We start from the raw sequence: 132,003 nt of genomic DNA, 5'->3' as shown, positions 1-132,003 counted from the left end.
CAGCACACAGAGCAGATCAGTCCATGGTAACCAGCATTGGCCAACAGCTCTGTGATCACCAGGCAAATCTGTAATAACAAGGCAGGTCTGAGGTCAAGCTGGGAGGCCAAGTCAGGGGGGCATGGTCAGGATTAGCAAAGCACAAGGCTGGTCTTGGCTGCACCATGTGAGCCCTGATATCTGCACAGGCAGTTAAACCCTGAAGAGGCAGGAGAAGAGACCGCAGACTCTCTGGTAAACATAGGACCCTGACCCTGTGAAAAGAGCTTAATTTCCACAAAATTTATACTTTTTAATATTCCACAAATCCTTGTGAAAGCCATAGCTTGGATCAGCTTACTTCAGTCTGGATATTTTTCATAGCATCGTTTCCTTTAGTACCTCCCTGCATTGCTGAAAATTCACATCAAGGTAAAGGAAGACGATGACAATGAAGGCCTATAGGCTGGGCTTCCTGAAAAAGCTCAGGTAAGTTCAGGGTCCTATCACTTTATGATAATAAAATGTAGGTACCTAGTCGCTTAGATTGTTCTGAGATGTTCTGAAGTGTTCAAATCATGGAGAAAAGAGGAAACTTAGATGTAGAGACTACAATGCCCTATATTTCAATCATTTGTGTGTTTACCTTGTTATTCTTACATACCTAATAATGTACACTTTTTCTTTTTTCAGTCCCTTTCCAAATTTGTTTGTTCCAGCTGGACCAAAACATTCTGCCATGTTAAAAAGAACATCTGTGTTCTTTTTAACTTTTCAGGTTACCAGACAGGCACTTTTCACTATGCAGAAATGGCTTCATCCGGGCTCCAGTCCACAATGTGTATTATTGGTTTTGAATATTCCACTTAGAATTCCTGATGGCTCTGCAGGGAAAAAAGGTGCAAATCCATGGGAACACTTCCCAAAGGAAGGACATTACTTACAGAAACAAGTTTATAAAATCCAAATATTTGTTTATTGGCAAGAAGAAATGCATGCATTTGAATTCCACTTTTCTCACAGACAATGCCTAAAAGCATTAATGTATGTATGCCCTCAGTGAGTAACTATATTTCCTATCTCAGTTCCTGATCTATACAATAAGAATATGGATAATTAAAAGGGCTGTGATGGTGATTTAGTTAATATCCACAGCATATGAAATGTCAGTGCCAAATGGTATTGTTGTCAGCATAATAAAGGAGAGGGGAATTTATATGTCAATAATTCCCTTAAAGCAGAATCCATCTGCCAAAAATGCAGCAGAGCTATAGCTTAACTTGTAAATTGGGAGTTTTTCAGTGAACAGTGATGACCTAGCAGGTGGAATTTCAGACTTCATTTAATATGATTTTCCCTGAATCTTAGCCACAACCTGCATCAGTGCCATCATGATGCATATCATTATTCTATTCCGATGTAGCTACATAACAGCTTTGCTTTTTTAATGTCAGTGTGGTCATGGCTCACATGGTTGTAGGCTGACAGAGACTCTTGCCTAGCCTTTTCCTTTTTTTTCAGTCTCTAACACTTCTAACTTCAGAGCCTCTAAGATGAAGGGAAGTGTGAATTTGAGTTATAAGATAAACATATTCCACTTCCTGTTTCCGTTCACGGAGAATGACGCTACTAAAATAATTCTGGTAAGTCTAGCGACAATCTTGAGCGCTGTCACTCATAATTTAATACCAGTAAAGAAGGGAGCATAAGGCCATATTTTAGACACTTTCATATTACTTAAGAGTTTCATCACTGTCATCATCAGTCTAGATCTCTATTCTAAGGTGGTAAAGGAACAAACTGTTCATTTTTCCCATGCCTCCACAAAGCACAGAGTGAGAACATGGGTAGGTTAGGGCACTTGGGACCAACATGATCACAATTGCAGAAGATCTGCTTGCACAGACCGAGCTCAGCAGGAGCCAGGGGAAGCTGCTGCAGCTACAGGCCAGTGCTGCCAATTGCCAGGGCATGAAACAGCAGCTCCTTATAGTCCCAGAGCCTTGCAAGATGACGGCTGGCAGAGCATGAGACTCACAAAGTCCTTAGCCAGAATAAACATTACTTAGCAACAACTAAAAACATTGGTGTTATCAGCTCTGTTCCCGGGCTGAAAGTCAAAACACAGCGCTGCACCAGCTACTAAGAAGGAGAAAAACTGACTGCTACTGCTGAACCCAGGACACATAATCACATCACTAATGGGGAATGGGAATGCTAAAACAGTGGAGGTGTGAATCACCTGTGGGGAAAAAAAAAAAAAAAAAAAGTGGAAAAATAGGTCAATTCCTTTTTTGTTCTGTTTCTAAAATTAACTTTGACTATTTTTGTGACTGTGTGGCACATTGCTTTTCAGAGGAGATACTGGAGTTAATTTACCATAGATGATAACTTTCATAAGCTTTTTCCAAGAGCTGGTCCTAATATTACCAAATCTGTGCTGTATCCCATCCCAGCTGAAGCTTTGTTTTTGATTTCTTGTGGAAACTCAACCTTATTTGTCATTTCTCACTGTTTAAAAGCTTCTTCCCTTTTAGCATCAGATGTGCAAAGTAATGTCTGCTTTTCCAACCCCAAATGCAGAACTGCACCCAGGAGCAATCTTGCTTCAAATTTCTAGCATTTTAGCACAGAGCTTGTGTCTTGATCCCAGCCCTATCTTAGAATTATACTGTGCTACTGGAAAAAATTGTTGCCTCAGTTGCCTTCATCTGATAGCTGGTACTGTAGCAGATGTCATGGCAAGTACTAAATCCAGAAAGCTACAGTTAAAGGGGAGGTTCATACATTGTCTTCTGTTTCATATTCTTACGTGAGAAAACACTGTAAGGAAAATGCAGTTAGTTCATCCTGTAAATGCAGCATGGGCAGAATCCCTCAGGCTCACATCCTTAAATGGCATGAACTGATGAGACTGAGGAGGCATGACTGATGAGATTGTCTCTTCTGGGTTGCAGAAATTAGCGGCTTCACTCCAGTGGACGCAAGGTAGGTTGGAAAAGAGCTCCAGTGAAAATGCATCCTCCCCTTGTATTTCCCTGAACAGACTACTTCTGGATGTCTTGGAGACAAAGCAGTCCACCTCAGGTCACCCTCTAGGCTCCACAGCTGTTACAGTCTCTTCCATTTCAGCTATCCACAGTCCATCCAGACACACAACAGATGATTACTAGATGTGAGAGTGTGCAGCCAGTGGCCTCAGGACACAGCTCTTCCCCATTGTTTTCCCTTCCCTTCCCTTGACACCTCATTGTTCCAATTAGTATCCTAGCTTGAGCCACCAGATCTCAACCATGACATCTCAAAGTGGGCTGGTTTATGGCAACTCACCTTCTGAGGTATCTTTTCACATTAGGAAACCCAGGGACTCCTGAATAAGAAAGAAGGTAAGAAGCTATGACTCTTAGAGGGCAAGAGGAACTATATTGCAAATATCGATGAAGCAATTCCTGAGATTCTCAGAATGAGGGAATGAGCTCATGGCTTCACCCATCATCTTTGCTTATCCTAATGGACTGCAACACAATGAGTAATCCTCAGCAAAGTTTTCTGCTCCTTCTGACAATAAAGTGCAGAAAAAAGAAAAAAAAATACCAAAAAAAACCAAACCAAAACCCAACAAAACAGAAAAAGTCAAACTGTCAGTGACTGCTGATACATTCATGGTAACCCCATGCAGGCAGAAGTGAGCTCTCCTTGGCATGCAGAGAATGAGCCTTGTCACTGGCAGCTTAGTGCATGTGAACTGAGATGTTGTACAGGAAAACAATACTGCATTTGCATTCGTTACAGTTAGTGACAGAAATGTGTGAAATATAGGGCGTAATTTTTTGGACACCTGTTTTGACATGACCAGTGCCAGTCTTCCTTCCCTAACCATATGGCTGTTGCTGCACAGCACAGTGTCTGAAGCCAGCCCACATATCACTATGGAATCTCATAATATAGCAGAAGTAGTAAGATACTACAGAGTATTCTGAAGGCATTGCCAGTGACTCAACATTTAACCTCGCATTAAAATTTCAAGCCAGTTGTAACTCCCCATGTTCTGTTTGAGTAGCACATTTCATCACTAAGTCTAGTGTTCACACTTAGAGGATAATTTATCTTTATGGAAAGCAGGAAATAAAGTTAGGCAGTAGCATTTAGCAGTTTAAAATTAACTACTTTTGGAAAGGAAAAAATTCAGTCACAAAGTGGTTTTAGATCCCTGTTATGTCACTTTAGATAAGCCCAGCAAATGCAGTTTCAAAAAGATCTAGAGATACTTATCATCATTGAACACCGCAACTCCATCTCTTCCAAGAGAAGTCAAGGGAAATAACTTCATTTGAAGGGAAAAAAAATCCAAAGCAAAAAAAAAAAAAGAAAACAAAACAAAACAGCTGTGTTCTTCCCATAGCACTTTTATACTCATGATTTCTACAGAATTTTTTCATGTGGTTATTTGAAAATCACAGCTTTTGTACCCAGAAGTTCTTATATATTTTCCTCACCTTTTCTTGTGTTTTATGTTTAGCACTGCACGTAAGAGTCTTGACAACGTGCATTTTAAGTGCCTAAATGTAGGAGAGGGGAGAAAAAGTTTCCAAAATCTAGTATGTTTTAGATGTCATCATTTTTTTAATAAAATCTTCGTAGTCATTTGCTATCTGTTTTTTTAAAGCTTAATGTTCAGTTAACTGTAACAGGAAGCAACCCCCAAAGGGTGACAGGGTAGAAACACTGGAAAAGTGTAAAGTTCAAGAATGTTTTGGTAGGTATGAAAAGTTTTACAGGCTACAGATGCCTGTTCAATCACTCAGGTCAAGCCAAAGGAACCTGCAAAATGATTTAGCTAGAAGCCTTTGCAAAAATTGCAAACTTGGTACAGGTAGGTTTATCTTTTATTTGTTGTGCGTTCGTTTTAATTCATTACAGACATATTACAAGTGAAACCACTTCTGTGGCTTTTAGCCAACTATACAATCTACTTACTATTGACAATTTATTCAGAGAAACCAGGACCAAGAAGTCTGAGACCTTTTGAAGCCCTACTTATGAAGGAGGCATAAGACACCCAGTACAGACTTTAAATCTGGCTCTTTACTCAAGACCCCCGTAAATACACTCCAAAGGCATTAAAATAAGCACTGTCATGATTACAGTGAGAAATGGTAGGAATCCCTACGCTTGGATACAAATTATATTCTGGAAAATGCCTGCTTTCCTGTCACCTCAGCAAATTCTTTTTACCTTCAATGCATGATTTGCTCTTGCAAAGTATTATTTACCATTTTAACTCAAAGAAATGCAGCAAAATATTGCATAGAGACAATTGTCTCAATTGTGTTTACAGCAGACTTGTGTGAAATGTGTGAGCTGAGAGATTGTCTTCGCTAGGTGGCGATTTTGGTCTGTCCAGACACGCTTTATAGACAAGCAGAAAAGAAAATCCTAGTTTAGAGATGCATTTCTTATACAGAAGAAAAGGGAGTCTGGGAACAGTGCTGACCGCAGCACCCCGAGTTCCCGTGAAGCTAGGGTGAGCTGTCGTGATCCTTTCAGCCTCTGCAAGCTGTCAGGCTGTGAATCATCAAACCCAGGAGCTTGAAACAAAAGGCCTAACCCCAACACCTGTATAGTTTTTTTCCAGCCTGGGTTTATTAGCAGCTGATTTGTTCTTGCTTTTCTTTGTAACAACTTTTTTGCTCAGTTGTGCCTCCTTTCTTCCCAGTATTTATTCCAGTATAAATATGTACATACATTCACAAGCAACAGCCATCTACACTGCTAGACAAAGCAGGCTTTCACAGCCTCTAGCCTGATAAGCCCCCAATTCCCAAACTCATCCCACTAGCCTTTTATTCTAGTGTCCTAGCCGAGCTCTCTTCTTGGGACTGGCATCAGTTCCAGCGTACCACCAATGCTCACTCAGAGCTGCTATAAAGCTCCCCTCTGTCTGCTAAAACACCCTATTTGATATGTCACACCAGCACATGTATGACACATTTCACCAGCAGTTCAAACTCATCCTGCGATCAGTCAGCTCCTCTCCTTGGGCATTTATAGCAGATGAGTTCTCAAGGCTACAGCTCTCTTATTGTCAGCCTCCAAATACATCAGAATATACTTTATACTGCTGAATAACGCCGCTGCTGCCACCCCACCCTGCAAAGACGTTCATGCTTTACCTTTTTATTTCTTTGCAGACATTCCTTTCCCAGAAGCACAATAAAACATTTTCATCTTCACGCTTTCTCAATGATCAGACCTTTCAGCTCCTGAATTAGAGTCATATTCCTCCACATCACTTCTTAAACTCTGCAGTATCCAACTTCATGACCTGAGCACTCTCAACATTCCCCCTGCCTTCTTCCCTCAGCTTTTATTGTTGTGTATGATGTCACAGAGTTTGGGATATCTCCTGGGTCAGCTGCGGTTGGCCGTCCTCGCTCTGTCCACTCCTAACCCCTTGTTCATCCTCAGCCTGCTCTCTGGTGGGGTGGTTTGAGAGGCAGAAAAGGCCTTGACTCTGTAAGCCCTACTCAGCAGTTACATCCCTGTGTTGTCATCACTGTTTCAGCACAAAGCCAAAACACAGCCCCTACAAGCTTCTAAGAAGAAAATGAACTCTATCCCAGCCAAAACCAGAACACCAGGCCAGTTACAGTTTTAGCTGATACCGCTTTCTTTTCTTCCCTATAACTGCAATTAGTATTCCTTCATCCTTTGCTATATTCATGGTTTTCTCTCTGTGTATTAAGACCAGAAAGAACAACTGCACAAGCTTCTTTCATTACTTCAGTGACACCTATGAATCTTCTCAAACCTAGAACTCAAAATATCCATTAATTAGTTTTTCTGAACAATTTTCATCTTCATTTCAAAGTGATTTACGTGTTCCAGGAAACAGTATGGAATGAATTCAATTCTTAGCATTTATTAACGTTGCTCCTGTGTGGTCAGTTTTTATTCTAAGCTATATTATTCTTGTGAAAAAAAAGATATTTCAATAATGTGATTCTCAAACACAATTCCAAATGTCTGTAATTAGAACAAGGAATTAAAGCTAATAAGGAATTAAACCCTGCGCTGAGCTATAGGTACCTCTTTTTTTTTACTATCAGGACATACCTGGACACTAAAATGTAAATAATGACCTGTAGTACCCCATCAACTCTCATTTTGCTGGTTCAAGCATATGTATTTAAATATTAAATTTAACAAAGAAATATATAAATATTATGTTGCGCAAGTCTATCCAATGCGAAGCATTAGGTTGCTCTTCTTTTCACTTGCGCCTTCATTTCACTAGTCCTTGCCATCCATTCTCTTTTTTCTTTTGTCTTCTTCCCCAATTCCATTCTTCTGTATTGCTCCATCTTGCTGTCTTGTATGTCCAGAAGAATATTTGTACCATAATCTCTGCTCACATCCTTACATCCTTATTACTAAGTGTATGAAACCTTGATCCACTGCACAGTACAGGGAAGTGTCATGTTGTTGGCAAAGAAAAAGTGTATGTCACTAGGTATTAGTATTTTGGCTGGGTCAGAAAGGGCGCATTTACCATAATAACAGCCACAAGCTCTCAATCTGCTTTCATATCTAAATGAAAATGAAGACTCGGGCATAATGAGAAGATACTTTCAGTGGAGCAAGGCAGCTTTACATCTATTACAAAGTTAGCCTTTGGATAGTAAAGTTTCCTGTTGCTGCCATGTGGAACTCTGGTTCTTTCCATCAGCTCATGTCAGGCTTTTATTTCAGGAAAGCTTCCAACTTGTAAATGCTGGGTGTCACTCAGCACTCTGCTGGGTGCACACTCGCTGGAAAATTGCCATATGCATCCTCAGAGGGCCAGCAGGACAGATCCTTAACCTTTTAGCACCATACTGATCTCCCACACACTGCTTTAGCTCTTGAAAGATCACGGCTAGTTCATTTTGCTCTCATATGGGAAGTATAACGAGAAGAATCTTGCTGAGCCCTTACATTGTCTTAATAATTATATGGGAATAAACACAGTTATAATAACTGTAGGGTGCTATGTTGGGCAGGACTAACAGCTACCTGTTTAAAACAGGATGCTTTTTCCTCTGTGCAATGAAAGGCAGAAAAAAAAAAACTGCCAGGAAATGAGATGGGTTTGTGTTAGTTAAATTAAAAAATAATATCTTCTTTGTCCTGCACCATCTACTGAGTGCAGTTTTCCTGGGCTGGGAGTCTTCCACCAGCCTTGTTGACTCAGAAGATACTGATATATAGTTCACAAGCTATTTTTAGGAAATCCATCAATGTAGTGTTAGTTAAGATAAAAAACATTTATGAAAAGCTGGGGTACCAAACGAAGCCATGTTTTAGAAATTCAGCCATGATTCAGGCTGTGGGGATACCAGAATAAATTAATTATGCATGAGCTAAATTCACTAGCAAAACCCCTGCTAATCCTTTGAAAGCCTAATTAAGGAGTCAGTAATGGTTTTCTAATACATAAGTATGAAATCTAACATCGAAACTCTTAAAAATAAAATTAATATCCACATTTCAGAACTTGAATTACAGTAGCAGTAATTAATAATGTCATGACTCCATCATCCCCTTCCTCCTATGGAAATGTCTTTTCATTAGTCTAATTTCAGAAGTCGCATGTGAAGAAATTTCTATCATTGTCAGCTAATCAGCTTTCATTGTTGAAAAAATCTCTTCATATTCTCAGATATGAGTAGCAATGAGGAAAGTATTAAATGTATTTATTTGCTTTGAAATGCTTTCATAGATATGCAAGCATTGCAACGGGTTGCTCAAAGGATTAGATAAGCTATACCTAATTGAAAGCTCTCTGAGATGTTGGCCGTGGAGCTTGACGCAAGATCAACAAAAAGCTTTTCCAGTTACCCCAGGAGTCAGCACGTTGCTGCTTGCGTATCCTCTAAATACAGCTTGCCAAGGAAGCAGTTAAAAGGACAGTCCAGCTGTTGTGGGATGGGCATGTGAGCAGCGCTGCACACGCAGCAGAAAAGCTTCCTAGGGTGAGTAGTGAAGGCACTCACAGGAAGCTTTGGGAGTGCCTAATAGTTGCCATTGCTGAGGGTGCTTTGTCTGCTGACACATCAGTGACATCTGCCCCTGACCTGTTCTGCTTCTGTGCTGCAGTTTCAAATAGTGAGCTGTGACAGCACTTGTCTGAGCCATGACAGAATTTGCCCTTTGATGACAGGAGAGTACATAGGTAGCAAAGATGAAAGATGCACTGGCTGTAGCTCTTTATCACATTGTCAGTATTAAATACTTGGCTTACAGTCTTTGTCAGAGGGTCTCAGAGCACCACCAGAAACACACAGGAATTTCCAGAATTGGTTTGTATGCCTATAGCCTGTTACCACTGTTATCTAAAGCTTTATTTAGTTAAAGTAGCCAGAGTCTCTGAGAATGAAAAACTTGAAACTCAGTATTTCCCCTAGCCAGTACAATACATGAGAGAAGCATGCTTCCCACCTATTGCTAATAGCCCCCAGTTCAGTACCCCACATGTTTGTGTGTCCTCAGATTGCTTCAATGCACCTCCTCCTTGTGGGTATTTGTGTTTTCCGTAAAGCATATAATTGCTTTAAAAATGCATACACAATTTTGTTCTATTGTTTTGTCATTCCTACCCACAGAGTAAATATATTTTCACATTATCAGACAGAATAAGGAAATCAAGAATTAAAACAAGGAAATTGAGGCTCTTTCAGTTTTTCTATTTATACTCCCCCGCCAAGAACCTTGAAAAATGTCCTTCATTCTTCCCTTTTGCAATCTAGGAATAGTATTTTGTGCCAGAGCTGAGCGCAGGGAGGATACATGCTCTTATCTCAATTAGCATTGACTCTATCATGGTCTGTAGTTATAAACAAAGCTAACAACACTTACAGCAACAAAAATAGACCTAATCAATAATAAGCCAGGAGGACCTGTGGTACATTTAGCTTCTGGGAATATAAATTCTTGGCAAGAAATCATGATTTCAGCTTCAGACTCTGTAAGTCTTAGATGTGTTGGAACCAAGTTCAGTTTTTAATCTCAGAATATATTTTGATAATTTTCTCAATAGCTCCCACTAACATAATAATGATAATAATAATAATAATAACTACTACTATTATCATCATTATTGTTATTGCCTACTAGCATAATCAAGAACAAGTAGTTGTGTAATTCGCAAAAGAAAATCATAGAATCATCATAGAATCATAGAATAGTTAATGGTTGGAAAGGACCTTAACATCATCGAGTTCCAACCCCCCTGCCATGGACAGGGACACCTCATTTTTACTCTATGCCATTCAAGACAAAATGAGAAAATACATGACAGAGTTTTCTCAGTAAGGACGATACCTAAAATTTCTGGCCTTCTGGGAACATTATCAAATGAAACAGATACTGAAGGAACATACAGGCCTGATCCTGTGCAGAGCTGTCTGTTTATGTAATTATTATTAGTAATAGCCATACTTGCCATTCATACTAAGCCACATACAAGGCTTTTGACTGAGGTAGAGGCTTATCTGCTGGGCCAGAGTCACTATGCCCACACTACCCTCTCCTATCATGCTGTCATTCTGCGATGTTGCTTTGCTCTTTTCTTGTCTCAGGCTTTACTTCTCCTTGAGGATGCACTGCATGTGTTAGCAGGGGAGCAGCATGCTTGCAGGTGTACATGCACAGTCACAGACCCCTACGACTGCTGTAACATGGCTTTGCAGAGAATCAATGTAGTCAAGAAAATTCCCTTTCCTGAATTATGGGAAACCATGACAAGACAACCATTCTGTATCACATGGCCACTCCTACCTAGCCAGTATTATATCATCTTAAACACAGGTCACCAGCACAGTCTGTATTTTCTAATGAATATAAAAACATGGATTTTAATGAGCACTCTCTCCCAAATAACCATTTTTCTTTTACATTTATTATTAGCAAGCTCCTGTTGCCAGTAGCATTTGCATTACCAGTGACTGCACCAAAAAGTCTGTGGCTGTGCTGGTCAGTCACCACAGATAAGCCTCCTAAAGCAAAGATATAAATTGTTATAGAAAACTGGTGCCAAACAGAAGATACAGAGCTCTGAAAATAACCTCTTTGTCCTGAGATCATTGTATTCCTTCCTTGCTGTCAGCCATTTGTGTTTCAAAAGTATCAGGTTTAGTCTGAGGTGCTGAACCATGAAGATTCTTATAAAGAAATCTTCATCTCAGAAGCACAGAATAGGAGAGCCCCGTTGTCTTCAACCTGGCTTTCATTTTTCCATCTATGGCACTTGAGAATTCACATAAAAAGTTGCAGCCATTAGAAATTATGTGTACGTAGTGACCTTTAACTCTAAACTTGCACCACTTTGATAAATTAATTCAGCAAAGTGTAAAAATAAACCTGTGTTTCCCTTGGATATGGCAACGGTGCTTGCCTTGCAGGGATTCATCTGTCTGTAATAACACCCTCTTCAAAGCTGCATATGAATAGACTGTCTTTTTTAAATAAAGCAACTGCACATTTTTGTTCTAAAAAGACCTTAACCCCCTTGCTGATTGCTGTGTCTTGTGAAAAAATAGCACGGTGGCTGATCAAGCCAATTGAAGACATAAATTATTGGATGAGAGAAAATCAATATTGTATTAGAAGCACAAGGCTTACTATGATGAATGTTGCAGACATCTGCCTTTCTGTTTATAGGTAAATCATTAGATTTCCTAAAATAGACAAGGCTGCTAGACAGCTGATGCCTTCAGCTCCAGGCCATGAGAATTATAATACAGGCATAAAGGAAGAAGGTACAGAATGGGAAATGTAGCTATAAAAATACTCTTGAAGGGAAAGGAGAGGGATCAAGGTACCAAATGTGACTATACAACCAACATGTGTCTGCCTCCTGCTTTCAGAGCTTCTCCTGAACCTTACACTACTGTTAGCAGTGTGCAAAGTTATTAAATAGAGCATATTTTACAGTGCTGTTTTTTTTCGTTATAAGCCAATGCTGAGTGGTTCTGAGCATCTGAGACTCCAGCAGAAGTCCATTTACCGAGATCCTGAGAGGTCCTCAAAATCCTGTTATGTCATTAATTATAGCTTATCCAGAAGCTTCAAAGAGCAGGATCCAAGACACCCTGGTGCTACCAGGAGCAGAGGCTGCTGAGCATCCAACAGTCGCTTGAGACCTTGCAGGAGCTGGCTCTTGCTTACCTGCACTGAGAAAACACACGTGAGCTCTTCTTGTGCATGTTAAGGAGAGAGCTGTCAAACATGCACAAGGCCCTTGCAAAGTTATGTCTCCTAAATCACAGCGTACCCCTGAGCCCCAACACAGGCTCCTGCGGACATCCTTTGGGGAGGTATCTTTCCGGTGTATTTCAAATATATTTTTCTCTTCCCTCAAGCGGTCTCTTTGCAGGTAGGTATGGTGGTGAAGAAATAACCTCACAGGGCTCTAGAAGGCTGTTGAAATGACCATTCACTTATTTGTACTTCCAAACCCCACTATTAATTAAAATATACCTGATGAACTCTGACAGTTCCTACCTGAAGATCAAAGGAAAGCAGGAAAATGTAGTTCTAAGTGGAAAGACTCAATTAAGTGGGCTTACTGGAAATTTATGCCTGTTTTTTGTCTGAAACCCCCTGCAGAGGGTACATGAGGAATATTTCCTCCTCAAGTCCAGACTTTGTACAGTTTGTGAGTTGAACAGGAATCAGGTTACAGAAGTGATTAATGATGACTGTAGTAAGGTATATTACTCATTTCTCTCTCTTATCGTCTTATCTCAGATTGTAATATTTTTTTCATGAGCAACTTCCTTCACAAAACCTATTTCAGTGTAAAAAATACATAAGCTACCTCCCATCAGACCATTAGGACCACAGAGATTAGGGAACCTGAAGCATCTCTCTCATGGGGAGAGACTGTGGGAGCTGGGCCTGTTTAGTCTAGAAAAGACTGAGGGGGAACTCATTAATGCATACAAATATCTCAAAGGCAGGTGCCACAAGGATGATGCCTGACTCTTTTCAGTGGTGCCCAGTGACAGGACGAGGAGCAATGCCCATAAAGTAAAACACAAGAAGTTTAACCTCAACATGAGCAAGAACTTTTTTATGTTGAGGGTGCAGAGCACCTGGAACAGGCTCCTCAGGGAGGTTGTGGGGTCCCACCCTCTGGAACATTCAAAACTCACCTAGACAAGTTCCTGTATAACCCACTGTAGGTGGTCCTGCCTTGGCAAGGGGGTTGGACTAGATGATCTCCAGAGGTCCCTTCCAACCCTAATAATTCTGTGATGAGAGATTCTTAGTGACTTTGGTGAGACCTGGGCTATATTCTGTTTCATAGAATGAGTAGCGCTTGTGATATTAGTAACAACAAGTTCAAATTTTAAACAGAAAATAATATTTAATCAGTGTGATTCACTTTTCCAGAACAGTGTCACCACTAAAGGTTTCGTTTGGTTAGGCTGCGTTTTTGAGTATCATCTCATGTATTACTACATTGTTTTGAAAACACTGTATTGCAAGTCTAACCTTAATCTTGAGTGTTAACAAAAGCTGCTTTCTTCATGCAATTCTGGCATTCCTGTACTAATCACAATTTCAGTAGATGATACAGTACATTGTGCCATCAGTGTGCTTGTCACCTCACTGTCACTACAGAGTTACTTTTTTTAACTAGTAACTGTGGGTGTCTGAAAAGCCCTATCCTTCAATCCAGAACAAAACTAGACACCATCAACACTCATACCTGAGCAAATTATGTAGTTCGTCGCTCTGGCATACTATTTGTGGAAGTAAAATACTGCCCTTGGCTCTACCAGTGCAGCTCCCTGCCAGTGCTTGTTGGACGAGGACACGCAGCCCTGTGAGCATATCTGACTTCTCAGCTGAATTAATGTGGTAATCACTGGTGATCACTCTGAGTGCCACACTGCAGGCTGTTCCTGCTGGTGGGAAATGAGCCCGGTGCTCTGCCCCAGTCTAAACCAGTATGTGTGGTATGAACCACACCCAGATCCATCTGCTCAAATCCATCTTTTTCCATCTGCCATCATGCTGTATGTTATCCATTGGACATTGCCTCAGAATTATGAATCATCCTCACTAGGCTCTCCTTATCCTGCTGTAACAGATGGGCATAACATATATTCCATAATCACCATTCTGGTTATAGCTGCCCTTTGTTATATTAATGAATTTATAAGAAAAGAGCCAACTGGCTGACATTACTAAATTATTGACCTTTCAGGTAAAAAAGGCTAAAGTCTAAGCCTGCATTAGTAACGTAAGTGAAGGCATGCCTGTGAAATAATGCATTTCCTCTTGGTTTGACTGAAAATCCACACATGAGGTATAGTTCAAATTTTTGTTAGTACCACTAACTATGGCAGAGTAATTCCTTGAGAGAGCAAGTTTTATGAACACTAAAGCTAAAGAAATGAGATGTGCAACAGCTATGACATGTTGGCAATACACCAGTGAACAGAGAGATTTTGATTTATTAGTAGCTAAGCATAGATGAGCCCCCAATAAGAGAGAAGCATCTCTCTGCTGCTTGTTTTGCATGATAAAATCTGAACTGCTTGTCAAGTTTTAAAAGATGTGAATTGCTTTCTGTTGCACAGTCTAAATTTCACCAAAAAATTTCCAGGAGCTAGAAAACCATATTGCGTGTCACAAGGATTCAATATATTTGACTACACAAAAAGAAAGCTGAGAAGTCATTTGATCACTTCCTTATGCTTTTAGACATTGAAAACGTGTGTGTGACAGGAGGCAGCTCCTCTGCCTGGCTAGCCAGAAAGGCACCACATGACCAAGTGGCTCAGAAGGTGCAGTCTAACAGTTAAACAGGCCAAGTTTCCTTGTAACAGAGGTGTTTAAACATTGGTAATTTTCCTAGGCAGTAGCAGCATCGCTTTGAGTCTCTAAAATCATAGAATCATAGAATAGTTAGTGCTGGAAAGGACCTTAAGATCATCTAGTTCCAACCCCCCTGCCGTGGGCAGTTACACCTCACACTAAACCATGCCACCCAAGGCTCTGTCCAACCTGGCCTTGAACACTACCAGGGATGGAGCATTCATCACTTCTTTGGGCAACGCATTCCAGTGCCTCACCACACTAATAGTAAAGAAATTCCTCCTTATACCCAATCTAAACTTCCCCTGTTTAAAGGTTAAAACTGTTTAAGTTTTAACCCATTACGCCTTGTCCTACCACTACAGTCCCTAATGAAGAGTCCTTAGCCAGCATCCTTATAAGCCTCCTTCAGGTATTGGAAGGCTGCTATGAGGTCTCCATGCAGCCTTCTCTTCTCCAGGCTGAACAGCACCAACTTCCTCAGCCTGTCTTCATACGGGAGGTGCTCCAGTCCCCTGATCATCCTCGTGGCCCTCCTCTGGACTTGTTCCAGCAGTTCCATGTCCTTTTTATGTTGAGGACACCAGAACTGCACACAATACTCCAGGTGAGGTCTCACAAGAGCAGAGTAGAGGAGCAGGATCACCTCCTTCGACCTCCTGGTCATGCTCCTTGATGCAAGATGGTTTAAAAAAAAAAAATAATCTGTAAACCACTTTTTCTAATGAATATTCTGTGTACAAGGCTCCAAACTAGAAAAGCAGGATAGGCTGTGCTGGCCATTGAGTCGGTGAATCCTCACCACTTATCCTGAATGAAAGCAGAGATTTCCTAGGGTGGCTGTAGGAGCTAAAGCTGTCCGTTCTCCTGCACAGCTACTATGGGAGTGTGTTTTTTCAGCTCTGCGCAACATGAACGGGAGAACAGGCTGTGCCTTGGAGAAGTTTCATTCCTGCTGCTCCCTCAGTATCGCATCTACAGCCACTACTGCTGAAATTCAGTAATCAGAATCAAAGAGCACAGGGCACCTCCAGGCCTCTCACTCATTCTCTGAGTTTCCAGTTGTCCCACAGTACTGGCAGCTGCTGGTTCCGCTTTAGCTATCAGGTTTTGTCTTAGACTAGTTGTTTCCACTGGATCTGAGAAGTGGAGTGTGTGCTGGTATCCAGATAGGTGCCCTGAACATAGCAATCGGTTTCCAGTTCTGTTGAGGATGAACATTTCTTCAGTTACTTTGCTGATCTCTGTTGGTGATGGGATTTTTCTCAACACCCCAAAACTTTCAAAGGATCCAGTTACTAGATATTTAATTTACTTGGTGGTATATATAACACTTTAGTGCTGAAAGTGGCAAAACTAGTCTGCATTTTACATAAGCAAATTATTTTTGAAGATACTTGCCCGTTAACTTCAGAGGATGTAGGACATTGCCAAACCCACAGCTTCCTTGTCTTATATATATATATTGATGGCACTTCCATAAGAATCTACATTCATAGGTCCTTGCTTCCGTGCAAATAAAAGCCAACTTGCTTTGAATATTGAAAACCAGGACTAAAATGTGCTTTTGTACTACAGCTGTAGTACAACCTAAAGTCATCTAATTTATTATTCTTGGTAAGAGAGATAATTCATTCTCATAATTTAACAGATTTTATCTAAAAGTTTTATTTTGTTTTCTGTAATCTCTTATTTGGTTTCAATTCCACAGTGGCTAGTAAAGATTTGTAAGCAAACCCGTAAATGAGACAAATTCAGCAGAACTGATATCATTATGCATATTTTTATAATGCAGCTTTCAAGTATGAATATTCCTTAGACTGTGTAATTCCAGGCTATTAAAAAAAGCACTTGCCCTGCATTTGAGATTTGTATTAATGGCTCTAAGCATGGTATCATCATTAATAACAATAATTAGATCCATGAATCATTAAAGGAATCACTTCTGCAGCAGTTCATGCTGTTCCTTCACCTGTAAGAATCTTTTCTTCTCCTACAGTGCTGCAGGGAGGGCTCTGACTGAATCTCCCTGTGCTTTGCCATTACTGGTAATTAGCAGTGCTTGCTGATAAAGCAAACCCAAGGTACGGCTTTCAGCTAATCTGTCAGAGAAATTCTGCTCTGTTGCAGAAACCTAGCTAGTAAGGGGCCTTCCTTGTGTTTGAGATTGCTTTAGATGGCACACTGGCCCAGACAATCACGGTATCATAGAATCGACTAGGTTGGAAACGATCTTTAAGATCATCAACCATTACCCCAGGACTGCCAAGATCACCACTGAACTATATCACTGAGAGCCTCATCTACTCAGGTTTTGAACACTTCCAGGGATGGTGATTCTGCCATTTCCCTAGGCAGCCTGTTCCAATGCCTGAGCACCCTCTCTGAAGAATTTTTTCCGAATATCCATCCAAACCTGCCCTGGCACAGCTTGAGGTTGTTACCTCTTGTCTTATCTCTTGTCACTTGGGAGGAGAGACCAACACCCTCATCTCACTACAACCTCCTTTCACGTAGTTGTAGAGAGTGATAAGGTCCTCCCTGAGCCTTCTCTCCTCCAGACTAAACAACCGCAGTTCCCTCATTTGTTCTTCACAGGACTTGTGCTCCAGACCCTTCACCAGCTCCTTTGCCCTTCTCTGGACCTGCTCCAGCACCTCAATGTCTTTCCTGTAGTGAGGGGCCCAGAACTGAACACAGGGTTCAAGGTGCGGCCTCCAATGCCCAGTACAGGGGGAAGATCACTGCCCTGTTCCTGCTGGCCACACCAGTTCTGGTACAGGCCATGATGCTATCGTCCTCCTTGGGTGCCTGGGCACACGCTGGCTCATGTTCAGTTGGCCATCAGTCAGCACCCCAGGCCCTTTTTCCCCAAGCAGCTTTCCAGCCACCCTTCCCCAAGCCTGGAGTGTTGCACGGGGTTGTTGTGGCCCAAATGCAGAAGCCAGCACTTGGCTTTGTTGAGCCTCATACCACTGGCCACAGCCCATTGATCCAGCCTGTCCAGATCCCTCTGCAGAGCCTTTCTATCCTCCAGCAGATCAACCCTCCCAGCCAAGTTGGGGTTGTCTGCAAATTTAGTGAGGGTGCATTCGATCCAGATCATCAATGAAGATATTAAACAACACTGGCCCTAACACCAAGCCCTGAGGGACACCACTAGCAACTGGTCACCAACTTGATGTGGTACCATTTACCACCATTCTTTGAGCTCAGCTATCCAGCTAGTTTCCAACCCAGTCCTCCTATCAGGCCATGAGCCTTCTCCTTCTGAATTTCTCCAGGAGAATGCTGTGGGAGACAGTGTCAAATGATTTACTGAAGCCCAAATAGACAATCTCCACAGCCTTTCCCTCATCAGCCAGGTGGGTCACCTTATCATAGGAGGAGATCAGACTGGTCAAGCAGGACCTGCGCTTCATACATAACCCATGCTGACTGGGTCTAATTCCTCCATTTTCTCCCACATGCTTTACGATCTCACTTAGGACCATCTGCTCCGTGACTTTCCCCAGCACTGAGGTCAGGCTGACGGGCCTGTAGTTTCCACGGCCTTCCTTCCTGCCCTGTTTATAGAGAGGCATCATGTTGGCCAACCTCCAATATTCTGGGACCTGTCCACTAGACCAGGACTGCTGATAGATGGTGCAGAGTGGCTTAGCAAGCTCCTCTGCCAGCTCCTTCAGCATCCTATAGTGAGGGCAAGACAATATCCCTCCTTGTATGCAAAGCACTTTCTCCTCATAATTTATCTTTTATGACACAGAAAGAAGCAGCTGATTACTGTGACTGATACACTGAAGGAGAAAAAAAGCTTTTGTTGCCATTATTTCCACTACATGCAGTTGCCATCTTTTAAACTCATGGAGGTGGCAGGAGATAATTGGTCTTCATTTAGTTTCTAGGTAATAGCTTTCAAATTTTCTCTGGAGACAGCACTATCAACTATTCATTCACTGAACAACCATGAGATGCTTAGCATGTTTCAATTAAAAAAAAATCCCCCTCAACTTGAAGTTCTTCATTTATCTTGAAAAATTCAATGAAAACTTTTTTGGTAGAAAAAACGTAGTTTTATACACATATACCTGTACACACACATCCATCCAACATTTACTGCAGATGACCACTAGTTAAACTGTGCTGGATACTAAAGAAGTGTAAGAGACAGTTTCACACTTGCTGTAATAAGACATAAATCCAGATACTGTTTATTCATGATCTGAATTTGTCTTGAATACTTCAAGGTTTACTGCCAGTTATTTCAAGGATTAATTTGGAGATATTCCAATTTGGGAAAGAATGTTAATGACTGTTACATTTTACTATGTTTAGGTTTAGAGAAGGAAAAATAATAGTTTATATTAACTGTAAAATGTCCAAAGGGACAGAGTTATTTTAAAGTTGTAGAGGCCAAAAAAGTATTAGCACAGAAGTATGTAATTCTAAGGGAGCTGAGGATAAAGGCACCCTGGCAACATATATGAAATTCAGCTGCAGTTTGAAGACAACTCTCATAGCAAGAAACATTGCAGGACAGTATAGCAATTTTAAAAAGGGACTTCATTCTAACAATAAATATTTTCATACATATTTTCTGTATTTTCACACTGATAGATGTGAGTCACATTCAGCTTTTTTTGTCCTAGAGACTCCAATATGAATGGATAAAAATACTTTATGAAAAAAACAATTATACTATCACTTCCACAAAGTAGATCTTATGCACTATAGACAGATAGACAGATTAAGATTTCAGAACTGAAAAGGCTGAGAACCAGTGTAATTTGGTGTAACTCCTTCATTATCCACATTCAGGAATTTGATCCATAACTCACATAGATAGACTTGCCCTGATGCTCTCAGGTGATGGCATAGAATGGAGAGCCCTCCCTCCGGTCTTGGTGCTGCTGAAATCTCCACAGCTGCACAGCTGTCTCCCTATACTCTCAAAGAGGTGGTGACTTGGTGATATGGTTATGGGTCTATTGCAGAATCTGTGCAAAATCTGTAAACAAAATGAAAGCTGATGATTCTGAAAAGGGAATAATTGCCAGATTGAATGGGAAAACAGATTGTTATAATTGATGCACTTGGATGACACTTCAGTCTCTATCAGCATGACACAGTGACTCCTCATTCAGGAACACAGATGTGGCTGTGTCTTTCAATTCTTTATCTATTCCACCATAATTGAGCATGAATTATGTGCACTGAAAGCCAAACATCACCCAAACTAATGCCATTAAGAATGAACAAACATCTATCTATGTAGCTGAACTATTGCTGAACCTGCGAACTTACGCAATTCTTGTTACTAAGAAGCCCATCAGCATTGTATAATGATATGCAAATGAGTAAGGATTGCCCTGAATGAGAAATAGTAGACAAAAAAAAAAAGAAAAAGCATAACAAATCAAAATAGACATCTAGAAAACTCTTCTATTCCTGGTGGGGGTTCTCAGCCATATTTTTCTGCAAATCACTTTATGCACCTGTGCCTTTCTCCCTTTTCTGTTTACGCAAATTATTCTCACCTGTAGGTTAACAATATACATATACTTAGCTAATGATTTTATAATAATTAGATAATAATGCCTACTAAGTTGAACAAGACTAACTTAAAGATAATAGACTTGGTCAAAAATAATCTTTGCATTTTTGTATCAATGGAAGAAAATAATAGCAGCCAGCAAGAATCCCTGTTCTGCCTGTCCCTCCTTGTCTGGAACAAATATTTAATGACCTCAAAATGCTCCACAGAATTAATTAGTTGTACCCCTTCTGAAGAAAGAGAAACTTAAACCACACTAGACAATTCAAGTAAAGTCATACAGTCAATCATGTATTTCAGTAATTTTCTTTCAAGCATCATATCCTTCTTAGGTTCTTTCAGCCCTGTACCCAGCCCTGTGGCTCACATTGGGTTTTAGTCCACAATGATGCTTGTACATTCTTCCTTTTGTGTTCAGTCATATCCACACACAAATGTATATTTATACACACTTTCTTTTTCCATCATTATGCATACGGATAATACTTAGGATTGGCCAGAAAACAAAAATTTCATAATGTGAAACATTTTGAATTTTCAAATAAATAGTCAGAAAATTATTCATAAAAGCTCCTGACTCTTTTTAATTAAATATTGAAATGTAGAGTTACATTAATGTTACTGTATAACCTATACAACTAAAACAACTATGGAAAATCCTCAAAAACTCTTTTAAAACTTTACTACTTACCCTTCTTATCGATAGGTGTTGATTATTAATTTTAATTAAACCAGTGAAAGGGAAAATACAGAGCCAAGACATCCTGCTATCAGCCTCTTTACACTAATGGCTTGGAAGATGCTGTTAGTATGCTTATACCCCTTTGCTGAAGAATCAAATCATTTCAGCTTTTATACAGACAGCATTCAAGTAAATTACTGGAGGTGCCCTTTACCACTTGGTGCATCGCCAATTACCAAATGACATTACTTTCAAAGACAATGAAATGTTTTAGTACCACAAGGTTAAAGAGAAAACCTATTTGGAATGAATGAAAGGGCAGAAAATGTCACATAGAGAAACAGAAAGACAGATTGAATAGTTACAGCACAAGTCAGAGGTCCAAAGCGTAGGTGAGCTGGTTTCCCCAGCAGGATTGCTGGTGTGAATCAAATGGGATATTCACCTGAGATTTAGGAGAATTTGCACGGTAAAAGATTTTGAAATACATGCTAAATGCTTTATGGAAGCTCCTGTGAAGGAAACAAAAGGCTGAGTATTTAATTTTATGTGACACTGTGTTTAAAACATGTCAAAGAATAAAACACTCAGTGGAAAGTAGTATGCTGTGTCAGATCAGCTTTTCTATATCTAAATAATGCCATTAAATTGTGTCATTGGTTGGGGGATTTGGGATTTTTTTGGGGGGTGAAAAAACTAGCATGTCAGATGTACATATTTATATTTGAATACTGCAGCCTTGAATTACATTTGAGGAAAAGTTTACCTTCTGTTACTTTGTGTTCCCTTATCATAAAAGGCATTTTGCAATCTAAACTGAAATAATTTCAGGTAAAAGCAGTCCAGAAAGTCTGGAGTCCAGTTTCCTTGACAAAGAGAACCATCTTAAAGTATAGATGTAAGTCTGGAGTAGAAAACAGTTGAATCTACTGCAAAATAGACAGTGTCTTCTATAGAATGAAATCATTACATGTACCTACAATACCGGTGGTTATTCAGGTATACACATTGCCTATGAAATCCAAGAAACTACACTGTTCTTAGAAGAGCCTTTCCAAATATGTTCCACACTGCCCGCAGTCATGAGTAACCACTAGCAAAATAAAAGTGACAAGCGTGTAGTAAGAATTCAGCAGTCCAAATTAATAAAAATAAGTAAATCAGGATACTTTATTTCTCTCCACCCACAAAACTTGGTTCTGTAGAACAGCCATGGATTTTATCTTTTGTTGTTATTGTTGTCATTTTAGCTGTACTAGTGCCTAGTACCCAGCACTTCCATCCATTTGTCGTTTCATTTTCCCAGCTAGTGATTTATGCCTTCCCTTCTGGCTAATAGTGTCTGATTTCAATTACTTCACTTCCTTGGAAGTCCAGTTCCTACAATGAATTGAGAAACTGTCGATTTCTTTAGTACCCCGGGCACTTTATTGTAACACAAGCATCCCCTGTATCTTGGCATCTCATAAAGGCTTGTGCCCGCTGTCTAAAATTGCCTTAGCTATACATTTCACTATTCAGATTCATTTTCTATTTGTTTTCTTCCTTTTAGACTCCTGAAACCCCTTTAAAAAATCTGCTTTTGAAACCAGATTTCTTTGACACATAAACACATGACAATCTTTCCATGTCAGTTACAAAGATACCGGGACAGAGGAATATAAGACCAGAAGAGAACATGTAAGCTCCAAAAACTCCATTTCACAGTGGGAGGTGCATAAAGATTCACTCTTACTCTCACACACCGTAAAACATCTCTCTAAGCCCCTCTAAAAGCCTTAAACCTCTAATAAAATACCTACAGGCACAACTCTAAAAGAAAAAGAAGATGGAGGAAGCAGGTGAACTGAAGGACATTGTTCATGCTCCACACCCTATCCCTAGCAGGGAAACTGTAAGACAAAAGGGGTCCAAGGCTGTGCTCCCACGCTATGCAGCTGTGGAGGAAACCATGAAGACATGAAGCATACACTGGCTAGGTACTGCCACTCTTAGCTGGAGAAAACTTCCCACCGACCTCCAGCCACAAGAAAGATTTTTCAATCCATTTATTTCCCAGGATCACTTTCTATTTCTAATTGTGTGTATGAAATGTACTAATTAGAAAACTTCATCAGCTTATGCACAGTATCATATAAAGTCTAATTACCCTGCAGGCAGCATTGGGCATCATTTATCTCTGTCAGTGCTGAAAGTCTGCTTTATTAATATACAGTTAAATAGGAGTCTCCTGTGGAATAAACTTTAATCCCTTGGCATAGGAAAACCTGTGACCCATGCTGGGAAGTGCTCTGTATTCAGGCTAATTTACTTGACTAAGGGAGTATGTTCAAGCAGTGCCAAAGGGCTACTTACCTACAATGCAAACAATTCATAAAGCTGCTTTCATTCAGAACTGGCTCACTTCGCAGAAATCAGGAAGGTAAGCTGACTTTGAATGGCTGAAGTCCTTCACTGTCCATCCCACAGTTTCTCCCTGAATGATAGTGTTTCTACCAAATAACACAACTGACTGTGGGAGAATAGTTCAGCATGGAGAAGCAGGTAGTATTACAGGGCCATGGTAACTGAGAGATTTGCACTGCAGGTATTCAAAGAAGAATGACATGAGGCCAATCCAACCTTTCTCTCCAGTTAAACATGTAATAAGAGTATATCTTTTCAAGTAAATCCTGCTTACTAACACATGACTTAAGAGAGCAAGCTAAGGGCTTATTTTTAAGCCTTGTACAGCGGCTCTCACAGCTGAAGAAGAGAGTCAAGTGAAGTACTCAGTGGCATGAGTGACTAAAGGAGTGGAAAAAGATTAATATATGAAAGAGCCAGGATGGGTCTCATTTTCAAATGTCCTAGCAAGTCTGCCTTACATGCCATCACCTGAGCTGACTGACAGATCTGTGGCCAGCCTACCAAGCTATGAAGAAACTGAAACAAAAATACTGCCTTGTATAAAACCTCAGATGAATAAGTAAAAAGGGTTAAAACAGGAGGCAAACATTGAAAAGTTCGATTATTTGTGCTCCCTAATCCTTTGTTTTGAGGAAGATTTTGACAATCCCCCCCAAAAGACATTTCGTATTTCTGGAATCAGATTTATGTACATCTATAGGTAAGGGTATAGGAGCAACTAATATTTTGAAACTGGAACTGAAGAAAAATAAATTAAACAAATAATAATTATTAACATTATCCCCACCTTTCTGGAAAGAAAAAGAGAGAAAGCCAATGCAGTGCAAACTGTGCATGTTGGAATTTCTCTCTCCCCATGTACTGTAACCAAAGTTACTTGTGCAGAAGGCTGTGCTTCATCCCTCTCATATATATAAGTCAGTGCTTATTGTTGTTAATTATCTACACACTAAACTTGGGCTTTATGTGATTGAGACTGAAGTACAGAACCAAGCAGAAAGTTAAGACTGACAGTAAGATGCAGAGCTGCTATTAAGAGCTCCTGATTTGCCTGCTGTACCTCTAGCCCCACCCTGTCATTCCCAGCCACTCCTCCTTTCCCAGTGGTGTAAGTAAGGAATACTTTCCTGAAATCAGAGAAACAAGGTCTCCTTTACAAAAGTTTCAAAGGATGGGGAAAGCACCTGTAAGTGGACCACAGCTTTGAACCAAATATTGAAACTGGAAGATATAACAAGTTCCTTACACATACAGCAATCATTAAAGGGAAGAGAGTTTGATTACAGGAAGACAGCTGATACTGGTTTTGCTCAGAATTATGTTTTTCAAAGAAGAAGAACTTGTTGCATTTGATAGATCAAGAAAGAGACATCCTATAATACATCTTTTCTGCAGCTATTCAAACTTGGAATCTATTTGACACAATGAGGATTTAAGAAGAAAGTCCAGTATAAATCTCTGAGCCTTTTCTTTCCATACTCCCTGTTGGTATTGCTGATCATTATATATAATCATTCTACCTAACCTTTAAATAGTTTAAAAAAAAATTCAAAGGGATGTCTGCTAGTATCTTTTAACAGGGGAGAGAGATCATTGTGCGTGGGGAAACATCCCTTTAAGTAACCAGGAAAACAGGCACACCTAGCTAGGCGTCAGTTGATCAGCGGAAATATATCTGTAATTGTTTCACAGTAATTCACTTAATTTCAGTTGTTTCTTTCCAGCCTTTATGAGAATAGCAGCTAATCAACCTGACAAGCCGAGTATATTAACTGATGCCCTTGGAAGCCCAAGTATCTAATGGCTGTAGTACAAAGAGCTGAGACCATTAGGCCTTATTTTTATACTATATCACATAAACCTACAGCTCTTCTATTGCCAGATCACTTCAGCTCCCTGTGCGTTTATTTATACAATAATTATGGGAGCGAAATGGGAGTAAAATATCTCACAAGGGTGCATTGAAACTTAATTCATTGGGATTTATAAAACCATTTGAGACATGCAGATGAAAGCTTATACATTAAGTATATAAATAGTTATTATTTTAATAACCATTTGCAAGGACTGATTTCCTACTGCCTCTTCTATTACACTTGTATTTCAGCTGCTTTGCTAATATTCCTCAGCAGATGCAATCACAGCCTGGTTGCCTGGTTCCCATGTGTGCCAGGAGAGACACTTAAATACTGGATGTTTTTCCATGGCCACTAGGAGCTCTCCGTTTCTTGATGCATCATATTACTGCCATGGAAGTAGATGTTTAGTGTTACTATTGTAATCTTTCTGCCAACCACTGACTGACAGTAACAGGGGTTGGGTTCAAATTTAAAGGGATCACTAACAAAATGCCAGCTGGAATACCTGCTCAGAAACCCAGGGAATACTAAACTCAGTTTTCTGCCTTGAATTTCTCTTAGACAAGCCAATCAACCATCTTAACAATATTATCTTGAAGGGAATAGCAAAGGAGATAGATAAAGAGAGCAACGCACAACATCTGATTCCTGAAGGACAACAATATTAGGCGCCCCTTCCCACCGGGGCACGAATTGTCCCAGCCCAATGCTTTACCCCTGCAGCAGTGCTGTAACTCCAGCTATATTCACAGCTTTTTTCTTTCTGCAGCTTTCATTGGCGTGGAGAGCTCAGGGTAAAGGCATTTTTTGGCACTCTGTTAGGACTGTATTTTAGTTTACCCATCTCCCAGGACAAGTACAGGTTAAGGGAAGCTTTACCTCCCTATAACAGAGAGTCTACTTTCCGTGTCCTACTATTTTCACAACCTTTCTGCTAAGATACCTAATGTAAATCTCCAAATCTATTCTTACTCAATAAAACATCATTTGCAGGCTGGGAGAGACCTTGGTATATATTTGTCTAACGGTGAGTTTTGTGTCACCCCATGCCCCAGCGTGTTAATACATTCGGTTAAGGAATGGGAGAGAGCAAATGATGGACAGAGCCAGTATACATAATCCTTCCACAAATAATTTTATCTACCTCAACTTGATTTTGAATCTGTCCAGAGGTTCACTCCATTGGCTCTTTTCTCATTCTGCCACACTTCCTCATAAAGTGTCACAACAGCCAAGATAGTATGACCAAGCTTATTCTGTACGGTACCCGGAGAATTAGTTGGGCCTGATTTCTGGTCCATCATTGCTCAAGTTGCATTTGAATCAGTGAACTGGAAGCCAAAGTCTTGTTTTCTAGGCATTACTAGTCTTTTGAGTCATCCACCTCCTGGTTTATCATGGAAAATAATTATTCATTGTCACTGTAACTGTTCTAATCCATAATCCAATAAAAACAATCCTAGCAGATGGTCTGGGACAGTCTAGGTACAGGTAAACACCACACAAGATTATGAAACTCCCTGTGCTGTAACCTTTAGTATTATGAAGCTATTATGTATAATACTCCAATAAATAAGAAAATGGGACTTTGCTGCTTTGCTGCTTTGCTGCTTTGGCAGCATGAACTGCTGCCAAAAGAATACATTAAAGATACTGAAGAGCTAAAAAATTCTGAAATTACTGAAAAATACTATGTCTTTCTGGACCAGTACTCTTCAGAATAAAAAGGCCAAAGGGTTATTTCTTAACACAGCAAAAACTCATCAAGAAAAAAAAAACGGTGTTTGAACAAAGGCTACCTGGTGCTAGTAGGAACCTTTTTAGTATTTAGAGTTGTGTTTTGTGCACAGGTCTTATTTGCCTTTCTAGAGAGTAGCCAGAAGACATCTAGTCAAGTTTAACTGCAATCATCTTTAATTCAGGTCTGAGGCAGAAAAACACCAATAAAAGTTGCTGAAGACCAGGATTCCATTAAAAGAAAAATCTCAGTCGTGAGTTGTTGACATTTCAGCCTACTTTTCGCATTTCTCTGAAAGCAACATTTGTGCTTAATGTGCCTGTGTTTGGCTTGTGATTGATCTCTAGGCATAAAAAGACTGATTTTCATGAGTGTCCAGAACTCCAGCTGGGCTCCAACAGAGGTTCTGCATTCATCCTTCTTAGAAAACAAGTGCTTATTTGAATGAATTTTGTGTTATCACTTCCATAATTTCTGCATTCTGAATAAACTAACCTTCATGGTTAAGCCCTGATGCTTTGAAGGATGCACCCATATGTTCTTAGAAAGGTAATTTACCCTGGATTATGGGGAAAAAGGTCTCCTATTTCACCTGTGACCCTTCCATCACAACACTATAGCGCCGGCTGCGCAGGGTAAGTAAGTGTGCAGAACTGGAGGCTGCACAGGTCTCACAGCTGCTCCAGATCCCAGCCCATGCTGATAAGCAGAGAGAAGCCTGATTTCACATTAGCAGAGAAGCCTCAGCACATTTAGTGTTTTAGCATTTTTCCTGCCATTGTGTTGAAAATCTGTATTCTAAATTTTCTGTTTCTTTTGAACAGTTATAAAACAGACGGGAAATCAGATGATACCCTCTTAAAACACTTCAGTGGAAAGTCACAGGCAAGTGCTTTAATTCTGAATTGTATAATGAAATTAAACAGTAAGAACACAATAGCAGCTTTAAATGCAGCAAAACACAAAGAAAATAATGTTTATGTGACCATTTAATTTCTTCACAGTGCTACCATTGGCACCTAGCTGGGAGGTGAATAATATGCTCAAATATTACAGTTATGAACATGAGGGGACCAATAAAGGATGGAAAAAATGAACTGTAGTCTCCCAAAAATAAGCATGAAAGTCCTACCCAGTGCAATAAAGGGGTTTATGGACTATGAGAGGGGTGAGAGGATCTCAGTCCACCTTCAAGAAGACCAAACATGCTTATGACAGAGCACATGGCATCATTCAGAACTGTAAGGACCAAAATGAAAGAATGAGCTTTTCATTACTGCAACTATTCTGCTTCAAGAGTAAGGCAAGTGGAAGAAAGCTGATGTTTGTGCTGTTTACCATGTTTGCCTGTATCTGTGCTGCTTGTACTACAGGTAGCTGGTAGCTGGTAGTAGAACCAGTATTAGGTCTCAGGTCTGTTGACTTCTGTGTCATCTTCCAAGAAAGCTATCTCAAAAGTTTTACCGACATAAATGCTTACACGGGTCTCCTTGCTCAATTCCCAAGGGCTGAATACTGCAGCTGTCACTGAAACCAAGCATTCACGAGTTTAGTATTCCTGCTTGTATGAACTTTAGCCTTAATTTCATTGAATATCACTTCTTAGTTTTGCACCTCAAAGACATTGCCCTTTGTGCAAAATGGAGACCTTGAGGAAATTTCAAATGCTTTAAAAGGCACAGGCTTTGGGTTCTAAGAAATCTAGAAATATTGAAATCAGTTGAGCTACATCGCAAAATACCTGATTGGCCAAAGAGCAAAATTCAATAAAATTCACCCCTCAGTTTCACCCATGCCTAAGGACTGCTTTCCTGAAAATTCAACAAAGATGTTATTGATACTATATTGCAGAAACAGTATGAAGTCGGAAGATGGAAATTTCATCCATAACCTGCTTTTGTGGTGAATGTTTCACCCAGCTCTTCTTTCAGAAAACCAATGCGTTGCTAAAAAGGTGTTGAACGGGACGCAGAAAAATAGTGGATTAAAAATAGGGGGGAAAAACTTTCTTCTGCATTCAAGCATTTTTAACAAGATCATTCTTACTGCTTCATAGCCCAAGGATTAAGTAACTTAGATATCCTTTGTATTTATTTTCATCTTATGCAATTTCTAAATAATAAAGCTGTGATTACTAATAATGCCATGAAAACAGTTACTGGTTTGGTATTCTATATAGGAATCTGCTAAATAGTTTTGATCGCATGCCTGTTAAAGTTAATACATGCCTTACTACTGATTTCAATGAGATTTACCTTTGACTATTAATCTATTATGATTGTTAGTAGCTAATTCTTTACCAGCTTTTTTAAAATCATAAGGTGGCATATTGCTAAAATTATAATTAAATGCAAAATAAACTTGATTTCACTACTGTTAATGCCAAAAAGCCTCTCTGTAACCTAGTAGTCATTACACACAAATCATTCAGATGTTCATCTCCATTTATCACATTCATTGTGCTTGAATAGAGACAAAGAGAAGGAGAGACAAGGTGATGCCCATGATGATCTTTAGTCTTTCTGCAAATTCCCTGCTATGATACTTAAATAATTGAGCTCTGTGTCCCAGACCTCATGAAAATCTCCTATTAAAATCCATTGGATATTTTGCCATGGATGTGAAATACTGTCTGGAACTTCAGAGCTGTAAGTGAGGATGCTGTTATTCATGAGTCTTCAACGAAGCCCAGAGGCACTGAAGTTGCTGGGAAATTTGCTATCAAATTCAAGTGGGCAGCTTCACACCAACAGTTTCATAAAGCTCCTTGCAGAAGTAGGGTCTATTACAGCTCAACAAGAGCAATTTACATGCAACTCATTTGTAATTGTAGCGAACTTCTATCTTCAAGTCTGCCAGACACTTCATCCCTTAACAGCATTTTCCCCTCAATTTAAATAGAGGCAACTTGAAAATTTCATTAACTCTCTATTTTTTTATTTATTTTTTTTTAATGACGGCTGGTTTTAGACAAAGAAAACTGAATTTTAGTCTATGGAGCCCAGACAATTGAGTCATCTGACAATTTGTGTAGCAAAAGCTTGATGAACTAATGCCATGCAGCAGAATATTCAGCCAGAACCACGGAAGGTATAGTGCAGCATTCAGATTTAAGGATTATTGTTGTCTTTACAACATTGCTAAAGGAGGGCCTATTTTCTGTTTACTACCAGGAGTCTGCCTATGAGTAGTACCCATTTCTATCTTCCTTTAAACCTGTCTTGGTGGCTTCTTGTTCTGGCAGAAGATAAACATATTCAGAATTTGAATGGAGATAAGAAGGGCAGGAAAAACACTGAGGAGTGATTGTAATTTTCATAGCAAAAAATAATTACTTGCACGTATCTACAAAAAATATATTCCTGCTCTTGCCTACATTACTTAGTTCCCTGTCATCTGAGCTTTAAATTAAAAACATTTCAACTTGTCCTGATGTATTTTACCATAAACAGACACTCAGTCACCATGACAACCATGTTACTTATTGTAATGCTTTTAACTTTTAGTGATGGGCAAGGAAAGCTTCCTTTGCCTTCTACAATTTACTTAATCCTTCTGCTATTCAATTTTGCAGCTAGTGAATCAAATCTTTGTGGCCATTTTCGTTTTAGTCCAACTTCACTGCAATGACCCTGGTTCTACCAGAAATTAAAACCCATCCTTTGTTTTCAATGTGCAAAACCAAAGCAAAAATATTACAAAGTAGGAGACATGCCATAGATGCATTTAGCTAGCAGATAGTTATTCTATATTAATATCCTTGATTCTCCAGCTTTAAGCAGTATTCTGGTGCTATGGCTGTGATTCAGAGGCAGCTCCCATAGTGAGCAGCATCGGGATGGGTCACTGTTTGATTCGGCTCCAAGAAACACCTACACACTGCAGGAAATGGTGAGTCAGGTGTCAGCAGCTTCCCCTCTAAAACACCACAAAACAAATGCCTTAGCATGGTGCAAGGCTGATGGATTAAAAATTCAGATAAAGGCTGAGCTAGATCATTCCAGATCATATAGCTATTATAACCATTGCAGCCTGAGGTTATAACCTGCCTGTACTGTAAGCTGTTCTATAGCGTTTGGCTCCACAGACGGTTGCTTCTTGCTAACAGTGACTCTAAAGCCTTTTGGCCAATGAGTGTCTCCACTGGGGTACTGTGTGGGCACCATGTGCCTGGTGCCTTGGTGTGATACGGTCAGGTACTAGCCTGTGTGGCATCACCACGCAGCACAGGAAGGAAACAAGATTTCAGAATTTCAAACTGGAGGTTTGTGAAGCTCCGGTGGTGGTGGGCCCCACCATACCCAAGGTGTAAGGTGATTTTGAGGTATGAGAGCCTTGCTTTGGACCAAAGATTGTTTTGCCTAATCTTGCAATTTTTCACACAGACATGGGTACACCCACAGACATGTCCATCCTCTGCATAAGTAGGAGCAAGAAGCTCAAAGCCTGGAGCACACTCCCTCTCTAATGACTATGTTATTCCTCAGCTTCCCCCTTGCAGTCTCAAGCAGTTGTCTCTTTCCTCACAGCCTGCTCTTGTTAGACCGCATGGCCATTTGTCCCAACTACAACCATAAAAATGGGTCCAACATGAAACTCAGTTGCAGGGCTTTGACACACCACATTTCACAACATCCTCTGCCATTACAGCTATGGAAGAACCATGCACCTTGACTTCTGTCATGACCTTCATAGACTCCAAAAGCAAGGGTGGCAAGAAATAATATTCATCCATGTAGAAGAAATGGATTGTCCGTGACACTGAGGATATAGGAGGCTCTGGGCCCTATCCTTCACGTTTCTGTTTACATTGCATGCAAGCTGCAGCTGTGTTTATTGTAATGAGTTTCTTGTGATCACTGAGGCAGAACATTTTCACACCTTACTGTAGTTAGGATGAGAGAAAGGAAGAAAAAAAGATCACATTTAAGTGTTTGCATTAAATAATCCAGCTCTGTTTTAATTTGCTGGTTTATATATACCTACTATTAGCTAGAAAATTTTTGGTGATGAGCACTGCTTTGGACAGGCTGTGGTCTTGACCTCTAGTAGTGTTTGTAACATGTGAAAAGATCACTATTAGCCCAAGTGTTCTCCAAGGACATATCTCATATATTGCTGGTTTTGCTCGCGTTCTGTGACAAACTACACTATAAATCTCACATTATAGAATATGAACCCCATAACTAATCTCACACACTCAGCTGCTTATTTATTGCATTACACATAAATTGCTGCCTAAGGATTATTCAGTAAGAAAACTCACAAATCTAACAATTAACAGATCCAAGACTTTGCAATCTGTTAGTCAACAAATCAGGAGAAATGGAAATCCTCGAATTATTATTCACTGAATATCCTGTTTCCTCCATTGCATACAGGAGTGTTTTGCATCACACAGCTTGCAAGGAGCAGTAGCTATCTTTACTGCTGGTCCTCTTACACAGACATTTCTCATGTACATCTTCACCAGGTACCTCTGTAAGCCAGTCTTCAAATGGCTGCAGGACAAATGCTTCTTCAATACCAATGTTTTTGCTGTAAGACTGCAAAAACGCTTTGCAGGTGACAGTGGGAGGGGCAGAGCAGAGCTAAAACAGCAAAAGCAGCACAGAAAAAAAAACATATGTGCCTTTGTAAATAGAAACTATCCAAAATAGTTCTTTTTCTACCAGTGTCTTCCATCAAGAAAAGAGATTTAATAAAAGGCCTATAACCAAAATAAAAGCTTTTACAGGGTCAACCTAACAACTGAATGTGCTTTGTTTTCTGTGGTGAGAACATGCATGAACAGTTCAATGTGCCTGTCACAGACCATTTGACAATACATTTAATGTACCTTTGAAACACACTGTACAATTTGTTCACAAAGTCAACACACCCATGTGGACTTTCTTTTGGGTCTGTCATTACCTGAATCCAGTACATCTTGTCTAAACACAAATGTTATGTGACACTTCCATATAGAACCAAAGGTGAAAATCCTGCTTGCTGCATGAAAATCACCTTGTATTTCTGTCATAAAATAAACATAGCTTTCATTTCACTGCCTCCTGACTTCAGGCAAGTCTTCCTCATGATTTCAAGATACTGAAGTCTTGGTTTTGGGCTTGGCCTCCACAGAATGCCTGTCTATATCCAGTTGTGCAGTAGGAGCCAGTAAAGGGATTTCCTGCATGCTTATTTTTCTTTAATGACTTTTAATTATCTTAAAATTAGTTTCCATCAGAATTTAGCCCTGCATCATGGACCATGTCATTACAACTGTTCATTTCAACCATTCTGTCTGCAGTTCAGTCTCTGAATTCCAGGAGAGCACTGAATCTGCGAAGTATTATACAAAAATGGAAAAAGACAAAAGCATCTCGCATTGAGGTGAAAACGAAATTACGGAAACCAGAACTCATGTGTGACAAAGTGAGGAAGGAAAAGCCTGCTTTTTCAATAGACCAAAAAGAATTTCAGTTTCCCTTGGGTAGATTCTCCAGTTCTCTGTTTGCCCAGCACCCAGGATGCTTTCAAATGACTGCCTTCAAGCTGTCAGAAGCAGGTATGTACAGGCTGTTTGCACACCAGTAAGAAATTCTCACAGTAAGCTTTCACTATCTCAAAATCAAGATTTCATTATCTCAAAAGTCATACAGAATTATCATCATTACAGACACCAGACAGATTACTAATGCTAGGGGATGTGAGTGGGCAGGATGGGGACAAAACAGCTAGAATAAAACAGAATGAACTTCACAAGCCAGAAATATTTGGCAACTGTACATTTGTGCATTTACTATTTGATAGGAACACAGTTCAGCCTTCTGCTAAATGTTGGCAGTTTGGTACGTGGAGTCTCATAGCAGCTTTAGTGATGACCCAACTGCTTTAGTCATGCAACAAGTTTAGATTCATTACTTCTGTTGCTTATTTCATTTTCCTCTGACAGCAATGTAAAGAAGTTATACAGCCACAAAGATATCCCTCTCCTCTCACTGACTCTGCAGAACTCAGAGTAGGCATGATTGGTAGCCTGGTCTATAGCCTGTTGGAGAGAGACAGACAGCAATCAGCTTCATTTGAAGCAGGCAAATGAGGCATGACCAAGTCCCAGGAAGTGCACATGATCAGAAACACAAGGTTGAATGGAACAGGCAGCAGTGAAATGAATGGTGGATACAACATTTGTGCATGGCTGGCAAACTCAAGTGCAGATACAGGCAGCATTTGCTAAGTCAGTGCAGATACAGCTTCCAACACCCTCTAGAGTTCACAGAGTACCCAAACCAAGTTAATTTTATTCTACATCAATTTCATTATTTCTTGGCATTACAGTTTTCAAAGCTGCAATTTTATGATTCGTCTAGATTGACTGTTATAATAGCAAATCTTTTAAATAGGTACAGTCTGTTTGCACTGAAGTGGGAACAGTCATATGAAGGAACCTACTAGCACAGCATGGGATTTTTCCTACGTTCATGCCAATTCAAACAGATATATCAGTCCTGTGCTACCCATTAACATTTTAAGTTACAGAAGATATCATTTGCTAACATACAGAGAATGTATAATTAAAGACCTGGGTAATAAAAGAAACAGCTCACTGAAGAACATGTTGAAAGTAAACTGATAATAAATACATTTGGAAGCATATAGTAGTATATTAACTCATTTATGTGCTCCAGAGGGAATTAAGATTTGCCACAATGAGATAACTTAGGGGTTTTTAGTTTGTTTTAGTTTACCTGGCACTCTACTACAACCAAATGGCAGTAAGAGGGACTTCAGAATATAAACTGCTGATCAATCAAATAATGTTTAAATCACGGATTTAAACACACTTTTATTAAAGTTCTGTCTGCAGTGCCCCAACCCTCTTATATGGTTTCTGCTGCGAGACTTTGAACGCAGTATTAGGGATTGGAGGGAGCCATGGGAATCAATGCCTTAAGAAATCCATGAATTTATTATGAGCAGAGAAACTAAGATCATTCATTATTTTTTTAACATGGATGAATAACTTCATAGAAATAACTATTCCATTTGCAGTGTTTTCCAGTAGAAGTTGAGCATTTACCCTCAGATAGTTCACAACACCTACAGGAGCTGCTGTCAGGTTCTGCAAAGGCAGAGAAGTTTATGATGTAGGTAAGCATATTTTTATATTCTGGATAGCTGAGATAAGTTGTAGTATTTAATTCTGCAAAAATAGTAAGAACGTATGCTTACACTTAAAATATGTAAGCATTCAAAAAACCCTCTGTTCAGCAACGCACTGATCCTTAAGTACTGTTGAAAGGCTTTCATGCACATAGTTGATTTCCTACTTTGAACACTACATGTGTTCAACAGACAACCAAAATTAAACAATATTTCTTGCTACAAATGCAAAAAACTCTTTAAAATCATGGGTGAGTACTGCTGTAATTCACAGCCAGTCAGACCAGAACAGCACCATGTCCCCAATTTAGCCACTGACACCTGAAACACTTGACTGTTCTCAATGATCTTTCACCCCAAAATGATAAGAGTGAGATTGTAAGCCCTTCCCATCGCTCATATTTATGTATCATGGGAACACCTGTCATTTAAATAATATATATCTTCTGTGTTCAGTCTATGTTTAAGAATTTGCCCATGTCATCTGGTGTTTCTGAATCTTAGTGGTGGTTTCTAACACAGTTCCAGTTTCATTCATAAGGGTTAACTGCAAAGTATCTTACAAGCATGTTACAGACATGAGCAGTGAGTTACAAGTCAGAGCGAGGTATTTCGAATTATAAACAACAATAAGTAATGTATTAGATTTTATAAGCTATCTTGATATGAAACATCACTGAAATCTCAGTCTTTTTTTCTGCTAGCTAAAGGTATTTCATTTCCTTCTGCTGGTCACAGAATTAATTCCTTCAAACAAAAGCAGTGTGACTTGTAAAACAATGATTATTACTCATAAGAAAGTTGTCCCCTCACACACTGTGTATCCATTTTTTTTGATGCATAAATGGGGAGCTTTTGAGGTTTGAACATCACTGTAGAAAGACAGAAACCTAAGTATCTCTAAATTTGCTGTCAAGGTACCCAAATTCTCTGCAGCTTGGCCCTTGCAGAAATATTTGCAGATGTTCAAGAACAAATCCATCAGTCAGCCTTGTTAGTGGTTTCCAAGCAGAGCTTTAAAGGGTGAGGGAGTGAATAACCATGCTGTACGTGTCTGCCACATCAGTACTATGGCCTGCTGAAACAGCCATCATTTAATGGGGTTCAAACAAGCCAGAAAAGATAGAATGTAGGAGAAAATGTCATTGAAAAGCTAAACACAGAGAAGACTGCATGTGAAAATGTCCCTAAGAAGAAACAAGATTCAGGTAAGTTCAGCATCAGAGGACATTTGCTACAAAAGGAGGACTGCTGTGCTACAAAATACATCGCTCAGGTTCACCTCACTTTGAAATTCAGCTACTCTTGTGTTTCCTGCCATGGCTGCAAATCTTATTGCTCAAGCAGCAGGTTATGTTGATCTAAAGAAATCCAAAAGCACTTTGGAATAAGTGGTCATTGCAAAAGAAAACTGTCACTTTGAAGCAGACATCAAAGAAAGATTTTAAGGCACGTTTGATTTTCTCCTTTCCTGTACAGTCTCAGATAAAGCTACCATCACAAGAAAGCAGGGGAAGAGCTAGCAGTATCTGTTTTCAGAAAAGGCTGTTGGCTGCAAATCTGGAATCCTTTTTGTTCAGAGAAAGAGAAAATCTAGAAATTGTCTAAGCATCACTGCTGGTTTTTATTAGCAAACTATCCTTCTGAAATATGGAGCTCTATTACGAAGTACTGCAGAGAAATGGGGTTACAGAGGGAACAACTGTGCCAGACTGTCATTGTTCAGTGATGGATGGGGGAGGCAGCTTGAGAAACTGTTGAAGAGCTCATTATTGTCTTAGACAAATACTTGTTTCTTTATCTGATAGACTAATTATTCTTAAAAAAAAATTTAGGTTCAAAAGGAGCCTTGAAGTACATAACACACATTGGTTTAAACTGTTTTACCTAATTCTAGAATTGTTTTTATGAACAAAACAGCTGTTGGTTTAGGATTGCAACTGGAACAGCCTGGTAAAGTATGTCTCCACCATATACAAAGTTCAATGATTAATAGGGCTAAGACACATTTTTCATCTGCTGCTTCTGGCTGAGAGGAAAAAGAAAATCGCGCAAGAAACATCATAACGTTCCTTTATATCAAACTTGCATAAAAGTCACTGTTACCTACCAGCAGATATTTGAGATTATTACACTGACATTTATCTTTAATGCTTTTTACATATCTGACATTGTTCCGGTCCTGTATTTTTTGTAGCTGTAGTCAGACACTCCTTCTCAGCTAAAGCATGGAGCTGAAAACTGCTGACTACATATATAAGCAGCATCAGATGAGAACGTATTTTTCAATAAATTCGTATCTTATTGTGTGCATACAAATTATAAGACACATGCCCATTTTAGGATTGATCTATATGAGCACAAATAAGCAGACAATCCAGTGACTACTGCACTTTGAAGATCCTTTATTTGAAGTCCTATGGAGAGTAAGAATTCTCACTTTCTGCCTCCAATCCAGGTGAAAAAGAGAACCAAGTGGAGGGGCAGAATCACCTCCCTTGCGCTGCTGGTCACGTTCATTTTGATGCAGCCTGGGATGCAGTTGGCTTTCTGGGCTGCAAGCAATTCTTAGGATAGGAAACAACAGACACTGTTCTAAGAAATAAAGCAATTTGTGACCTAAGCAAGTCAATACTAGAGGGGATTTCACTACTCTGTGGTAGTTTTTCAGCTGTTGCTTTCACTGCTTCCTGTTCAGACAGAAATATCTGCAGTTCCTGTAGTGCTCCTCTAAATCAATCCTGTGTCAGCACACTAGTGGGCCAGAGCTGAGCTGGGATTAATCTTTCTTCTTTGTTCCTCAAAAATATCCCTCTGTTCCACTTCAGGGGAGACACAAGCCTTTTTTTTTTCTGGGTTGTAAACAACATAGCATGCTACAATGAGAAGTGGAAAAAAGAGGAGCTAATGTAAAGAGGAATGGGGTGTGATCTCCACTTGTGGTTGTAAGAAACTGTGTAAGCAACAAACAGACTTTTTGAAGAAGGGAGAAAGAATCTGCATCCTACTTCTAGAAATGTTTTTTCCCAAAGATGAGCAAAATCAGCTTCATAGAAAAAAAAAAAAGACAGATATGCACCCATAAAAACTACATAAACTTCAGAGGCGGTTTTCAACAACCACTCTGTAACATCCAACACTTCAGGCAGAAACTCCTTTCCCATGTCACCTCAAAATACAAATTTAATATGCTGCTTTTGATGCAGCTAAAAAGCCATACATGACACAGAGGAGTATTAGCAAGTTCCTTGTAGGAATGTCTATACAATGCAGTTCATGTTGGTTGAGTTAAAAAAGGGTAACCTATATTTGAGCTCTTACATCATACCAAAACTGGCTGTACCTGTTTTCCTTAAGCTGGTGAGTTTATGAAAATGTCAGCCATAATAACAAATCTGTGGCTTTGCAGGGATGCCAGGAACATGTCCTCATAACAGGACTTTTCAAATGAGCCTTCAGAATGAAGTTCAGCTGGACCTGAACTAAGGGTAGCATATTCCCACAGTCACTCATGTTGAATTAAGTTTCCCAAAGTAATTTTAATTTAGATTTTATATGACTACTCTTTAAGTACTATGGATCCACTTCCTGGGGATTAATTACCAGCTTAGATGAATGGACAAATCATTATTTCCACAGAATAATTATTTCCCCCCAAAATATCCCTTTCCTGGTTATTACAAGCAGAATACATGCTCATCAAAGTAAATATAGAAATGAATCACCATTCAGGAAAGCCTCGGGGAGTGGGGATTTTTTGTTTGTTTGTTGACTGAGGTCTTTCAAGCACACGTTTCGTCAGGATTTGGTCAAAATTATTGTTAGTTGTTCAGTGTAATGGTCATCTGTGCAACCACTTGATGAAACTGGGGGGAAATGATACGAAGGCCTAACTTTGGACACTTCTACATATATATTAATCCACAAAAATATATTAAATTGGTTTTAAAGTAATTTACTATATACATTAGTTCTGAATATATCTATTCCTGCTGGCAGCCCAATCCCTATTTGGGTCTGAGGAATAGCTTGGAAAAAGTATGAGCAGGAGTAGGCTGCTTTCATCAGGGAAATGTATTTCTGCCATTTCCCCAAGAGCTCCTCAAATCCAGTCTGTGTGTCAGAAGTTCTGCCAAAAGCACAGGACTAGGAATCATACCCAGACTGATGTCCTCTTAGGCTACTATGTGCTGCATACAAATCTACTTGAGAGGCATCAAGAGGAAGTCCACACCATATTCCACCAAATAGCACAAGCCATTTCCCAACACCTTCAACAAAATTATGACGCGCCACAGGAAATGGTAAGGAGACATGACATCAATGTCACAGCTGATGCTACAAGTCTCTAATTAAGTTGTTGCTATTATAAATCAAGCTATATCTTAAAGTCCCCAAGCACCAAGAGACACAAAGTACACACATGGTTCTATGGTCAGAAAGGTTAGTGCTCTGGGAGAAGTTCACACAAAGGAAGTGACTGGAAAATAATAACCTCCATCATATATTTTTTTCCCCATCAGCCATATTCATCATCCATGGCACAACTTAAATACTTCTCCTTCTGTAAACATTTTTATCCTTCCATCATTCCATCTTTTCCCTTAAATATACTTACACCAACTCATCAACTCATTCTAACCCTCTCTCTGGCTAGTTAAGCTAAACAAAACGCTTTACTTCCAATATCATGTTCCCCAAATCATCCTAATGGAGTTATCTGCATCTATTCTAATTTAAATCTGTTTTTTTGACAGCAGTATTCAGTATTCCAAACCAAAGCTTACTGAATAGTAAAAGCAGGTTCACATCAGCTAAAATTCCTTTTCAGAGATTAACTAGCTGAAAATTTCTTAATCATCATTCAGTGAACCAACCCACCCAGACTTTTCTGCCGTTCTTCAAATTGGCAAGTCCACGGTTTAGAGCAAAACCTGTTCTTCTTAGTGTACTAAGGGCACAATCTGGCACTATATGCAAGTGAGCTCCAGTTAGAGTTCCATCTAATCCTCCTTATACAGGAACTTGGTCCTTTTTTTGAGTGCAAAACCTCCCTACTTTGTTTCTTTCTTCTGTTGATTGGCATGGTTCCAAAATACATATCATAATTTATCATTCTTGGTTCATTTTTTATTTTTAAGAAAACATTTTGTAAGAATATACTTTATAACAACTTAACCCAACTTGTTCAGGAAAGCCAGACCCTACTGGGACATAGTCTTTCATTCTGGGGATACAAACCCAGGTTCAGAGCTTCCCAGGGAAAAACAATGGGCAATGGGTTTTAGAAACATCAGTATTCCTCCAAAGAGGAAGCACTGGGGGTATCTTGCCCTAGCTGTGCTCTCCCCTCAAGAAGCATTACAAGAAAGCCTACATGAGTCAATCCTTCCTCTCCCTACCCCTTTGGCTAACCACCGTAGTGTGAGTTTCATGAATTTTTTCTTGTGCTTTAGTTTCAGTAGGCTGACAGTTTACATGCATTGTTATGAAACAGTTTCTGATTCTCCATAGTTGACAGTGAAGCTGGATAATTTCATCTGTACTTCTGTCCCATTAGCTCTCCAATCCAGAGAATAATGAGGCTGAACTTGCTACAGAAAGCCTCTTAGGTGAATGCAACAAAGGACAGTGTAAATTAGAAGTGATTCCGTAGCAGTGAGACTGGGAGGGTCCTTAACTTCCTGCTTCTTGCTTTTTTAACCTATTAAGGTTTGGGACTAGCATGGAAGGGGTGTTATTTGCTTTGCTTTCACTATCCAGCTGAAGGACCCTTGAGGGTGGGAGAAATGAAAGCAAGGGATGGGCAAACACTGCTGGACTTTGCAGATCAATAAAACATAGAATGCCTCTCATTCTGCAAATATGTTCAGACTTGGGAAACTCAAACGATACTTGGTAAATCTCAGTTTGGTGATTTTTAGTTGACAGAGATAAAAAGAAGATATCCTCTCATTGGAAGGACTCAACATCAAAACATGAAATAAAAAACAGCCAAATTTTCCTGTCTGTCTTCCGATAGTTGTAGAAGACTTTGTTACGAACAAAATGTTATGGGAAGGCTTGTGTTGGTCTCTTTGATTTTCCTGCATTATGAGGATTTATTGTTTTTTTTCATTTCTTTAATTTTATGAGGATTTTAAAACAGATTTACAGTTCTCACAACCTGTGAAATTTACGTTTCCCACCAAAGGCCCAGCTTGGTATGAACAGACACCTTCTTGCCTAAATAGACTATGCTTGTAATGTGAAGAGATGCCCTGGACAGTATTAGCAGGAAAAATAAAAAAGCTCTGGGGTCAGCACTTATTCTCCACCCACTCTACACTTCTGGCAGAAATCAGGAGCCCAGGTCACAGGCTAGTTCTTTGTGCAGTACTTCTCTTGCAGACCGATGCTCCTACTACAGATAGTAAGTAGGAAATGCTGCAGGGTATGTAGCACTGACAGACTTTCTGAAGTCTCTATTTTTAGGCTGCTTTACAAATTAAGGCTTAATAAGATTCTTAGCTTAAGCTTTATCATCTCCTTTTGACCTGAGACTAAGGGAAATTTTCACAAGCAAGAGGAAGCACTAGAAGTGAGCTCTTCACCTCCATATTAAGAGAGGATCTCAGAATGAGATCTGACTGGCTCAGGCAACCACAGGTACAAAAAATAAGCCTGAAGGTTAGAAGAAATTTGCTTATCAACACTTCGATAATTTAGTTACATCTGCTTATACCTGTAATGATGAAGCTCTCCATTAATGCTCAGGTAATAAGGATGGGCGATACCCAGGCACAGCATTCCTGTGGCCGGGGACTCACAGTTGGCCACGCTGAGACTCCTGTCTTTGCTACCTCTCAATTTAGCAAGCCCAACAGCGTGGGTGAGGTTCACCACTGGTGGCCTAGTCATGTATTAACATTTCTCAATCTTGTAAAGCTTATCAGTATTCTAGCACAAAGACGCTTATCCTCAAGTGTTAAGTGTGTACAGGATACAACCTTGAGCATTTTTAATGCAATATTATCTTTATAGTATTTCAATTCACCATTTTCAATGATTAACATTTTTCATAAATTTCTCATAAAATCAGTTCTATCAGATACTTGGGAGGAAAAGTGATGTTGATTCCTTTCTGTTTGGTCCCCAGCTCTTATCTGGGACCAGCACCGTATTTAAGCTTTGACAAACTGAAGATGCTTGAACATGGGTTAATATCTGCCCGGGGACTAACAAAAAGAACTCAAGATCTTAAAAGAAGCTGCTTAACAGTCATGAGACAAAAAAAATCCTTGGATGTCACAGCTACAGACATGGATCTGAAACTATAGGCCCATAAATTCCTTTGGGCAGGTTATGCGAAGAAAATGGGTGCTGTGTAGGTAACTACAAGCATAAAAGATTTTTGGTTTTTTTAATTGGTTTAAACACGAAACAAGTGCAAGTAACATTTCACTGTTTGTAGTGATCATATTCAAGCAGAATTCGTCTGCTCGTGATGGAATTTTTAAGAAAGATTGTTTCAGTACACAGATTTCCTCCATAATGGTTCCCTCTCCCAATAAAGCAAGAGTTCATTACATTTCCACAGTTCTCCTGGAGGAGTTTGGAGGGTCCTTTTCTTTTATAGTACAGATGTACCTACTTCTAATAACTTGCAAAGCAGCTAAACTCTAACTACACTGGAGTCACGTGAGTTTCCCCCAGACTGCATCATTGGCTCTCCTGGGAGAAGTCTCAGACAGCTCTATCCAAAATAATTACTGTTTACAGTGAGTTTCCATATTTCATAAAATATTTTTCTTTTAAAAATCATATTTTCTGTTCAAGCAAAAATCTCACTTGCATTTAGCAATCACGGGATCAGCTGTTTTGCTTAAAGGCATCTACGTTCCTAATTACATTTTGAAACATAAAAAATCTGATGTAATTTTTCTCTTCCAAATCCAAATAACCATCATGTTTTGAAAAGTCCATTTATATATACTGGGAGTATTTTTGCATATCAGCTGTCAGGCCTGTCATAATCCCAGTTGTAATATTATCTCTGTTTTCAAAACAGATGCTCATGCCTTTCCTCCATCACCTCCACGGCCAGGAGGGATGGACATCCAGCATTTACCATTTCAAGGAGACCAGCCTTGCATGTCCACCCATTGCACTAGAACTTGAATCCCTCATAGCTTCTAATCCCTTGTGTACAGATGTGGGTCATTGCAGAACACATTTGTGAAATCTCTATCCCCTCTGGAGGAAAACACTCAACCAAAAACACCTGTACCCTGCAGTACGAGCCCTTTGTATATTTGATAACTTATCAGATGTCACCTTTTCAATTAGACAAAGCATAACTGTCTTGCAGCCTTATCAGCTTTGTCGCTCCTTGCTTATCTCAGGTAGCACACTAACCCACATACAGGTGCCCTTCCCTCCTTTCTGCCACCGCTGACAGCTCATAGGTCTATCTGATTTTCCCACACCCGTATGCCCTTCCCACCCCACGCCACCCACACACAGAAAACACTTGAGGACTGTAATGAAAGAGCCCATGAAAGGAGGGAAGCTGGTGCTGTCGGAGCTAAATACTGTGTAAGCAAACAAAAGTTCTCCCACCCTCACCAGCATGGCACTCACAGCAAGTCGGGAGGTGCATGGGCTGCAAAGGAAGTATGCCTGCAGACCTGCCCATCCCAGACCTGCCTAGATATTTGTTTAGATATCTATGACAGTCCAGAGTGATGGAGGCTGAGATTTCAAGTGCATTTTATGTTTTTGATTTTTGTCTGGCATCAGATGTGGTCACAAGCAGAGAGAGAGCTTACCATGGGGAAGACAATGTCCACAGGTCAGCATGTTTATCTTCTCTCATCATTTGTTTCACTTCACAAGGAACAAAATGTATCTAACCCTGGCAAAGTTTCAGCTGAGGAAAAGGAAACGTACATCCTAAAATTGATCCCATAGGTTATTATAATAGAGAATTAGGGAATGTATCTTCATAACAAGCTTGTGCAAGACACACAAGAAATTAAGGCTGGTGTGAGCATGTCTACACACATGGCTGCAGGTGTGCAGCAGCAGGGATATGTATCTTTGTACCTTACTCTTCTCACTTTGTAGCACAGGTAACAAGAGCAAGGATAGTGCGGCCACATGCACTCCCGCAGGGCTTTTCAAGCCAAGCAGAGTGCAGGCTGCCAGGGTTGGAGCTGTTCTTAGCACTAATCAGCTGGTGTATCTGCCTAGTCTGCTGGATCTGAACAGCCCTTTGACCCTGCTTTCTAGGCCTGCTTTGATTTACTTGTGCCAGCTATTATGAAGCTGATACAGGGATGGCTAGCTGTCCTGAAAATGCTTCTGCTGTATTTTTTTACCACTAAAAAACCTCATCATAACTCACATCACTGTGTTACCTTCCCAAGTTCCAGCTCCTATTTCCAGCATCAGAGTTAAAATGTTCCTTTGTTATACCTAGCAAGGAACTAATTTATCTTAAATTGTTTTCTATTGTATTTTACACTACTGCCTTGAGCCATCTTGATGATAAATAGAAATTATTGCTTCAATCATTAACACTGGTGACCGTTGCTAAAATGCAGCAAGGAGGAGAAAAGTATAGTTGGGCTGGTTTGCTAATAGTAACAATCAGCAAGGAAGTCTCAGTGGGAAAGGGAAAACATAGAGCTATATTTTCTAATAGTTTGAACAGGGAGGTAGAAGAGAAGTAGCAAGTAAGAGGAGGAGGATTTCGTGCATGTTATGTTCCTACATCTGAATCTCATGGTAATGTCATGTAAAATGTAACAGGGAGTTTAGTGAGACATAAAGCCAAGACAGATATCTGGTCTGGCCTAACCCAACAGTATTCTTACTTTGTATGAAGAGCTAAAGCACATTTCTAAAATATTGTATGATTCTCAAATAGACAACTGGTTTCCCAGTAGTGTTCTGCAGTATTTATTTAACTTGGATTAAACCTGGGAGGACTGCACACCATTACTAACCTCTTGAGTCTTGCTAAGCTTATTTCGAGTGTTTGGATTTACCATGATGCTCAGGCAGGTGACTGAATAGGTAAGCAGTCTTCTGCCCCTGCGGATGATGGCCTTAGTTTGTGCAATACGCAGTGCTCCCTCTTCTCTTCTTTTGATGGCAAACTTCATGATGAGCAGCAGGTGGGGGAGCTAGTGCAGAGGAGAGAACAGCAGGTTTCCCTCCCATATCCACCTACATTCACTCTACTTTGTGGGTGAATGCTGTAGCTCTCTCTTAATCTCAGTCAAAGAACAGCCTGAAAAACACTGGAGAGTGAAGATTATCAAAATAAGAGACCATTATGGTAGGCTGCTCAGCTCCCTGGAGAACTTTGATTTACCATCTCCTTGTTGTCCAGTCCTCAGTCAGCTTCAGCCATGTAGTTTCCTCAGGAGGTATCACAGTGATTAATGCTGATTTTCTGAAGGGGAGATATTGCTGTAGTTCCTGAGTGCTGGCTGGAGCAGGAGTGGCTTTGGGTGAGCTCCATGCGTTCACCCTGACCAGTAGGGTAAAGGCACAGCTTTGCTTCCCTGTGGATGGAGGCCTGGTAGCTCAAACACAGTGATGTGAGACCACTGCGATTTTCACCCTATTTCTAAAGACTTCTGGTATAGAATTTAGGTGCCATACTAGTAGTGTCCTGAGTGCAATACAGTAAGGAGGTTAATTAGGGTTTTTTACTGAAGTATGAATATTCTCTCTTGACGTGCATTGGTTTTATTGCTACCAGTGATATGACTGTTGTAGATAGCTGTACTGGAAGCAGTTTAGTCCAGAGCACTTCCCTAGCACACAGCTCTTCCTAACCCAGAGGATGGGGAGAGTTGCTTTATGGCCACTCTCTCCTTCCAGTCCAAACTGAAAGAGGAGCACCCCAACTAGACTGGACTATATCAGATGAACCTTCCAAGCTAACTCAGGCACAGTGACTTTGGGTGAGTAAATACCACAGCCACACTCACAGCTGCTGCAGTGGGTTTGAGACACTTGCTAGCAGCTGGATCTCCTCAGCCAAGTGTTGTATGTTGGATTTTCCAAATCAGTCCTTATTAATTCAGTCTTCATAGCTTTTATCAGGCAAAGCATGTGACTTGATTGGAAGTGCTAACCTTGCTTTCCCCTGCTATTAGTTATCTTCTTTGATGGGACATCTTGAATTGCACCAGTCCCTTTGACTGTAGGGCAAATATTTGATAGAAGCTCATCTCTTGCAAGTCGGTCTGCTCTCTGAAAGACTGCACTAAATCCCTGACAAAGGCTTTCACTTCTCTCCTGAAATAGAAAACCTTGTCACTATTGCCTTGTGATACTTAGGCTCTCTCTCTCCCATGGGCTTCTGAGTTAAAGGGGTGATGACTGTCACAGCACAGCAGATTTTACCCGCACACATCCTGGCAATACTCCCTCCCTGTCAAACCCCAGCAGGGTCTCTGTTCACACGAGCCTGGTGATCGGTTCCCATAGGAGCAGGCGGCAGCTCTCTCCACCAGCACAGCCACTGCAATTAGCTGTGATATAATTAATGATAAGGAGCAGAATATTCTTTGCAGGGATTGTTTGGGAGCCTGAGGCAAAAGGTTTATGTCCATAAACTGGTGGGTTAAGTCATTTAGAAATCTTAAATAAGTTATGCTAAGCTCTAGCAAGGTTTCAGATGATGGGAGAAGGAAACTCATCTCTGTCTCATCTGAGAAAACAAAAAATAACATGAAGTAATAAGTTCTCAGTGGCTTCTTTTAAAAGAAATATATCCGGGACAATACAAAATAACATCAAAAGCTTATGTATAAAAATGCACACAATCTGAAACATGTTGACTAGAGACTTTCCTCTGATAACAGGATAGTGGAAAAAAGCTATATAAAAAGGGGATACATACTGTGAAAGGTAAGACCCAAGTTAAAATGCCTTAATTGTGCTTCTGACAAGTCCAGACAATGGCTATGGTTTTCCTTGCACTGAAAAGAGGTGTTTTTCAGTTACTAAAATAGCATCCAATATCCTTTCCCTCCTCATTGTGGGAGCCATGAGGACAAAGCATGGAAAGGGAAGGTAGGGGCAGCCTGCAGTGGGCAGAAGCTGCTACCCTAAAAATGGGCAGAGGAGGAACATCAAGCAAGTAATGCTGCCATGCAGGGCTACTCTTGCCAAGGACCGGCAATAAAGCCCAGAACCATCCTAGCATGTGCAAGGTCCTGTTCATGAAAAAAAGATCATCTCATCTTGACGAGTAGATTCTGCTTTCCTACCATCTGCTGGTTGTGCATTTACTGCACAGTGAAGACTGAAATGCATTATAATATGTAGCCGAAAGACCAAGCCATATAGTTTCTGATAGACCTCTGAATTATCTGCAGGCTCATCAGGAATCACTCAACCATCTAGCTGAACACTGAGACCTCAAGGAGCCAGTGACACTTTTGCAGCAATTTCATCTCTCTTTCACTTGTATGTGGGGTTTTTAAAGGTTCTTTTAGAAGGAAGGCAGCATTTATTTCTCCAGCATTGGGAAATCTCACTCTTCAGAGAAACAGCTAATCACTGCTGTACCAGGCAGCCACATACAGCACCTAGCAATGGAGGGCAGAGCAGTTTGTCATCTCCTTGTCTGCTTAAACCCATTTATCACAAAACGTCCGGCATGCAGAGTAGCATTGCCACAAAGAATAGCGGGTCCCAGGTGGTATGTCAGAGCCCACATTCAAATGAGAGAGCTCATCCCCTCTCTCCTAGCTTCTTTAGACCTCACTTTCTGGATACTTTGGTCACCATAGCAGACAGACAGCACCTGCCAAGCACAGTGACACTACATCCCTCTGGCTGAAATAGCACAAGTCCTTTTTGAAGTTAATCTTTAGTAAGAATGTATGAAGTCGCAAGAGCGGAAGGAAGACAGGCAGCCTTGTGGGTCTGGTTGAAAGAGGCAGACATGAACACCTCTAAATGATATATTTGAATTTGGCTTCTTTCATTAACCAAAGGCCTTTGTTGCCTCTATATTGCATAGGAGACAACAGAAAGGAGGAACTGTTGTCAAGCCTTTCTGCAGCAGGCAGGAATCCACATTAATCACCCCATACTTGCTGCTGACAAAAGAGCACATCCCACTTTGAACTAGCATGACAGTTAGAAGCCACTTGTAAATTAATGCAGATAACCTCAGAAGACTACGGCTGGCTAACAGGAGTGTAGTGATTGACTCACAAAATGAAAAAAGAAAAGGAAAATGTAATCAATAATTCAGAAGGTTTCCTGAATGAGGCATTATACGATGCAGTGCGCTCCAAGCCCTCAGCTATCATCTGTGCTTTCTGCTTACAGCCCACTGAAGCAAGTTAAACATTTTTTTCTGTCCTTTGATGCATATATAAACAGATAATCTCACTGAAGTGACATGGCATGATTACATGTATTGATGATACTGGACACTCACAGCCCTATTTTATTTACCTATTACCATCAGCAAGGGTTCTTAGAGGCATGTTACCATATTGAAACGAGGTCCCCATCCTTACCCAAGACACAACCCTATATACTTATACTGGTATGTAAATCCACCAGTGCAATTTTAGATTATGCCCCTAAGAGTGCAGGAGCTAGTCTTTACACAGTACTCATTTCTTGAAAAGAAAATAAGTTGTTTCAAGTATTTCATTCTATACCTAGCAAAGGCTATCAGCTGTTTTGCTTTTCCCCCAGTCCTTATCCATTAACCCCACAGAAATATTTTCTGAAACTTAATTAAAAGTCCATATTTAAATTTCTTGTTTTGAAATGTTTTCCTATCACCATTCCTACTTCTATCCTCTTCAGTGAAATGAGTGGAGTACTGTCAGCAGATGGAGAGAGGCTTGGTAGGATTTTCACCCAGTGACTGCAGGACTTTTCCTAGCCCATGCTATGCAGGCACATGCCCACTTTCCTACTTTAAATTAATCTAACTCCTGACATAGCCCTGCAGGTAAGCAAAGCTGCTTTAATGGCTTTAATACCCATCTTCATCTCTGTGTGTTTCAGTTCGTTGGAAGTAAAGGTGTTGAGTCAAAAGACACTGCAGACACAGTCCTGTGAAAAGCAGCAAAGAGAAGATGCGCAGGTACTAGTGGTCCCAATTTCATTGCCAAATCCCCAAAGATCTGGTGAATCATTAGTCACACCAAGGACAAGGAAGCAACTAAGAAATTCTCTCTTGAGCTGTTTCAATATCCTGCTTCAGGTCCCTGCTCTAGTGGCAAAAGTAGAAATGAGGATTCATCTGGAAGTTGATGTGTTTACCAATTTTTTTTTTGGCTCCACAAAACATAAGGAACATGGATGTATATTCAAAGGCTTCATTGATTTTAGTGCTAGTCTCAATTATGGGATATACCTGCAAGGAATTTTATTTGTCATCCCCCCATTTTACCAAAAAGAAATATTTTGGCCACTCAGTTTTCTAGAACAGGGCTCTTTCAATTGCTGGTTTTATATAGTATAAATTAAATGTAGCCTGTGTTGCAAATAGAAGCATAACTCTGATCTAAGGATAAGACCTACATGAAGCAGCAAGGAGAAACAGCTCCCCACACGTGACCAGTCCCCATTCATGACAAGTGCACAGTAGCTCTGCCATGCTGAATTGTCAGCTAAATATGAAAATGCAGCACATAGAGGCCTTTGAAAATGCTGCTTCACCGTCTGCAATTTATGGCTGTACACCAGAATATTTCCTGATGGGACTTCAGAGTGAATTTCCATTTCTCTGCTCCTGTTTGCTCACAGACATCCAAAAATCCCTACATTAAATTTAAGCAACTTATATAAGAAGTACAATTCCAAAGAGATTTACTCCCCTGCTTCTTCCACATCATTCATAAATGATGGAAATGTCCTTTTATAACACTATTCCCAAGCCATTTCCTCAGTTTGAAATTGAGCTGAACATCTACTGCATAAAAATTTCTAACTGGAACATAAATCAGAACTTTTTGGCATAGCCGCTTGTTCCGTGATTTATAGTGGACTGGATTCAGAAACAAAGGTTTTCAAAACAGTCTCAAGCAAGAAAACATCCTCTGCCCAGAGCTGAAGTTAATAACCAGGCAACATTTGCTATACTACTGAAATAATTTAAATGATTAAGATTTCACAGATGTCCTTAACTTATCATTAGCTGCTCACATGCTCACATGCTGCTCAATCATTACATTGAACTCCTATTCGGAAAAGACATTTCCCAAGCACTAGCTTATCTTTTCTAGTGATCTTTCAAGTACATACTGGTAATACATTTTGCAAATACATACTTCAGAGCTGCTCAGGCGTTTGGTACACAACAAGAAAACAGCAGCCGTTTCCTACCTGAACCATATATGCCTCCTGCTGGCTAAACTGTTTGACTCTTATCATTTGGGTCAACAAACTAAATTCAATTGGATAATATGTTGGCTGATTTCACCAGGAAGAAAAAAAAAAAAAAAAACAAAACAAACAAAACCCCCAAACAAATATAAAGAAAAGTTTTTTGCCCTTTTTTGCCCTTTTTACCTTTTTTTTTTTTTTTTTTTTTTTTATTTGAAGGAATAAGTGGTTACTTTCACTTTCAGGGAAAAAGTTCGTTTTAAATGAAAATGTGACCTTCTTGTACAGGTTCAAAACATATTTAATGTAAATTGAATTTGACCTGTCAAGATAAAATAGAAATTCTGTTACAATGAAAAAAAGCAGTAAGGCTTTGGTCATTATGGTCATTAAAATACTCAGAAACAAAGTGAGTACTGCTGCCCTCTACAAGTACCAGAGATGCTAAAGAAGGCCTCCCAACACAGTAGAAGAAAAAACCCCACGTCTGTCTACTCTGCACATTTTGTTATTTAATGTTAGCAGTGCAGTGTCCTAACATCCACCTGTTTCATAGCTGATAACATGTTCAAATCTTTGCCTAGTCAAGGAACACTGACATATCTGAGTTTACTGCTAAACAGGCTGACATTTCAACCAATGTTTTTTGACCTTCTGCACTCCACACTACATATTAATTGTGATGCAAACTATTAATGATCCCATTAATGGACATGAAAACCTCCTCCAAAGAGCATGCAGATTCTCTCTACAAGGCTGTTTTCCTTTCCAAAGCTCACAGAGCTGTTAAACATAGCTCTTTCTCTTGGTCCATAAGCACCTGTATGTATCCTTTTAATTCTTAGTACAAACTGACCAGTAAACTGACTAAATAACAAACCAGTGCACACAGAAAGGAAAAGACTTAACTATCTCCTGTTATTGAGCTACATGTTTTTACATATAATACTAGATTTTTTAAAACTTTTTTCAGCACCTGAGGGCATCCCTAGTGCACTCATTTTCCTATAATGTAGGCACTCAGTGGGAATTTACTATACACGGTCAGAGCAGGTAAGTCTGCCCAGACTAGTATGCAAAAATCCATGCAGTTGGCTGAGATAACAATTGTTTAAACCAGTCAGCCTTAGGACCACAAATATGACAGTCACCTTCATATTTATAGAAAGTTCCTCAGTTTTCTTGGCCTTCACAGCTTCCCCTCACACATGTAAAAACACATCAGCAACTATGGCACACAGAGCTTAGATTAAATTTACTGTTGGTGGACCCCTTGCTAGGAGTGTTAATGAGGAGCAGATGAGCAGGAATAGGAAACCCAAGAAGGGGTGTGATGGGCAAGAGAAATTGCCAGGCACAGCCTGAACCTGTTTTGCCGTTGAATTAAATTGGTTTGTTTGGGAAGTGCCAAATAAGAGCTAAAAAGATCAGGCTGCTTCATGCAGGTGGGTATGGCTAACTTATTAGAGCTCTGCCTGAGTAAGTAAGGTTTAATCCAGAGAGAGGAAAGCAGATTTAGCAAGGCAAAAAACTTAAGCATGATGAAAAGCAGAAATGAAATTATTCTTTTAAAACTCTTGTTAAGCTATGAAAGATAACTTCCTGCTAAAAATGAATTCATATTTGCAGGATGAGATAGTAAAAATTTCATTTTCCAGTTTATTTCAAGACAAGCCTAGATTTTAGGGTGACTCCTCCTACTTTCCTTCCCATGAAAAATCCACTCATACATCTTCCCTCAAACAGCAAGACTGTGCTGTTTGTTATAGATCATTCTCAGCAGGCAGCTGTACAGAAGGGATTCAAGGGGAAAAGGTGACAATTGCACTTTATGAAGGACTTTCTGTTGTTATTTTGTGTTGAGGGTTTTTTTTAACTTGACAAACTATGTTCAGTTTATCAAACTGAGATACATCAGAATGAGAGACAGAAATAAAACAATGTGACTGGCTTCACAGCACCGCATGCATTCCCCTCAAGATGGACCTGTTCTAGGTCTACCTTGAACAGTTGAGTAGGCTGTTGGCTTTGAGACATCCCACCCCACTTGGAGGATTAAACACTTTAGTATAAATCTGACAGCACAACATGTATCTTTCTGTGCCTAAGGCTCACTGGAAATCTTGTTGTTACTCAGATAGTGCTTATTTCTCTTCTGACAATACATGCATTGTTTGTGCTTAATCCCTCAAAAACCTGCTGCTGTATTCACACTGTGGAGGAGTATCACTTAGCCTGCCTCCAACCTTTCAACACACTTTAACAGATGTGACAAAGATATCCAGAGCTCATTTTTTCCTGCTGCAACATGTTAAAGTCATCCCCAGGTCTGTAGTGTGGCATTATGAAAATGACCCCTTGACTTTCCAGTCTGTCTTTACTGACTCTTTGCAAAACAGCCTCAGTTTACATTCTGTTTTCTTTCTCTTTCAACCCTTGCATTCCCAGCTTGTGCTCTCAAATATGCTGGATACTTTCTTTCCCACAAACCCTCATAGGAAGAAGATACTTGCAGGCAAAACTCTGTCCTTTGTGGAATTTTCTGTGTTTTTCTGCCCAGATAATCATGCAAGGGGAAGCAATTAGCTCACAATTGTTAGATCTGTACATAGTGCATGCAGTGATAATAGTCTTACTCCTTGCTGGATTAGCTCCGAAAGGTAAACAAAAGCATAATGCAGTGTACATGTCTTTATTTTCACTGATGCCACCTGCAAAAACATTAAATGCACAGAAGTCCAGATGTGTTCAGTGAGATAGTGGATTTTAGGTAAAAGGTTTTGGTCTGGGTTGATTTTTGGGGTTTGTTTGTCTGTTTGTTTTTCCAAGAATTACGGTACATGTTTTTCCTGATTTTTGATGAAGATGAAAGTGAATTGTTTACTTCAAGAAATACTCAAATTGTCTATGCAAAGTAGAACTGTGTTGCTTATTTTGCTCTCCTTTTTTTTTTTTTTTCAAGTGATTCTTATGGTTCTAAATGAGAAAGAAGCATGATTTTCCCTTGGTGAATCAATGATGGCTTTTCCCAGTCACGTGCTTCATTTGACTTGTTATAGTCCGCAAGGAGGATTCATTCCATAGCTTTTACAGGGACTGAAGTAAGAGTGATGTGCCTATAATTTCCTGGATCCTCATTTAAGAAGGTAAAGGTTAAAGACAGAGGTGTAGAAAGTGTTGAGAACCTCTGCTTTGTCAGCCTTATTAGTAACTAATTCACCTGTCTTGATTAACAGTGACATTAACTTTGTTTCTGCTCCTGCTTGTTGTTTACGTACCTGAAGAATCCTTTCCTGTGGTTTTTGACATCTCTGTCCAATTCCAATTCAAGCTGAGCTTTTGCTTTTCTAATGAATCTCTATGCACCCTGGCAATGCCCTTGTAGTTCTCAACAGGTATTTGTCCACTCTTCCATCCCTGTTTAAATTTGGTTCAGTAATGACGTTTGCCAAAAGAGAGCATGAGGCTCTGCCCAAGAAATAGCACTATCAAGAAACACATCAGCACTTTGTGCCAGAGAGGAAGGAAGGGATAATACAGAAATAATGTCCTGCAGTGTGGAAAGTCTCCAGTGCCCTCCATGGAAATGATGTCAAGCTTTGCCGGAAAGCAGCTCACTACGTGCCAGCCTAAGCAGTGTGCTGTGAAACCCACTCAGTTTTAGTATGTTAATTCTAAACTTATTATTTATTAATGCAACTTTTATCTTTTTTCTTTTTACTCTACCACGTAATAATTTGTTTCAGAAATAGTTACCGTTATGCAAAACAGCAGACTGTACTGAGAAAATCATGTTTCAGCAAGGATCTAGTGCAATCCTTATCGTCCTGCATACAGATTCTAAAGCAAAAAAAAGGTATTTCACAACTTTAACAACACATCCACCCTCTTTCTTTTTTCTGTTTTTTTCACTGTCTTTCTCAATCACCTCTAGGAACAATTGCTTGGGCCAGCTGGTTAGATAAATCAGCTTGCTCAGGGACTCTAAAAACAAAGCAGCCTTCTGTATGTCCCAGACAAGAAGTCACAGAGAAAACAGTTATAGCTAGATAAGGGCATGCCTTGGAAATGTAAATCAAGTGAACAAGCAGAATGAGAATTTGAGTAAACTAGAAAATGTAGATAACCATCTTTGAAAGAAAAAATAGAGGGTAGCTAAAGCAGGTCTGATTAAGAGGCACAAGCTTAGAGGGGAAGAGACAATTTGGAAATAGGTGGGGTTTGGAGAAATATGTTTTGACTTACGCAATTAATACACAACAAGTAGAAAGAACCAGTATGGACTGTGTAGCATGAACAGCTTATAAAGAGTAGCACAAAAAGATGGGAGATTTTTTTTTTCTCAGTCCAGAGGTTTTTCCCAAGGGAAGGCTCAGCCAGGAAGGGTCTCTATGTACACTGCACAGAAGTATCAACTGTGCTTGCAGGATTTTTTTATCACCCCCATTTGCTGACAAGAGAACCACAGTGCAAGAGTTTGCAGCCTCTGCAAGTACACTGTGACTGGCCTGTGTTGCAGTTTCCCAAGTTGACAGAAACAAGACAAGGCAGCAGGGGAAACCAAGGCCTCGCATAGAAGGTAGTCAACATGAAGACGCCAAAAAAGCTGCAAAAACACAGGAGAGTTCACAGTAAAAGACAGCCCAAACTCTGTCTGTGTTTCCAAAAGTCAAAAGAGCTTCAGCTCCTCTCTGCATAAGTAACTTCTTCCAGACATCCTGGCAAATAATTTCTACAGACAGAGACTAGGAAAGAGAAGTGGTGCATCCTCAAAGCTCTGCTTCTTGCTTCGCTACTGGCTGGTCACCAGATGCAGAAACATGGCTCAGTACAAGTATGGCTGGGAGTTTGTGCTTCTTTTCTGAAACCAGCCCAGCTTCCCAAACTAGAGACCCAGAAAGCATCATAATCTGGATTGTCAACCAAAGAGAAAAGGAAGGAGTAGCAAAAGAAGCATGAAGGTTCAGGAACAGTGAGATTACCTGCAGTGCACTGTTTCCACAATAATCCACAAAAGGGAAAATTACAGCTCCTCTACCCTTGATGGATGATAAGACAACAGAGAGAGAGAGAGAAAAAAAAACAACAGGAAAAGGGGTTTTATCATCCAGAAGGTCTTTGTTGCAATTTCTTTTTTTTTTTTCATTTTTGTAAAACATTACATCATAAAATAAAGACAATAGCAGCAAAACTCATCAAGATGGCACAAGCACATTCTGCTCGGTACCCTGGTAATGACATTTATGGAATTGTCCCTTTTCTGAAAATGCCTTCATAAAGCACTATAAAATCTTACAGACAGAGAGTAAGAGGGACAGAGACAAAAGCATAGCTAGAACATGCTTGCAAGTAGATTTACTGAGTGCTTATACTGTAATCAAAAGTTGATCAGGAAAAATAGGTCAGCATCCTACCAAAATGTTTTCCCAAAATTTTAAGAAAGTTCTTTTCAATTGCGGGGCTGAAAAATCACTAATAATGAGGTTTCAGCCCTACCCACAAGGTCCAGACCGAATTCTGTTAGAACATTTAAAAAAATCTATCTAAAACTACATTGAAACCCTGGCCTGAATAAATTTAAATTGCTGGTAAGCTGTGATCCAGATACAAATCCTGTCTTTTTCTAATTATAGCTACTGCATGTCTCCATGATCTGGGAAACTGCTAAATGGTAGTCTGAAATCTGGTATGTTTGGCTTACATCTCATAATAGGCACAGTAGCTTTCCTCTTTCAGCACCCAGCTCTCACAAGGGGAAAAAAGAGTGTGTGGGTGGAATATATTTGAGAGATTAAAGTATTCTCTCTCACATGCCAAATATCACCTGCCTGTGATTTTCTTTCAAGGAGCTGAGCCAAGGCAAGCAGATCCTATTTACCTCAAAAGGCCACCTGCTAGAGAAATGTTCGCTTTCCCCCGAAAGCACTGCTATTTGATGGTGATAAGACTCAGCTCAGATGTGACCTGAAACCAAAGATGAGGGAGCACAGAATTTCAAATCTACCTGCATGTAGAGTGAAGGCATCACCACTAAATCTGTGTGCAAGAACCAACTACATGGGCCATGCGAAGGCTGGGCATGTGCACATGTTCACTGGGGACCTTTTTTAAACTGGTTTCTGAGAACTCACCATGGTGTGGATAAGACCTGCCTTTAGAGTGATCTTCTCAACCCAGCATGATTCAGCTCACAGAGCATGTGCTGGCTAAATCAGATCTCCAAGTTAGCTTTCACAACTGCTTCCTCAGTTGTTTGATTTCAACAGCATGAGGCAATAATCTAACGTCATTATGTACTTCAGTTGCACTGGTGGGAGGAAAAAAAAACATGTGGTCCAGCTCAGCAATGGTATTGAGGAGAGTAATTGCTACGGGTAGTAAAGGAATTGGAGACTTTGACTTTGGAAAGAATTAGGCAACCTAATGGAAATTTCAGATCTGCTTTTTTTTTTTTTTTTTTGCTGATATATTTCAGGTAACTAGTTTCATACATTAATCTGCAAGCCTTTATTTGAGTTTCATAGATTTGTGTTGATTTGCTTTGTGTTATCACTGATGTTTAATTGCTAGGAAACTGTTTCTAGGGCTGGGCTTACCTGTATTTGGCACTGATATAATGCCATCCCAGTAAGTGTAAATGGCACTATAGACATGAGTCAAAACAGAAGGGTTTGGGTCTAAAAAGCTTAGAAATAACAATCTAGCTCCACTTTACTGCGCTGATTTGATGGGGACAGATTTTGGCCTTAGATTAAACAAAACATAGTTCAGAACAAATAAATGTACAAGAAGGACTGAAGCAGTTCCCAATCACCTTTCAAATTCATACCTATTTAGTAGAAGACTTCTTATTCTATGTTAGTAGGCAGCATAACATAAAGCTTGGGTTTTGCCTGTTATTTATTTTTAGTGGATGATAGGAAAAGTGAGACCAGCAGACATCACGCAACCTAACAACACAAAAACACCCCTGAGAAAACCAAAGCTGGCAAACAAACACCCCATTTACAGCATAAACACAAACTCTCCAGGAAAATGCAGGGATTTTAAAGACAGGGTTTTAAAACACCCTGAACTCACAGACATATTTTATTGTAGGTTAGAAAATTTTGTAGAAAATCTCTGGCATAGCCCATTAATGGCTTTGGAAGAAGCAGACTTCTACTAGAGACATCATAAAGCCAGACAGCAGAAGCTCAGATGATTTATAATTTCATAGCAACGACCAAAATCAGATTTCATAAATATAAATCACTGGGGGGTTTATTTCCTGTTATTTCTAATAACATTTATTAGAAATAATGTTCCCTATTAAAGGATGATGAAATTCAGAGACTGCCACATGGATGAAGACACAAATCTTTTCAAAACCACTCATGCAAAATCTGCACAAGTTCAGTGGTGCTTGAGGAGCATCCCCAAAGTAGCATGCCAGAATTCTCCTGCACAAGACAGAAGAAAATAGGTCTGCAGAGCTGGAAGCTGTAGGAGAAGAGAAGCTGAATTGTCCTCTGTGTGTGAGGGCTGTGGCTACAGAAATTCCATGTTTCCTTTGTTCTTTCAGGTCCCAATTCCCATGTCAAGCCATGTTGTAGTCAAGGCAGAATCTGAGAGTTAAAGTCACTAAGTCACCCTTTTGTTTGGCTTTCTATATTCAGGCTGCTGTGAAAGAGTGTAATTTAGAGCCATTGGATGTGGTTCAGACTATCTTTTTGTAAAACTTTCAATAATGTGGAACAGCCCCACTACATATAGCATCACAAGTTTCTATAAGCATTAGTAAATGCCAAACGATGAGAATTTCACCCATAAAGACACTTCATGCTTGAACTGAGATTCTCTCTCAAGCTGTTGCATAAAACTAAAACCAAGTGATGGCCTTTACAAGGGGTGAAGAAATTTAGGACATTAAAATGTTTTAGCTGTCAGGCATTTCTGTTTAGCCCCCTTTGCAGTACACCATTTGCACTTCCCATATAATAATAAAAAGTGTGTGTATTGAGGTATTTAATAGGCAGTCATACAGAAGAAAGTATTTACTCCAGTAGCAGACTGGCAGCTTTCTTAGCAAGTTTCACAGACACAGAACTGGAAAGGAATGAAAGAGAGCATTTTGCTTTCATGTAAAAGGTCATCAAATGCTCTGTTCAGTATCTCACTGGGAGTTTATTCAGCATTACCCTTTATCCCTGAAACTATCGTATCCCAAACCAGGCACTGCTGAAGACACAGCTGAGAAAATGTAGCTCTCACATGGCATGGACAGGCAGAGACTGGAGTGAGGCACACACATCATCAGATAGAATCTGGACAGAATCAGACTTAGAACTCAGAAAGTTTAGAGATAAAAATATACCAGATTTTCATAGTCCTATTCCATCAGAGCAAACAGTTCTGAAGTTGGCCACCAAACATTGCCTTCTCAATCACTTTGTCCCTGTTGACCTGTTTTCCATGTTTTGCCCACTATCCAACTCCCTGCTCACACAAACAAGTCCTACAAGACAGACTTTTCTTTCCCTGGCCCTAATCAGCAGAAATACTCTGGCTATAACTACGCCTTATATTTCACATACAGGAAATATCCTTAGAGCTGCCTGTGCATCTCGGCAGGACTTCTCCATTACAGGCAAGCATTTCTTGTGAGAAGAACTCAGTTGAGGAACAAATAACACCACATGCATAATGTTAGTTTTGGCATTTAGTAAGGAGAAGTGTTAGCAGAGTCTATGTGTATAGCATGCTTCTCAAGTCACGAGATACTTTTGTGCACCTGATCCTTCACACGAGTAAAATGTAGACTGTGTAACTAGGCAGTACTTTAATTCCCAGGACCCAAATTGCATGCCCGAGAACTTCTGAACCTTTTCTGCATTCAAATACAAATCTAAATTGTAGCTTTCACTCCTAACTTCCCATGAGTAAAACCCCATTTCTGAGCAACATAAAACCTTAGTACATCCAAGTATACTTCAACTGTCCTGGTACTATAGAGTTAGCACAAGATGATTCACTGTTTTTCTGGGAAGGATTTCAGAAGATTTACCCACAGGGCACTAGGCTGAACTTCATCCCAGGCCTACCCAAAACCAGGAACAACAGGACAGCTAAAGGACTCTGGTTCTTGAACAGACCTGCTAGTGTCGCCCTGTGACTTGAGGAGGACAGAATCTGTAGATAGGATCTGAGAATGGTCACAAGCTGTCATCTGCATCATTGTGAAGCCGCAGGGCTGCATGGCACAAAAAATTTCCAGGACCCACAGCAGCTCTCGAATCAGATGAAACCTTCCCTGGGGACTGGGCTTACTGCCCTGCCTCGAGTAAGCTAAAGCCAGAGTGCAGCACCTCACCTTCAGAGATTCATTGGCGAACTAAGCAGAATTCAATTTCTGTTGGATTTTATTGAGTTAAATCAATCCCAAATGACCTGCAATTTTTCAGACCTTGTTTTCTCATCCTTAATTTTCAGACAGATAATGAAATTAGAAAGATGATGTTTCAAGGGAAGTGAACCAGCAGACAGAACATACTAAGAACTTCTTTCTTCCACTGCACTAGTAGAATATGGCTCACTTCTACTAACTGTTAAAAGTCAATTAGATTTTCAAATATGTATACTCAAAATTTGCATTTGCATGGCAGCCATGCTTCTCTTCATAGCCATGGCAAACACATATTCTGGTGACTAGTTAGATTTTGAGTTTGCTCATTGTGCACAAAATCTCAGACACTACCACAGAAAATGAAGCATGCATTTTTGTGTATATAGACATGGGCAGGTGATTCCAAAAGTCTGTGTCTGTATAACCTACAAGTGCCTGTATGTTTGACCAGCTTGTAAGGATTGGTTTGTCTCTGAGATCTACATCCCTGTTTATTTTACTTTTAAGCCTACAATTTGAACTGCAGGAATATTTAGGATTTTGTGAAGGCGCAGGGAAGGCATCACTGGTGCAAATGTGCATCTCATCTCCAGCATGCAAAGTCTTCTATCTGCAATGGTAAACATAGTAGCCAACAGGCTGAGGCTACTGAGGTGTGTTTTGCAATTCATATTAATTACTTTGCAGCCTTTTCTTTGAGTATTCACTGTGAAGTCTAGGGACACTTGCATTTCTCAGATCCATCAGTCCAGCTTTTTTTAAATTGCCCACAGTTTGGTTACATTTCACTTTAGTCTAGAAATGCAGGGAGTGCATGTTTGGATTTTATCAAGAAAAAAGATAGCAAATGTCAAACAAAGATAGTACCTGAAAGGAAATAAAACAATTCAAAATACTTGTTTAAAAAGTTACAAAATATGACCGCATTAATGGCACTTAAAGCTATGAGCACTTAAAAGATTACCACCATATTTTTCTCAACTTCTTTTCCTAAATTTCCTTTTTCTTTTTCCCTTTTTTTATTTTCTGAGATTATGACTCAGCTTGTCTAAATCCAAACCCAGCAAAAGGGGCAGAGAGCCCTGAGATTCTATAGTTGCCCTGGCCCTCGTGGATAGCATATATGCTTAATGTCTATTTTTAAAAACTCAGATTCAGCTACAGAGAACAGCAGTTTGCTGACATGCAAAAGCTAGAGCTTTCCTTCTGCCTTCATAGTCTTACAGCATTAAAATTGAAGGGTTTTTTTTTTCAGTGGTAGAAAGTATGAATGAGAAATTCTTTTTAAAAAAAGAACCACTGTTTTTTACACCTAGCCAAATATCATTAATGTTTCTCTTCTTTTAAACAACATAGCACAAGGTGTTGCACTTTCTTCATATGAACTTTCCTGCTGTGACATTACATTGAATATTTCCTACATGAGAAAAAAAATAATCCATTTGTTTCTTTTCCTTTTTTTTTTTTTTTTTTTTTTTTTGTCACTGGTTATGAGAAATACCCACAGAGTTGTTTGGGATTTTTTGTTTCTTTGTTGTTAATGAAAAGAGCAATCCAACCCTTAAATGTGTCTGTGTTGATTTTTCAAACCAGCACCAAGCTGGTCCTGTGTCCATGGACATTCTTTTGGAGTTTAGAAAGATAATGCATCTGTTTCAAAAATGGAAAAAAAAAAAGAAAAGTAAATCTAGAAGTCTAGCTTGGATCACGTGCCAAAACGTAAACTAAGCCTTACTGAGAGTTTCTAGTTCACTCCGATCATTTCTCCTCTTTTCAATCACCAGGGGAAGATTTTATGGATGCATACTCCATTAGAAAGATACACTTTTTCATCCCTTTGAAAAGCTCTTCTTACATAGCTGCCCTTTGTCTAATAGTATACCATGGCAGGAGCACTCTGGTGATATTGCCATGGTTCTATCCTTTCATTTGTGTCTTACCCTGGTAATTTTATACAGGCTGAAATTTCCATGTGCGTAGCTTTCTGTTGCCATTCTGCAGTGCTGTGTTCCTGATTTGTTTTGGCAGAGCAAGCTTGAGTCTTTATGGCACAGTGAAATATTCTTCGATGCTATATAATTCAGACTGAACAAGGAGTTTGTATAAGGCACGTGTCTCAATATATATATGTATATAAAAACATTAACATTGTTAATTCAAGTCAAGCATCTTTTACATTTAATTTCTGTCTTCAAGTAACACTTTGTTTTCATGTTCCCTTTCTTTGGTTTCACTGGGGATCACTCCATTCTCCAGGTCTGAGTGCTGCTGGATGCAGTTGGTCAGGACTGCAGTGCTAGAAGAGATCTCAGAATTACACATCTTCTCCGTCTCCTCTTCCTTTTTTTCTTCATCCAAGGAGTAGTTTCGGAAGGTCTCATAAATTTTATGCACATCCTCAGGGATGGTCTTTTTGAGGTCTTTGTTTTTCCTTTTGCTCATTTTAGCAGATGATCCAAACTTGTTAATGATGTTGTCCTCGGATGCTCCCTGCCCGTGCTTGTTGAGCTGATCTGACCCTTTAAGGCGCAGGTTGTTAGGTCTGTTATTGATGCTTTCCTGAGATGAGGCTTTGAAGCGCCCTGCTTCCAAGGCAGTAAAGACAGAGCGCTTCTCTGGAGAGAGCATGTCTAAAGAGTGGGCTCGCTGGTCCAGGCCCAGGCGCCTGCGCTCCATGCTCCGGATGGTGGCTGCCCGCTGAAGTTTGTCATGGATCTCCACACTCAGCCGCCTCCGTGTCTCTCTGAACTCAGCTGTCATGTTTGCTTTCCACTCCGCTGCATGGGCTTTTATTTCTCCAACCTTTAAAACAACAAGAGACAGAAATGAATAAAAAAAGAAAAAAAAAAACCAAACAAACAACAAAAAAAAAAACAACAAAACAAAAACAAGGGGAAAAAAAGAGAGAAACACAACCAAAAACAGGGCTACAGCCTTTTCTATACAAAAGCAGTGCAGGCACTTTCTTCTCTGGCATGAAATCAGAGACCAGTCCCAGCTCCAGTGCATCCATCTGGACCCAAATTTCAGGAGCAAAGTGGTTATACTGGGCAAGCTCTAAGCATACCAACTCATGACTGGGTAATGGCTTATGTGGCATAAACCTGTCTGCCTGTTTCACATTTTGCCACCTCACGCATTTTATAGCTGTATTATGTGATGGGAGGTGTTCACACTAATCCCTTCTTGCTTAAGAATAAAACTCCTACTTTATAATGTCAGTGGTAGATGTCCAGGACTAGGGAAAATTAATCACATACAGAGATGTACCAAATGTGCTTCAGAACAGCACAACAACCAGTGTAGCAATACAGTAATGTATTTTCCCATATTGCTCATGGATGGAGCTGTTCAAGCCCACTGAAGGTTCTGTTCAGTGACAGTTAACGTTGGAAATACCTGTTAGATAATTGTAAATGGACTGCTGACTGATCCAGTCTACAGTCTTAAAAGGAGGTTTCAATCTCATAACTGTCCAAATACCACCCTCTCAAGCCAGCTGGAGGAGTTTTCAACACATATTCTGTGTGGGCACCATAAGCATATCTTCAAATATCTCACTGCTTTGATCTGTTTTACTCCTTTGCACGTAATGGCATAAGAATAAAGCTAAGAACAAAGAGCCTCCATGGCTGTTATAATGAATAACTCAGGTTCTGCACTCAGTGATCCCCAAAGAGGTCATCTTTGGCTCCTCAGGCCAGATGACCAAGTATCCATTTAGCACTTCATTACTGATGGCAGCAAGCATGTTACATCCACCATGAGATACCAGATTCACACCTCTAGGTGCCTGCTAATGATCAACCTGACAGCCAAAAGTTCTGTTAAGCCCCCTTTTATCAATGGAGATGCAAAGAGGAGGCACTGGGCCTCAGGTAGCACAGATGACTTCATAAAAAATAACTACCACTACTCCTCTGCCAAACTTTGTCTATGCCTGTTCTTTGGTTAACCCTGCCAGGTTAGTTTTGCTGGTAGTGCAGGAGGAGATTGCCTTAAAAACTGAAATTCTATTAACATCCTCCACAACAGTCTTCAGCTCAGGAGTCATGCAACTGGCTTCTATTTTCCAACCTTGTTTGAGTGAAACATTAGCAATAATGTCTTTGTATCATGGAAGATATGCTCTGAGTTAATTTAATCATGTTCTCCCCAATGCTGGCTACTCAGTTTCTTCAATTTTGAATAGTACAGTACTCAGTAAGGGGCCTGAATCTAAACCTTTCTTCAGAACCGTATTCCCTGGCATAAGGTAAAGTAGAAAAACTCAATATAAATCACTGTTTTGAAGGCAGATTCTTGTTTCTTAACAAAGAGAGACAATTAATGTCTTCAAAACCCACGTATCTCCAATTTTTAAGGGGAGAACACTAATGTTTTTATCACAATTTTGTAGCTAGTTTCAGAGTGAAGACTGGCCTTATTGATAACTGCAATCCTACTGATGTGTTCTGTGTATTTGGTAGTACTGATAGAGGTGGAACAACCTAGGTTGCTTCTGTTGGTTCTTTTCCTCCCTAAAGATCAGAGCAAACTGGATACCAAAGGCAGCCAGTGAAGTAAACCATGGGGAATATTGAGTACTGGTCATGCAGAGAGGCATCCTTCTTTAGGACAAGCAGAAATCAGGCACTTAAAGCTCTCTTATAAAATGAAAAATCACTGAAAAACTACTAGTCATACCTCTTCTTTTGTCTTCTTGGACAGGACTCTTAGCCAGTCTCCAATCATACTCAGGACAGCAGCAAAATAGGCAAGGCCAACAAGGATCCAAAACCACACTAAGGGTTTATACCACTCCCGGTAATGGATGTTAGAATTTCCTCCTGCAATAAGCATATACTTCTGCTTAGGAATCATGAGACGCCAAAATTATAAAAAAATAACTGCAATTCTGAAAAATGCCTGGAAGTATTTCTTGACTCTTGCCAACACCACTGTAGTTCTAAAAATAGCCAAGAGGCCTGTCAGATGGGAGGAACACAGTCTGTTCTCATTTTAAGACTTGCCAAAATTACCTATTGTTCTGCTGCTATGAGACCTGCCAAGAGCACCTCGTAAACACTTTTCTTCCATTGCGCATACTCTGAAGAAAGTCTGAAATACCTACTTTGCTAGTACTTGCAACAGCATGAACACGTTCCCAAGAGAAAAGTTTAATACAGCTAGCCTTCCTTATTCTAGACTGCCTGCAGCCTGGTAGCTGAGAAACTTTACAGTTCAACTCCCTCAGGTTATAGTTTCTATATTTTATGGCTTTAGCCTCAGGACTGAGAGACCTATATGCAGGAGAAAGAAAAGTAGCTTCCTCTCCAAATCAGGATGCTTGACAGGAAGCCAACTGTGCATCAGCCCTGAGAATAAGGATATACTGTCTGCTTGGGTATCAGTTATAGGCTTGTATTCTCTGAGCAGTGACTTGAGAGGAGATGCAGATCAAATGAAGCAACAAATACCCTATATGGTCTTCATGCAAGTCTTGGGATGAGCTGGCAAATCTAAAGAACTACAAAGAGCCTCAAACAAATGCAGTAGCAGTCACACTGCTGCCTACCACAGAGCAGAGTAAGCTTTTTCAAAAGAAAGCAAACACAACCTCACATTTGAGACTCCCAGCCCTATCACAGTGCTATGCACAGTGCAAGAATGAGAGCCAGTGAGAAGTGGGCACAGCCCTGAGCTGAAGTGAGCAAGAGGCAAAGAGTTTGCTCAGCCCCATAGGCACAACCATATCCCTCAGTGCAGGCAAACAAACACCACCTTGGTGGTACCTGTGTAAAATCTCTGCCTGCAGAGCAAGCCTACCAGGGGACTCAGGAAGAGGATTGCATATTTCCTGGACTCCAGCCTTAGTTAGACAAGAGCTAGACGTCAAGATGTACTTCTGTATGACTACAGAGGGATTCTAGGATTTCCCCCCCATCACCAGACAACACAGTTCAGCATTTTCCCCAGAGCTTTTTGCAATCTGAGACATTCCTGACTCTGTAATTTTATCCAGACTCAGTATGAGTGTACATACGGTGTTTGAACATCCCCACGGAAAGTCAGACATTTGAGAATTGGCAGGGACCCAAATACTGGGTTTGATGGTAATCTCTCCCCGTAGACTTCATGAATCACTTTCTTTTTTCCAGTCTTTAAGAGTGTGAAACAATGGGAGGTGGGAGCTGCTGTTGCTAGAGTACAACAAGGCTCTTCTGATCATATGTGTCCCCGAGGAAGCCTGCTATGAAACAGATTGTCTAGTTCTATTTTACAGAGTAACCAGGCAGCTGAGAAAGTATGAGACCACTTTTTTCAGCCTATCAGATATTCTGGTTTTTTTCAGGCTCCATCCACAATTTTATCTCCATCAGTAGTACAAAAACCTTCCAGTCTGCCAAGAGTCGGAACATATTCTAGGTGGAATAAATCAGTATAGCTCCATTGATGCTGTTTTACCCAATACAATGTAGAATTTTTTATTTGATGTTGAAGAGACAAAGATACTGAGAGATTAAAGTGACAGAAAATAAAAGTGACAGAAAATCTGTCTCAAAACCAGCAATAAAAGCCAAATCTCCTGGTGATCACTTGCCTTAAACTCTTATCATCAGATTGTCTCTGAAGTTTTCTTATTCAGGATCATCTATTTGGCTTTTGAAAAATCCTGGTTGTGTAGCCATCCAGCTGCAAATCATATTCTCCTAATCTTGCTGGATATAATCATTTAATGTTCAGAGTTTGGTTGTTGTTTTATTTTTACTATTATACTATTAAAAAAAAAATCCAATACTGAAGTGTGATATGCTTCAGAAAAATATTGTGAATTTTATTTATTTCACGATGTGGCACCACAAAGACAGAATATCAGTGAGCTTCTCTTCACATTTAAGTGGTTAAAACGGACCAAGCTCAATCATTTCTGCATCTGCATGGTTGTAAAACACCTCTTTTTCATATCTGGGGCTTTCTTTGTTCAGTGCCTTTTTTTGCTCATTAATTCATGTCTTCTATACCACTATGTCACAAAAAAAAGGAGGATTAGAGTCTTCTCTACAAAACGACTTGTCTGCAGCTCTTCAGCAAAGAAAACTACATATCCCTGTAGTTTCATTTGATGTTTTTAACCCATTTGTATTTCACTGAAAGGACGTAACAAAACAGTAGTGTAATATGGCTATAACACAGGGATCTTAATGCCTTTAATTAGGAGCACTAACAGGAATGAAGAGTAGAGGTCATGCAGTAATGGGGAAAAAAAAAAATCCACTTATTTAACCAACTTGTCATTAGCAAAGCAGTTGTATGGGGGGAAAAACATCTCATCTTTCCAGACAACAATCTTGACTCTCTCTTCAGAAGCTGATAAGCATGGGTATTTATAGTTCCTGCTAGCACTGTATTAATCTGGGAGAGTATCCGCCTAGCACTGAGGTGCATATACCATTAGTCCTTCTCTTCCTACAGGAGTCTTCTTTAACAAGGCAACTGCAATGTCAGACTTTCTGCCAAGATTAGAGGATGTAGTTTCTGAAAAGCTGCAGCTCCTGTAGTAGCAGCCCACTACTGTGTTCAATAAGATTTCGCCAGCCCTACGGCTCAGCCCTACGGTTCAGCCCTACTTCGTAACAGCTTCATCCATTCATCATTTTGGCTACTTGCTTCTGCAGTCAGGCTCAGATTGAGCCCTAATGGACTAATACAAATCTTGAATCCTATGGGAGAGTAATTTGACTTGTGCATAATTCATTGCCCAATAAAGGATAATCAGGGCTTCCTATGCTTCCATTATCTACGCTGCTGAAAGCTTGCAATCTGCAGATGCCAAAGCACCTGGATCTTAAATCAACCTAGTGTCCTGTTGCACAGTAACCTCAACAGAAACACCCGGAATATAATACATTATGAAAAGCCTCCTCTCTACACCAGAAAACCAATTCTAAGAACCAATGTTCTCATGCACAGTGACTAGGATGGAAGCTGCTCACCTGCTACAAAGTCACCAAAGCCAACAGTAGTCAGAGTGACAACTACAAAGTAGGTGGACTCCAAGGCTGTCCATCCCTCGATGTGTTTGAAGATAACTGCAGGAATGGTCACAAAGACAACACAGCCTGCCAGGATGAAGACAATGGTAGAGATCACCCGGATCTTTGTTTGACTCACTTGCTTTTTCTAGAAACAGGAAATAAAATAATAAAAAAAAAAAAGGAAAAAAAACATTTTTTTTGAGAAGATTTCTGGATCAGTCACATACCTTGTAAACAGCAGAGTGATTATGCTGGTGTCATCTGGTATACCTCTTTCTCCCTTCTTTGAGCTTATTAGGTGGAATACAACCTTCCCTCACCGTTAGTGAGAGTCCTGCCTGGGTAATTGTGAACCTCTACCTCAGGCCCCAGAAAATTGTGCTTCCCATTATCCATGCACTAGGCAGTTACTAACTGCTAAGAAACAAAGGCTGGAAGAACAGCCCTGAGCTTCAGAAAGGCTGCAGTACACTCCAGTTCAGCTTCAATGTGTAAGAAAAAAATGCACATTCATATATCCATACACGTGTATGTACACCTACACTGCCTCACCAACATCAAGCATTCAATAAGCATGACCAAGACTAAAATGAAAAAAAACCCCTTTCTTTCCTGTAAAAAAACAGAATTAAATGCTGTGTATCAATAATTCATGGGTTTGATTTTCCACACTCAGAATTTCATTCACAAAAATTAAGGTTAAAAAATAGATAGCTGTATTATCAGTTTACTCCAGAAATCAAAGATGTATGTCAAATACCAAACAACCTGAGACAAAATTACCTACATAAATCCACACTGGAAAGCTCTTGAACAAAGAGTATGTGTGTTATTGGCTGCTATAAACAGAATACAAATACAGGCAGTGTAATTGCAACATTTTACACTCCTAGATCACATAAACTCTCAATATATTTAATATAAACTTAGATTTGTTTCCAGTCATATTGATGCAAGCTTGGATTAATACAATTGACTCTGGCATGTTTATTTCAGATATTCGCTGCTGTAAATAAAATCTGATAGTTTCACAAGAAACCTGGAACTTACTAGATATCTTACTGTGGATTAATTACAGTGGCAGTGTAAATTCTGTATTTATCCTGGAAAAGGAATGTGGGTGTCACAGGAAGTCTCATACTTTCAAATTAGTTTTCCAAATCAAGCATCTTCCTTAACCCAGAAATGTGATCTATTTTCAGATTTCAGATTGCCAAGACAGGAAATAAGGTCTCAGAAGTTATCTTTGTAATATACAGAAGGGATATTGCCTGAGCTGGTTAATATCTAACCAGCATGTGAACAGTACTAATGCTTCCACTAAAGCACAAGCATTTCTTTTAGAGTGTAATGTCAGATTCTCATGAGGCACTCATCTGATCTGGGAAGCTCTGCATTTAGAACCCGGGTAGCCATGTTTCATAGATAATTTTAGTTCTGAAACTGAGATGATCCCTACACTTATTTTTTTCTTTTTGTGTGTGCGCATTGCACATTGCTTTCTGCATCTGGCTGAACAGAAATATTTAAATAGGATTAGCAATATGATGCCAAAAATAAGGTTAATCCAATACAAAACATGGAAAAAACTGCCGCTGGAGTACCAAGAAGAAAAACAACATGAGAATACAAAATCTGCCTTGACTTCTTATTGCCTCTTTTTCTGGACAATTTGCTGAAGTACTAAAGGATGATCTAGCTTCCTTAAGAGATATGGACATATTCATAATAGCAGGATTTCAGACACATTGTATGTGGTGAACAGAAAACGATTGATTCCATGTGTGTTACATGGTGTCTTATACCAACATACTCACTTTTAGTCATGGAGGACTAGGACTTAACCAAGCTATTGTTTACTTATTAGTGTGGTCACCATGACTTGTTCACATCTACTAAATGCTCCAGTTTCCTGATACATAAAAATGAAATGGCAGACACCTTGCTCCACTTGAGGTTAGGAGGCATATGCAGTGCTGTATAGTATCAGAAGTCCTCGGACAAAAAGTATTTTGGAGCTGCCAAGCAATACAAGGAAAGCAAAGTTATGCCGAGTAATCTTTCCTCCAGTCCCAAACAGTAACATTAAAATTCTATGTGTCAGGATTGTCTTTCTCATGTCAGAAACAGGAGTGGACAGAATGGCCTGTAAATCAGTACCAAATGTTCAGGACATCCACTTGCGCAGGAGTGACAAAATCAGCCGAAGTTTGCTGGGTTTTGAAGTAAAAATGGTAGCAACGTTAATGAGACAATCTGCAGAAAGGTCTGACTCAGGGTTATTGTGCACCTCAGTCACACAAAAACAGAGCTGCTGAGTGTCTATTCTTTTCTTACTCTTCCACTGGTACAAATGAAGTCAGAAAGCAATGGTGAATCAGGTGTTTTTAGAGCTACTGAAAAGAGCACAAAAGCAAGACTCAGAAGAAAAATTATTTAGTGTACAATAACACATGAAATTCAGGATATAAGTGAAAAGGGGGGTCTTTTTACAGTTAGACATGCGTTCAGAGGACATTCACATAATTCTTACAGACCAAAAAAATGCCAAGGCATAAATGTGGAACATGTACATGGAACATGTACATTGCAGTAACCATACATTACAAAAAAGGTTGGTTTGCATGAGGTTTTTGCAGATGGAGTTGGCCTTACTATTTTACTACAAAGAACACAATTTTTTGCTGCCCAGGTTCTCAGGAATAAGGAAACACAGCCTTTACATTCCAGTTTTGGCACAGTTGTATGAAGATGAGACTTAGATTAGCCTACGCCACTGCTGTATTATGCTGTACCAGGTCATTATTAAAACAAACAAACATATATATATACACATATATATGCACACACATATATTACACTGAAGGTTGAGAAATCTGAAAGACTTATACAAACTTCTCTTTTAAACAGTATTTGCAACATTGGTAAGTAGCTGAGCAACTCCAGCCAGGCTAACACATCCTCTGAGCCCATTTTGTGGCATAAATACAGAGTTTTCTAGAGGTGTCAAAATGAAACAGTGAAAGAGTCCTTTCTCCAAGAAAAGTAGTTCATCTCATAGCAGTGTAAGTAAAATGAAAACACTTTTAAAATAGATGTTTTCTACTGCTTTTTTTTCCCCCTGTTAGTTCTATTTTACTAACAAGTTTTCTTTGCACTGAAGAAGCAGATAATTTGTAAGACATTAATCAAATATGAATAGATTAGTGCCTGCTAACAAGAGAGACTTCAATTTAAATCCACCTAGAGTTAATCTGGAAAAGACTAAAGGAGGAATCAAAGAAAAAATAACAGTTTTCTGTGATATATTCACTACGGGTCATGTCAATTTACTAATGAAGGTGCTGATTTTTAGAATTTAGCTACCTTGAAAGTAGGTAAACAGGCAATACCACTGACATAGAATCATAGAATGGCTAGGGTTGGAAAGGACCTTAAGATCATCTAGTTCCAACTCACTGCCATGGAAGGGATACCTCACACTAGACCATGTCACCTAAGGCTCTGTCCAGCCTGACCTTGAACACTGCCAGGCATGGAGCATTTACCACTTCCTTGGGCAACCTGTTCCAGTGCCTCACCACCCTCAGAGTAAAGAACTTCTTCCTTATATGTAACCTGAACTTCCCCTGTTTAAACCCACTACCCCTTGTCCTACTGCTACAGTCCCTGATGAAGAGTCCCTCTCTGGCATCCCTGTAGGCCCTGTCCAGATTTTGGAAAGCTGCTATGAGGTCTCCACGCAGCCTTCTCTTCTCCAGGCTGAACAGCCCAATTTTGTAGCCTGCCTCTGTGCTCCAGCTCCCTGATCATGCTGATCTCTGAGCAACACCACTCATTACCAATCTCCAGTTGGACATTGAGCCATTGACCACAACTCTCTGCGTGGCTATCCAGCCAATTCCTTATCCACCAAATGGTCCATGCATCAGATTTATGTCTCTCCAGTTTAAAGACAAGGATATTGTGCAGGACAGTGTTGAGCGCTTTGCACAAGTCCAGGTAGACTACGTCAACTGCTCTACCCCTGTCCATCAGTTCTGTAGCCCCATCATAGAAAGCCACCAAATTGGTCAGGCAGGATTTCCCCTTAGTGAAGCCATGCTGGCTGTCCCCAAGCACCTTGTTGTTTTTCATGTGCCGTAGCATGCCTTCCAGGAGAATCTGCTCCAAGATTTTGCCAGGCACAGAGGTGAGACTGACTAGCCTATAGTCCCCCAGGTCTTCTATTTTCCCCTTCTTGAATATGGGTTCTATATTTCCCTTTTTCCAGTCGTTGGGAGCTTCACCTGACTGCCATGATTTTTCAACTATGATCGACAGTGGCTTAGCAACTTCATTTGCCAGCTCCCTCAGGACACACAAATGTATTTCATCAGGTCCCATGGACTTGTGCACATTCAGGTTCCTAAAATGATCTCAGACCCGATCCTCACATACAGAGGGCCTAAGGTCTTCATTCTTCCAGTCTCTGCATTTGTCTTCCAAGACCTGAGCAGCAGCATCTTGCTCATATTCATTCAAACAACCTACCATCAACCAGCTGTAGTGCCAAGAGGGGTGAACACAGATATTATCATGAAAGTACCCTTATCAGTACAATTCTGTTCTTATGCATCTTTTCCAGCAATAATTGTGACCTCTTTTTTTTCGTTATTTTCTATTACATACATGGGGGTCTTATCAGGTTTGATCTTGTCCAATAATTTCATGAGTAAAAGATTTTTTTCCCATATTCTCTCTATCTGGTCCTACAGATCAAAGCAGATAACTGGATTCATTTACGTCTCCTGTCCTTTTTGTGTGAATTAACTTGGGCACAACTTTTTTAACCTGTCTGTTGACAACAAAAGGACCAAACAAGGTTATAAATTTCCCATGCTGAGACCACAGGGATAAGGCATATTCCTTAAAAAAAAGAGTAGGAGACATTAAGTATAGGAATAAAGGATGCTAGTAATTTATCAGACTAGACTATATTCTAAATATATGGAACATACATATTTCCATGAATAGCTTATTTCAAACATGCTTATTCCAAGATTTTGTAGTGTCACCTCCCATTTCACAATACTACTCCACTAAAAATAGCACTGGAACATTTGCTGCTTCACAGTGAGCTCAGATGGTTCCTCCATCTTCCAAGCATTTTCTTCTCTGAATTTCTGACAGATATCCCCAAGACTCCAAGCAAGTTGTTTACCTTTTTGGCTAGATAACCAAAGTCATATTTTTAGTGCTAGAATAATGTGCCTGCATGGAACATGCTGTTATCACCTCTCTCACAAGGCTTTGCATTTTGGAGCACTCCTTCAAAGAAAACACATTTCTTTAACATTTCTTTTGTCCTCTTCACCTTCTCTTAGCTTTTATGCCCTTTCCTATGCTGCCAACAATTCTTGGAAGAGATTGTCTCTGCCCATGCACTAATTAAACAGCTTGTTAAATCACTTTCTCCAGATCAAAATACTTAAACAAGAGGAAAACCAGTCCTTGTACTCAAAGCACAAAACAGAATATCACATATATCAGTTCTATTAGTCTATCTTTTTTCTCAGCTGCAAAAGTTAGGTATGTCCTTAGTCAAAACATTTATACCAGGCTAGCATAGGCAGTGCAGGTAGTCATAGACTCGCACTGCTTGCCTTTCAGCTCAGTCAAATGCAAGCTAGCCCTGAACCAGAGCCTGGCACATACCTCAGTAGGGTGTGATGCCAATCTCAATAGGATGTACAAAACGATCGGCACAGCGCTGGGCTCCTTGATGATCAGAACTATGGTTGAACCAACCTCAATGTTGCCTGTAACTGTCACTGTGGATTTCCTTCCTGCTTGCATTACTTCAAATCCTTTCTGAGTTACACCAGTATTCCCTTCTTCCAGGGAGTGCAAGAACGGATTAATAACAGTCATTCTATATCACTTCCCTGTACCTGAATGGATAATCCTGGTTCTGGCCATTGTTGAGTCAATGCTTTCATTCATCAGTGCAATTCAAGGGAAAAAAAATGCAGTTATGCTGGTGCAAAGAAAAGTGACATTGAGCAGCAAGCATATATTTCTGAGCATCTGCTCAGCATCTAATTAAGAAATGCACTGAAACAGAGAAAGACAATTAGTGTAGCTAGATCAATGTGTGATCTAGTTATCTATCGTATGACATGGCCACTTCAAAAGACCTAGCAAGAAAAGGAAAATTTTACTTCATGTTATAAATATCTCCTCTTAGCAGGGTGCAGAAATTAAATACTCTTTTTTTTTTAGCTCTTTTTGGGCTTTTATTTTTTGTTCTGTTATTTGTTTTGTTTTCTTGCTCCACAGTGGAATAAAGCATCAGGATTCCTTCAGAACATTGCCCTAGTAATAATGTATGTTACAACACCAGCATTTGTAAGGCTAAAGTGGGTGGTTTTTTGGACTAGATATTGAAAGGTTAAAGAGTAACCTTTTGATAAAGGGAGTAGATCTTTAGACTGGACTTCTTATATCTGTTTCTGAACTGCAGTTTTCAGTTTTTGCTTAATTTCAAATAACCAACTGAGCAGCCTTCTCTTGCCCTTCTCAGTTATAATAGCATATATCACCCTCTGCAAGAAACTCTGGCAGAAGCCTCCAAAGTGTATTTTATATTTACCATGAGATTTCTTATTAATACTATAAAGACTGCAATATTGCTGTCTTTCTAAAAGAAACACCCACTATTTGTGACTAGCCAAGTAACAAAACAGCGTTCTTTCAGGTAACTGGCCCACAGGGAATGAATTTTACTCCAGGTGGGATAAAGATCCCAGAAGCGTGGAAGGAAAGTAAAAGGAGGAAGTCAGAGCAGCAATTCCAGGCAGAAACATGGAAAGAGTGTAAAATGCCTCACCCCTAGGAGTGTCCCCCCACACCACAATTCTCCTCCTGCTCCTCCCACAGAATCACAGAATCACAGAATCCCAAGGGTTGGAAGGGACCTAAAAAGATCATCTAGTCCAACCCCCCTGCAAGAGCAGGGTAACCTACAGTACATCACACAGGAACTTGTCCAGGCGGGCCTTGAATATCTCCAGTGTAGGAGACTCCACAACCCCCCTGGGCAACCTGTTCCAGTGCTCTGTCACTCTTACAGTAAAGAAGTTCTTCCTGATGTTAACGTGGAACTTCCTATGCTCCAGTTTACACCCATTGCCCCTTGTCCTATCACTGGATATCACTGAAAAAAGCCTAGCTCCATCATCCTGACACCTACCCTTTACATATTTGTAAACATTGATGAGGTCACCCCTCAGTCTCCTCTTCTCCAAGCTAAAGAGACCCAGCTCCCTCAGCCTCTCCTCATAAGGGAGATGTTCCACTCCCTTAATCATCTTTGTGGCTCTGCGCTGGACTCCTTCAAGCAATTCCCTGTCCTTCTTGAATTGAGGGGCCCAGAACTGGACACAATATTCCAGATGCGGCCTCACCAAGGCTGAGTAGAGGGGGAGGAGAACCTCTCTTGACCTACTAACCACTCCCTTTCTAATGCACCCTAAGATGCCATTTGCCTTCTTGGCCGCAAGAGCACATTGCTGGCTCATGGTCATCCTCCTATCCACCAGGACCCCCAGGTCCCTTTCTCGTTCACTACTTTCCAGCAGGTCAACCCCCAACCTGTACTGGTACATGGGGTTGTTCTTCCCCAGATGCAAGACTCTACACTTGCCCTTGTTAAATTTCATCAAGTTTCTCCCCGCCCAACTCTCCAGCCTGTCCAGGTCTCGCTGAATGGCAGCACAGTCCTCTGGTGTGTCAGCCACTCCTCCCAGTTTTGTGTCATCAGCAAACTTGCTGAGGGTGCACTCAGTTCCCTCATCCAGGTCATTGATGAAAATATTAAACAGCACCGGTCCCAGCACCGACCCCTGAGGAACTCCACTAGTCACAGACCTCCAGCTAGATTCTGCGCCATTGACCACAACTCTCTGCCTTCTTCCTTTCAACCAGTTCTCGATCCACCTCACTACTTGATCGTCAAGCCCACACTTCCTTAGCTTATCTATGAGGATGCTGTGGGAGACAGTATCAAATGCCTTACTGAAATCAAGAAAAACTACATCTACCGCTCTACCATCATCCCTCCACCTAGTCACTTCCTCATAGAAGGCTATAAGGTTGGTCATACATGACTTCCCCCTCATAAAACCATGTTGGCTGTTCTTAATGACCCCCTCATCCTTGATATGCCTAGTGATGGAGTCAAGAATAAGTTGTTCCATCACCTTTCCAGGGATGGAGGTAAGGCTGACCGGTCTATAATTACCCGGGTCCTCCTTCTTGCCCTTCTTATAGACTGGTGTGACCTTTGCCATCCGCCAATCCTCAGGCACCTCGCCCGTTTCCCACGACTTACCAAAGATGATGGAAAGTGGCCTAGCAATGACCTCCGCCAGCTCCCTCAGCACCCGTGGGTGCATTCCATCCGGACCCATCGATTTACAGATGTCCAGATTGCATAGCTGATCCCTAACCCAATCCTCATCTACCAAAGCAAACTCCTCCTTTGTCCTGACTCCTTCTGGGGCTATAGAAATCCGGGGCCCTCGGGGAGAGTCTGCAGGAGTAAAGACAGAGGCAAAGAAGGCATTCAGCACCTCTGCCTTCTTTATATCCTCTGTCTCCAGGGTACCCACTTCGTTCAGCAGTGGGCCTATATTGCCTCTTGTGTTAGTTTTATTTGCTATGTATTTGAAGAAGCCCTTTCTATTGTCTTTAACCCGACTAGCAAGATTGAGTTCCAAGGAGGCCTTAGCTGTCCTAATTGCCTCCCTACATCCTCTAACAACTGTCCTATATTCCTCCCAAGCGGCCAGCCCCTCCTTCCATAATCCATAGATTCTCCTTTTCCACTTGAGTTTGCCCAGCAGCTCCTTGTTTAACCACGCCGGTCTCCTAGATCCCTTACTTGACTTCCTACTTATTGGGACGCTCCGATCCTGAGCTTGGAAGAAGCGGTCCTTGAATGCTAACCAACTATCTTGAGCCCCTTTACCGCCTAGTACACTTTCCCATGAGACTTCCCTTAGCAGTTGACTGAAGAGGCCAAAGTTGGCCCTTCGGAAATCCAGAACTGTGGCTTTGCTAGGTATTCTATTCCTCCCACACAGGATCCTAAACTCCACCATCTCATGGTCACTGCAGCCAAGGCTGCCATTGACCGTCACCACTTCGACCAAACCCTCCTTGTTGGCGAGTACTAAATCTAGCAGCGCTGCTCCCCTAGTTGGTACGTCCACCATTTGCATTAAGAAATTATCATCAATGCACTCGAGGAACCTCCTAGACTGTGAATGACTGGCTGTGTGAGTCTTCCAGCAAATATCGGGGTAATTAAAGTCCCCCACGACGACTAAGGCATGTAGTCGCGAGGCTACTTCCAGTTGCCTGTAGAAAGCCTCATCAACTCCTTCGTCCTGATCAGGAGGTCTGTAATAGACCCCCACAACTGTATCACCCGTGCCAGTCAGCCCCTTGATTCGTACCCACAGACATTCCACTTGCTCCTCATCCGACCCCGGACAGAACTCAATACATTCTAGTTGCTCTCTCACGTAAAGAGCCACTCCACCACCTCGCTTTGCTGACCTATCTTTCCTAAAAAGGACATAGCCATCCATGACCACATTCCAGTCATGTGAACTGTCCCACCATGTCTCTGTAATCGCCACTAGATCATAACCTTTAGCCCGCACACAGACTTCTAACTCCTCCTGTTTATTCCCCATGCTGCGTGCATTGGTGTACAGGCATTTCAGGGAGCCAGTCCTAGTACCCTTTTTCCCCTGCGGGACAGGGTCTAAAAAGCTATCCTTTCCCACAAGTGAAACAAGAGATTGATAGTCCTCCTTAGCCCGCCATCCTTCAATCCCTAGCATGTTCCTCTTGGGCTTGTCCCCAGCAGGCCCTGTTAAATCCCCTCCCCCCTTCCTAACTAGTTTAAAGCCCTGTCCTTCTCCAACATTTTGTAGGAGCAGCCACTGCTTACCTGCAAAGGTAAAAGGAGGGCAGGGAGCACCTTCAAAAGGAGAGGTCTAGCATAGGGTGAAGGGTGCATCAAATACTTTGCCCCATGGCTCAAAAGAGTTTTTATTGCCACAATGACACATGTATGTGCCAATGAAAAATATAAACATTTAAATCATAATAGAGGGGTTAATAGGACAGCTTAACAGTCTTGAAAGGTAACATAACTCTAAATTTGCCACCTCCCTCCAGCCTGTTCATAACTTTGAAGTAGCCTCCTTCAGTGAAAACAGCACAGTCCTTATGCCTGGGATGAGGCAACATGTACAGGTACCCTCATGAAATAATTTCCATCTATTTCAAGATCCATCATACTCTCTCATTCACTCTCTGATGCTTCCCTGAAGGTTGTCTACAAGAATTTTGGAGGATGTTCTGAAGAACACTAAGTAGAATGGCTCTATGTATTTATTGAGAGAGATAAGGGATCAGCAATCACTGTATTAGGAATGATTCTGTATTGCAGTTGCATTTCTGTCTTGCTTTTCATTTACTACCTGTACTGCAAACATAAACAATCTTGAGGTTAGGATTTTCTTTAGGATACAAGTCAGGTTTTCAGAGATTACAACAACTGCATCAAAACCTTAGCACACAGGATTTGGTATTTCAGCACTGTACTGTGAGCAACACAGAGAAGTTTCCACAGCAGTATGACCAAAACTTTAGGCTAGGTAATAACAAGAGGAGAATATTCACAATTAGTGCTTAGGTAAGGGATTAACTTTCAGGATGATGATTGAAAAGTTTATGTGTTCTTTGGCATTTATCAGCAGCTTCCACCAAAGCACCTTAGCTTTCAAGCTTCATACAGAGTATCTAAGTAACCCTAGCTGCTCCGTAAACTCTTAATCATGCTTTCGGTTTGTCTTGTGTTCTGTGAGACATAATTGCTTGAGGCTCTTGGGGTTTATTTCCAATGAACCTCACTGCAATTAAAAGCTATGTGACTAATACTAATTTTAGCAGGAAGCAGGCATATACAGTTTTACCCTATAAAACTAAAGTAGGTGGAGAAAAGCCCTGAAGATAACAGAGGATCTTGGATTTATATACTTCATCAGCTGCACTCTACCCACAATCAGAAAGCAGTGTAGTAAAAACTGCTTCCCAAATGAAAAATGAACCATCACAATTCACTGTAATACAGACAGATACCTGAAGAGTAATAAATAAAGCCTTTGTATGAAACATGAATTCCTGACTAGTTTTTGTACAGTATTCTGGTTTTAAGAGCTGTAAAATAGTCACTGCTGCAGTTCAGTGACAAGAATATGACTTCAGTAAGAAGAATTATTGAATGCTTCAACCTCTAATAATTTTAAATCATGAAGAAACAAATAATGAAAATATATTAAAAGGCCTCACGTAAATAGGCAAAACAGTGCAAGGTTTCTTATGAAGGGCCCTGTAGTCAACTGCTACACTGTGCAGTGCCTAACACTCGCAGAAAGAGGTGTTACGGTAATAACAGTGATAATTAGTTTGAGGGGTGAACTTCAGTGCATACTGGGTTTCAGTTTCAGTGCACTGGAGAGGCCTTGAGATTTCCAGGTAACGCTGTACTTTGGATTTCAGCTAGTTTTAAAGCCTAGTTTTAAATCAGTCTTTCTTTCTCTGTTTATACTATCATCTTTTAAGCAAGACTGATTTGATTCTAAAATTGGAGCAAATATTAGTGGTGTTGACATGTTCTCCCTTCTTAGAGCTGCTGCCTTCTCTTTCTAGCAACACCAAGAATGCACTTTCAGCTAGCTCCAAGCTCAACACTTCTTGGGGTTCCCTTTAGAGGCAGAAACACTTAAAGACCCTCATGATTCTCTCTTTGAAGTTGCCTCAGGCTGATGCTGTACTTGTTGCAAGCCTAACAGACATTGTTGATAAAACCAAAATAATATTTAAAAGGTCTTTCAGAGATTTCAAGATCTGAAATTTAACTGCTTAGGTTAATATTGATGCTTAAATTACATGCCAATTTACAAGTGGTTACTGACTTGCAGGATTAAAGAAAGTTGTGCTCCACAGCCAGTTCACCTAACCTTAGACTCTAAACTTATACTCAGCAACAGACACCAGTGGATATGAAATAATCAACAAAAGGTTTGCTGCAGTTCAGTTACTTTACCTGAAGCAGATTAGTTATAAGTATCACAAACTGAATTAAATGCCTAATTAGAGGAAATAAAATGCCAAAAGCTGGGATCCATATATTTTGTCAAGAATTTTTTAGTACTAGCATATTATCTCAGCACTGTGAAGAAAAAGAAGCTTTCCTGCAGCTCAAATATACTGAAAGGGAAAGCAATCCAAAGACTAAACCCAGCATATTCAAGACCATAACACAAGTTAGCAGCTGAACCTAAAAGAGAATTCAGAAACAAATTAGGTTCTGGTGGATGAAGAGTCACTTTATGCAATGAAGTCACAGCCTGCACCCTTAGTTATTTAGTTCACCCATAAAATTACCATTTGTCTGTATCTTCTATTGGCACTGGAGCACAAGGACTGCTAAAGCAGGTAATGATCAAAAGCAAAAAAAAAAACCCTTCCTACTATCACTTCATCACCATAATTAAACCACCAATTAGAAACATAAAAAAAACCAAAACCAGATGTGGCCTGCAATATCTCCAGCAGAAAACTACTCCAGAGAGAAGGATTGTAGTTTTACCACTCCTGCCTTTCATCCTTCAGAGTCTACAGTCACACTTCTGCCATTGCTAGACATACCACAATGAAGTGTCAGGATGGCTCTGCATTTGGACAGCTTTACGTCCTAATAAAGCAATTAGTACAACTCTTGTTAAGGGCATTGAAGGAGTTTAGACAGGGATTTCAGGAATTCTCATGCATTTTTACTTGAACAGTTGTCAGACGGTATTTGTTTAAGAGGACTGAAACGTTCTTCCTCGCCATACCCTGTTTTTTTCTGCTTTTCAAGAGGATGGAGGGAAGAGCACACCTGTCAGAAGCGGTTCACAACCCACTCCAGTGTGGTGGGAGATTCACTGTTTGAATTTCCATATGCTTAAAAAGTAACTGTTCTGAAGTCTTACTTTCCTGCGGAGAGCGCATCAGCCATAACTTGCTGTGAACAAATGATTCCAAATAGTCTAACACCTCAGCACTGACTTGTTTTTAAAGACAGTTTCTTTTGGTCTAAATAAACTTTGATGAGGAAGACAAGCTGAAATACACAGAGGCAGAGCATTTGCTGACTGATGCATCCATGTATGCTAGCTGTTGTATATTGCTCTTCCAAGCTGCTCTTTCTGCCATGCTCTTTGTGTAGAGCCTATGCAGTTGCTGCAATTTCTGGATTCTTACTCTACATGCATTCTTTGATTTGACTTTTCTCATCAGCTAATTTCCAAAAAGATGGCTTTGGATTTAAAGTAGAAGAACTGAAAATGAAATTAAAATGCTCAACAGATTTGTAAGGTATTCCTGGCATGCACTAAAGAGTATCTAGATTTTCTTATTCATCTAATGTTCTAAAGTCCATTTTTAGACAAATATGTTATATGAGGATTATGAAGGATTACACAGCTCTTTCTGTGTATTAGTTAGTATTTGTCTACATATATATCCATAAACTTAGTGTTAACTAACTGCAAAATTCAGATCTGTATCTAGGTTTTGTTTTAATTCACCCCTAAATTTCAGGACGCTCAGATTTGAAATGTACATTCAGGTGCATACCTACTTGAAATATGTAGCACGTCACTAGCCATTTCCCCTTGGATTATGGGGGCTTCATTCTGCTCACCATCCTTGTCTTCCAGCTCAGAGGGCTGGATACCCAGAGAACAACTAGTCTTACTATTAGATAATGAGGCAAAGAGGCATCAAGTGCCTCAGCCTTTTTCTCATTCTTTGTCACCATGTTTCTCCTGCATCCAATAAAGGATGGAGATTCTCCTTAGCTCTTTTTTTTTTGTTTCTAATGTATTTATAGAAACATTTTTAATTGTCTTTTAAAGCAGTAGCGATATTAAGTTCTAGTTGGGCTTTGGCCCTTCTAATTTTCTCCCTCCTCATGACATCCTTGTAGTCCTCCTGAGCAAGTGTTTATTTACTCCTACTTCCCCATTCTTTCAGCAGTGTCTTCACATCAGCTTTACTTAATTTCTATCCTTCTTCCAACCTTTCAGCCTCCCTTTGTTTTTAAATTTCCATCTGGCTTCTTCCCTCCAAAACGTTCTGCTTCACAACCAGCCTGCCATATGATACTATCGTGTCCTTTTCTCTGACTATATATTTGCCTGTCCATTTGAAAGTACTGTTTACAGATCAGTGTTTCCACAGAATTTTAGTACACTGGGGCCCTGTTCCTGGCTGGCTTCTATGGTATCGAAGTACTAATAGCCGATAACAGAACATAATTACATCCCTCTTTACTGCAAAAGTAACAAATTTTTACTAGATTATGGAGATAAAGGATTTCTTTCTAGTGGCTAACTTTTTATATTTCTCAACCATTATTTTCTATGGTGAAAATGACCCAGAAAATTGTAAGGCTGAGCTCTGAACACTGAAATTACACTCATGAATCTTGTATCATTTTGGAATAATGCTATATGTGCACCAGTAGGTTGAGTTTCACACCCATCCGGAGAGCTCTGTCCAGAGACAGGATGCCAGCAGATGGCAGATTGATCATTGCACTGGACAGTTCCCCTGTGGAAGTTCTTGAGTGATTTATCTTTTTTTTTTTTTTTAATTAAATTATAGCTTTTTTCCTTACAGAAATACTACATTAAAAAAGAAAAGTCAGGGTGTTCATTTCCTCAGTGAGTTTTTAGCAGCTGGTGTAATAACACTGATGCTGGCTAATAATGAAAAACAATAAAAGAAAATAAAAGAGGTTATGTTGGCTTTTGGTTTATTTTGATTAGATGCCAGGAAGTGGAGAGGAAACTTTTTTATCAATCTTCCATTAACTTAATCTGCTCAGAAATGCAGGTATCAGGCGGTATATTCAGAATTGCAAATAGGACCTTACTAGCTAACGTATCACTTAGATTGTAACTCGTTTATCTATTGACCGTGTACCAGATTATGAGTTCAGTAACAAGAGTGCAGATCCAGAATGATTTCACTAGTTTGCCTAGGCAGTGATCTGGATTTAAATTTCTGGCTTTGGGAATGATGTCATCTGAAAGTGTGATTCAGCTGCCAAAACTGATGCTGATGTGGGGCTGGACGAGAACGTGCAAGGGTGGGGGCTGTCTGGCGTGAAGCAGCTGGGGTCCCTGGGCTATTGCATTACCCTATGGAAAGAAGAAATAAGGATGGTACTTTAAGGAAACCTCAAAAGGCTTTTTTGCTGAGAACTCATTCACCAGTCCCGCACTAGTGTCTGGTATGGGTTTGATGTGAGCCAAGGGAAAGGAGGAGGGAGAACAAGGAGAGAGATAATAGAGCACATGGATGGCCAGAGGGGAGACAAAGAAAAAATGCTATTTTTAAGTGTTCCTCCTCTTCACAGTTACTCTTCTGGACAAAGTTTCTTTCCCAGAATCTGTTTTCCATCCACTTTCAGATAAGGAATTTGTAAAGGCGATTACTGACACTTGTACAGTAACAAAAGAAATCAGAGAAGCCAAAAATCCCTAAAAAGAAGTGGAATCTCTAAGAGAAAGAGTAGCTAGGGTAGGTCTGATGTATTCAGAAAGTCAAACAACAAAGTTTAGGAAAGATAGGGCTTTGACAGTTGATTAAAGCAAGCTTTCCCCCAGCTCAGTGGGACTTCTCTAACCCCTGCCTCAGCCCCAGTCCCATATTCAAACTAAGACCTACTTTTCCCAAGACCCTTTCAAGGTAATGCCTATTGCTGTCTCCCAGGAAAAAAAAATAAATAAAAAAAATAAAAAGTGTAGCATTTTCATTACATATCTCTTAAATCTAGAGCAAAATAGGTTCTCTAAGCTGAAAGACAGGTAGCAGATGTGACTGTTCTGACAAGTCCCTGATTCACTGAAGTGTGAGTTGTTTAGACAGGCACGGTATTTCTGCACATAGTCTATTTTCTTGAGACATGAGCTTCAGAGATGCAGTGTTGCCACCATCCACTTCTCTGGTGCTCACCCACATCCCTGTATTGCACTGTACCAGCTGTGCTGCCATACCTATTCGCAGTGTCTTGGGGTAAGCCAGAGGAGTGAAAGCAGTAACCAAGCAGGAGCTATTCACAGTTGCTTCACCTCAGAAGCCAGAAAATCCTGGCGTGCCCTCAGAAGCATGTTATGCCCAGTCTGAATTCATGTATACTGAACTGCACAATGAGGGAAGATATGTCAGTTATGCTCATCCCATCTACTTCCAGTGCAAATCTGAATACTTGTTACAAGGTTTGAATAAAGACTATCTGAATTTAGCCTATATTTAGTCGTTATAATGACAGCTGCTGTATTCTGTAACTGTGTACTCTGCCTCTGGAGTGCTTTCCTTTCTATCTTTAGATGCTTGCAGCCTCTGTGTGTACAGAGCAAGCCAAAAGAATGGGGTTTGTTCTGCTGCTTATTATAGAAACAGTCTCAGGTTGTTCATAAGTTCCCTCACACAGGTAAGATAACAATGCTACTTTTAAGGTTCTATGACACCTTGGAATGAATATTTAATTCCTGCAGTGTCTGGAAAGTTTTGCCAGATTAAAATTATTTGTAAGAATTACCAACTTTTAAAGTAGATTTTGAGTGTGTACATGGTTTTCTCAGGTGAGTTGGGAGAGCTGATTCAGCATTGAACCCAAATACTGAATGCTTGTGACCAGTGGACATGGTGACCCTGTACACATCCATTTTCTGGGGTATCACATTTGTATGTTTGTGGGAGCAGACTAGTAGCCAGGTTCTGCCCCAGATTACCGAAGGTGGGACATACAGGAATAATCAGTAGCTGAGTAGATAGGGCTTGTGTGGTGAGAAGCTATGGTTTACATCTCTGACATGGTTCATGTTTATTTTCTTGTACCAAACATAATTACTCCTGCAGGACAGATGGCATAGACTAGCCAATGTATGGTGTTTGGGGTACCAGTGTCATTCTGCCAGTGCCTCCCTTGCCTAAAACGGAACATGAAAAGTTCCTAGCTTTAAAACACAATATTTTGCAAGAGAATACTTCCAGCCTTACCTAGTCACAAATGAATCATTGTTTTCCTGATTATCTACACACTGAAACCGTGCAGACATTCTGGATTACAAGATGAGCAGTGGCATGTGTCCAGCTCCTCTACTGAAATATCCTGTTAACATTGTGGGGGTAGTGAGTATTTTATAAGAACTGATCTCTTTCCCCCTTTACGGAGTTCAAATTGTTCTTAAAATTCCTACCGTGTGTGTGGGCTGATCACTGCAATAGCTAAATGTGGCATTCTCAGGCTCTAATCTGTGCTGCTAATTAATGTAGATCTGGTGGAGACCCACAGAGGTTGTGTCAGAGGCAGCAGAATTTCACAAGGACAACTCCTCTGGGAGGAATACTCTTTTCATCTTTCCAGCTATGCAGAGGGTTGCCAGGGGCAAGCTGTCCCTTGTGTGACACAAGCTCCATGCTCACAGTTTTACTGTTGAATGAAGAAAATGAAATGGAGCAAGAAAAAGGCTGTTAAGGAAATGCACTGGGTGAAAAGATTGTTGTGCCAACAGAAAAACCTTCCTCTCCTTCCCTCCTTGGTAAGACTTACCTCCAGTTACTCCGCCTCCAAGGGAAGCATCACACAGGTCACTTCTAGAAGTTCTGCTTCAAAGAGAAAATCCCTGAAGTGAGCCATCAGCAAATTAGCAAAACAGCATTTGCCAGGGCAGTGGCAGAGGCCCCTAAGGACATTAAGCATCATCTCAACTAAACATGCAAATATTTCATGGTGCTGAACATGTAAAAAGGACTGCAGGTAATAGCAACAGAATTAAAAGCAAGTTACACAACACAAACAAAAAACTGACAGTGAACTTACTCTGAAAACTTTTTCCACCCTTGCAATACCCTTCCCAAAGATGGTTCCGAGTTGGTCTCCAATACCAGCCAGCAAGAAGCCAAAGAGTGGAATCCCGAAGATGGCATACAAGATGCAGAAAACTTTGCCTCCAACAGTGCTTGGGGCCATGTTCCCATACCCTGAGGAGAAAAAAAATTGTCAGGTTCTCAGAACTTATACATGGGGTTTTTTTGAAAACTAATGGGTTTAGAAAAACTGCTGCTTCTGCAGGTATAACTTTGTTCCACATGTAATTCCTATTTACAGACTTCCATGGCATGATGGCATTTCCTAGGTGAGCTACCCACTGTGATTTAGTTCTTGTAGCCTCAGTCACCCATGTTTTCTACAGATTCATGTCCCATTGAAAGTTGTTTGTTTAACTGATCTAGCTTGTCTTACTATGGCCCAAAAGTCCCTCTGTGCTGGCCTGGTGCCTCTGCACTGCTGATCTTCTTGGACTGTGCCAACGACTTCCTGATGGGGGTATGATTCACCAGACGAGGCTCATTTTCAGTGGTTAGTTCATAATTTACTCTGTCCCTCATCACACTGACTGGTTACCCAAACTCTATTCACACTACACAAATCTGCCTTTGAACTCTTTATTCAGTTCCCCTTTCAATTTGACAATAAAGATCCTAATGTTTGTATTTTTGTCAGGGAAATCCCAAGCACAAATACAGGATGGGCAGACAATGGATTGAGAGCAGCCCTGAGAAGGACCTGGGGATGTTCGTTGACAAGAAGGTCAACATGTCCGAGAAACGTATGCACTCACAGCCCAGAAAGCCAACCATGTGCTAGGATGCATCAAAAGAAGCATGACTAGCCTGTTGAGGGAAGTGATCCTGCCCCTCTACTCCAGGTGAGAGCCCACCTGGAGTACTGCATCCAGCTCTGGAGCCTCAGTATAAGGACATAGATTTGTTGGAGCAAGTCAAGAGGAGAGGCACAAAGATGATGAGAGGGCTGGAGCACCTCTCCTGTAAGAGGCTGAGAGAATTGGGGGTGCTCGGCCTAGAAAAGAGAAGGCCCCGGGAGATCTTTGAGCAGCCTTCCAGTGCCTAAAGAGGACCTACAAGAAAGCTAGAGAGGGACTTTTTGAAGAGCATGTAGTGATAAGACAAGGGCAAATGGCTTCAAACTGAAAGAGGGTAAATTTAGATTAGACATTAGGAAAAAGGGTGCTGAGGCACTGGAACAGGTTGCCCAAAGAAGCTGTGGCTGTCCCATTCCTGGCAGTGTTCAAGTCCAGGCTGGATGGGGCTTTGAGCAACCTGGTCTAGTGGAAGGTGTCCCTGCCCATGGCAGTGGGGGTGGAACAAGATGAACTTTAAGGTCCCTTCCAACCCAAACCATTCCGATTCTATAATTTCATAACACTTTTTAATAATTTTTAACAAGGAAGTTTTTAAGCCTTTTCTCTGAACATCCTACTCCACTTATATGTATGAGTCAGTATTGATGTCATAATAAAGGTGCATACATGCCTTCCTTACACCCTCTGTTAGGGTAACCCGAGGGTGTTGAAAAGATTACAGGTTCTGACTAAGACATAATTACTCAGCTGCTTATTATGACTGAAAACTCTCATTTTGGCCCAAGCATGTTTAGGCACATTTGGTTTCAACTCCCAGCCCTGTAACTCCAGATAAAATATTGGAAATATCTGACACTGGTAGAAAAGAAACTTTCCACCTGTCGTATGCAGTAAATACATGTAGACACCACAGTTTGTTCAGGCACTTCCCTTTCCAGCACTACCCACGTGAATTTAACTGTCAAATCTACATAGAGCATTATGATTCCAGTAGCCATGATATTTCTGTTAAAATGTTAGTGTTAGAGAGAGTAAACAGGAATTGTGGCAGTAAAATTTGCACCTTTTTATTTAGGATCAGCTACCTTTATGGAAATGTTACAGAGATTTGTATTCTGACTATACATAATTATTTGATTAAAAATGATCACACAATCACTGCTGAAATAAGGTGGAAACACAGAGCACCGAGAGAGATGGAGATCTGCTTCATCAACAGCAATTCCTCACTGTCGTTGGGAATTAAGGCTGGGCTCCCAGGTCGTATATCCTGTTAGGTTTGTGGCACTGGCATTGGACATATTTCTCTGTCATGGGATAGTGAAAGCACTATGCTGACACAGAGCACTGACTCCCCACAAACCCACAGCTGTTTTTATGGCTGTATCTGTGCTCCCATATTTCTCCTAAAAGTCCAAGAAAATCCAGGCTCCACAGGCCAATGGACTGAAGTTGACCAGGTAGTCTGCCAAGTATCTGCCTAAGAGAAGCTGCAACAGGGCTTTGGTGGATAAAATAAAATCATTTTCATGCCCAGGCAAAATATATAGACTTTCTGCAGCCTATAAAAACTTAATTCATGGAGAATTTAAAGCAATTATGGGCAAAAATCCAAGCTCTTCTCAATAAGTTATTGAAATAGCAGATGCCAATGAATATGCCTACATAAACTATGCCTACATGGTGGCATTTATTTTAATGAGTGATTTAAAAGTTTGTCACTTGGATCTATTGAGTAAACAAATATTAAAGAAGCGTTTTCTTACATTTGATTCAGAAATGTTTTCTTTCTCACCATCCACTGTTTTCATGCTACCATTAAAAATGCATGGTAATGTAGCTTAGTATATAGAGGAACACAGGGAGGAGTATGCTCTATACAATCACTCTTTCATCCTCACTTTTAACAACAAAGAAAAGGCAGAGCAAAAGGCACAGACTCCACTGTTTGAGATAATCACCACAGCAAGTCTTGTAACTGCCACAGGTTGGGTTTGGTGGGGTTTTTTGTACTTATTACCTGCATAAAGATTTTGCAGAATTCAGTCAGATTCTCACACTTTACTGAAGGGTTATTTGATTGTCAGATTTTTCTATACAGTCACCAATGTGTGCATCACAGCTGTAACATGGAGAAGCACTTTATCCACCATTTAAATCGGAAGAATACTCAAAGGCAATGCAAATAAAAAGCAAAATTTGCCAGTGGTTTCCAAATAATCAGATATTTTGACCTCTAACCATGACAGCATTGAAATCAGCCTTTCAATTGTACAACTACTATATAATTATCATGAGATTAACTTTATCATCAGTGTTATGAGTTTATATTTTTTTCCTTCAGACCATCTTCTGAAATCCCAGCTACTTGAACAATCTTCAAGAGAGGTACTGGCTCACTAAGGAAAGGATAAAAACCTTAGTGTATCTAAGGCCAGCATTCAAAGAGGCTAAATATATAAGACATAATATATAGTGGGGACAGATGATAAAGTTCACTGAATAACAAACTTACTGAAATAAGTGGTTCAAGAAAACTGAATGGATCAGTTCTGTATACCCTTTATCTAATACAGAGAAATGTTACCTGACAGGTAAATTCATCAATAATATTCAAATCCAAATTTCCAACAACCATAGTCATTTCATTGGGTACTGTTCTTGACCTTTCTAGTGAAAATTAAGCTCACCTGCATCTAGATCAAGAACAGATTATAAATCCTTAGCTACAACAATGCTACTTGTTTTCAGTTCAGCATTGCTGTTCTACCCTAATTGTATGAAAAGTTTCTGATATTTACCCTGAGGCTCAATACCTTTGATACTCACTAGAGGCATGCCTTCTGAGAACTGAGAGAAAAAGAGTTCAGCCACTTAATTTCTTTGTTATCTACCTTCCTCAAATTTAGTTCATTATCCAGGTTTCAGTGTGACTATGCATTTTAAAAGATAAACAATAAACATACCTATAGTTGTGATGACTGTTCCAGCAAAGAAAAAGGCACTTCCAAGGTCCCAATGACTGCTGTTTTTAGAGGAATTTCCTATGGGACTGACTCCTGCATTATCAGCATCAATAGCATGCTGCAGAGAAAGAGACAACCAATCAGCTTTATGCATGCCTTACCATATCCTATGCAAGCTGGTATAGGCTCAAGCAGGAAATTTCTAGGACCATGGGAACGGCTTAAACTTTTTAATACCTGCTAAATTACAGTAGCATCCTCTGCACACAAGAGCTGAATATATGACTGAACTATAAGTTATTAAGGTGGAACAAAGGTACAATGCATAGACAAATGACAGAAGATACAAAACTATTAAGAAGACCGACACCTCAAAGAGATCCATACATATCGTACTCAAAGTAATAAATGCCAAAGGACAAAATCCCCAGCAGAACAGCTGATGTTAGAGGCAGTAAGAAGGGTGCTAAATAAAAATAATGTTTGTGAAGTCAACTGAAGACAGTCAGCCAAGAATCTTAATTCCCAGACAATTCATCATTGATTAAGTTATTTATATTTTATGCTAACTAAAGAAAAAATAGGATATATACTCTATTTGAAATGAAGGAATAAGATAGCTATGGAAACATCATGAAAAAACTTTACAATCAGCTAGGAATTCCCAGTTGCCACACTGGGCAAGATTGCATCTCTACAGACAGCACGGTACAGAGACTCCCAGCTAGTGCTTCAATGAAAAAAATCCAGAACAGAAGCTGAGGTAGCTATACTGCTTCCTGGGCACTGTCCTATGTCTCACACAGCACTGAATCAAACCAGGCAGACATAGCCTGCTGAATGTTTTCTTGGAGATTTCTAAAAATGAACCATAATGTATCATGGAGAAATACGCACTTGCTTTTCATTGCAGCTTCACAGTCCAAAGGAAAATACAGCTAAATACATCAGCCTCCAAAGCACAGAAATAAATCTCTCATCACCAGCTGGCACATTCAGCTCAATTGCTCTAAGTTCATTTTTGAGATGCCCTTTGGTACATATTGTCTAGTTACTTGTCGATCTCATGCAATCTATTGCCTGTCAGAGAGAAATTCAGACCTCACTCCGGAACAGGAGCTAAAAATGACTGCCTTTCAAAGTAAACCTCTCTTTCCTAAATGTTCCCCTCTGTTTCTATTAGTTTCCATGAAACGAATGCAAAAGGAACCAAGCTTCTCTCTGCCACTTACCATTTCCAGCTCTCAGCCTTTCTCCCTTTCTGTTCCAACCTCACTTCATGTTGCTGTTATACTGCCAGCTCTTCCCTTTCTCTCCCACTCTGATATTTGCTCCTCCTCCTAAATATTGCCACCAGTCTTTAGCCTTAGTTATTTCAGTGAACTTATTGCCAAGGCTCAACAGGAGAGGTAAAGTTCTGCCTTTCACATCCTTTCTTTCTTTGACTTTGTTCAACACAGAATCCTCACCTATCAATGCCAGTTTCTGACTTTTCTCATTAGATTTCTATAACCAGAATCTTCTATAACGAAATCTTCTCTTTTGCCTTTGAATTGTGATCTACAAATTGTCACTGTGATTTTGTATTTCACCTTTTTCTATACAGTTAATGTGCAAAGTTAACCATTTTACTATTGCCCCACTTCTCATCTGTTCATCTCTACAATTTGTCTCCTGATATTCTCTTTAACCTCATATTATTTTGTGATTTTAGCACTCATATTTAAATACATCCATTTGACACCTCTTCTGTCCTTAGCTTTCATGATACACTTATCTCCTCATTCGCTTCTTCCATCTGACGGCTCATTTATCACATTTTTTCTTTTCTTCCCTTTCCATTTTGCACTTTTTCTTACTCATTTTTTGCCTATATTTCCAATTGACTTCATTGTTATAAATATTCCTCTACCACATTTTTTTCCTTAGGCCAGTTTCAGCTAATCTTCTCCCCAGTTTTTAGTTATTCACCACATTGTCCATCGAAAAGGGATCTCAGTGGGAGAACAGGGGCCTGGGTAAGAACAAAGGCCAGGTATATCTAAAGAGATAAGTACAGGAGAGCCTTTTTTAACATAAATGCTGTTACATGCCAGGATAAGCTGATTGTGAAATTACAGTATGAGCAAGCTACAGACTCGGCTGTTTGCATTTCATGTGGGCAGAAAGCCAGGGCTCCTCGGCACCTGATCATACCTGAAGAAACAGGGATATAGAGAAAGGAGGTGTTTAGCACCAAACTCTTTGAAGTGGCTTCTGAACCAGTTGCTGGCATACTGTGAGTGCCATGAAAGCAGAGATCATTTGTTTGTTTACCCAGAAGAGTATAAATCAGCATAACAGACAGGTTGCCTGTTTAAATAGGCCATGACACACTGTTAGCTACCTGGCACATTACTTTTGCCAAGGAATGCTGCCTGCCTTCCCTTTGAGTGTGTGAACGTCAGCGAGCTAATTACAACACTAATCACATTTGAGTTTACACAGTTTAGCAAGTCTGTTAGGGCAAAGCACTAACCCCTGAAGTTAAGGAGTGTCCCATTGCCTTGGGTAGCTTTGAGCTTCTCAAGGCTCCCTTTTCATCCAGTACAAACTCATTTTTTCTTTAAAGCTTGACTGACATCATTCATTTATAAATATCCAACTATCCCAATGCTAGGTCTTAATACATAATGTTTTGCATACATCATGAAGGACAGAAAGGGAGCAGTAAGAGAGCAGCCCTACAGTTAGCAGCACTTAAATATGCAGTTTCAGGTCATGTGATGAGTAAAGGATGCCTTACTACAACCACCACAAGTCCACCTACACAGAAGTATCCCGCTAGATGAAGATTGACACAAAACTCAAACAACAAGACTAGCAGGGGCAAGACTCTCCCAATTCACACAGACCATGAAATTTTACAATGTTTTCCCATCCATGAAACTACAGGTGGGCTTTGTTGCATGACCTGAAGATCTGCATCCTCAGGTTGTCTTGGAGTAGAAAAAGAACCAGTTTCCAGAGTGCACTCTGATGGCAAACTTTCCACATTTAAGACATTTTAAACTGGTAGTTTCAGGTATTTTTATAGTTGAAGTATCATCGGAAGTAACAGGCCATCAAAGTATACTTACTCCTTTCCTGTTCCCTTCTTCCTTCTCAGAGGGAATTACATACACAGTGCACTTTCTTTAAATACTTCTTATGAATTCAAAAGGCATTCGTCTTTAATGAATAATTATTATTCTATGGTAATTTATCTTTTGAAATGCCACCCATTAAGGGAAGGCAATAACCTCAAATAACTCAAAGGGCTGTAATTGTCTTTCTTGCTGTTCAAGTAATGTGTGTGTCTTAAAGCCGATAGGCAGATATGAATGAGGGAAATGACAAAACTACCAAAGCAAATTGAGTACTCAGTATTGCTGAGTTTATATTATTATATGTTTTTTAAACATATATTTCTGATCACTCTTTACAGTTTGGTTCCCCATCATTGCATACATGTGCATTTTACTCTTGGACCCTCTGGTATCAGCACACTATGGTCTCTCTGTAACCAAAAAGACATGGTCTGGTGAATCTGCAGGGACTGCAGGCAAAGCCCACATCAAAAGCCCAGGATATGTGGTGATACTGGGGTGACTGAATCCTGTATTCCCAAAGAGAGTACAATCTGGACTCCATCTTAATCTGGAATAGGCTTTATCAATTCCACCTGTTGATATTCAGGCAGCAATATTTAAAGACTATGAGGCATGGGCCTACCTTGGGCTGCCTAGTTCTTAACATTTAGGACTCAAAGTCCAAAGAAAGCTACAGTGAACACTAACTTGTTCCATCGGGTGTTAAGAAATCCCCCCACAGTGTAAGATCAAAACAGTTTCTCTTCTCTGTGGATAAAATCAGTAATATTCGCCTTATACCAAACAGAAACTACTGGGGTCTCACCACCTCAGTTCCTTCACCCACACCACCATACAAGTGGCAGACTCCAGCTCTCTGCAGCCCTACCCTGCCCAGCCACAGGCTCTGTTGAGCTGGGATCTGATCCATGGGCTGACGTCCCTCCAGCCATCCAGCCTCAGCCTCACCTGGGGAGGTGCCTGATAGTCTGGGCTCAAGGATGCCCCTGGCTGCCCCCAGCCAGCCATCCTCCCTGGCTGGCACCAGTGGGGTCCACAGCTGCTGGCTGCCTGTCTCCTGAGGCACAGGTAGTCCTCACTGTGTCAGGGTATTCACATATCTCATCGTCCCTGGTGCACGAGTGAGTACCAGACTTCGCTGACGCATTAGGTATCTTGAGTGCTAATTAAGAACAATTATATCAAGAAAATGTCTACAGTCTATTAGAATCATAGAATCTTAGAATAGTTAGGGTTGGAAAGTCATTTAAGATCATCTAGTTCCAACCCCCCTGCCCTGGGAAGGGACACCTCACACTAAACCATGTCACCCAGGGCTCTGTCCAACCTGGCCTTGAACACCGCCAGGGATGGAGCATTCACAACTTCCCTGGGCAACCCATTCCAGTGCCTCACCACCCTCACAGTACAGAATTTCTTCCTTATATCTAATCTAAACTTCCCCTGTGTAAGTTTTAACCCGCTACCCCTTGTCCTACCAGTACAGTCCATAACATAGAGTTCCTCCCCAGCATCCTTATAGGCCCCCTAAAGCAATGCAAGGCAGTTTTCTTTTTCTATCTTCATATATCTATCTTGAGATTCTAAAGGAAGTAAAATTTACTACCAGGAGTTGAGGTGTTAGTCAATTTGTTATATAAACCAGTTCTCTCTGCACAATTTTCCCAATTGTATTAAATTCTACATCTTTTGTCTCTAAAATTAAATTCTGGGATTAAGACTGAACCTCTGCTTTAAAGGCTGAATTGACTGATTCTGTTTTTTTTCTGGAAAGAAAGGCTTTTATATGGTTCACTTGTTTACGTTTCTTTAACTTTTCCAGTAACATCCCAAGCATGAAAGCAGCAAATAATTTCCAAGGACAAGCATAATAATACACTTCTGAGCTATGAAAAGGATGTACCCTATGTGTAACCAAGGACAGGAATCTGATAAAAAAAGAAAAATCTTATTGTCTTTTTTCTAGTTCCATTAATTCCTTTCCACAGATCATGCTAATCCAATAATGATTATCTCCCTTTACAATTCATTTCCAAGCAAATTCCTATCAAGCATACAAACAGTTGTTTCAATTGCCTTTCATGCTCTGATGTTTCTCTATTACAATGAGTAGGATGCTTCTCATTAGCAAGCAGCTTTTAAAGACTAATTCCTTAATAACTTTTCTCCATACGCCCCACCTCTCTAATTATTATCACCAGTGATTAAGGGACCCTTCGAAAGACTGAGGCCAGCAATTTTTGTTCAAGTATAATCTGAAGTAGTAAGCTTTGAAAGACCATCCCTTAAATATTTCTTTGTATCCCGTAAAACTCTTTAGGTGACAATCGACCAGGGCATGATTTACTTCCACTCATAACAATCTGATTGTCGTGCATGCACTGTCTGAGGGCAGACCTATGGCATTCAACAAGAGACATGCACAGAGATCTCAGTCCAAATGGCTTAGCTCACTGCAAACTTCATAGCTGAGTTCTGGAAGCAATGTAGCTATGTGACAGCTGCAGACTTCTGCAGCATCCTAGGCTCAGTCTGCCTCCTATACAGCTGGAGTATCTCTGGACTGAAGTTACAAACTAGGGTAACTGCACCAACTCGTACATGGCCCAAGAGATATGAATTCTTTTTTTGTATCCTTTATGGGGAAATGAGGTAAAATAAAGATCGAGGCAGAAGGGAGGTAGGGACATATAGCAGACAACGTCTAGAGGCACAGGCAAAAGTTTCAATAATCGAGTCTTTGTCATTGTTTTGCTTCACAGTTGAAACAGTTTTTTCCTGTCTCCAATTACAGGCAAGCCTTCCACAGAGTTAACTCAAAACATTTTTTTTTTCCTCCTCCTTCTAGAGCTTTCTTCTAGCACATGAAAACCATCCAAGCTCTCTTCATTTTACAAGTTAACAACAGGAAACAACAAGCTGGCAGGCAGCTGAAAACTGAAACATCTTTACAAGGTATCCCTCCCTTGCTTAGCTTCAGGGCAAAAGTAGTTCACAACACTAATCAAAAGTGCCTATCCAATATATGAACTCTTACTAACATAATTAGCCAGTTAAGCCTGCATAGTTTATTTCCAGCTCTGCTTTTCCTTTTCAGCTACAAGCTAACTCTAATGAACTGCTGTAGTCACTAGTGGACATTGATAATATGACTTGGTTCCCAGGTGGGTGATTGTTTTTTTTACATTATAATCACTCACACTCCTAAATTAAACCCTGAAGGAAAAGGAAGAAGCAGCCCCCCAGTAACCTAAGTAACTTCTTACAGTGGCAAGCCACTCTCTCTTACGTCATTGTGCAGGGCTTATTATGAAAACAGGGCTCATTACAAAAGTTCTTACCCATACACAGTGTGCAGCCGACACAGAAACAGAATATGAATACCTTTATAAGGTCCATAGGAATTAGTTTGCCAAAACACATCGATGGTTTTCCTTCCTACTTCTCCTAATGATAGATAACATCTGATCTTTCTGAAAGGTGCAACCTCCCCATTATACACTCTAAGTGTGCATTTTCAAAAAGGCAAGATGACTTTTACCCAGCTACTAATAAGTTTCTGCTATGACATGTAAGAACAGTAAAAAAACCAAAAACAGAACATACAATTTTGTAATTTTCTCATTCCAGTACTCACCATTGCCTCAAGTTGTAGATCACATAAGGTATTAAACAATGAACAAATGTCTTCAGAAGCAGAAATGTGCTTTAAAAATGTACAGTTAAGAACACCCACTTCAGGTGGCTTTAGACAATATAGACTACACTGTGAAACACTTGTTATTGTTAAGAAAAAATTATCTGTCATTGTGTTAGTATTAGACAAACCTGAAACAAAACCCAAGAGATTTTAAATTTTAAAATACTTCATGAGGATTCACACTTCTTTCATCACTGTATTGTTTCTGAAGCCTATGAATGAACTTCACAGTCTGGAATCAGCAATTCACGTGTGCTACCAGTACTAACATTTGCAATGTATTATTGGAGATTGAGGTGGAAAGGATGCCTCATCTACAATAAACTTTAACAGCTTCTTCATAGTGCTGTGCCACTTCCTTACAGATTTTCCAAAGGAGAATCCTTTGAAAGATTGAAGTTTAAGCAAACCAATAGATATATCCATCATTAGCCTTGTAAAGACCATGACACTCCTTTCCTCTTCTCCTTAAAAGATTGTTCCAGAGCTACTCGGACAGGAAAAGGATACAAACTGGTTCTAAAGGTCTCTCGTATTTGGAGAATGTGCTTTTCCATATTCTCCAAAGCACAGAGGTGAAGCAACAGTTATTCTGGAGAGCATGATCTGTGTTCATCTAAATGCTTTCAGGTAGCCAAGTAACATGAATTACAAACAGTTCCCTTAGCAGTAGCCAGATGCTGACTGCACGCAGCACAACAGCCAGGACCCATGGAAGTTGCCACATCAGTCTGAAATCACAATCGTAAAGGCAGACGCACCATTTGGTGCAATGCAGAAATGCATTGTGCCAGGCAGGGAGATGTCACTTTTGAGATCATCAAAATGAAGTCATGAAAGCACAGTGTTAAACCTATGAGATTATCTTCAAGCAGTGGTTCACTGTTATACTGTGCTAGTTAGTTACAGAGTTTCCTGTATCAGGACACCCAGTTACATCACTGGAACCACTTTCACACCCAGACTTACAGCAGAATCCAAAGGAACTTGTTCTTTATTTACAAATCTGTTTCAATATTACACATCACTTGGCCTTAAGACATTCACATGCTAAGCTGCTAAACCAATTTAATTTACGTTTGCAAAATGATTTCTAGTTACCCAGTGTAATGCCTGAGGGCATACTGAAATCTCAGGAGATAAGATTTTTTCAGAGTATCTGCCTTCTAATGACACAATATGCCTGTACTTTTATTTTAGTGTCACCACTTTTGAGGTAAGAGAAGAAAAAAAAATTCTGCAAAATAAAGAATTAGAACTGGCATGTAGCTTAGAGAATACAGAATAAGGGCTATTTAAAACTCTTTGCATTGCAGTTGATATGCAGGAGTCTATCACCCTGTTTAGGTGCTTTGGTTGTTGCACTTAATATGTGCTCTGCTTTCTGCTAGAAAAGATAGCATTTTCCAGACCTTTTAATAGTGACATTCCCATCAAGGGAATACAAATTTCTTGCTTTTAGTGGTGGTTTTTTTTTTTAAATACTTGAATCAGACAGCATACGTTACACCTGAAGAGCTGAGGGAAATAAGGATCTTTGCAACACTGCCATGAGAAGCATGGCTGATCCAACAGCCCTGAACAGAATTCACCCTGAAAACTGAATTATGTTCACCTGCCTTCTGCAGACAGATGAGGGATGTGATCAAGGCCAGCCCTGATCCAAAAGCTGTAGAGTCACATCAGCACAATACCACTTCCCGCTGAAGCAGGTTTGGCTTCTTAGCTACAGTAGCAGGCTGCCCAAAGGTACAGGTTCACAGCTTCTGACTCAGAACTGACCTGGAGAGAACCCACATCTATCTGCAAAGAAACAGAAGTTTTTTTGTTTTGCTTAGAAGAGGCAGAAGAGCATTGCTGTCTACACATGTGGACAAGGAAGAGGAATCAGTTAAACAATGTGGTACTGTGGAACACCTTCTGCAAAGAAACTGAACAAGCTTAAGCTGAAAACTAGAAGAATGCTTTTTCCATTACAGCAATGAGATACTGGAACAGCCTCTTAAAAAAATGTTAAGCTAATAAATTTGGTGCACTTACAGGAAGGGTTTTAGAACACAGTTGGACTGATGGACACAAGAATCCAGGGGCTAGTTCTGTGTTCTTTCAAAAAGACTGAAATCCCAACAGCGCTCTGGTGCTGTTCCCCCAGAGGGAAACACATTGTGCTCTTGGAAAAATTCAGGTCTGAAATATGAGGGTGAAGTTCAACTTTGGAATATACACCCTAGGTATCTCACATTTCTTACCTAATCTCTATTTTCTCCAGGCAACTGATGGGAGTCTTCTAACATCCATAATGACTTTCCTTGTCCAGAGTTTTAATCAATGAAAGATAACTCTAACCTCGGTAGACCTTTTTTGCACGTTATTCCATTTTCCACTTATTCCAATATACTTGATAGTTAATTCCTTCAAAATGGATTCTAAATCTTTGCATGCTAGACCAGACTAAAAATTCTGTAGTTCTTAAATACCAATTATTTTCTATTTTTAATTGCTACTTTATAATCATCCATTTACCTTAAGTTCACAATACTAAACCTGTGAAGTAATATTTTACACTAAAGTCAGAATTCTGGGCTGAATATTTATTTCAAAATTCCCACCTATCCTTTTATTTTTCCTCTCCTGGTTGCTGTGTTTAATTTTTAATGAAGAATTAAGAACTTAATATCATTTGAAAATTCAGAGATAGTGAGCAAGTGTCTTGCAAATCTGTCACCTCTCACAAGAGTTTTGTCCAGATATTAAGTTCTGATTTTCCTTGCACACATTTTTCATTATTCTAGTGAATACATTTAACCTTTATTTACAATGCTTTGGAGCTAGTTTCTATTTCTCAGACTTTAAAATTACTGAGAAAGAGCCTGCTCTTCACACTGTCCATTGTGAGGATTCTATGAGCAATTTTATCCTCCACCAACTCAGCTGATCAAAAAAAAAAACCAAGCTATTTATTTCAACTTGCAAGAGGTACTGTCTTCTTCATGTGGCCTACCTGAATCAGTGTCTCCAGCTCTAGCTGAGTTACACAAACATGCTCCCGAAGAAAGTCAGCCTTCTCTAGCGCTATTGTATTCTTCTGCCTGCTTTCAAAGGGCTGCTCCAGGGCACGGAAGACAAGTCCTCCTGTCACCAGGTAAACTACCACGACGACAAAGACGGCCACCACTGTTTTCCACTTCATGACTGTCTGCAGGCCTTGAGAAGGGGCTTCCATGGTAGCAACAACAGAGGCTCGGGATGAAATGGAGAGTCGTGGAGCTAGGTTATGCCCGTTAGTTTTGGGCTCAGGTTCACAAGCTGGCACTGGTGAGGGAACAGCCACTGAAACACAAAGTAAAAAAAATCTTATTCAAAATCAAATCCCTAAGGGTATAACCTTGATCTTCATAAACAGCCTTCCTAAACACCATTTTCAAGACTCTTGCATAAACCATGTCATTCACGTAGATGAGATTCTTCTCATCTGGAAAGCTCCATGCATGTTTTGTCCATCCACACACAACCTACCTCAGGGGTTTGCTTCACCCATTACCTCTAGAATAGGACAGTACATGTGCAAACACAAAAATTTCAGAAGGATGCAGAAAACCATTTACCCAGTAAGAACAGGAAATTTTGTCTAGTTAGTATATTAATTACACAAGGTGTTATTTGGTGAGGGACCCTGGTGGTGATTTTGTCCTTAAATCATGATACTAATAGTATTAGCAGTGCTAAGAAACTGAACTGTTAATAAATAATCAACAATCACTACTTGGTCTGGTATTGACAGAAACTGAAGATGCTTTGCAAATCACAATGCTCTTTGGCTTGCCGACATAAGCAGACCCATATTATTTATGTGCACACACAAAATCGACACTTCTGAAAATATTCTTAAAGCCTGGAAACTTCACAAATTTTAGCATAAATCATTCTTCAGCCAAAGCATAATAGATATGTCAGGTCAAAATCACTCATATATTGAGCACAATGGTAGACCTTCTAGTTTAGGAATAAGACACTATATAGACCACAAGACCTTAGCAGTACATCAGAGCTAATAAGCATCAACTTCCAGCCAGACTTATTAGCCCTATCACTGTTGTCAAGCTGCCAAGGCATCCTAATCAAAGCTGGCTCACCTCCAACTAACTGAGGTGTCTCAGCATCACACTTTCCCACTCTCTGTTCCAGAGCTAACAATGGCAGGATGAGGCCAGGTTCCTCAGCATCCACTGGTATAATGGTACCACATGCAGGCTTTAAAGATGTTGGATTCATTTTAAAGCAAATCCATGCTGTATTCTTACCATGGTGCAGCTGTCGCTGATGTGTAATTTCTCTGAAAATGAATTGATTTATTTCATATCAGACCTAAATCAGATTGCAGTTAAAATAGCCACTTTAGCTGCATTCTCTGAACTTATTCCCAAAGTGTCCATACTGTTTTTCTCAGAAACTAAAGCAGAAGGATTTACAACATCTGACCAGAGTGGCAGCAAAAACTGATTCTAAACTATTTAACATACAACATGATTATACCTTGAGTTTGAAGTGGAGTACCACTCTTTCCCAATAAACTGATTTATGATACTGAATAATGTAAGAACTAAGCTGTTTACTACAGTCACATTTTCCCAGAAGCAATATATGTCTGAAGCACTGCGCTGAGGATAGAGCTTCCAGCTTACTTGCTAGCCAGTTACAGTTGCTTTACAGTTAATATTTCTATTCATACGTGAATTGGAGGCTAAGATTCTAAATTGACTGGAAAGGATCCAAGATCAAAGGAGAAGCCTCTGTGGTTGATCCACTTTGCGTGTATCTCAATTTTGCAACACCCTGTTGGCACGTTTGCTCAGTTTCACCATCAAAAGGTCATTAGGGTTCCCAACACTCATCAGACAGGATGGAGTGACATCAAATTTGAAAGGATATTTTCTCTTACCTCCACATGTATTTCATGTAAGTTCTAAAAACTTGAAGTTGTTAGAAAGTATTAGAAAAGTAATAGGAAGAAGTTGCTTTTTTTTTTTTTTTGTAAAAGAGATCAATTATTTAATTATCTAAATCTTATTAAAGGATTATTGTAATAGATACAGTGAGTTTCAACAGGAGACATCAGAAACATATACAGAAGAAACGTAAACTACAGAGGCTGTGTGAAGCAGAACCTCTCTTCCTCTATAGGTAAATATCTTTCAACTGAGTCAGAATATTTCCTTACTGAACAGAATAAATTTGTGTATTTCCAGAAGTGGCTCAGCTGATCTAAACCAGTATAACATAACTTCCACACATTGCATGGAATTCAATCAATTTACATTCGTTAGAGCCTGTTAACTACTCTGATACTGTGAATCAATATACAATAGATTGTGTATCAATATACAGAATATACAAAATCTGCAAGCCTGAGGGTTGATTTTGCACACTTCAGATTACTCAGCAAAATAGTCTCTGGATATGAGGCTACATGGTAGGAAGAGGGAAGAACTCATATGACAGAAACAGCATGCTACAATTTTTTAAACAGTTATCGTCATCACCATGACTGACATAGCCAAGTGAAGGCTGGGTGAGCCTTTCAGTGGAGAGAGGTGCCTGACTTTTGATATCCTACAAATGATAAGTCAAGAGCTGGTAGAGTTAAAACAGTTTTTGTAAGTTTTGTTTTCCTCTCTGCTAGTATAAATTTTCTTATACAAATCATATTTCTGGCAAAATGTTAATAACGCTTTACAGTAAAATCAAATCATGGCCTGTTTGATTCTGTCTTCAAAGAAAAATATGTTGTACTGATTTAAGAACAAGATGGGAAGTTCATGGTAGGGAACATAAAATGTTCTTATAAATATTGTTTCACTTAAACAACTCAATGGATCACTGGGCTTGGCTTGCTTATCTCTAAAATAAAAGATAATTCTTTTCCTAAGAACTGTATTAAAGACTTTCATTTTCTGCTCTTAGTAATGGCTACCCTAATCATATGTAGAAATGTTGATCCTAAAAGATGTTATATGATATAAATTAACACACAGGAAGACTCTACTAAAGCAGCTAGTTGAGCAATTGACGTATAACAGAGACGGTCTTCTCACAAAGATAATGCAGAAGGCACAACCGCAGTCAATACCGCAGGGATGTTTCAGGGTAGATTTTAAGCAGCAGGTAGGTATTGGAAAATAGTGTAAAACTATAACATGATAGTAGGGTTAGTGACTTGAGCACATGGTAGGAATATAGAAGTCCCAGTTTATAATTGGAACTCTGCTTCCATGAACCTATGCTCTCAGAAAGGCTCTACCATTCACCTTTAAACATATTTTCAACAACTTTCAAACCTTTAAACATGGTTTCAACCTTTAAACTAGATTTTAACAAGTAGCTTACTTTTCTAACATGAGTGTTCTGTAAGAATCCACGTCTGTACAGTTTTTGAACTAATATATGAGCATAATAGCTATATAAACTTCCAGAAGTTTAACAAGGAGCTTTGCTAAAATCAAAGGATGGACTACAGTGTCAATCTAACAATATGCAGAGGTATACAGTTTAAGAAAATGAAGGACTACATAAATTCTTGAATTTGTAGATAGTTCAGACTATCATATCAAATAAGACTTAATCTGCCTCACTGAAAGCAATGATGTATCTCCATTCACATGCATGCACTAAATTAGTAGACAGGTACCCTCAAAGGAACAGGTACCCTCAAAGGAACACACCAGTGTTTCAACAAAGGCCTTACCCCAGTAAAAAAAATGTCAGTGGGAAAAGAAAGGTGGCTGGGACAGAGCTTAACCCATCGTGAGCCGCAGGCAGTTGGACTAGATGACCAGTTGGCATTTGTCTTAGATGGCCATTAAACAGAAACATTCTATTCTAAAGCAAAATACTGTAATGTAAGACTGCACCATAACACATCACTTCAGGTTAAAAATTGTCCTTTATTACTGCAGATGTCCTTTAAGAGACTGATACACTAAGAACAGGTTAGACTAATTTCTGCCAGAAACACCTAAAAAGAACAGCTTCAAAGAAGAGCCAAAATGCTGAGAGGTTGTTAACTGGCTTTTGACTCTGAAAATGTTAAGCATGGGTTTGCCACACTGACCTCTATCCTATTACTGCCCTGATTTCAGCTGGGATATTTTTCTTCCTAGTGGCTGGTGCAGTGCTGTCCTTCAGCTTTAGTCTAAGAACAATGCTAATAACACACCAGTGTTTTAGTTGTTGCTAAGTAGCAGTTACCCTGAACAAGGACTTTTCAGTCTCTCGTGCTCTGTGAGGAGGGGCACAAGAAGTCAGGAGGGAGCAGAGACAGGACACCTGACCCAAACTAGCCAAAGGGATATTCCATACCACAGCACGTCATGCCCAGCATATAAACTGGGGGGAGTTATCTGGAAGGGACCAATGCTGCTCAGGTCAGGCTGGGTACTGGTCAGCAGGTGGTGAGAAATTGCATTGTGCATCACTTGTTTTTTTACTAGGGGGTGGGGTTTATTCCTTCCTCTCTCACTCTATTTCCTCTGATGAAGACGATGATGATTATATTTCAGTTACTATACTGTTCTTAACACATGGGCTTTTACATGTCTGTAAAAATTGAAGAAGTTTCTCCAGTGGGAAGTGGAGGGGAGTAAGCGAGCAGCTGGCAGTACTTAGTTAATGGCTGAGTTTAAACTACCACGCTTACCCAATATGCCAAGAGCATAAGAGATGCTGAAGAAACCTAGTTTTAGATAAGGGTTTCTCAACTGGTTTAAACCAAATTCATTTTTTTTAATTAACATACCCTCCTCTGAGGTATTCCTGTCACAATTTATATATCTATGAAAAAATGCAAGCCAGGTTTAATGGAGTGTCTTAGTTAATACTTTATTTCCTTCCACATTTCCGTGTTACCTGAGTACACAGGAATGTATGTACATTTTAATGACAGTATCATATTCTTGACACATCTGAGGCAAGTGTTTCTTTCGCAGGATCCAGAGCAGAATTAGACTGAAGCCACATATACGTATGCATTCATAAATCCAGCAGCTGGCCGTAAGTTGAATACATGAGTTGACCAAAAATGAAACTGGATATTTCATCTCTCATTTTAATGGGTCCATCGAAGGAAGACAAAAAAGTACTCTTAGCTCAAGTAAAAAGATTCTTTGATGTGCATCTGAAAGTAAGTACCAGTATTTTTTCCCCAAATCCTAAATAAGCACCAGTAATTTTTCCCAGATCCTCATAATACGATGGGACTTTTTTTCAAGAAAGGAAATTATAGTTTCTTCAAATATTTACATTGTCAAGCACTCAAAATTTCCCATGGAGTCTTCCTTATGTCTGTCTTAAAATTAGGATTTTAGTTTGAATTATAAAGTAATCTTATCATGCAGGCCAGTTTCACTGAGAAAATTCATGAGCAAATTATCCTCCTTCCAGCTTTCACAAGATCCTCTATTGGGTTATCTCCACTTGTTCATCCTTCCTGTAGCACTACTTGATAAGGCAGCATTTTCTCCTGAAGTAATTTATAAATATGACATTTCGTCAAATATATGAAGTTGCAAAACAGAGACCTGGAGCATCAAGTCTCAGAATTGCCTGTGGGATGCTAGCCAAGTACACTAGAGCTTCCCTGAACCATTCGCTAAAAGTAGGTGGATCTACCTTCTGAAAACAGATTGTAAAGGACTGAGGTATGAAGGGACTCCACTGGCCACAGTTGTGTTAACATCTTAGCAGGAGCCTCATTTATTTAATTTTCACTGGACTGAGTATTCTAACTATCTGGGTTCCCCCCACCCACCTCTCTGCTGAAAGGGACACAAGCTGAAGTTATGGTCAAAAGGTTTCCTGCTTGAACTGCATAGAAAGACAGGAAAATGAGCAGCCCAGCACTGGGTAACATACAATCTTGCACCCCAGACTCTGGCTTGTCACCAAACAGAAGTTCCTAGGGAATATGGGCATCTAACATTTACTTCCAATTTCACAGCATTCCCACAGAATCCCCAAAGTCATTTCAGCTACTGGCTGCTTGGGTTAACATAGCAGGGCTACGCCTGGGAAAGAGAAATGCTAGAGGAAGAGCTAAGGCAATCAGTGTATCAAGCTTTCAGCTATATGAACTGAATACATCACTAAGAAGATGCATGCGCATTCATGGATGAAGGGAATTTGTATGTCCAACAGGAATCAGGTAGTTGCTAAATGCATGATGGAAGTAATGAAACGTGGAAGTTTCTGTCCATGTGTAACAAAAAAATCATTAAGCCATTAAAATTTTGCATTATGAGGACGTGGCTAATCATTTCCACCACCTGCTTTTCTTGCTATTACAGCCCCCTGCCCACCTCTATTCTTCATCTCTGTCTGTTGTGGTTTTTTAACAGGTTTTATAAAGTAGCAAGCATCCATTTAACCAACACAATGAATGTTGTATTTTTACACACCGGGCACTCAAAAATCTGATGCTGGTTTAGAAAGTCTGGCTTTTACAGCAAAAATCCCAGTAGACAATGATTGTGTCTGCCTTTGTGTTTGTGCAGCATCTTTGCATGATGTGGTCTAATTAACAGGTGACATTTCAGCTGTGATCAAGAAATGGAAGAAAAACCCTGCCTGCAGGCTACCATTACATACTGGGCAAAACACTAGTATCCCTGTGGCTGTTGTTCTAGACTGAGGCATAATAATATGCACTGCTGCCTGGGGACCAAGGGATCCATATAGCCATGGATCAAGAAAACTGCTTGCAGCACTGATATGTTTTACACTGGTTTGGCCCTCGTCCCTCTGCGTATTCCCAAAGGTGTTCAACCACACGACTTGAGCAATGAAAGTCATCACGAGCCTGCCACACAAGGGGAATTTCATCCTACTCTTTGTATAGCATTTTGCTGCAAACTGCCGTTGAAGTGAGAAGAATTATTATTACATTTATTGTTCATGAAAGCAAAGCTTGACATATTGCTTGTTTGGGGAGTGCATAGAGGGCCTCCAAGCATACAGCTTTTCACTGCAGCAGTACCCCACTGGCTAAATCTAACATTGTTTTCCCCGTAGTGGATTCTCTAATGAAGTATTAGCGCTGCTGACTTCAGCAACATCTCAGCAGTCTCCTGCAAATGCAGTCATCAGTGGCAAGGCATCCAACACAGTACAGAAAGAGAGACAGGTAACGGCAGAAGTGCAACATACATTAAACTAGGAAGACTGAATGTGCTGTTAGAAAGTAGCACTGTTTTCTCCAAATTACTCCCAAACTGCTCTTTTCCCAGAGTAAGGCAGGGAGAAGGGAGGAGTATATTATGCTACAAAACTGCATAAGGAATAAAATCACTGTGTGCTTCCTGTTATAGGATAATGTTAGTTAAATAGAGTAAAAATCTACTGAGATCTCTCTGCTGATGGAGAGAGAAATGTCAGCTCAAAATCATGATTCTTGGTAAGTTTCCAAAAAAAATCTACATAATTTTGTTTCATCAGTTATAATTGAAACACGCTAATTAATTGCTCTTGGAATACCCCAACTGCTTAATTGATTTGGAACACAGTATTACAAGAAAACAAAAAACTCCACTGTCTTATAATGTGTCTTTCATATTTCTTCATTAGAAAACTACTGTTTAGACAAAAATAAAAAAATCTTAACCATCCTAAATTGGAACATGGTAGAAATTAAGAAAGCAGTATGGTCTGCATCAAGGTCTCTCTTTCTGTAGAAAGACCTTCCCAACTATGAAAGTCTTCACAGTCAATAAAGGAGAAAGAGATGCTTCAAGAGCTATAGAAGATATTCTCATGCAACCTGTGTGAGTTTTGGAAGTGACCACAGTGGAGCAGATGTTTCCCTCCAGTCCATGGAGAGGACCACATCAGAGCACATATCCACAGTACATCACATGAAAGAAACCAGATTAGAGCAGTCTGATACTGCCTGAAAAACAGCTGCCTGTGAAAAGACCATGCTGGAGTAGCTTTATCCTAAAGGACTGCAGCCCATGCTGGAGTAAGGCAAAAATGTGAGGAGAAAGGTGCAGTCCAGAGGAACTGTTATGAACTCACCACAATCCCTCATTTGCCATCCCCCTGCACTATGTGGGCTGGAGAAGAACAGTCAGGAATGAAGTTTCCCCTATGAAAAAAAATAAAGGAGGGGGGAGGTATTTTAACTTTAGTCTTCATTTCTCACTATACAAATCTGTTTTAATTAGCAACGAATTAATTTCCCCCAAGTCAGGTCTGTTTTGCCCATGATGGTAATTACTGAGTGATCTTCCTGCCTTTATACTGACCCACAAAGTTTTCCACCTTATTTTCTCTCCCTCTCCTCTAAAGGAGTAAGAGAGTGGCTGGGTGAGCATCTGGCAGACAGACAAGGTCAACCCCCCACAGACAGTTTGCACAGGGGCACTAAAGATGAGGACATAGCTCAGACTGTACTGTCGAGCACTGTTTTTCCTGACTCTCACCGGTCACAGAGTGCATTGGTGAAAAAGTTATCAGTTCATTACAGACATGCCCTGAGAATATAAGTGTATAGATCAGGACTTAACTATAGTGATGAACATGAGTTAGCTACAGAGAGAGCAAACAGCCTTCTAATAATAACGCCTTTTTGTCACTCTTTACTGGAAAATTCACTTGTGCTTTTGAGTGGATTTGATTTCTAGTTTTTCTCATCTTTCATTCTCATTTTTATCTTCCAAACATCAGCATTCCATTTCACTCATTTTCTATACAGATGTAAGAAAATGGATTTTAGCAACATTATTTTTGATTAAGCTAAATGTCCAATTCACTAAATATTTCATGCTGGCGAGAAGCACATACGCGCTTAGCCAGTGAAGGAAAAGTAGCAACACAATGTGATATCTCTGGCTGACAGTTTTTAAAAATTTTAAAAATTTGCTTGTTAAATGGCTAAAAATTGGGTGCTGGGTAAATTTGGCTGTTGGATTACTTATTACTCTAGTTGTGATTAGTTTAACAAATGTGTAAACGATTAAAAAGTCTATGCAATTACCATTCCCCTGAGCTATGTCATGTCCCTTTTCTTTGTTTTCAATGGATTTTGTGAGGCTTTTGGAAGACTTTTTGGTATTCTATTATTTCATTTTAGCAATTCTGAACCTCATTCCCTAAAAAGATTAAAAAAAAAAAAGTATGTACAAGTTAATTAAATTTTAGTCAAGAAAGTATAGTGAGAAAGAGAGAAGGGTCTGAATACCATTTTTATACTTATTGTGCTTCTGGGAGGCACTGCCATTTCTAATCGTAAATTCTTTAATGCACAGAAGAATGGCAGTTCAAATATCCATCTCACAAAGAGCTTTCAAAGCCGAAAAATGAAAAACTCACAATAGCTGTTTAGGAAAATGAAAAGTCTGCAGGACTGAAATCTCAGTGCTGTTAACCATATTTAAAAAAAAAAAAAATCAGAAAATCTCACTATGCCAACAAATCTAATCCTAAATCAATTTTTATATGTCCTCATTAATAGTTATAATTATTTATTTTATGGACAACAAACTCTTTAGAACAGGGGCCCTAACATCAGCAATGTATGGAACAGGAGTGCAACTGCCTTGAATATGGTACAAAGAGCAACAATTACCATGTATCACTGTCTTTCAAATCATTCTGGAAAAATCTGATGCTGCACAACAATAATTTCCCTTAACATTTCATGTGAGGAATTCAAAAGTATTTTTAGGCTCCTTTTTGTAGATTGATCCAGCTTTCATTAGGATTTGCACAGAAACTAGGTTCACTCCAAGCTCAGCACTACACTATCTTTGTTAGCGTAGTGCTGAGCTTTTGTTTATGGGCCTAGCCACTTAGCAGGACATACTTGGTTCAAAACAGTGCTGTACCAGAGAGGCTCAAGTTTACAGTTTCCTTGGCTGGCCTAGCTCGGACAGCAGCATTCAACTTTTGCTGAATACCACTGTATAGGTATAGCCTAGACAAAAGAGAAATTGCTTAACCAAGACCACACAACAAACAACAGACTGGAATAGAAATCCACTCTCCCAGACTTGTGTGTTTTAAGACCTATCCAAAAAGAGCCACTCCTATTTTGGACACCTGTATTTTATTTCTTTAACTTCATTCCCATTTTTGGCTTCTGCACAGCCTTTCAAATGACTGCATTTAGTTAGCAACCAGTGAAGATGAAGATATGTTTTTCTTTCTTCAGGCTAATAGAAAAGGGAAAGAAACTCTGAACGGCACAGAAAAGGCTGCTCTATTCAACAACTTTCTCCACTTATCATCAGACTGTTGAATGGTGACTAAAAACTAGCATACTTCATGGTAGCTGAGTGTTACCAGTACAGGAATATAGAACGAGAGAATGAGTTAGCCAACTACAGGAGGCAGACACTGGATCTGTTGTTAAAGAGTATTGAAAATATCAGTTTCTCACTTCTATCAGTTTTGACTGATCTCTTATCTCAGTTTGAACCCCAGTAAATCAAACTCCACCACGTATTTAAATGTAATTTTTCCATGACACAAAATGATTATCAATGAAGTCATCTTTTCAACACTCCACTTTGATGTTCACTGCAACTTTCCAAAATCTGACCTTAATATATATGAAAATGCTGTTTGGAGTATGTATCAAAATGTGACTGTAGCCTCACAAATTAAGGCACTGACTAACTGAAAAAAAGTGATGAATTCTTCGCTAGATCCCTTAAGAATAGGGCAAGAAATAACTGATCAGTCTGTACCAAGGAGGTAGGGGTTTTTACATTAGGAAAAAGTCTAGCTACGAGGATAGCTAAGCATAGGAACGGACACCAAGATATTGAAATCTCGTTCACTGGAAGTGTCTAAGAACAGGGCATAAAATCATCTGCCAGAATTCATTTAGGTCAATCTGTGCCCTGCATACTCCTATAGATCCAAGAAGAAAAGCTATCGGTGAAGGATAACAAAGAAAAACAGCCTGATGTTGCAGGGTTGTATTCATCATCCAGGATCTGTAAACAAAAACTAGTGAAATGTTAAGGGTATATATATATAAAAAAAAATCCTAAATCATTCATCTTTATATTCTAGTCCTCATTCAAAACAAGAAAATGCTCTTGAAATCCTATCACTCTCCTTCTGTCAAACACATCTCAACATTCTTCTTTGCATCGGTTGTGCGAAGTCTGTAATAATCTTTCATTATTGTAATATCTCAAAGCATTTCACAAATAATAGATAAACCCATGTGACAGTAAGGAAAAACAATACCGTACATGTTCACAGTTTGTCTCATGTCAACACTGCCACAGAGACATTAGCAAACTAATTAAATTCAAGAGTTATTTCAAAAGCTGATTAAAGTAAGGTCTTAGTTATACATGCATCAAGCAGGTACAATGATTTGCCATCCATGAATTAGCAAGTCTTTGAGCTCTTTTAGGAGACATGCTCTTTTCCGCTATACATGACAAAATACTGGTCTGTCTGTTACAAGATTAATAGACAGCCATAAATCAGACCTCTTTCCTCTGTTGGTTATAGAGAAAAAATATGATACCCATGTGTAAGCTGCTCTTGCTGATTATTTACAAGAAATTCCAGATTCTGACCCAGCTGCTCTGCTGTCAGAACCACAGTCAGAGTATGCTCGCAAACCTAAAATGGACTGCCCAAGCGTTACTCTCTTGCAAACACAGCCTGAGAGCTCCTACTTACTGAAGCTATGCAAATGGCAGGGAAACAACAGGAAGCCTAAAGCTGGCTTGCGCAGGTATCATCCAGAACTTATTCACTTACATTAAAGAAAACTGCAAAAGTCACAGTCATGGGATGCTGGGATACTTTCCCTTCCCTCCTCCCTCTCCCAGGCAACGCACTTCTCTACGGCATATGTGACAGCTCACTGGTTGAAAGAATGGATGTGCTAAGGCAGAATGTGAACTCCAGGAACAGCTGAAAGCTTCTTCACATTTTTTTTCTTTCTGGTTTGGCTTCAGGACAACAGTCCTCGAGGGGCTCCTACCTAGCACTTATTGGCAACAACATGAAGATGCACTGCTACTGACACCATTCGTAGCACTACTTACAGAGCTGCCAAGTCCAGACGAATACTTGAGGGAGATATGTCTTGTGCTGGAGTGAGACTGTACACTGCTGGAAGGCAGTTTGAATTTTGTTTCCCCTCCTTTGCTTTCTCTCTCTCCTGCCCTCTCTTCCACTCTGCCCTCCTCCAAATACATCCATCTGCTCTTGTCCCTCACTTCTCTCCAACTGTGCTGGCAGCATGGGAGGTAGCATACTCATAACTCCCTGCTCAGTTCCTCTTCTCAGTACTTGGCACTCAGCTACACTCCCCATTGCCTCTGACACTTGAGCCCAAAGGAAGGACTCATGCGACAGGACCCATCAATGAATTTCAGGTATTGGAAAACGGAAAGCAGAGTAGAAGAGAGTTGCAGTGAGGAACAGGAAGAGTTGGGGGGAGATTAGAAGTGATTGACAGGGGCAAGTCCCAAATAAGGAGCCCTCCTGCTTCAACATTGGTGACTGCGTTTATTCCAACACACTCACTGGCAGCAGCACTATCATCAGGTTTATGAAGCTATTTATAGAGAAACTGAATACACAGAAACCCATGAAAAAGTCTCACCTTTCCCTTTCTGAAATAAGACTAAAAGCAATAGATCACTGCTAAAATCTGTTTCCCTAGTATTAGATCAGTATTTCTTGCTCTTGCTAAAATTGGGAGTTCTAGTTCATGCAAGTCTCTGCTCTGATAAGAGCCAAATAGGAAGCAAGGGCTTCTGGCTCAAGATCTTGGGGTATAGAGATGACACTCTGAAATAAGAATTCCTTTCAGAAGAGATAGATACCATTGTTTTTCCTTATTAGGTAATATGGAGAAAAACTGATTTCTTGTCAGTATGTCATAAGCTTCCAGTACAAGCACCAAGGAATAAATAGCTCCTCTCTGGTTCTCTGCAGACATCACCATTCGATGAACAACAGGTGGAAGCAGTGATGCTGCTGCTTATCCATAATCTTCATTCAAAGACTTAAAAGAAGAAAATGTCATTGCACCATGACATGCCATTGGATGAAACAAGCTGATTATTTTTCCTCACCAGGAAGTGTCCCATGATTTCAGTAACATATAGGAAGATTCTGAATTTCCCACCACAGGTGTTCTGCTTCAATGTGCTCATAGGACGATGTAGTGTCAGCATTTTAGCTGTCTTTCTGCTAGAGCTGCTGGACTGGGATATTCCAAATATACTGCTTAAAGGATTCACAAAAGAAGTTCAGCCAGTGGTGTCATGGCCAGGCCAGCCAGTGAAGGAAACCAAAGTCTTGCAACTTAGCATAAGAAGGTTTGTGCACAAAGGGAAGAACATTCTTACTGACAGAAATCTAGTGGTAAGACAAACAACTGAAGGAGACAAACAACAAAGCAAAGTTTCATGCTGGCGTTTCTAGCAGGAAGCTATCTAATTTACATTTGAAATGCAACTGCTGTTGCCTGGCTGCAGCAGTTGCATTTCACTCCAGCCTAACACTGGAGTGAAAGAATTTCTTGATCACCTCAGTCATGCAAAGAGGACTGTAGCAGCACCACTGACCTTCGTATAGACTGAAACTGTGAGACCACTGACCTTCGTATAGACTGAAACTGCGAGACGCCAATACATTGCTCAGCTGAGGCAGTACAGCATCTCCTGGAGGACTCTCTTCAGTTAGCTGCCAAGGAACAGATCTTTCACATATGAGTAAGGCCAGAAAAACACATGCAGGGCAACCTCTAGCCCCAGAGTAAGAACAGAGTCAGCACTAATTGTTCTCCTTCATATATTTTTGTGGCCATCCTTATGGATGTGTCTGCACATTACTGACCATACCTACAGAGCTTATACTGATGCTCTTCTGTAAAAAAGAATTTCTGCATTAGTCTAGTGCTGTCTTCCCCAGTCTGGCTAATGATTGGAATCTACAGAAAAATACTTTAAATTCAAGCAAATCTCATTAATGATCCATCACTTCAATTAACTGATAATTTCACAAATTTTCTGGGCAACAGCAATAGAAGTGGAACTTACATCATGTGGTCAGAAATCTGGTAAGTATATCAATTGGGCTATTTTTTAGTTCACCAAAGCTATACTATTTGTATAGCCTGAGGATCCAGTCTATTTAGTGATCTTAAATTCTTTTTCAAAGTAAGAGTTAAAGTGAACAAAAGCTTTTTAATACTTTGAAAACCTACTCTGGGACACAACAAAGAATACATATAAGACAGCTATTACAAAATTACTCTATGCAGAAAAGATTTTTCACAAGTAAGATAAAGTTTTTGTTTGAAATGCACTTGTTTATCATATCAATTTTTATTTTCTCTTATTCTAAATTCTTTACAACATACATATTTTTCTTTTACATTCTTGATGTATAAGTTGCACCAATAAAGCTGTCACTGTTAGAATTATTTACCTGTACAGTCTGCGTGTAAGACAATTATTAGAAAGTGACTGGGAGTCAAAGAGACCTCAGGTAAGCAAAAGACGAAGGTTAGAGAAACTTTAGATCCATTATGCTGCTCACAGCAGTATATAATAAACAAAACAGATCAACAGTATCACTGGGAGGCTGGTCAGACACACAGAGCTCCTGGTATAGCAGGATGATTCTGGCTCCACAAAGCTGGCTCCAAGTTTGCTATATAGCATATAATTCAGTGTGTCTTAGATGATAAGAGTCTAGTACACAAGTACTACCCACCTAGTACACATGATCTACACAAGACTTTCCTCATCTTATGCTCAGCTTCTATTCAGATAATACTGTAGAAATACAGTTGTCATTTGAACTATGATAAAACTTTATAGCTACACAAGGATGGCATCTGCAGATATGGTATGGCTTCTATCATCTCGCAATATTTTACAGTGCTGCCACATTGCATCACTGACATGTAGCTACATGCATTCAGAGAAAAGACTTAAAGTATGCAGCTGACCCTAAACCAGACATCTGAAAGTTCTCTGGACTCCACAAAGCATATTTGCCTGTATCTCACCTAACCATAGCAGGTACTTAGAATACCTCTGCATTTCAGATACTGGCCTATATTTAGGTGCTTCATTCTCCAACTAAGTCATACCCAAATGGTGTAATTCAGTTGCCCATCTGTATTGTATAGTACCAAGTGAGAGGTCCTAGGATATCCGAATTGGCCTTAAGCTGTTGCTCAGAAGGGCAGAGGTCTGTCTTAGGTCCATTATCATATATACCAGGCCTATGCAAATGTCTCAGCTGCCTTACAGTCCCTTAAATGACAGCAAATGCCTGTTTTTAGAAAACAAAATCAACAAATAATGTCTAGTAGCAATGAGAAATGCAGGTCGCAAGGTTACCTGTCAGTATATCATTGTAACCTAGTAATGAACCCTGCTTCTCATGAAGACATATTACTTTGGTGCCTGTAGCACCACAAAGAGGTGGCTGTTGTGTTTCTCTAGCTGTCATGATTGTTGTTGCTGCATGACCCTTCTTGTGGGATGCAAACTCAGTAGCCTTGACATTTAAGTACTCAGTGATGCATCTGAGTTAATCCTAAGGAATGTCTTTGAAATGTGGGAGCTACTTCTTTCAATTCAGCTGGGCAGTACCATTTCTTTTATAATTCTTTCATCAGAGGTTTTTCTCACATAGTAGCTAGTGACTGCCTTTTGTTTCTTTAAAATGAAAAGCTGAAATGTGAGAGGATAAAAGCCCTGGACAAGCTGTCAGTATGTATTTGCTGTTTTCAAATCATGCCAATATTATTATATTACAGTATCGAGTAAGAGAGAAATAATCCAAGCACCCTTTAACAACACATCTGAATCTTAAGAATCACAGTGGCAAAAGCTTAAAGTGCCAAAATCCAAAATCCTAATGCAGTAAAGTCAGTAACCTGTTGGTTTTTCTTCCTAGGGAAGAAAAGATGAGTCAGTGCTGCTGAGATATGAACATATGGCTCTAACAGATCTAGGTACAAAAAGCCTGATGCTTGAAGCAATACAAAAATCCTGTAGGATAGTGATACCAAAATAACTTCTATTGCTTTGTAAGAAGATGGTTTTTAGGGTATTAATATTTGCTATCCCCTACTGGTTAAACAGTCTATTGCCTTTGTAACTTCAGTCTGTTGGGTTATTAGAAAGATAACAGAGGTAATTAAACATCTACTGCATGCATCTCTTTGGGGCAGCACTGAAGAACAAATGGGAGAAACACAAGCCTGTCCTCAAGTGAAGGACGAGACAAATGAACAGATCATCATCTGTGAAACATATTCAGTTCATGAGATGAAGATATTTTGTAATATATCCATAAGATTATTTATACTGTGCGTTAGTTTTGCTCACAGAGGAGGAACCTGATACATGCCTGAGGAACCAATGGAGACCATAAAGATATTAACAAAAAGATATTTCATACTTTTTAAATATGGTCTAAGTTATGAGCGTACTTCTAAAAAGTAGAGCATTTTCAGCCTTACCACAGTTACACTTTTCATTTTGTATTTTCTGCACCTCTCACAACAGGTCTGACCCTGTCACAATTTGGGTCCATTTTTTGTAATCTACACTACCTTAAGCAGCTTTCCTTTTTCTCTCCTTGTTAGTTCTTTATTTCTTTCCAAATGTCCTCTAGAATTTCAAATAACAAACTCAAACAAAATGCTATGTCTGGACTATTGCAAAAAAAAAAAAAAAAAAATTGAACCCCCCCCAGACTTTGCAGCTGATCACTACCCCTATTCAGGACTCCAGACCCTAAGTGTGACATGTTTCAATCCCTTTCATGTATTTTATATGTCATCGTCTTTGTCACAACTTTCCAGCTTTCAGCAAGATGTTTCCCTGCCATTTTAAAAACAGAAAAATAAAACAAAACCAGGCTTCTGTATTCTCTTCCACCTTTTTTCCCCTCTATACAGGTTTTGGTAACAGATTCTCTCACCTTACTGACTTTCATTTCCACTTCCAATACAGATACACCCACACGTAAGTTTCCACTTTAACCTCAAAATCTTAACAGTAATCTCCTATGCTTATATTTTGAGACATCTGAAAAACATATAATAATAAATGCATTTGGCACACTTTGCCAATAATAAGATTTGTAATAGCATAAGAATTTTATTAGCAGTCAAAGTAAACAATGAAATCTGAATTCTTGGTCTCAGCATTCCCAAAACAAGGAAATATCCCCTAAATTTTCTGGTTCAGTACCATAGTATGTTAATGAATTATTCATAGTTCACTTTTGAAAAATCATTTTGTTTAAATAATCCAAGTTAATGTTTGATTGTAACTGTGAAAAGCAACCCAGAAAGTATGTTGGGAGAAATAATGGCTCAGACTAAAAAGGCCTGTCACCACCACCCTGAACTACAAGGGTATATGATATGTGCTGTTCTCACTTGTTGATTTATCTCACTGGGGTAACCATTGAGAACTGCATGGCACAGAATTTATGAAAGTCAGCGGGTTCATCTCAGAGCACATTTTCCATTACAGTTAAAATGTTTTTCATAAACAATAGAACAATACAATACATAAACATGTTTTACATAAACAATAGAAGTATAACTGATGTCTCAGGAACTAGAATATGAGCATCCTCTGTGTGACAAAGGCCAGGTCCCAGGATGTTTTCAATTTCTTACAGAAAACAAAAACCAGAGGTATTCCTATAAAAAAGTGTATTAAAAAGGTAGTATTTAGCCTTTTGCTGAATGTAGTTTCTTTTACACAAGAATTCTATAAAACACAGACTGTTCAGCATTCATATTCTCTGCTTTGGCTTTTGCTATTACACTGAGACTAAAACAAAATAAAGGTTAGGCTTTCCCATCACAGTGGATTCTGTAATACTCTACTTGTTGAAAACTGGTGTTTGTTATTCCTTCCTTACCCTGACATCTTCATTGTTCCCCCACCCCCCATTTCACTCCAGGTACTTACCCTATTTACAACACACCTAGGGCCTCCATTCTTCCAGTGATTCCAGGCACCCCTTTGCTTTTAACTCAGTAAAGCCTGCAGGGATAACACAGTTCTCATACTTTAAGAATCTCATGTTGCTCACACTGAAGTAAGTGGTAGAATTACTAGCTCTGGATTAATTGAAGAGAATGAGAATTAAATTGTATCACCAGATACATATATATAGGTCCTGAAGGAGCTGGCAAATGAAGTTGCTAAGCCACTGGCCATCATATTTGAAAAATCATGGCAGTCAGGTGACGTTCCCGATGACTGGAAAAAGGGAAATATAACCCCCATTTTCAAGAAGGGGAAAATGGAAGACCCAGGGAATTACAGACCAGTCAGTCTCACCTCTGTGCCTGGTAAAATCTTGGAGCACATTCTCCTGGACAGCATGCTAAGGCACATGAAAAACAACAAGGTGCTTGGTGACAGCCAGCATGGCTTCACTGAGGGGAAATCCTGCCTGACCAATTTGGTGGCCTTCTATGATGGGGCTACAGAATTGATGGATAAGGGTAAAGCAGTTGATGTCATCTACCTGGATTTGTGCAAAGTGTTTCACACTGTCCCACACCACATCCTTCTCTCTAAATTGGAGAGATATCAATTTGATGGATGGACTACACGGTGGATAAAGAACTGGCTGGATGGCCGCACACAAAGAGTTGTGGTCAATGGCTCGATGTCTGGCTGGAGACCGGTAACGAGTGGTGCCCCTCAGGGATCGGTGTTGGGACCGGTCTTGTTTAACATCTTCGTCGCTGACATGGACAGTGGGATTGAGTGTGCCCTCAGCAAGTTTGCCGATGACACCAAGCTGTGTGGTCCGGTTGATATGCTGGAGGGAAGGGATGCCATCCAGAGGGACCTTGACACGCTTGTGAGGTGGGCTGATGCCAACCTGATGAAGTTCAACCATGACAAGTGCAAGGTCCTACACCTGGGTCGGAGCAATCCCAGGCACAGCTACAGACTGGGCAAAGAAGAGATTCAGAGCACCCCGTGGAGAAGGACTTGGGGGTGCTGGTCGATGAGAAAATGAACATGAGCCGGCAGTGTGCGCTCGCAGCCCAGAAAGCCAACCGTATCCTGGGCTGCATCAAAAGGAACGTCACAAGCAGGTCAAAGAAGGTGATCCTGCCCCTCTACTCTGCTCTTGTGAGACCTCACCTGGAGTATTGTGTGCAGTTCTGGTGTCTTCAACATAAAAAGGACATGGAACTGCTGGAACAAGTCCAGAGGAAGGCCACAAGGATGATGAGGGGACTGGAGCACCTCCCGTATGAAGACAGGCTGAGGAAGTTGGGGCTGTTCAGGCTGGAGAAGAGAAGGCTGCGTGGGGACCTAATAGCAGCCTTTCAGTATCTGAAGGGGGCCTATAAGGATGCTGGGGACTCTTCATTAGGGACTGGAGTGATAGGACAAGGGGTAACAGGTTAAAATTTAAACAGGGGAAGTTTAGATTGGATTTAAGGAAGAAGCTCTTTCCTGTTAGGGTGGTGAGGCACTGGAATGGGTTGCCCAGGAAAGCTGTGAATGCTCCATCCCTGACGGTGCTCGAGGCCAGGTTGGACAGAGACTTGCGTGACATGGCCTAGGGAGAGGTGTCCCTGCCCGTGGCAGGGGGGTTGGAACTAGATGATCTTAAGGTCCTTTCCAACCCTAACTATTCTATGATTCTATGATCTTTCTTACCTTGACTAGAATTCAGTCTTTGCTCACTATTACTAAGAAAACTGCTGTCCGGTCTCTTCCCTATTATTAATTTTACTTTTCTGAATCCTTAGTTTTTCTATTTCCAGGGCACCCTAAAAGCAATCATGAAACTAATATCTCTCTGATGTCTTTTTTCCTCTCCTGATAATTCAGTCATATCTTCGCATTTCTCACCACATTAGAGTCCACAGTGCTCATCGGCCCTCCACACAACCTTTAGTAAAGTTCTGAGTTCTTCATTCTCTTTGATTTGTTTTTCAGACTCCCCACATGTTCCACCATACTGTGTTTGGCACTATTGTGCCTACACCATGCACTGCAGGCAGTGTCCTCCTATTTATCCAATTCCTATTCTCCTTCAAATCTCTCGAGATTCCTTACAGTTGTTCTGCAACCGATGCCTATTAGGCATGGCAGAGTCCTGATCTGCCAGGTGGGTCAATAGCCAATACAATTTTGTGATATGAGTACCACATGGTCAGTACCCTGCTGACTATGGGTTATTTCCTGGGATTAGGTCTACTTCCTTTTTTTTTTTTTTTTTTTTTACACTTTATAGCTTTCCACATTTTTTTCTTTTTATACTGAACCACTAAGAAATGAATTACTAGTGCACACTAGAGTGTGTCTAGCTCAAAGTTACACTCCACTTCTTTTTATAGATCTTACTGAAATCGGAGGACAGAAATGAACACCCCTCATTCTACTCATCTATACCTTTATAATCAAGTTTGCTTTCTGCATTTGTCTCTTTGAATGAAAGGACAGAAAAAGCAGGAACTGCAGCATTTTGTAACACTCTGCAGGCAGCGTCAGCTTAATTTATACTGAGTAGCTGATGCTGAAGATTTTCCAACAAATAGTCATCAAGGGATAGATGATCTCATCCTGATATCTGCATGAAAGCACTGAGACGCTGCTCAGTTGTCCCACTTATAGGTGTCCAGTGCTGCTTGAGATGTCTCAGGTAGAGAAATGGGCATGGCAGTTAACCCAGGACCTATGGAAGACTGAAGTCCCTCTGGAGTGGCAGCTGAGGAATACCAAATGTCTCTAGATACCTCTAATGGGAAACTCAATTGAGCCTTCAGTGTCCATAAAGAAGCGCAAATAATACAACTTTCCTCTAGTTGTAAAGTGCAGAGATAACCTTATTTCTTAATTGATGTGATCTGTGGATGATGACAGTCTGTTTTGCTCCTTCCTAATTGCTTTAGCATTTGATTGCAATACATATGCTCTTCTTTCAGTAGAAGATCTTAGATTGCTCTAAACAAGTTAATTATATTTCACAACACACTCGTGCATTAAGGAAGTATTAACATTCCCATTTTTCAGTCCAGGAAAAGGGGAGGAAAAGGAGCTATGGTAAGTGGCTTACTGAAGGTTAAACAGTAAATCAGTTCCTCTGAGGAGGCACTCCAGTCTTTCAACTACAGCTTGAATTCCCCATGGACCACTAACTTCTATGTTAAATGTAAGAATGATAATAAATGCAGAATTTTAGGGTTCCAAATTGCAGAAAACCATCTTACACAAATGTCTTTGTGAAAGGAAGTTACATCAAAACTTCAGCGTTCCAAAAGGTCTGTGTAGAGATAAACATCTGCCTGGAAATTCGGAAGGCTTTGACAATCCATATCACTGCAATGGCAGCAAAAACCTGCAGGCATAAAGGATGGAACAAGACTGAACTCCATTTGCTAGGCAGCAAATGGAGCATCACAAAGATAGACGTCCTTCCCTGAGAAAAAGGCATCTCATCATCAGCCTGCAAAACAGTTATACTTGAGAATAATTTCTGAGCATATTGGATACAGTCCCATCTATCCTTCTTTTCCATAAAGAAACAGCCATTTTAAGGAGATAATTCAGCAGACAGGAGAAAAAAAAAATATTGCTGTAACTTCCAGATGTCTCAGTCAGGATGAGGGACCCGCTGTGTTTTAGGTGCTGTATAAAAATGTGTGTGCAGAGATTATAAGCCAATTCAAGCACAGACAACAGGTGGGTGTAACAAACAGCAGGAGGAATGCAGTAAAGAGGAGAGATGAGAACAATTACAAGAATTAATGTCTTCACATGTTGCTATAAACCCGATCTTATATTCCAAAATGTATAAACGGGAAGTTATATGAGGTCTGAAACTAAAGATCTGGTCTTTCACTAATTTCTGTTATTATTGCTTTACCTAAATTGCACCAAATGAGAGAAGCAAAAACCAGTGATAGGCAGATCAAATGTTTTATGACTGTGTATATCCAGGCTGATTCCATCAGTAACACAAATGGCAGGCTTTGGGGCTTTGGTTGGGGTTTTTTTTGTTTGTTTGTTTGCTGCTGGGTTTTTGTTTTTTTGTTTTTTTTTTAATGTAAGGCCAGGTAGTGTAAAAACTTGTACCCGTACTCAATGTGTCCAGCTCTTCCGGCAACATTCTTGAGGTGCCTGCTTAGGTTTTATACTCATTTTTTACCTCATTCACTCACTGTGTATAACTAGTATGTTTTCTAATCAATACATATGAGATTTTTCACATAGTTCACATTCGAATGTCAGGGACAAGTCCCAGTGAATTTTGGGATGGAGTTTGATCTTTGTTAATCGGATTACAGAGTTTGATTTCCTGGAGTAGTAGGGAGCTTCACTGAGGGAATCTGGACCCTATTTACTTCCAGATTTATGAAATACTTGGTATGTCTAGACAACACACTCAGCATTTACAGGGAACACACAGATATATACCTTATACCCAAGACAAATGAAGACACTACACAACAGGATAAAAACACAGCTCAGTCTCCATGCCCTATTCATTCCATTTTAATGACTGAGAAAACAGCTTCCCATTAACTGTCTGTCAGGCACCATCTCTCATGTCAATTCTATTCTTCTAAACCTCTTCTCTCCACAAAGTCTTTCTATGGTATATTGATCTTTGCTGTTATGAACTGAGAATACCAGTTTTATGCCAGATGAAAGCTACTAGCAGGCTCTAATCTATTTATCTATGTAAACATTTATAGTTCAGTCACCATTATGGAGTTTGAGCAAATTCATTTCAATAACTATCATTCTGACCTGGGTTCAAATCAGCATCAGTCCCATACCAAACCAGCCAGCCATACCCCACAGCAAGGGCCCTGGCATTTAGAAATGTGTATAGTTTCTAGAAAATATCGCCTGGAATAATCAGATCTAAACAGTCTTTGAGATACCATAGATCTCACTTACATCACTGGACTGTTAACTTGCTTGCCAGGAACATCAACTGATGTATTTCAAGTACTGTTAGCATAAGTTAGCACAATTCCTACTAGACGAAACTGTGGAAACTGCACGTTCTCTGTCTGATGAATGGAATAGGGCACGATCATACAATACACATTGAAATGAAACTGGTATTTGAGCGTGAACAATAACCGGACATGAGCTTTGCTTTTAATACTTAGGATGCTGTATCCTTGCATCACCAGCTTTCTATGTGTTGATCTTTGCATCTGAGAAAAGCTCCTTCAGTTCTTAACTCCAAGGATATCACATCCAATGAAAAACATTACATCATTCTTCACATGTACATCCAGAGAACAGACTACATATGTGACTGTAAATCAAATTCATTTTAGGGCTCTAAGTGATCTTGTGTAGATTTTTGCTAATATTTACATCTACAGAAATCTATTTTCATTTCAAAAAGAATGAACTATCATCTCATCTTCTACCCACACCACTAATTCTTCAGTGGGACTATGTGAGTACAACATCATTGCAGTGTTCCTCTATTGGTCAAAGGATTGGGTCTTAGACAACTTTTTCTTACCGATTTGCTTTTTTCCATTCCACCAAATTTTACCTATTTCCTGAGTCCCTCGGAGAACTAGAAACTAACATTTTTTGCTTCCTTCCCATTAGCATCCTTGCTGCCTGCCTAATGCTGCCAACATACAAAGAGGAAATAAGCGATAGAATTCTGCAGTCTTTAGTGGGGATTCAGCTTGGCAGAGAGGAAACCTGCTGGGTTTAAGGTCTCTTAACTATTACAGTACCTTACAGTTTTGGAGACATTAGGAAATTGTGACTGACCACCTGTTGGATCCATATGCTTTGAATTTGCTTGCCAAGCAAAGTAGCTGCATACAGAGTGCCATCAGTACAGCCTCCTGTGTGTCTTCTCAGGGGAAAGGAGGAAAGGTTTCTTTGCATTAAAAGATATTTTGCAACACATAAAATGAATTAAAATTAAGTTACAGCAAATACACATTCAGAAAAGCACCTGTGAAGTGCAAGTTTTTGCCATGCAGAATTTTGACCCTATGATAAGGAATATATTATTATTAAAATAATCAGATCTCTGTTAGCACTAACATCTATGTATTCATTGTGAAGCTGAGGGTGGAGGAGACTGATGTGGTGATTTCAGCCTTCACTTGATTAAAGATGTAGTAAGGTTTAGCCTAAAATTTAATTGTGTATACTTTTCAAACAGATCTGCTGAGCAGAAAGATGTCTGTTCTGCTGTATTCCTTCTACACCAGGAAAAACTGTTTCTAAAGTTTCATTTGGTAGACATGAGGGCATAGAGGATGACAGACAAATTGACCACTAAAACCAAACCTGGGGAATAAAGATGAATAATGAAAGCCTGTGCTATCACTTCATACTTCCTGCAAGTACTGCTGTACAGTGTTTAGCTGCCAGCAGTTCTGCAAACCTGAGCATATGGCTTCGAGTTGTTCTGCTCCTGTACTGATGCACAGAAAGATGACACACTAGTATACAAATTACCAGTAGGGTTTTTTTCAGCCACTTTTCTGTAGGTTGCATATGAACCTCCTCCCCATGCCAGGAAAGGAGAGCATTTCATTATGGTTTATTCTAAAACACCATTCAGATCATTTTATTGAAAACCACTGCACTGGCGTAAATCTCCTTTTGCCACCACACAAACACACTCCCCAAGACAGACTCCAAACCTAACTATAGAGTTAATCAAACTATCCACTTGAGCTGATCAGTTGTTAACAGGACAGAATAAAGAGTCTAAAGGTCCCTTTGGGCTCCATTTAATGTGTCTTTTTATACTGTTCACACTACGGATTATATTGAAGCAGCATTTTGCTCCAGTTGCTTGCCAACAAACATTTGCCATGGAGGAGCCCTGAGCAAGTAGTCACATCTGTGTCCACTCCTGTACCACCCATTTAGCAGAGACAATGATCACTAGAAACAACAAAGGAGACACAGATAAAACAAACAATGTGAGCCAGAGACCACAGCCATCCCAGGCAAGTTTGTCATGAAAATACTCAAGAAAAAGGAAGGGGAGAGAGATATCAAATATAGAACTATAAAACTTACACCTAGAAGAGGTTTTACCCACGCACCCACCCAGCTCCACATTTGAGGAGCATTTTCTAATGCACCGCTAGGATTGAGCAAAAAAGGCTGAGCAGTGCACATGGGAAACAGACAATCATCCAACGTCTCCTCCCATTTGGAGTCAAATACTCTCTTACAAGTCACTAGACACAAGGAATAATATAATTGCTATTATTATAGTAAGGATAGTAGTAGAGAATCACCAACCTTGAGGATCCCAGTTCACCTGTTTTCTTGGAGTCTCGATTGGAAATTTCATTGCTTCCTTTTTGCACAGGGAGAAAAATGAATTAAATAAATTCCCAACCTTCCTGTCTGAATGCTGCAGTCAAACAAATTAATTTCAAATTATAGGGAGCCTGCGCTGTTTGACTGAGGGGAACTGGTGGTTGCCAAGGAAAGAAATACACAAATAAATCAAAGAAGGTGGGGAGGGGTGGGAAGGGGAGTGGGGTGGTGGGGTTTGTACCGGCGAGGTGACGAGGGGTGCAGGCACCCCAGCAGAGAGAGGGGTGAAGAATGGAAGTGAGGACCGGAGAAGGTCTGGGGGGGGAGCGGGAGCGGAGGGTGCTAAGCTGGGCAGCGGGTCCTGGGTGCCGCTGGCTCCTGGGGAGGCTCCCACAGCCGGCTCGCCCGGCCCACCGGCAGATGTGTGTGAGGGTGGCGGGTATCCGCTGCAGCCCAGCCCCTCCGAGCCCACCCGAGGGGCGCCCGTGCCGGCGAGCCCACAGGCTTGCAAGGGTCGGGGAATCAGCGTCTCCTCTCCGCCCCAGGGACACCTCCCACACGCGCACACTCTCTCCAGCCTCAGCGGCCCCCCAAAAAGGAGCCCACCTCAGTTCAGCCCCCAGCACTAGAGGGGTAACAAAAGTCAGCCCCGGGGGGTGAGCCGCAGCGGCATGGCTGGGCGAGGCTGGGAGCACCCCGCTGGCTGCCGCAGCAGTCCCGCTCTCCGAGGAGAGACGGAGCACGAAGAGAAGGAGAAGGAGAAGGTGGAGGAGGAGAAGGAGGGAGCCACCCTGTAGCTTTGGAGGGAATTCACGGAGCCCCTCTCTGCGCTGGCTTAAAAAAGGGGGTGGGGAGAGGCTGCGAATCTCTTAGAAAGAGGCGGTAGCGGGATGCCCTAGGGAGGGGGTAAGTTCTGGCTGGTACCTACTGAGTATCCTTCCCTGGAGGAGGATGCAGGTTTGTTTGGCGGAGTTTGCAGCCGGAGACACGCTCGGCTAAGCTACGAGCCTCAGTAGCGACGGCGGCAGCACATGGCAGGAGTACGGCATCATCCAGAGGCTCTGCAGCGCAGGGGGAGGGGAAGGGCAGGGCATCATCCGAGCCCCCGCAGGCTCTGGGGGACCAGGACCCGGCAACCCGAAAGCAGGGGGACCCCTGCTCCCCTTTCTGGCCCAGCTCCCCTCCGCGCTGCTAGCAGGGACAAACACCTCGTGCCAAGGCAAGGGCTGGCGCGACAGAGCTGGAAGATGTGCCTAGGCTGCGGGGAGGGGGCAGGGAGGAAGGCTGGAGAACTCTCTCTCGAAGCCCCCCTTAGCTCTCAGGGGGATTCGGGGAAATGGAGGACGCTTGGTTTTGCCTTGTGCAATTACCAGACACTCGCTGCTTTCCAAGGCTGCGTTCTTCCTCCTCTCCCTCCTGCCAGGCTTTTCCTCAAACCCAAAACAGGCTGGTAACACCAGCAAGATCTCCATTTCTAGTTATAATACAAGCACCAGCTCCCCCTTCCTTACTCAGGAAAACAAAACCCCAGCCCCTCTGGGGGCCTGAAGAAGGACGGTGTGAGGTTAACCCTGTCCTGCCTCCTCTCTTCCACAGTAGAAACCCGCTCCTTGTGTGAAGGGGACCTTTCAGTGGGAACGGTTTAGTGATGAGATCCACAAATTCATGGGGCTCATAGGTCAAAGACCTCAGAATCAGTACTGAGGTCCATAGCCAGGACGTTCTGCATTTTCAGGAAATGTGGATGTGATTTAAACCTGGTTCCTGAGACAGTTTGTCCTCTGCATTTTGCTCTGTACTTCTTTTTGATCAACTGCTCTGTCTTGCTTTCCTATCTGTTGCTCAGATGTTAGGTAACCTTGTAAGACAAGAGAAGAAATTTGCCCTGGCGAGGAAAACAAAAAAAAAACCAAAAAAAAAACAAAAAAAAAAAAAGCAGTCTGAAATGTGTCCATCTCCTTCGGAAAATCTTGTGGTGGAAGCTGGCATGCTCTCTTCATATCCACATTCCTAAGCTAAATACACACATCTATGTTTGTCCCCAGTCTTTGTTCAACCCTAAACAGGAAAGAGAAAACAGTATTTGTGAATCCAATTCTTCATTGGTGGTGGTGTGCAAGGTCCTGTAAAGCAGTGTGTAATTTGATAAAACTAGATGGAAATAATGCAGCAAGTTTTCTTAGGGGGAGGTGCTGGGTGTCTCTCCCTAATCCAAGCTCCCCTGTGGCACTTGTTTTGTGCTGTAAAGGAGGAGGCGGGAGAGGCTGCTCTGAGGGAGGACATGGTAAGAATGATAATGAGCCTGCTCAGTAAGACTTGAATTTGAGATAATTGCAATGATGACATCAGGAGCATAAGGTATTTCCTTTGCAAGCAAACCATGATGCATTCTGAACAGGCTTTGGGATTTCTGTTGATATTACATCTGTAAACTGAATGGAAGCAAAAGTGACAGTTGGCATTGCTAATTGTGCTGTGTGATCGCTTGAATCATGCTTGGGAAATCTTTTAATGATTCCAATAATCAAAGTGTCTTCAAAGAAGGCTTCTGAACCCACAAGAAGATCACTTATCAGATATGTATCAATAAAGAACTATTTATGTATTTATACACACATACATATATAACTTACATAAGCATGTGTATAACTTTTCATCAGCATTTGAAACAGTTTCCAGTTTACTGGCATCTTCCTTGTACATTAATGGGAAACACTAACATATAGACATATATTACTCAATTGTGACACTCTAACCCAAGCACTACTTTGTCTTTGTGCCATAACTACCAGCAGTTAACCAATGAGATGGGTATTGTGTCACAGACATCTGACAGCTGAGAACTCTCATAAGATCACTGAACTCAAACAGGCCACTGAGTTCCACCGTTAGATCACTGCAAACACACACAGGAAGTCTATACTCTAGAGGTGAAATCTTCAGGTAGTTCATTACTGGAAACACATCCTGGTTGTCACTGTCTAAAGAAGAGGAATTTTCATGTGGCCATATGAATCCTGTATTATTAAACTGACCTTATAGAGACAGCTCATATTTGTTTGACTTACAGTAGCAGTAAGTAGATAATAATGACACAATAGAATCATAGAACAGTTAGGGTTGGAAAGGACCTCAAGATCATCTAGTTCCAACCCCCCTGCCATGGGCAGGGACACCTCACACTAATACCGTATTCCTGTTTATTGTACTCTCTTAATGTTCCCATATTCCTCAAAAGTGTCTGTCAGCTCCACAGAAAAGTTTGCTCTAGCTATATGGTTTGAAAACTTTGTGGCAGATCAGTTGTGATCTGTTAGGTACATAAATGCATGACATCATGTAATTGATTTGCAATTTTTTTTGCCATGTTAAAGATCGTGGAAATCTTGCTCAATTATTTCAATGCCTCAGACCTGCAGTTTTATCTAGTGGGCCAATTTAATCTCAAAGTAACTAATTTAGAATCAATGGGGTTACTCCAGAGATGGGTTTGGCACAATGAGTGCATCTTTCACTGAAGCACAGCTGTTGCATAGAAACGTAACTATTATCTTATGCAAATAAAAGGCCTTTTACCCCACAGTGGTGTGAATTCTCATGATAGGGAGAGCTGATGCCTTGAAGCTACAGTGTTTCAAGCTGTTACTTTGTCAACTTTTATAAGCTAAGTAGATTCAGTAATGTTCAATATTTAAATGAAAGACCGCCAAGAAAAAAAAAAAAAAAGAAAATAATTATAGCATGATCAATCCAAAATAGTATCTGCATGAGAATTTTCAGGACTCAACTTTATATCAATATTTTATCAAACTGATCTGACTAAATTTTCATTTAGGGCTCATTGTTCAGACTTACTGTCCTTATAGTTGGTTTTATTGGAGAATCGGTGCCTTACAGCACTTGGCCTGTAACAGTCACAACACAATAGATAAAAGGCTTTCTATCATAAGTGAGCTTACTGAAAAAAGAAATAAAGTGCTAAGTGCTCTCTTACTGTTCATTAGTAATATGGCATGAGTGATTTAGAAGTTGTTCTGATGGAACTCAAAGGAATCCATAGCAGAACAGACAAATAAATAGTTTTACAGCTATTTAAATCCAGTGAGCAGGAATGGAAAAATGCATTGATAGTAGACAGAAATCATCTGTAACTTGTATGTTCAATTCCTTGGATGCACTGAATGGATGAGAAGTCTAGACAGTCTTTGTGTCATCACATTGCAGCATGCTCATTTGCATATATAACTATTCATGGTTAACTATATGGTTGTTTGAAATCTGGTATTTCTACTTGTGAAGATCATTCTTTATTCAGTTTATTGCCACAGGAGTGCTCTTATTTACACTCAGACTAAGGGAGCCAGAGAATAACCCAAGTGAAGTGCATCCTATTCTTTATATTCTATTGACCCATCTTCTAGTAGTATGAACTTGGACAGGATCCAGTGCAGAATCCTTTTATAACCTTTTCATTCTCTAGGAAGCCTTCTGTCTAGGAAGACTTGCAAAGCCTTCTCTCTAGGATAACCTTAAGACTTTTTTTTCAGATGATTCTCAAAAGCTTTAGAAATTAATCTAGGAACCAGGAAGTTAATTAAGCATCAGGACTACCATGTACTGTGCAAGGAAAAACGACTTACTAGTTTTATTGCCTTCTACTGCATGCAGTTTCTTACCACTTTTTAAGTCATAGCATGCAGTGCTGTGTCTTCATTCCTCAGGGATTAATCCACAGAACAGGACTTATTGGCAGAAACGCTTTCAGTGAAATCAGTGAATATACCTGAGACAATTACACCTCAGTAATAACCTTTGTCAGGAATGGTGTCTTCTCAGATCTGACCTGTTTGAGTTACCACAGCCCGTCTGTAGGTTCCTTTAGCTAGGGACACTAACACAATATGCTATGGTTCCTGCCTCTCATATCTTAACACATCGTTCATATCCTCAGACCCACTTTGAGCATCCACCCTCTAAATGCCAGAACACAAGAGGGGGTGCCTAGTTCACATCTTGTGATCATCTTCATCATCATTTTTTTCTGGTAACTATTCCTCATTATCCACACTTCAGCTTTCAATCCTTTTGTACAGCCAGGAGCACTACAGTGCCTGAAAATGTACATGCACATTATTAGTTGAATAGTATATTGTAGCTGGGTTTTTTTCCAATAAAAGATCTGCCATGTAAAAAAGTATTACCTCAACCTGCATAGTATTTAGTCTCTGTCTGAATGCACTTACATCTGTTTCACATTAGTTTGACTTCAGTACAATTACTCCCAAATCACAGTCATGGGAGAACTACAATCTGGCTCTCAGTTTTTCCATGATGTCCCTGAAGAATCCTCATAAGATCAAAGGCTGATATCTGACAAAAATAGCAAGCCTGATTAATAAAAACAAGCCACCAAATTCATTTTATAGCAGCACTATTCTCTTCCCTCATGTCATTTTTTAAGATTTCTTACTAGATAGATACATGATGCTTTACCTTAGCAGGCTGATAACTTTCCTCTATATTAAACAGGAAATTTGGGGGTTAGCTTTCGGAGATACCTGTGTTTCTTTGCCATTCACACCTGCAGCAGGGCCATCAAAGTGAGAGTACACGCAGACGTCAGCCCAGTCCGTCGGCGGTGTTCAGCACCCTGGACAGCCCGGCTGCCCGGTTCCCGCTGCTCCCGCCGCTCCGGGGGCCGGGAGGAAACACCCGGTACCAGAGAACAGGGGTATGGACCTCCCCGGTGCATGAGCCTCCTGCCCCATGGGAGAGTCTGCCCTGCCAGGGCAATGCAGTGTCAATGCAGTGATAATGCAAACTGTGAAAGAACATAGCAGCAGGCACAGGGGAAGAGAGCACACAAAACATCTGGAGAGAGAAAATGAGGGGCAGTGGATGAAGGGCAGTCAATATCAGGAACGTACTAACAGAAGTACGGGCAACTGTGCTAGTAATGAGGTGAGAGGGGAACAGGAAATCCCCAAAGCCTATGATACAAATGAAGGAGCAGAGAATAGATGGCCTCGACATGAGAAAGGTAAGGATAAGTGTGTGGGACACAGACACTTCAGCTTGAACACACAATCATAAAATGGTTTGGGTTGGAAGGGACCTTAAAGCTCAAATAGTTGCAATCGCCCTGCCATGGGCAGGGACACCTTCCACGACACCAGGTTGCTCAAAGACCCACCCAACCTGGCTTTGAACACTGCCAGGGGCGTGGCATCCACGACTTCTCTGGGCAACATGTTCCAGTGCCTCACCACCCTCACACTAAAGGAGAGATGAGTAAAAGTGTTTAATGAACAACAGAAATACATTAAATCACAACTGCACATATGGAGATTGTTCAAGGAGTAGTATAAAGTTGCAATACTGGAATAGATAATGGAAGTTAGAGCCAAATAACACAGTTTTAGATATACACTTGTTGCTCTAATGCTTTTTGTTTAACGCCTCCAGATATAAGAAATTCACCTACTAAGCTTTGTATTTAGAACACACAGGAATGTTGGGCAAGGCTTCAGATTATTAGCATAGCCCAGCTATTTCCTTCTTCATCTGCAGGACTAGTAGAACTAATTCAGCTTCATGGAAGAATGCTGTACGCTGACCTGATTTCCTGCGGACATGACAGCAGTCTTATCAGCCTGTAGGGCAGGGACATCCATACACACCAAAGGCATTCATGCTGGTCTCAGAAGAATTGTCTCGCCACCCATTTTACTGAAAACTTTAATAATTTCTTAAAATCAAGTATGCCACTAACTGCAGCTGTTCCTTTCAGTGTTTTCCAGTGCAATATATCGTCTCAGCAGCCTATTAAATGTGGGGATTAATGCAGCTATAGAACACTTAAAGTAAGCAGGAACAGTCTGCACAGACACCATTCACTGTGACCCATCCTCCTGTAGCTTTCAGTTGTGCCTATTTCTTTTCTACTCTGAGCAGCAGTGGAAAAAGAAGCTATACTAAGCGTTTAAAGGGCTGACTACAACTCTTGCATTAA

The 132,003-nt window shown here is 40.3% G+C and overlaps 1 protein-coding gene across 1 annotated transcript; it reads right to left on the bottom strand.

Annotated features, from left to right (window-relative positions):
• Positions 1-62,169: 62,169 nt before the first annotated feature.
• Positions 62,170-125,022, bottom strand: KCNK10 (potassium two pore domain channel subfamily K member 10). Its single transcript, XM_065685200.1, has 7 exons — positions 124,971-125,022; positions 99,656-99,984; positions 89,824-89,941; positions 86,014-86,174; positions 67,968-68,154; positions 64,678-64,820; positions 62,170-62,793 (listed from the first exon to the last, which is right to left on the bottom strand). The coding sequence occupies exons 1-7, from the start codon at positions 125,020-125,022 to the stop codon at positions 62,170-62,172; spliced, it is 1,614 nt and encodes a 537-aa protein (XP_065541272.1).
• Between the last annotated feature and the right edge of the window lie 6,981 nt (positions 125,023-132,003).

Source organism: Lathamus discolor, chromosome 6 (genome assembly GCF_037157495.1).
Source record: "Lathamus discolor isolate bLatDis1 chromosome 6, bLatDis1.hap1, whole genome shotgun sequence".
Taxonomy (NCBI): Eukaryota; Metazoa; Chordata; class Aves; order Psittaciformes; family Psittacidae; genus Lathamus; species Lathamus discolor.
The sequence above is the reverse complement of the archived record's forward strand: the minus strand, read 5'-3'. Positions and strand labels throughout refer to the sequence as shown.

Coding starts and splice junctions, on each gene's coding strand:
- KCNK10 (XM_065685200.1), bottom strand. CDS start 125,022: ATGAAATTTCCAATCGAGACTCCAAGAAAACAGGTGAACTGGGATCCT. Junction 89,942..99,655: donor AGCTGGAGACACTGATTCAG/GTAGGCCACATG, acceptor CTTTCTCTGCAG/CATGCTATTGATGCTGATAA. Junction 62,794..64,677: donor CCAAGAAGACAAAAGAAGAG/GTATGACTAGTA, acceptor GTTGTTTTAAAG/GTTGGAGAAATAAAAGCCCA.